Here is a 142,421-nt window from a genome sequence, read left to right as displayed (position 1 = left end):
TGATGTTGAGCACCTTTTGATACACCTGTTGAGCACCTTTTCATATACCTGTTGGGTGTTTGTATGTCTTCTTTGGAAAAATGTCTATTCAGGTACTTCTTTGTCCATTTTTTATTTGGGTTATTTGGTTTTTTTTTTTTTTTTTTTTTTTTTTTTGCTGTTGAGTTGTATGAGTTCCTTATATATTTTGGATATTAATGCCTTACTGAAAACATGGTTTGCAAATACTTTCTCCCATTCTGTAGGCTGCCTTTTCATTTTGTAGATTGTTTTCTTTGCTGTGCATTATCACCTTCCTCTTAGCTATCTGTGTTCAAATCTTGGTACTACTGACTGTCTTATGCCTCACTGTTAGTCTTCAAAGTGGAAACCTCTTGATTCCTTCTTCATTGCATTTGTCAAATTCATTTTTCACTTGCCATTTACATTGTCACCATTCATGCTTAAACTACTATAACAGTCTTTCTTCTTTCCTTTTTCTGTAAACTGTAGTAGATACAACAGGCAATACTACCTTCCTAAACCACAGTACTCATATCATTCTCATACTCAAATTTTCAATAAGTCCATACAGCTTCCACAATAAAGGCTAAACTGTACTAGCATTTAAGCTACCACCAGACAGATTTCTCAAGCCCAAATCTAATATTACTCTACTTAAAATATCTCCACAGACCAGGCACAATGGCTCACGCCTGTTATCCCAGCACTTTGGGAGGCTGAGGCAAGTGGATTACTTGAGGTCAGGAGTTCGAGGCCAGCCAGACCAACATGGTGAAACCCCATCTCTACTAAAAATACAAAAAAAAAAAAAAAAAATTAGCTGGGCATGGTGGTATGCGCCTGTAATCCCAGCTACTGAGGAGGCTGAGGCATGAGAATCAAATCGCTTGAACCCTGGAGGTGGAGGTTGCAGTGAGCTGAGATGGCGCCACTGCACTCCAGCCTGGGAGACAGAGTGAGACTCCGTCTCAATAAAAAATAAATAAAATCCCTCCACGAACTGGGGAAAATATTTGCAATATGTGTGACAAAAGGTTAATGTTGATAACATAAAAAGAGCTTTTTAAAAGTCACAAGAAAAAGACAAAATGAAAACAGACATAGGACACAAATAGGTGATTCATACAATACAAATGACTAATACATTTAAAAATATGATCACTTGTAACAAAAAACAAATTTAAAAAATTTTCTAGCATGCACACTGGAGGATTAGAAAAGGTAAATTATTTTAAGAAAATTAAAAAAATGTTTCATTTCTTAGATTGGTAAAGGTTGAAAACAGTCTTGTTAAGGATATGGGGGAAAATGGCCTCTTAGACCCTACTGGTGGGAGTTTATACCAAAGTGCATATACTCTGACCCATTTCTAGGAGTTCCTAAAGAAGTTTCACATAAATTTATAAATATGTGAATATGTTAGTTTGTAGCACCGTTTGTAATAGAGGAAAAAGGAATACCTAAAATATCCATCAATAGATAATTGGCAAAGGCCGGGCACAGTGGCTCATGCCTGTAATCCCAGCACTTTAGGAGGCTGAGGCGGGTGGATCACCTGAGTTCAGGAGTTCAAGATCAGCCTAGCCAACATAGCGAAAGCTTGTCTCTACTAAGAGTACAAAAAATTAGCCGGGCTCCTGGTGGCAGGTGCCTGTAATCCCAGCTACTGCAGAGGCTGGGGCAGAATTGCTTGAACCTGGGAGGCAGAAGTTGCACTGAGCTGAGATCATGCCACTGCACTCCAACCTGAGCGGCAGAGCAAGACTCCGTCTCAAAAAAAATAAAAATAGATAACTTGGCAACATAAATTATTAATATGTCCATATAGTCCTATGCAACAATGAAAAGGAATGAGCTAGAACTGTATGTTCTTACATGGGAACATAGCCAAGATACATTAAAAAGAAAAAAGCAAACTACAGAAAGCCAAGTATGAGCCCGTTTATTTATTTTTATTTTTATTTTTTTTTAAGAGGAATGGTTCGTAGCTAGTACCGTATGTGTAGAGAAAAACCTGAAAGGATACTCAAACTCTTAATCAAGTTATCTTTCAGTGATAAAATTAGAGGAAAATTCTCTTATTTGTTTGTTCGGAGATAGAGTCTTGCTTTGTTGCCCATGCTGGAGTGCAGTGGCACGATCTTGGCTCACTGCAACCTCTGCCTTTTGGGTTCAAGCAATTCTCCTGCCTCAGCCTCCTGAGTAGCTGGGACTACAGGCTTGCGCCACCACACCCAGCTAATTTTTGTTTTTTTAGTAGAGATGGGGTTTCACCATGTTGGCCAGGATGGTCTTGACCTCTTGACCTCATGATGGCTCATGCCTGTAATCCCAGCATTTTGGGAGGCTGAGACAGGAGGATAGTTTGGGCCCAGGAGTTTGAGACCCGCCTGGGCAACATAGCATCCTCTGCCTTGGTCCCCCTAAGTGCCTATCTCTACAAAAAATTAGGAAAAAAAAAATTAGCCATGTGTGTTGGTGTGGGCCTGTGATCCTAGCTACTAAGGACACTGAGGTGGGAGGATTGCTTCAGCTTGGGAAGTCCAGGCTGCAGTGAGCTGTGGTCATGCCACTGCATTCCATCCTGAGCAACAGACTAAGACCCTGTCTCAAAAGCAAAATAAAACAAACAAACAAACAAACAAGTGGAAGTGGGAGGCAGAAAAGGTCAGAGTGATGAGATATGGGAAAGGTTTCATCAGCTATAGCTGGCTTTTGAAGAAGAAGAAAGGGAACCATGAGCCAAGGAATGTGGGCAGCCTCTAGAAGCCAGAAAAAGCAAGAAAAATGATTCTTCCCTAAAATAGCTGCTAGAGAGGAATGCAGTCCTGCCAACACCAATTTTACCCGAGAGAGACCCATTTTGGACTTCTGACCTCTAGAGCTGTAAGATAATTAATTTGTGTTGTTTTAAGCCACTTAAAAAAGAAGTAATGTTTATGTTTTTCAATAAGAAAAAAAAGATTAAAAATGCTCTTTCAATAGTTCTCTACTACAGGGTGAAATCCAGGCCAGATGTGGTGGCTCACACTTGTAATCCCAGTACTTTGGGAGGCCAAGGTTAGAGGATCACCTAAAGCCAGGAGTTCGAGGCTGCACTGAGCTATGACCACATTACTACACCCTAGCCTGGGTAACAGAGCAAGTCCCTGACTCTTAAAAAAAAAAAAAAATGGAGCCTAAACACTTCAGCATGGCATACAGACTCTCGTTAATTTGACCCAAACTCCAATCTCATTTTCTCACCTCTACCTTTGCTATGATCTGTATGTTTTGTGCCCTTCCAAAATTCATTTTTGTTTTTTTTGAGGCAGGGTCTTGCTCTGTTGCCCATGCTGGAGTGTAGTGGTGCAATCATAGCACACTGCGGCCTCAAACTCCTAGGCTCAAGCCATCCTCTGTCTTGGCCTCCCAAAGTGCTGGGATTACAGGCGTGAGCCACCACACCTGGCCCTGTTTTTGTATTTTTTGTAGAGATAGGGTCTCACTTTGTTGCCCAGGCTGGTCTCAAACTCCCAGCTTCAGGCAATCCTCCCACCTCGGCCACCCAGGGTGCTGGGATTAGAAATATGAGTCATTATGCCCAGCCTAAAAATTCATATGTTGAAATCTATTTCCCAGCCAAGCAAGGTGGCTCACGCATGTAATCCCCACACTTTGGGAGGCCGAGGCGGGTGGATCACTTGAGGTCAAGCATTCGAGACCAGCCTAGCCAACATAGTGAAACCCTGTCTCTCCTAAAAATACAAAAATTAGCCAGGCATGGTGGTGCGTGCCTGTAATCCCAGCTACTCAGGAGGCTGAGGCAGGAGAATCACTTGAACCTGGGAGATGGAGGTTGCAGTGAGCGGAGACTGCACCACTACACTCCAGCCTGGGCAATAAGAGTGAAACTCCGTCTCAAAAAAAAAAAAGAAAAAACTATTTCCCAATGTGTTGGTAGTAGGAGATGGGGCCTTTGGGAGGTGACTAGGTCATGAAGGTGGCAGTCTCCTGACTGGGATTACTGCCCTTATGAAAGAGGGCATGGGGAACTTGTTTTGCCCCTTCTGCCATGTGAGGAAGCAGCAAGAAGGTGCCACTTATGAAGAGGAGGGCCCTCACCAAACACCAAATTTGCTGACACCTTGATCTTGGACATCCAACCTCCAGAATTGTGAGCAATACATTTCCGTTGTTTATAGATTACCCAAATCTAAGGCATTTTGTTATACTAGCCTAAACAAAGAGAACGCTACAGTCCTCCTGCCAGCTCCAGCTATAATGAATATCCACTATTCTCCAAATTTCCTGTAATCTTCCATTTGGCAAGCTCTTACCCAGCTTGAACACCCTCTCCTTTACAAGACTTTCCTTGACCTCATCCTCGCCCTCCATCACTGCAAGAAATAAAGACTTGGCGATCTCTGCACTGAGACACAATTCTTTTTACATGTCCACCTGCTTTCTGGACTGCCCTTCCTATACAGGAATGTTCTTTTCCCCAGCCCTGCATCCTACATACCTAACGAAGTACCTGGCACATGGTAGGTACACCACTATTGCTTAAACTAATGACCTAAACAATCTGCCAATAATCTAAGCTTATTTCCCACTGCTCTAAACATAAACCCTGGGTTCTACTGGCTACTTCCCAAACCTGCGTAAGAATTCTAAACTTCTTTTGCCCCAACCTGAAATTCTATCTCACCTCTTGATTTTTATCCATCTTAAATGCTACTTCAAAAACTCTTTCTTGACCTCCTTCTTCTTTGGACTTCAGTGGCATAGGCCTTTATATCCCCTACAACTCCTCCTGTAATCATGGACACATAAAAGGTGTGTAATAAAAAATACTGTTTAGGCTAGGTGCAGTGGCTCATGTCTGTAGTCCCAACATTTTGGGATGCTGAAGTGAGAGGATTGTTTGATGCTAGGGGTTTGAGACCAGCATGGGCAATATAGCAAGCCCCTGTCTCTACCAAAAAAAAAAAAAAAAGTTTTGTTTAAATATGAATACAATTATGTGAAAAAATATTTGCATAAAAGTTGATTAAAGGCAAATTTATTGAAATGTAAATAGAGGTTTTCTTTGGGTTGCTGGACTCCTAGGAGGTTTGGATTTTCTTTTTTTTTTTTTGAGACGGAGCTTCACTCTTGTTGCCCTGGCTGGTGTGCAATGGCGCGCAATCTGGCTCATTGCAACCTCCGCCTCCCAGGTTCAAGCAATTCTCCTGCCTCAGCCTCCAGAGTAGCTGGGATTACAGGCCTGTGCCACCATGCCCGGCTAATTTTGTATTTTTAGTAGAGATGGGGTTTCTCCATGTTGGTTGGGATGGTCTCGAACTCCCGACCTCAGGTAATCCACCCACCTCGGCCTCCCAAAGTGCTGGCATTACAGGCATGAGTCACTGTGCACGGCCCATTTTCTTTAAAGAGTAGGTTTTTTATCTTTCATTATAAAAGTATTGGAAAATTTGTATACCCTTTAATACATTACTGTTTCCACCATACTGAAAACTTTTTAAACGGAAAAACTTCAAGGAGGCAGTGTAGTATAGTAAAGGGCCCAGTTTCTGGAGCAACACCACTTAAGGTTAAAAAAAAAATCACAGTTTGCCACTTGCTGGCTGTTTAATCTTTGAGCAAAGTCTAAATTGTTTGTTCCTCACTTTCCTCACATATTTATTTCATAGGGTCATTGTGAAAATAAAAATAATCCATGTGAAGTACTTAGGTGAGTACTTGGTTTATACCAAACACTCCGATTAACATTAGCTACTGGCCGCAACAGTTGAAGCTGGAATGGCTGTCAAAATCTCTGCACTTGCAAACAAAAAGCTGATATTCAAAAGTAAATGACAGTCACCGAGGTGACATATCTTAGTAAGTGGAACGTGTCAATTAAACAGCTTGGGATATGTCTGCACTGCATGCTATTCTAACTGCACCTAATTTGGCCCCAAATTTAATTATATGCATGTCTCTATTTCACACATGAACATGTTCTCAAAAGATATCTAACACAAACCAAGAGTTTCAAACCCGAAAGGGCTCACTCAGTTCTGTTTCTCTAAATGTCTGGGCTTATTTTCTAAAATAGGTTTTTCAGGCCAAATGTTTCCCAGAAACCTAAATGACAGAATGGAGACAGAGAATGAGAAGACTTGCAGTTATGCCTTGGCTGTATTACAAATTCAACCAGCTGCCTTTCAGTCAAATTTCAAGACATTTGTTCCCTGAAACACAGAATGGGAAGAATTGCTTACTTTCTTATTTCAAGGATAGTGTAAGAGGCATATACAACTCACAGATCTGAGGGAAGAATTCTATACAAAATAAATCATAAAATATCTCTTTCCTCTATCTACTTTCTTTATTCCCACTAACATATAGTTCTTAATCAGATGAACTTTAACTTGATTGCAAATTAAATTAGACTACAAAAAAAAGGAATCAAAACACTACCCATTATGATGTGATGGTTAATTTTATGTGTCAACTTGACTGGACCACAGGGCGCCCAAATACTTGGCCAGACATTATTTTGGGTGTTTTGGATGAGATTAACATTTAAATTGGCAGACTGAGTAAAGGAGATTGCTCTTCCCAATGTAGGTGGGCCTCATCCAATCAGTTGAAGGCCTCAGTAGAACAAAATACTACCTTCCCCCAAGTAAAAGAGAATTCTCCTTCCTGACAGGCTTTGAACTGGAACATTGACTCTTCCAGCCCACTAGACATCAGCTTTGCAGATTCTTTTTTTTTTTGAGACAGTGTCTCACTGTCACCCAGGCTGGAGTGCAGTGGCATGATTTTGACTCACTGCAACCTCTGCCTCCCACGTTCAAGTGATTCTCCTGCCTCAGCCTGCCGAGTAGCTGGGACTACAGGTGCCCACCACCATGCCTGGCTAATTTTTGTATTTTCTAGTAGAGATGGGGTTTTATCATGTTGGCCAGGCTTATCTTGAACTCCCAACCTCAAAGGATCCACTCTCCTCAGCTTCCCAAAGTGTTGGGACTACAGGCGTGAGCCACTGCACCCAGCCAAGCTCTGCAGATTTTGGATCTGCCAGCCTCCATAATTGTGTAAGCCAATTCCTTATAATAAACACACATATTTATATATCTATATCTCCCTACATGTTTATTTCTATATATCTTTCACTTATAATATTTACCGATCTCTCTTATTGGTTCTGTTTCCCTGGAGAACTCTAATATAGAACAATAAATACCATTATACCAAAACTGCAGCTAAAACTTCAGAGAATTCAGGTCATGCTGGAAAACTAAAGGCAGGCAGGGTTTTTCTAACAACAAAGGTCATATATTCTGACTATATCCTGAAGTCTCTGGTATTTATGGCAGAATAAAAAAAAATATGTAGAAATATGGTGAAACCCTGTCTCTACAAAAAATACAAAAATCAGCTGGGCATGGGGGCATGAGCCTGTAGTCCCAGCTACTCATGAGGCCGAGGTGGGAAGGTTGGAGGATTGCTTGAGTCTAGGAGGTTGAGGCTGTAGCAAGCTGAGATCACACCACTACACTCCAGCTTGCGTGAGAGTGAGACCCTATCTAAAAAAAAAAAAAAAAAAAAAAAAAGACATAATGCAAGGCTGGGGTGTGCGGTGGCTCATGCCTCCTATAATCCCAGCACTGTGGGAGGTAGAGGCAGGCAGATCACCTGAGCTCAGGAGTTCAAGACTAGCCTGGGCAACATGGTGAAACCCTGTCTTTATAAAAATACAAAAATTGGCCAGGTGTGGTGGCATGCGTGTATAGTCCCAGCTACTCGAGGCTGAGGTGGGAGGATGGCTTGCATCCAGGAGGTCAAGGCTGCAGTAAGCTGAGATTGTGCCACTGCAGTCCAGCTTCAGTGATAGTGAGACCATGTCTCAAAACAAACAAACAAAACCCAACTCTCTCTCTCTATATATATATCATATATATAATTATATGTAGAATTCTTTCCAGAATACCTCATTTTCTAGTGACTTCCTGCCTATTCTAACCTGCAGCTTTGGGGGTTATTTGGCTTTAACAGATGAGTCACTTACACAGCTGAGGAAATCTTCCTATACACAGTGAACCAAGAAGGGTGGAGGAGAGGGCTGGGTGCAGTGGCTCGTGCCTGTAATCCCAGCACTTCGGGAGGCTGAGGCAGGTGGATCACGAGGTCAAAGATTGAGACCATCCTGGCCCACATGGTGAAACCACGTCTGTACTAAAAATACAAAAATTAGCTGGGCGTGGTGGCGGGTGCCTGTAGTCCCAGCTACTTGGCAGGCGGAGGCAGGAGAATCGCTTGAACGTGGGAGGCGGAGGTTGCAGTGAGCTGAGATCGTGCCTCTGTACTCCAGCCTGGTGACAGAGCGAGACTCCGTCTCAAACAAACAAACAAACAAACAAACAGAAGGGTGGAGGGGAAAAGTGCATTGAGTTTTGTTTCCTTGGGCAATCTGGTTACTGGATTTTACAGAATTCCATGGAAATTTTTACATCCTCTAACCATGGCCTTAGCCACTGCCTACAAAAGTATCAGACAAGAAAGGCCTCACGTTAGATGAGACAGTATCCTGAGGACTGAAGAGAGACCACCTACAGAAAAAGCTAAATCTGGAGATAACAGGAAACAGTGAGGGACCCTAGCTGGAGAAAGTGAATTAGGGAAACATCTTGGGGTAATTCTGGCTCAATAGTAGTGATAAAGCAGCAAACCATTCTTTACGGCTAAAGGGCCTTCCCTGACCTACAATCTCCTCTGCCCCACTTATTTGGTCACTCAGCTAAGTGACCAACTTTCTTCTGTTCAAAGAAGAAAGCCAGGGAAGACACTACCCCACAGCTGTGTTCTCAGCCCTCCCTTAGGGTTTCTGAGAACACTCTGGGGGAACTACGTTTTCTTTTTGGCCAAAAGCCACCTGAGTGGTTGAAGAGGCATCTTGTCTCAAACATAGGACCTCCTCTAGGGAGGGGCTACGATATCTACGTTCCAAACAATTTTGGACGCTACCTCTTTTGAATGCACCAAAGAGGTAGCATCCGAATGATAAGACCTAATTATTTTTAGTAGCATCACATTTCCATTCATGTAAATATTTTATTTTTCCTAATCATAATTGCTTTTCTTTTATGGATAGGGGCACAAAGAGGAATTAGGTATATTTCAGTTCCTTCTTTAATTAGTTTCAGGCCTATAATGTTCACCAGTTGGGAGAGAATATCCAGAAGGGCTGGCTGGCTGGCCAGCCTCTCGCAATGCTTGAAAAGGCAGGTAAATCCTGAGTCAGCAAATGGGAAAAGAAAGCACATTCAGTTTTTCAAAAAGGTCACATTTCCAAGTAGTATTTGGCATGTTACATCAAGTACTGAATTGGTACTAGGCAGATGGATCTAAGCAATTGGTATTAGTAAGTTAACAGGTAAACAGAATATTTACCTTCATTTTAAAAGAAGGTATTTAACCGCATTTCTCACTTGTAAGTGGGAGGTAAACATTGGACACACACATAAAGATGGGAACAACAGACACTGGGGACTCCCAAAAGTGGGGAGAGAGGGAGTAAGGGTTGAAAAACTGCCTACTGGGTGCTATGTTCACTACTTGGGAGACAGGCTAAACAGAAACCCAAGCTTTAGCATCACACAATATATCCATGTAACAAACTTGCACACGTACCCCTTGAATCGAAAATTTAGAAAAGGGTATTTAAAAAATAAAGTCTCCATTTCTGCAATCCTCTTGAGCTATCAGTATAAAACAGCACTTTGACAAACTCACATTAAAGGCCAATAACTACCATGAATACAAGACTTAGTTCTCATTTATTTGTGATTTTGCAGGTGTTCAAACCAATGAATGAAAATCAATTATCTCTTCATATCAATGAAATTCGCTATTCCACTATTATCTTCAGAATCATAGTGATCAAAACCCTACCTGAAAATGGTAATACAAAAGAGAACTATTAATACAAGGTTTCAGAAGACTGTGCAAGTTAAAATAATTGGCATTAAAAAACACACACAACAAACCACCGAAGGTTTGGCCCCTTTTCTCTCTCTGATATGTGGCCTCTGATCTCTTAGGGCAGTGGTTTTCAACGTCTATGTAGCAGAATCACCTGAAAAGCTAACAGAGCGTATAGACACCCAGGATTTGTATTTGTATTTAAATGTAAATACAAGAGGTCTGGGTCTCTGTATCTTTACAAAGTTCTCCAGCAATGGTTTCCAAACCAGGCTGATCACAATCACCAGGGAAGCTTTGAAAACAACAACACATTCCTAGGCTACATCCCTAGAAATTCTGATTCAGTAGGTTTGAGGTCAGAACCCAAAAATCTTTTTTTCTTTTCTTTTGAGAAGGAGTTTCACTCTTGTTGCCCAGGCTGGAGTGCAATGGTGCCATCTCAGCTCACTGCAACCTCTAACTCCTGGGTTCAAGCGATTCTCCTGCCTCAGCCTCCCAAGTAGCTGGGATTACAGGTGCCCGCCATCACGCCCAGCTAATTTTTTGTATTTTTAGTAGAGACGGGGTTTCAGTATTTTGGTCAGGTTGATCTTGAACTCCTGACCTCAGGCAATCCACCTGCCTCAGCCTCCCAAAGTGCTGGGATTACAGGTGCGAGCCACTGCGCCCGGCTCAGGACCCAAAAATCTTAAAACATTTTAAAAAAAATTTTAACAAACTTCCCAGGTATTCCTGACCAGCCAGATTTGGGAACCACTGACTTAGGACACTTATTTAAGGTCTATCAAAGAACTTCAGGCCTCTGAGTTTCGTAAGAATATCTATAACTTTGGGTAGGTTATAAATCACTATCCTAGAGATAATTTAACAAATTAAATGGTCTAGTGGTGATTTGATACTAAAAAGCCCTGCCCAATATAGTACTTAAATTACCTAATGATTTTTTGTCTATCTACTTTCCTCCCCCAGGCTAGGGCCTGCACGTAATATGTTTCCTATGACTAAGTGCCTACATGCTCACAAAGTTGCCCCAGTGGAGGTTGTTAACTTCTCTCTTTTCTTCTTCCATTCAGATTCCCAAAGCTGTGAGGAGCAGACCTATTTCGAAGCATCACAGCCAACTGATGTCACTTGCAGTATTATGCATTAAGACATCAACCCAGAAACCTGCAAATAGGAGACACTAGGCAATCCTTTCATGAGGATTAAGCTCTTTGTGGAAGAAAATGCTTTCATTGCATGAGATAGGTAGTTTAAAAATGACTATTCTTTTTTCTTTTTTTTTGAGACGGAGTCTTGCTCTGTCACCCAGGCTGAAGTGCAGTGGCATGATCTCGGTTCACTGCAACCTCTGCCTCCCAGTCTCAAGCGATTCTCCCACCTCAGTCTCCAGAGTAGCTGGGATTACAGACACGTGCCATCACACCTGGCTAATTTTTGTACTTTTAGTAGAGATGGGGTTTTGCCATGCTGGCCAGATTGGTCTCGAATTCCTGGCCTCATGTGATCTGCCCGCCTTGGCCTCCCCAAGTGCTGGGATTACAGGCATGAGCCACCATGCCCGGCCAAAAAACTTGACTATTCTTGATGCCAAGACAAGAGAAACTTAATTATGACTTTAGAAGTTTCAAAAATATAGTGACTTCTGGGTCACTTCTAGTAGCCAAAAATCCACAGATGCCCAGACTCCCTCCTTCTGCATTCCAGAATCAGATGTTTACATTCCAAGACAGAAAGAATCTGAAACAATGGCATACAAGAAATTTGGGAAATGACATTTGATCTAATTTTCCTCTCAATTGGAAGTCATGATATCAGTGAATATCAAATGGAAAAATAAGCTCAGAAGTAGGTGAGAATTATGGTCTCTCAAACGCAGGTGCCGATTTCTAATCCTTCTCACAAAATTCCGGATCACAAGTCGAGGGCTGATGAGATGATCTTACACCGAATGCACTAACTGGCACTAACGTGAGCCAGCAACATGTCAAAGGCTAATCCAGGAGATGCAGAAATGCACATGGGTTCCAGGTGTCTTTTCCAAGTGACAATGGGCCTCCTTACTGGACAGTAGTCAGGAGACAATTCAAATGTACTTAATAAAATTGTCAGGTGGGCAACCAAAGGGAAGAGACTTAAAAGACCTCACAGAACTAGGATGGAAAATAAGCCAAACACTATTAGCAGCAGGACCAGCTGGAGGACTTGGTTTGTAGATTGATGTAGTCCCCTTGGGTGGACAAAGACATGATATCTTCTGTGGAATTTCTCATCATCTTTTCAATGAGGATTCTAAAAGACAAAAAATAAGCCTGAGAAGCTTATTTTGGAGGAAAAGCAGAAATGGCAGATGTAGTCTGACTTATCATCAGAGAGTATTTGGTAAAGCCAGAAGGTTTAAATGCCCCTTTGTCCCCAGTTATCTCAGGAAAGACAGTATCCCTGACCTTTAGGGGCTGGCATTCCAATGGCTCAGTCTGTCATTGTTGGCTCAGAAATAAGAAAAGAGGGTCCACAGGGCCACAGTGGAAGATGGATACATCTGCATGCCTATCAGCATGAGCTACTTACCTCATAGCCTCATTAATATTTTTGTTCTCCTTGACTGATGTTTCTGTCCAACCTGTGAAACCGTTCTCTTTACTGAACCGGTCAATCTGGTCCCGGCTCACTGCCCAAGGGGACAGATCACACTGGCAAAGAGAAAAAATAAAAGGCAGTATCATAAACTTCCTGCAACTAAGAAAGAATATGGCTCAGATACTGTGGATTTTAAACATTTTTCCACCAATGGATAAGAACACCGGCATCGGAAATCTACAATCAACATTCTTCCCAAAGAAAGTCTCACCCTCGGCTGGGCGCGGTGGCTCATGCCTGTAATCCCAGCACTTTGGGAGGCTGAGGCGGGTGGATCATGAGGTCAGGAGAGTGAGACCATCCTGGCTAACACAATGAAACCCAGTCTCTACTAAAAATACAAAAAAATTAGCCGGGCGTGGTGGCGGGCACCTGTAGTCCCAGCTACTCGGGAGGCTGAGGCAGGAGAATGGCGTGAACCTGGGAGGCAGAGCTGGCAGTGAGCCGAGATTGCGCCACTGCACTCCAGCCTGGGCAAGAGAGCGAGACTCCATCTCAAAAAAAAAAAAAAAAAAAAAAAAACTCTCACCCTCAACATCCTTTGAAAGGAGGTAGAGATGATTCTGCCAACTTAAGAAGGGGAAATGGATGCCCAGAATCAGAGAGCATTTTACTTCCTTTCTAACCACAGATAGAGGCTAGGGACCATTTTCTGAGATTGGCCACATACCTTGTTGGCCAAGAGCAGGCAGGGCACCGGCTCTCCATTGGGTAGTGTGAGCTTGCTGTCTAGGTCCTGTTTCCACCTCTGGCTGTTGCTGAAGGTAGTGGCATTGGTAACGTCAAACATAATAACACAGGCAGAGGCATCCCGATAATACAGTCGTGTCATAGAGGTGAAGCGCTCCTGCCCTGGGGAGAAAGGGGAGAGTTCTCAAGAAGGTGACCCAAGAGCCAGCCTCTGCATCCTCTCTAACACCTCAGCCTCTCCCCATTCCTTGTAGAACAGGGCAGTAAGCATATGTGGCAGCAGGAGCCACTCACTTTCCCCCTCTGACTCTTGGTTTTCTATCCCATAAAGGGATAATGAAGTCCAATTATTTCCAAGGCAGATTCCGCACCCAGATTGCTCCAGTCCAAATCCCTGCTCTGCTGCATACTATTTGACTTCGGGCAAATCAAGCTCTCAGTGCTTCAGATTTCTCATTTGTAAAGTGAAGATAAAAGCAGTAGCTTTTTTTTTTTTTTTTTTTTTTTTTTTTTGAAACAGTTTCCTGCACTCCTGTTGCCCAGGCTGGAGTGCAATCTAGGCTCACTGCAACCTCCACCTCCCAGGTTCAAGCAATTCTCCAAAAGCAGTAGCTTTTATGATAGGGTTGGTGTGAGGATTAATGAGTCAGTGAATTTAAAATACTTAGAAGAATGCTTGGCACATAGTAAGGATTCACTATTTTTACTGTATCTATTTTCTGGGGATGTTGTTTTTCACCAAGGTCAGCCTTAAACCTAGAAAAAGCACCCTCCCCTGCTGTGGGAGTGTCCACCTATAGTCTGGACAATCCACCACCTTGCCAGCCTCTCCATCCACATAGAGACTGCTCCAGATCTATTCAGGGCAAAATATCTACAAAAAACTCTGCAGCTATTCAGCTCGCATGTCCTCAGAGCAGCTCAATCATTCCAGCTTCAGAAAAACAAGTTCTGGCTTTGCTGCCCCATTTTTTTCTCAGAGCTTTCTAGTTAAATCAAAATTTCTTCCCTTGTTCCTATCTAGCCCTCCCACTTTACCTGCAATATCCCACAGCTGAAGCCGCACTAGCTCGTAGTCAGACCACTGGAGAACCTTCAGAGCAAAATCCACTGAAAATATATGTACATTATACTTTAGTAAAATTTCACTGTAAAAAAATTAATAGGAATAAACTCAAATCAAATAGGCAGTGAAACCCTATGGACACACAACTCCAATCCCATATGTTTATCTTTAAGCCCTCAATTCACTGAGATGAGTCCACACGCGTGTATTTAGTGTGAGAGAGATGATTCATACTCACTCTCCAAAGGGGTTTCCAGCTTTTACTCTACTGTCAAGCTCATTTATTTGCTATTTGTCTCCAAGACTGAGGGTGGGAGTAACTACAAAACTCTCATTCTCAGGTTAAACAGTTTCTGGGAGATTTAGGGGGTTTTCTCAGGGAAGGGGTGATGGGGGAGAAGGGGGAAATGAGACAAGTGTGGTTGCTTTTGTATCTTCCACATTCAATTTCACTGTTGGTTCCTAATCAAATTGTATTATGAAAAGAACACACCCTGGGGAACTCTACATCCACCATAAGGTTGCAGGTATTATCTTGGGCAAGAATGGAATAAATGGAAAAGGTCCCAGAGGAGTCCCAAGAAGAAGACACTGCATGGATGTTGCTGAAGAGTCCTGCTGGAATCTACCACCAAGTCTGCAGGTGCTGAGACTCCTTAAGGCTGAGTAAGTATTCCATGGGGAAAAGCTTTTGGCTAAGGAGAGAAACAGAGTAGTTTCTGAGGTTTGGAAATATTATCTTTCACATCTGTGACAGGAATCAAAGCTAAGGGAAACTTAGACTAAACACTGAAAAAAAATTAGCCAATTATATTCTTTGCTAAAGGAAAACTACAGCAATTGTTAAAAATTAACTATTAAGAGCAGGCCACTTTTAACCCAAATCCGTGAAATAGGGACCCTTATATTATTTAGGAGTGGGAGGGCAGAGCAGTCAGGATAGAGTGTCTGAAACTTTGAACCTTTAATTTTGCCAGACTTAAATTTTTTGTTCCTTTGTTTTTGAGACAGGGTTTCACTCTGTTGCCCAGGCTACAGTGCAGTGAGTGGTGCGAACAGGGCTCACTGAAGCCTCGACCTCCCGAGTTCAAGCAATCCTCTTGTCTCAGTTTCCCGAGTAGCTGGGACCATGGCTACTTTTTTCTTTAATTTTTGTAGGGGTGGGGGTCTTGCCATGTTTCCCATGGCTGGTCTCGAACTCCTGGGCTCAAGAAATCCTCCCGCCTCAGCCTCCTAAAGTGCTGGGATTGCAAGTATGAACCACCGCACTGGGCCCTACTGGGGGTTCTTAAGGAGAATGTTTTAATTGCAATGTAAATGTTTGTTAATTTCTTTTTAAACTTCCATATGAACAGGAGCACACATTTTCAATTTTTCCATTGGTACAAGTTCCCCCCCCCCCTTAAAACAAGTTCTTTTAACAGAGAGAAATAAAATTTTAAGTTACTCTCCTCCATCACCAGCTCTTCCTAGCTAAATACCTTCTAATTAACAATAAGGCATTTCTGCCTCTGAAAAAATAGTTGAGTCCAAAGGCCACACCCGGGATAGAAATGAATGAACTCGGTGTTCCCTTCCTCCCTACCTTCTCCAGTTTGAGGAAAAAAGTGGTGGGAAGATAGGTCATCGAAATGGTGTATTTCACATTCTTGGAAGAATTCCTTGGTTACCTTTATTTAAGCAATCAACGGACAAAAACAGCTCATCAGCCCTCATGGGCATCTGACTACGTAGCCAAGGGGCTCGTTCGGGGATTTTGTGTCTTCCATCCCACCCACAGCCCCACAACAAAGCTAGAGTCCTTCAGACCAGTTCCGCTTCCTTCATTCTCCCCCTGAAGCCAGGTTAAACACCTTGCGGTTCCTTCCTCAACAGAGGGGCAGGACTACTGCCCCAGCCGGCACCTAACCGGGAGGCCCCACAGAGGATCTCAGCTGCTTCTGCTGATTGGAGATATTTGCCGGACAGCTGAAAGGCTGGAGACTTGAGTTCACAGTATGCCTGCAATAAACAGCAATTGCTCATCCTCATCCTCCCTTCCCTATTTCTCATCTTCACTCCTTTGCTCTTACCTTTCTCCTGGCAGTGGGCTCAGTTTGGGAAAATCTAACTGGGGAAACTCAAGAGAGGCGTGTAAACCAAACACCCGGCAATTACACCATCTAGGTTCCCAGACAGTACTTCCTGACCCGAAGAAGGACCCAACAACCGACAGCAAATCCCCACCCCACTTGGGTCCCCAGCTCGAGTCTCGAGTCCGCGGTCGGGGCCTCCTCCTCCCCCTCCCCCCAGAGACGTCTCACCTCCCACCGTGGACTTGTAGTGTTTGCTGAAGCTGTCCTGGGAATATCGCTGCACCAGCGACGTCTTGCCCACTGCGGCGTCCCCCACCACCAGCACTTTGAACAGGTGGTCGCGGCTGCCCATGGCTAGCGGGTTGTGCGTTTTAGGGAGGCGGGAAGTGGGTGGGGGGGGGGGGTCGCTTGTTTTAACCCCTTTGGCTCCGGACCCTCTTCAAACTGAAGTGAGGCATTCCCACCCACCGCCTGTCTGAGCTGCTCTGACGAGAAAGCAAAAAAGGAAACTTTGCACTCAACCTATACGCGCTTCCTCCCCGGGCGGCCGCAACCTGGGTGGGGCGCGAGCTCCGAGCCCCCGGCTGTTCGCACCTTCCCCACCCCCTCCTGGCCTGACTGCCGAGAAACGGGACCAGGCGCCGCGAAACCTCACCCACCGGGACTTCCCCGGAGCGGCTCCAAGTCAGTGACCGAATCCCAGTCAGCTCATTACACCACTGGGGCCAGATGATGAGGACCCTCCCCTTGCAGCACAAACCAAATTGTGAGGAAGGAGCAGCCGGCACCTCGATTCCCTAGACGCCGTCCCGCGCCTCTCTCCCCTTCCTCTGCAAGCGTCACGTGCAGGGTTGCCTGGAGCACTACATTTCCCAGCTTTCCTCGCGGTAAAGAGAACCAGCCGAGTGCGGAGGCTCAGCCGCGAAGCCTCCTGGGAAATGTAGTGTATTCATTATTTTGTTTTAAGCAAACATACACCAAGTTTTCAAGGCTTCAAACTCCTTCGACAGTTCGGAATCTTATTTTGAAACAATTCTAGGTCAGTAAAGATCCCTTAAGAGGAGATTTGTGCAACGTGATCTCACTGGCCTGAATCCATCCCCAGGTAGTTTTCTCCTATCTTTAAAGGTTTAACGGAGTTAAGATTAAAACTTATTTCATTAGTAAAAGCCCAAGCCTCATCCATCATGCTCCAAGTGAAGTCCATTTCCTATTCCTTCAAATAGATAGACAAGCCCAGGACTTTGTGAAACGACTCATATTTTCTGTATGAACTTGCCCAATACCAGGCAAGTTCAGGAAAACTTGACCCAAGAGACCATTCTTTGGAAAAAACCTATGCCAAAAGTTACAGCATTTAATATCCAGCAATAACAATAAAGATAGACAGAAAACAAGAGACAGTTCTCCATTCATACTTCTACAGTGCCTATTCTAACCATACTACTCATGTATCACTTGAGCTAGAAGCTAATTGAAATACACTGGGAATCCTTCTCGATTTGTTGTGGCTGTTGTTAATAGATAATCATAAAACTAGTGTTTGGCAAATAATTTTAATTTCTCAGCCTGTAACTTTACTGACCTAACTGTCATTTAGGTAGAAGTTGGCAGGACATGAGCTCAATGGCAAGCAAAGAGAGCTCCATTTTCTATACTTTTTCTAGGAATAGAGGAAGAGAACCAGCAGGGCCATGGGAAAACAGCCCAGGACCAGACACTATGAAATCTAGGTCTCTTGGTAGAGAGGCTATCACTTATGTTTTGTGGCAAAAGAACATCAGCATGGTTCGCAATATATCTTGCCCAGAACGTTTGTTACCCAGGTGCAGGAGGTTAGGCCAAGCTACTCATCTTTAAGGATCCACTTTTCTCTGTTCCTATTCGTTTTGACATAGTTGACCACTCCTTGACATTTGTTTCCCTTATGCCTTCTATGATGCTGTTCTTTCTTTGTCATCCCCCTACTTCTCCGATGATTATCTTTTTCTTTCAGGTTTCTCTCCAACCCATTTCCCTCTAAGTATTTTCTAAGGCTCAATTCTTGGTCTCTGATTCAATCAGTGAATTGTCCTTGGTGTCAAAGATCTATCTTCACTTTATTTGTTCTTTATCTCTGATCAGTGATATTCTGCCAAGACCAGCTCAGCTGGGGAGACCCGAACCCAGTGGTGCTAGAGGAATTAAAGACACACACACAGAAATATAGAGGTGTGAAGTGGGAAATCAGGGGTCTCACAGCCTTCAGAGCTGAGAGCCCTGAACAGAGATTTACCCACGTATTTATTAACAGCAAGCCAGTTATTAGCATTGTTTTCATAGATATTTGATTAACTAAAAGTATCCCTTATGGGAAACGAAGGAATGGGTAAAATTAAAGGAATAGGTTGGGCTAGTTAACTGCAGCAGGCGCATGTCCTTAAGGCACAGATCCCTCATGCTATTGTTTGTGGCTTAAGAATGCCTTTAAGTGGTTTTCTGCCCTGGGCCGGCCAGGTATTCCTTGCCGTCATTCCCGAAAACCTACAACCTTCCAGCGTGGACGTTAGGGCCATTATGAACATGTTACAGTGCTGCAGAGATTTTGTTTATGGCCAGTTTTGGGGCCAGTTTATGGCCAGATTTTGGAGGGCCTGCTCTCAACATGTCCCTCTTCTCTGATTTGCAAATTGATAAACGCAAAGGCAGCTTTGTCACGGTGAGCTACTTCTCGCAGGAGTCAGGATCCACATCTGCAGACTGTACAAAGACAAACAACACAGATTAAAAGCACAATCATCACTGAAATCACAGAGCTTCCAAGTGTTTTTATCCATTTTCAGCTCCTTTAAGCACTCCAGTTCCTGGCATTAAGGTCAGGTGTGCCTGGAATGCTTTAAATATTTGTTCTTTTAATTTTAAATCCTTATGTTGAGTTCCTAGAGCGGGCCATATCATTTGAGGTTGAGGTGCCACTATACCGCCATGGTTCCAGATAATAGGAACTCTTGCCGTACTTCTTATTATATCTACTATCTGACCATTTTGTTCAGACCAGCTGAACATAGTGTGGCTGTGGCACACAGACTGAGAGGTGCAATTCAAGCTAAATATCCCCTTAGGGGACCAATTAATAATGATTCCATAGGAATCGTTGTGCAGCATCTCTGCCTGTTCTGCAATGCAGTCTTCCTAAACAAGTATGTTCATTTTTTCTAACTGGGTCCAATCCTGTTTACAAATAGATTTTTGAGGGCGGTATACCTCAATTATAGGAGCAGATTTATTATGGTAAATACTGAGATCAGAAAGCATGTGTAACTGTCATAAAGTGATTGCATCCAGGCATTATTGCCAGCCAAGATTGATAAATATACCCAATAAGTATAATTGTTCTCTGTGTCAGCCCTTATTGAAGGAATACTCACGGCACTGGTGATAACTGCTATCATAGCTACCATTAACACTTTATTTGTTCTTTATCTCTGATCAGTGATATTCAGCTGCCCAAAAGGTGCCTCCACTTGGATGTCCTGCCACATCCTTCCTCTTACTACATTGCCACAAAAATAGCTCCTTTTCTCAGCTTCCCTATTTCTGTCACTGGTCTCTTCATTTCTCGCCTCCATGTAGACTTCAGATTCTGAGCATTATTATTTCCTTTACACATATCCCTTTATACCTATTTATTTATTTGTTTATTTATTTATTGAGATGGAGTCTCACTCTGTTGCCCAGGCTGGAGTGCATTGACATGATCTTGGCTCAGTGCAACCTCTGCTTCCTGGGCTCAAGTAACTCTCATGCCTCAGCCTCCTGCGTAGCTGGGACTACAGGCGCGTGCCACCAAGCCTGGCTAATTTTTGTATTTTTTGTAGAGACAGGGTTTTACCATGTTGGCCAGGCTGGTCTTGAACTCCTAACCTCAAGTGATCTACCCACCTCAGCCTCCCAAAGTGCTGGGATTACAGGCATGGGCCGCCACACCTGGTCTATACCCTTTTAAAAAAAGTCAGTTACCATGTCTGATTGTTTCTTCAGTAAATGGTTTCTCCCACTCATCCTCTCTGCTTCATATTCAGTAATACTTTCCTTTCTTTTTTTTCTCCAACTTTTATTTTAGGTTCAAGGGGTACATGTGCAGGTTTGTTACACGAGTAAACTGCATGTTGCGCAAGTTTGGCATACAGATAATTTTGTCACCCAGGTAATCAACAAGTAACACTTTCCTAGTTCAGGCTTTCACCATCTCACACCTGGATTACTGCAGTAACCTGTTTATTGGTCTCCCTGAATTTATTTTCTTTTTAACTCCCCTTCTACAACTGGACAGAATGGTTTTCCTAAAACGCCTTTGTTTGTTCTTCCTTATCTACCAACTGTCTTTCAAAAAAAAAGGCCAACCTCCCTGAAGCTGGTGTCCAAAGCTTTCTATGCACCTGACCCAGACTACCTAACCAATTTTATCTCACCGGACTTCAAATGGGGGTTTCCTCCTTCCAACAAGGTGAGGTTTCTTCTGCTCTTTTAAAGCCCAATGTCATTTTTTATTTTCTATTTTTGTCCAGGATGCATCACCTTTCAGAATACTCTTCAGGTTTCTTTCTACACATCTAAATCTTACTTAAATATTATTAAGAAAATCAAAAGGAAGAGAAACCATATTATTCACTAAGTGGGAGTGGATTGTCTTAAAGGTCACTGTAAGTTCTAACATTTTAGTGTGCATAAGAATCACCTACCTGGGGTACTTGTTAAATACCGACACTTTGATTCTGTAGGGCTAGGGGAGGACCCAGGTTAATCTGCATTTTTAACAAGTACCCATGTGATTACTACGCCAGGCTCCACTTTGAGAAATGGTACTTTGAGAAATGGTGCTTCAAGGCCTGACTTAAATATCTACTTATTTATAAGCATTTCCCTTATTATTGCAGCCTTTATTGGTCACCTGTAGCATATATTTTTTTTAATTTAATTTTTTTTTAATTTTTTTTTTTTGAGACGGAGTCTCGCTCTGTCACCCAGGCTGGAGTGCAGTGGTGCGATCTCGACTCACTGCAAGCTTCGCCTCCCAGGTTCACGCCATTCTCCTGCCTCAGCCTCTCAAGTGGCTGGGACTACAGGCGCCCGCCACCACGCCCGGCTAATTTTTTTTTTTTTTTTTTTGAGACAGAGTCTCGCTCTGTTACCCAGACTGGACTGCAGTGGCGCAATCTCTGCTCACTGCCAGCTCCGCCTCCCGGGTTCACGCCATTCTTCTGCCTCAGCCTCCCAAGTAGCTGGGACTACAGGTGTCGGCCACCACACCCGGCTAATTTTTTGTATTTTTAGTAGAGACAGGGTTTCACCGTGTTAGCCAGGATGGTCTCGATCTCCTGACCTCGTGATCCACCCGCCTCAGCCTCCCATAGTGCTGGGATTACAGGCATGAGCCACCACGCCCAGCCTATTTTTTTTTTTTTTTGAGAGGGAGTCTCGCTCTCGTCACCCAGGCTGGAGTGCAATGGTGCTATCTTGGTTCACTGCAACCTCTGCCTCCCGGGTTCAAGTGATTCTCCTGCCTCAACCTCCCAAGTAGTTGAGATTACAGGCACGTGCCACTATGCCTGGCTAAGTTCTGTATTTTTAGTAGAGACAGGGTTTCACCGTGTTGGCCAGGCTGTCTCGAACTCCTGATCTTGTCATCCGCCTGCCTTGGCCTCCCAAAGTGCTGGGATTATAGGTATGAGCCACTGTACCCGGCCTGTAGCATTTATATTCTATTTGCACTTTGGTCACTTAACTATGCGACCAATTTATAACTATTTAACTTACACAAGCAACCAGTGTGTCTCCAAGAAAACAGAAAAAAGTAAATTTTTCCTTCAAAATTTTGACTTTGCTCCTGATCATCTGTGAAAGGAACTACTCTTAGCCTCCAAAATCGGAAAGGTTGGGAGTTAAGATTTAAGAGGGAAGATTAGCAAATTTCTGGTACTCCCTGAAAGTCACAGTTCTCAAAGTAGTAATCATTTCTTTGATGGGGATTAGAAGTGTTTTTCTTTCTCTGTTTTCTTTTCTTTTCTTTCTCTCTTTCTTTTTTTGAGACACAGTCTTGCTCTGCTGCCCAGGCTGGAGTGCAGTGGCACGATCTCGGCTCACTGCAACCTCCACCTCCTGGGTTTAAGCGACTCTCCTGCCTCAGCCTCCCGAGTAGCTTGGATTACAGGCGGCTGCCACCACACCCAGCTAATTTTTTTGTACTTTTAGTAGAGATGGGGTTTCATCATGTTGGCCAGGCTGGTCTTGAACTCCTGACCTCAAGTGATCCCCCTGCCTCAGCCTCCCAAAGTGCTGGGATTACAGGAATGAGCCACTGCGCCTGGCTGAAAGGTGTATTTCTTCAACTCTAAATTGCAGTTCTGATCTCGGTTTTTAAGAGAGATGGTTATAAATAAGAGAAAGAGAACACACATTCAAGGTGCCAAACAATTGATTTGCACATATAGTGGCCCTTGAACCACTCAGCGGTTAGGAGCGCCTACCTACCCTCCAGTCGAAAATTCATGTGTCACTTTTGCCTCCCCGAGAATTAACTACTAATAGCCTACTGTTGATTGGGAGTCTTACCAATAACGTAAACAGCCAATTAACACATATTTTGTATGTTATATGTATCATATACTATATTCTTACAATAAAGTAAGTTAGAGAAAATAAAATTTATTAAGAAAATCATGAGGAAGAGAAAATATATTTACTATTCATTAAGTGGAAGTGGTTCATCATAAAGGTCTTCATCCTTGGCATTTTCATGTGAATAGACCAAGGAGGAGGGGAAGAAAGGGGAGGGTTTGGTCTTGCTATCTCAGGGGTGGCAGAAGAGGAAGAAAAGCCGTGTGTAAGCAGATCTGTGCAGTTCCAACCCGTGTTGTTCAAGGGTCAACTGGTATATGTGTGGAACATAGTTTGGAAGCTGGGGAAAGGGGTCAGCCTTGCTCTGTAACTATCACACTTCCCGTGTGTGTCTGCCTTTCTCTTTTCTACTTTTCACTTTCCACTTTTTATTTTGAAAAATTTCAAACCCATAGAAAAGTTAACAGTACAATGCATACTAATATGTCCTTCGTCGGGATTTACCAATTACTAACATTTTGCCATATCTGCTTTGTCTCTTTGTGTGTGTGTTGAACTGTTTGAAAGTAAGTAGCAGACACTTCAAGCTTAACTACTTCAACGTGCAGCTCCTAGTAATAAAATTATCCTACAAAGCCAAAATACCATTATCTTTTTTTTTTTTTTAAAGACAGAGTCTCATTCTGACATCCAGGCTGGAGAGCAGTGGCACCATCTTGGCTCACTGCAACTTCTGCCTTCTGAGTTTAAGTAATTCTTCTGCCTCAGTCTCCCAAGCAGCTGGGACTACAGGTTCACGCTACCACACCGAGCTATTTTTAATAGAGATGGGGTTTGCCATGTTGGCCAGGCTGGTCTCTAATTCCTGGCCTCAAGTGATTTGCTTGCCTCGGCCTCCCAAAGTGCTGGGATTACAGGAGTGAGCCATCTTGCCCTGCCCAAAATGCCATTGTCACATCTATGAAAATTAACCTTAATCCAATAATATCATCTAACAAACAGTTTACATTTACATCTCTCTATAGCTCCCCAATATTTTTTTCTCATTTTCTCCTCACCTCTCATCCAGAATACAATGAAGTTTCACACATGGAATTTGGTTATTCTATTTCTTTAGTCTCTTTCAATCTTAGGAGCGTGCTGTGTCCAATACAGGAGCCAGTAGCCATGTGTGGTTATTTACATTTAAATTATATAAAATCAGCTGGGCTTGGTGGCTCCTGCCTGCAATCTCAGCTACTCAGGAGGCTGAGGCAGGAGGATGACTTGCGGTCAGGAGTTCGAGACCAGCCTGGGCAACATAGCGAGATCCCACCTCTAAACAAATTTTTTAAAGTAATTAATTAAAATAAATAAATGTAAAGACCAGCTCATCTGTTGCCTAGCCACACTTCAAGTGCTTAGCAGCCGTATTTGGCTAGCAGTTACTATATTGAACAGCACAGACATAAACTAGTTTCATCATCACAGAAAGGTCTGTTGGACAGTACTGTCTATAACAATCCCTTGCCTTTTTTTTTTTTTGACTTTCTTTTTAGAGTCCATGCCAGTTGTCTTACAGAAAATCTCATATCCTGGATTGTCTGTTTGTTTCCTCAAGATTTCATTTAAGAAACCCATTGGGCAAGAGCCCCACACAGAGGATGTGGTGTGCATCTTAGTATGTTGCTGATGTCAGATAGCTATTGGTGATGCCTACACTATGAATTCAATGAACACTTGTTGAAGAAATGATCTGGTGCCAGGCAATCTCCTAAGGACTTGAGAGCTTGACTTCAAATAGGAGAGAGACAGCTTATATAATCTCCAGAGCCTCCAACATTGTCCTAGGAGCAGAGTGGAAAAATGCTTTGTAACATGAAGGGAAGACTGAAGTGACATAGCAAATGGCCCAGCAGCAGCACAGAGGAGAGGGACAGACCCAGAGAAGGGTGAGGTCAAGAGGCTACAGCTGTTCCTCAGCCCCAACCCCCAGACTCACTTCGATGATCATAACTTTTTGGCTATTGCTTTGGGGAGGGGCAGGCAGCTTGGTGAAATGCCTGTGACCCAGCTAAGCATTCAGCCGGAAGACTTAGCAGCAAGGTGCCCAAGGAAACCCTCGGGACAGAGAGCCTGGCAAGTTCAAAGGGCAGCCTGCCAATCATTCCTCTGCTGGCCCGTGCCAAGGGTCTAGGCCAGATTTGGGCCTGGGAGTATCTAGGGAAAACATCAAGCTATAGTTTTCACTGCCTTGTTTGTCACATTTGCCTCCTTCTGTGGCTACCCTCCTTCCACCCCAAATAAAGGCCAGGGAAAGAAGTCAGGAAAAAAGTGAAAACTAAAGAGAAAATTTTGCTTTAAAGAACTGGTTGTGTGGTTCCCAACTGTCAATATGGCACAGGAAAGTCTCATCTGTGAAACAAAATAAAGTTCCCTTCCAACACGGACATGACTGTTCTAATTTCCTACGTTATTTCAACTCTCTAGGAGGTCAGAAAAGCAGAAATTATTGCACCCATAGGCCATCCTTAGTTATCCACTGATAACCTGCCCCTCCTTGCCAAGAACTTGGAAGTAGCATCGTCCTCCCACCCCTCTCAGAGATAAACTGTGAAATCCACATGTAATGAGAGGTGTCCAGGCAGGAGGTGACATTGACTCAAGGTATAAACACACCTAAAGAAGGAATGCACTGATCCAAAGAAAGGTCTCAGAGGCAAAGAAAGGAGACTCTGCAAGAATTCTGGCTTCACTTCTTTGGGCTCTGTCTGGCAGAGGGACCAGAGTCTTACGAGAATATCTGGCCCTCTGTCAGGTATCCCTATTGTGCAGACTCATGCAGCCAAATATAACAAGGCCTGGCGCCTGCTGGATTTTTGAGTTTTAAAACTAACTTCTCTATTAGGATTCCTGACTTTCCAGGTACTTTCTGATCATCTGCCTTCCCATATGGTTTGCTTCCAGGAGTGAATGTGCTGGTCAGGCTGACGTGTCCGTCCAGCCCACTGACCAGCTGGTGTCTGGTCTTATGCACATGCCTCTGGGGGTGTGTGGGTCTCTCAGCCTCCTTGAGTGGGATGACGTCTGAATGGGACTAGGTTTCTGAGCCTCTGAGGATGCAGCTGGACTCAGGGTCATAGTTGGCTTAGGTTAGCCGTGTCATAGCCTTCGCCCAGTGGAAACCTAGCTGTGAAACGGGCTGGTCCTCCTCACTGCTCAGCGTTGTCCAGCTTCAGCTGCACCCATGTCACAGATGGATAAAACCCAGCATTGGCTGGGCATGGTGGCTCACGCCTGTAATCCCAACACTTTGGGAGGCCGAGGCGGGCGGATCACCTGAGGTCAGCAGTTCGAGACCAGCCTGACCAACATGGAGAAACCCCGTCTCTACTAAAAATACAAAAAAAATTAGCCAGGAGTGGTGGCGAATGCCTGTAATCCCAGCTACTCAGGAGGCTGAGGCAGGAGAATCACTTGAACTCGGGAGGTGGAGGTTGCGGTAAGCCGAGATCACACCATTGCACTCTAGCCTGGGCGACAGAGCAAGACTCCGTCTCAAAAAAAAAAAACAAAAAACAAAAACAAAAACAAAAAAACCCCACAAAAAAATCCAGCATCGCTCCAGGGCTATCCACTTCTTCATTCACCAACTCCTTCATATTATTACCACCACTAATTCAACCCACATTTTATCATCATCATCATAAAAGCTTCTATTTATCGAATCTTCTGTGTGCCTAACAACCCCACAGAGAGGGCATTATTGTTCCATTTTGGGGACCAAAAGAGGCTAATTAAGGCCACAAGCTGAGAGAGCTGGGATCCAAATCTATTACTATGTCTGTCTACCTCTAATTACAACTATTTTAAAAAATTAAGCTGGGTGTGGGGATGAGGGAGGAGTCCCAGAAGAGTACAGCATCCTCAGCATGTTTTCTGAATTTCCTCGTTCCAAAGGTGGAAAACAGGACCCCTACTTACTGAAGTAGAAAAGAAAAAAAAAAAAAAAGAATCTGCCCTGATTGGTGAAGGCAGCCTGGCAATTGTGTCTGGTCGGAGAAGCAGGAGAAATTCTAGGTAAGCCCTGGGTCATCCCAGAGGATTCTGGCATCCAGCTGTGACCCTGATACAGAAAAAAGATAACCTAGATGTTAAGCTAAGCGAGAGATATAGAATGTAGAAGCATGAGAAGAAGCATGAGTGGGCACATGATGGACTATTCTGGCTCCACAGGATGGGAGTTATGAGGGCGAGAGATCAGTGGCCTTGTTCTTGGCTTGGAAGTGGGTCCCCTAAGAGCACTTCCAGCCATGGTGACATCTTCCCCCGCTACCTTCTTGAGCCTGTGTTGAAGGGTGGTTTGGTGTGTGGCCTGCCAATCAGGAGCTTGTAGTTAATATTCCGTCTTTGTCACCTGAGGCAGGTCTTAAAGTTAACCTCTTAAAGCTTTAGTCTCTCTTTCCATGGACTTCGAATTCCTAAAAACCACATACTTTATTTCTGAGTAATTTGTGAAGTAGTTAACAATTTAGGTAATATGATTGAAAGTTATGCTCATGACAGTCTGTGGCCAAGTAAAAGACAGATAAACATGTGGGTGTCCCAAGAAGGCCGCAATTTGGGGCTCTTCTAATGCAATGTTCTCTATACTAAATTGTTCAACATTTTTTTCATTTAACGTTTGAATATAATACAAAATATTTATGTTCAAAACAAGGACTGTATATCACATAAATATGACTGAATAGGACATAACTTTTTTTTTTTTTTTGAGATGGAGTCTCGCTCTGTTGCCCAGGCTGGAGTGCAGTGGCACGATCTTGGCTCACTGCAAGCTCCACCTCCCGAGTTCACGCCATTCTCCTGCCTCAGCCTCCTGAGTAGCTGGGACTACAGGCGCCCACCACCACATCTGGCTAGTTTTTTTTATTTCTTATTTTTAGTAGAGATGGGGTTTCAGTGTGTTAACCAGGATGGTCTCGATCTCCTGACCTCGTGATCCGCCTGCCTCGGCCTCCCAAAGTGCTGGGATTACAGGCGTGAGCCACCGCGCCTGGCCAGGACATAACATTTAAACTTATTTGGACGTGTTTTTCATTTAACTTAAAAAAATCACCAATGACTAGATAATATTAATCATTCATACTTAACTAAACATAAATATGGCCATAAAGTCTTTGAAATTATGTTTAAACATTCTTTTTTGGTTGGCCAAGCTGTCTTCACTTTTCTGCAATTTCTTTTTTTTTCTTGAGTTATTGAGATTTTTGTTTTTTTGAAAAGAGAGAGTCTCACCAAATTGCCCAGGCTAGACTGGAACTCCTGAGCTCAACTGATCCTCCTGCCTCAGCCTCCTGGGTAGCTGGGACTATAAGCTCGTACCACCATGCCGGGCTGTAGAGTTTTTTTTTGTTTGTTTGTTTTTAATCATTCAAGTCAGACATTTTCATGGGTGCCATATTAAAAGATTTCATATTTAGATAACGTAATAAAAATACAGTACAGTAAACAGCATTATACTATGCATTATTCGGTTTCTGAAGTTTAGCTAAAGGAGACAACTAAGTTCAGCAGACTGTCAGCTGACTGACCTCTGAATTGGTAGTGCTGCCTGTAATTATGTTACAAAAATACCATCAGAGATAGGCTGGCGCCTTGGAGGCATGACTTTAAATGTCCATTGGGAGATACTATTTCAGTAAACAATTAACATTTTGCAGTCATGTATAGTGTCTCATAAGCAAAACTGAGATAACAGGCACCCATTTTTCTGATCATTTTAGCAATGTTTTATATTCCTTACAAAGGGGCACCATGGCCAGCCATTTCATCTGGCTCCAGGCATAGACGGCAGGTACTGGGCTAAGAAACCTGGGTGTGAATATATGACCCTGGGCAAGACATTTAACTTTTCTCTGAGCCTCAGTTTTTCTCTTGTAAAATGGCAATAATGTCTATCTCATAGCGTTATTAGAGATAATATTGATGTTACAAATGAGTCTGTCACTTAAAAGTATATGTATAGTATACTATGTAGTGAAACACTATATAAATAATAATTAACAAGCAATTATGCTTTCCATTAACCTTTAATAGCCTTATTAACATTGCATTGAAGAGTTAGTACTGGAGCACAGGCTGTGATAAAAGGCAGATTTTTGAGACTAGCAAATGTTCTGCACCCAGTATCTGCTCAATACTTTTGTGACATATCCCACAGGGGCATGTCCTGGGTGGGCAGTGGTTCCCCACACAGGCTTTGTAGTCAGAGATACCTCAGTGGGGCTGTGCTCTGACTCTGCTTTTCTGTATCTGCCATCTCAGAAAAACTGCTTTGTCACAAATACGTGCATCTCATAAGGTTGTGTTATCAACATCTGCGCTCCCAACTCCAGTCACGCAGAGCTATTTGCGGTTCCCAAAAGCATCAGGCTTACTTCCTTGCTCAGCTACTTGTTCCCTCTGCAGGACAGCTGTTTCTCCTATTTTCTGCTACGCTAACTCCTATTCTTCTCAGCTTCCTCCAGGATGTCCCTGACTCCCAAGCCTTGATCAGGTGCCCTTTTCATTGGCCCACTCCCTTATCCACCCTGAATTTATCCCATGGCCAGTGTACTGACATGACCCAGTCACTGGCCTTCGTCTCTCCCCCACTGTAGTATTGATTAGGATTTTTGGGTTTAGTATATACTGGGCACAGAGCTTAGTGCTTTGTTTATTATCTCACTGAGGTCTCATAATGATCCTATGAAATTAAGTATTAATACTGATGAGGAAACTGAAGCTCAGAGAGGGTGAATGATTTGCCCAGGCTATACAAATACAGGCAGAAGAGCTGGGATTTGAACCAAGGCCCATCTGACTCCAAATCCTTTGCAGTCAGTGTATTATAAGTTTCTGAGGGCTTACAAGGTGAACGGTGAAGGCACACAGGAAATACTCAACAAATAAGAGCCGTCATTATTTTGACCCAGATTGTAAGCCTCTGTAGGGAGGGAATCTTAACCCATAAATGCTTGGACCCATAGCACAATCCCCCAACAGAGGCTGAGTTAACACATGGAGACCAGAGTACAACCTCCTCAAGAGCAAGGACCCTGCATCTAGCTTCTTGAGTGTGTCCCCATGCACCAGTTTCTCAATAAATGCCTGTTGTGTTTTCTTTTTTTTTTTTTTTTTTTTTTTGAGGCAGAGTTTTGCTCTTGTCACCCAGGATGGAGTGCGATGGCATGATCTCAGCTCACTGCAACCTCCGCCTCCTGGGTTCAAGCGATTCTCCTGCCTCAGCCTCCCAAGTAGCTGGGATTACAGGCACCCGCCACCACGCCCAGCTAATTTTTGTAGAGACGGGGTTTCACCATGTTGGCCAGGATGGTCTCCAACTCCTGACCTCAGGTGATCCACCCCTCTCAGCCTCCCAAAGTGCTGGGATTACAGGCATGAGCCACTGTGTCTGGCAATGCTGTATTTTCTATCACACAATCTCTGCATTTTAGAGATGTTTCTTTTTTTTTCTTTTTTTGAGTTGGAGTCTCGTTCTGTTGCCAGGCTGGAGTGCAGTGGCTCACTGCAACCTCCACCTCCCGGGCTCAAGTGGTTTTCCTGCCTCAGCCTCCTGAGTAGCTGGAACTACAGGCACCCGCCACCACACCTGGCTAATTTTTGTATTTTTAGTAGAGACGGGGTTTCATCATGTTGGCCAGGATTGTCTCGATCTCTTGAGCTTGTGATCCGCCCACCTCGGCCTCCCAAAGTGCTGGGATTACAGGCGTGAGTCTCCACAGCCGGCCGAGATGTTTCATTTCTTGTCACACTTTGGCCCCTTTCTACTCCTAATTGACGAGAGGGTAAGGCCTACAGAGGGGCCCAAGGCAACAGTTGAAGCTGCTTTTTGATGAGACATACAGGAAACACCAACCATCTAAATAAACGTCCTCTTTATTTTACCAAATATAATTTATCAGTTAAGTTGACATTTGTCAATTCAGTTATAGTAACTATAAATAATTCTCTTAAGACACAGTTCTGTAACTTTTTAAGGATACGAGAGTAAACCAATATTGCTCCTTGCAGCCAGGCCAAAAGTACATGCAGTTGGTACAATCGGGGAAAAGAAATGAATCTTCCATGAAAGTCACCTTCATTTTCTTTCCCTCTCACCCTACAGTCCTCCTCTGCTCACACACTCAGGGCCTGGGGCATGCCTATCTGTCTGCTTTTTAGGCAAAGGAGGTCACTCCAGAGTCTTCTGGAACTGCCTGGCCAAATTCCAGAGATGAGGAAGGGGCGAGTGACTGGGGTAGGGGTGGCTGGAGACCACAGGGACACAGCCTTAGGGGCAGAGGAGTTGGTTTTGATGCCTGTACAAGAAGAATCTGTGTGTAAGTGTTTTTTGACGTGGAAGAAAAGATGAAAAAAGTCCAGAGGGAGGAGGAAAAACAAGCCCAGGCTGGTGTTAATGAATTCTGTTGGACACAACTCCAACTAGAAAACCTCTAAAATTCCTTCCAATTCTACGGTTCTATGATTCCAGAAGGAGGCCTGGAGGTCTGGGTAGAAATGGAGGGACAGAAAATATGGTCTCTGGAGGTCTAGGGCAGGTTCCTGGGATAAGGTGTGGTGTTGGTAGAAACAGGATCATTGCCTAAGCCTTCCCTTGGAGGTGGGCCCTTGAGGCTACAGATGGAAGGGTTTCTGTGGAAGCTTCCGAGAGAGAAGTTACAAAAAGCCTACATCCAAATCCCCAGATCTGTACACGTGTGACTGCGGATGGAGACTCCAGTTTTCTCCTAATTTTGTGCTAGGCAGAGAAAAGTAGAAGCAACCAGATGATGTCCACCCTGCTAGTTCTAAATCCTCTTTTGGGTGCTTGGTGAGGAGAGGTGGCGGGAAGGGAATGTGAGGAAGGGTCGTTTAGGGAAATAAATACTGGTTGAGCAATGGGGCTGGTGGCTCTAGCTGTGGTCAGCACTGCACAGAGTAGGGGTCTGGAAAGGAGAAAGAGGCAGAAGAATCTGGCTTGAAGTAGATGCAAATACTTACAACGAGGAAACTTTCTCTGCCAGATTGAAAGGGGCACATGGCCTTTGTAACCTGGAGAATGAGGTGAGGTTAGAGCTGTGTTTCCCTTACCACTGGCTTATCAGTGCCTGGCACAGTACCTAACACATAGTAGGCACTCAATAAATATTGCTCAAAGAGTGTTTCAGACCATGCTTGTCTGCAGGAGAGCTCATCTCGCGGAGGCTGCATATTTGCTGAATGAGCGAATAAACGATTGGTGAATGTTTGTGGGTAGAAGCCAAGAAGGAGGAAAACTGACCTCTATGGCATGACAGAATGAGTAATTTTAGGAAGTGACAGGGTCCAAGGTGACCAAGTAATTATGTCCTTAGGAGAAATGGCAACAATGAGACACCCATGGTTGTCCTCAACCTCCAAACCATTCTCCACATACCCATGACCTGTCCCTAATCTCAAAACCCAACCCGGCAAGCTCTGGGGAAGGTAGTGCTTAGAGACAATTTGAGATGAAGGTCGAAGAGAGACAAAAGAATCAGTCCTCTGGGCCCAGGGAGAATGTGGATTTTGGGGAACCTATAGGTGGACATGGGTCAACAGGGAGAAGAGTGCACTGTTCCATTTTTTCCTGGATATGACAATCAACTGGAAATGATCAGAGGGAGGGGTTGATGTTGATCAGGCCATTGAACAAGAGGCATGTGCACAAATTGAAAAATCAGTCCACCTTACTTTTCTGCGAGTGGGAACGCTTAGGTCCAGAGGGCAAGAGGACAGAGCTGGGATCACAGGGGCCTGGAGCAGCTGTCTCCTGTCCAGAGCTTTGAAGTTGGTCCACTTCTACAAAGGTATGTCTGTGTTTGGGAGTGTTACTTATTCTTCTGTCCCTCTGTTCAACCAAAACCAAAAATAAAACAAAACAGATAAAAAGAAAACAAAACCAAAAATCCAGAGCCCGCTTACAAAGGGTTTCTCATTAGGGCCAAGACAGGTTGCTAAAGCCAAACCCCGTGTCCCCAGATTCCAGACAAAACTCCCCTGCCCCAGTCCACATCACCTGGAGGCACCTACCATGAAACTGCACTTGGTGATTGCCTCAAAAACCTACTTGTACTGCTTATCTCAGGCCATCTGTGTTTCCCGAATTCTTGCTATACAAACTTGGCTCAATGTATAAAAATTCCCATTGAAAATAATGAGAATTTGGTATCAAAGTGAAGTCCTAGAAAGAGGTGGGAGTGTGGGGTGGAGTAGGGACAGGGGAACAAAAGAAAAATTTCAAATAGAAAGTGCAGAGGGATGGGGAAAAGGTTGAGTGACCAAGCTAGTCCCCGACATCCGTGTCTCGGTCCCCTATGAGCCAGAGGACATGGAAACTGAGTGCTAGGAGCCCAGTGCCAAGCAGGTCCCCCAGAGCAGTCAAGTATGGGATGGAGAAGTTGTCCGGGTCCAGGCCCCGGCCCCACATCCAGTGCACCATCCAGTCTGCGATGTACAGGAGAATCAGCACCTGGGGAGACAAAAGGGCCCAGCCTATAGCCATCCTCTCTCTCCAGGGGGAGCCAGAGGCCACACGATCAGACCCATTCAGTGCATCACAAGGCTTGGCTGGCCACAATCCTTACTTTTTAATCTTCCTCTTTCCACCCCAGCAACCTCTCTGTGTTCCTCTACCCCACAATTAACCACCTTGAGCAGACAACAGGCACAATAAGAGCTCTTTAGAAAGGAAGATACTGCTACGACCCAGGGTCACCCCTATCAGCATTATATTCTGCCTCCAAGTTTACCAAACAAGGAGCTTCCTGACCTAAATCCTACTTGTTGCAGGAACTCAGCCCTCTTGCCTCTAACTCTGGGTCACCTCATTCTGGGGTCACTCCAATTCCCGCCACGTTGGCTTTTCTAGGAGCCTGGCAGGGGGCTGGCTGTTGGAGTCAGCTTTTCCTAAAGGGATGTCTTCTCTAGGCAGAGTGGTATAAGGATAGTGTTTGAAGCTGCTGCTGGCGGTTGTCTTAAGTAACAGATGATCATCCAAAGCTGGCTTCCTCCTGACCCTTTTCATTCTGTTGTTGTGGCTTTTCTTTTTTTTTTTTTTTTTTTTTTTGAGACAGAGTCTCGCTCTGTCACCCAGGCTGGAGTGCAGTGGCGCGATCTCGGCTCACTGCAAGCTCCGCCTCCCGGGTTCACGCCATTCTCCTGCCTCAGCCTCTCCGAGTAGCTGGGACTACAGGCGCCCGCCACCACGCCCGGCTAATTTTTTGTATTTTTAGTAGAGACGGGGTTTCACCGTGTTAGCCAGGATGGTCTTGATCTCCTGACCTCGTGATCCGCCCGCCTCGGCCTCCCAAAGTGCTGGGATTACAAGCGTGAGCCACCGCGCCCGGCCTGTTGTGGCTTTTCATTCCATTTCCTTTCCATTGTTTGGGCTCAAAGAATGCAAGTTTATTTTAATATTAGTCCTAATAAAGTTGAATTGTGAATAAGTCACCTCAATATTAATATAAAGCAGACAATGCTTACCAATTCAAAATACATTTGACATGATCTGCAGCTTTGATTTTATCTGTACTCTTGCTTACCTTCTATTAATACAGATAATTAAGAATGACTCAGATCAGAATCTCGCTAGTGGGCCCAGGACCAGCAGCATCAACAACAGCTGGGTGCTTGTTAGAAATGCAGAATCTCTGGACCTCCTGAGTCAGAGTCCGCATTTAACGAGATTTATATGCGCTTTTAAGTTGGCGATGCCCTTGATCTAGAATACTACGGTGGGGCAGGCCTGAATCTCCTAGAATCTGCACAGTGCCTGACATTTGGGCTCCCTAAATGACTGCATCTGCGTGAGAATGAAACAGATTCTGACGGTCAAGCTCCAATACAGTCAATCATCTGGGAGGTTTTACCCTTGACTATACTTTGTAAATACTGTGGTATGAAAATTCTGCCCTAAGGGATCCAGATGCGGGAACCACAGCCCTTAAGGGATCCAGAAGCCAGAACTGATACCTATTTTTAGGCAATCTTGGTTGCCTCCTGTCCTCTCCTGTCCTCTCTCTCTCTCTTTTTTTTCTTAAATTTTAGGCTCTGCCTGAGAGAATCCTGCCCTCTCTCCAAGGAAGCCAGAGGTGACTCTTCACATTCTCCCTTGCCCTGCACATAGCTGTCTTGTGCTACCACGGCCTTGGATCACCTACCCTCCATAACTTCACACCCTTTCCAGCAGCTGCAGAAGGGTCCCAAATAAAGAGCATGGCCAGGAGGCCTTTGGGACGTGCCCTAGGAAGGGAATGGTAGCAGCTGTCCTCACATTCCAGCTTCTTGAGCAGGCCCCAGGACACACGACTGGGAGGAGGTGGCAAAGGGATCAATAAGAGCCTTTACAGGGGATCAAGTGTCATGCTCTGGCCCTCCACAGATCTAGAGAGGAGAGCAGAGGCAAGAGTGTCTCCAGGGTATTCATCATGGGTGATGGCACCGAGGCTCATCCTTTCCAATCCAGGCCAAGGGATGAGCTGAAAACCTCCACCACAGACCCTTGGCATACGCACCCCCACCTTCCCACCACGTGCTGCGCTGGAACCCACTAGCAATGGAATGCGGTGGCTTGGCTAACTGCTGCAGGGCAACAGCATATGGCTGATTCTCAGCCCCGTCCCTGCCAAGATGTCCGAACACAACCTTTCTAAAGCTGGGGGTGAGGGGGCTGGAGGGATAGGTGTTAATCAATACAGGACTGGCGAAATAAAATTATGGTCTGTGTATCATAGAATACGATGGAGCTGTGAGAAAATCAGGGTGTTGTTCTCTTTATGTATTGATATGGAATGATCTCACAGATAAACTTAAGTGAAAAATGCAGGGTGCAGACAGTGTGTACAGTATACCACATGTGTGTAAAAAAGAGGAAGGAAATAAGAAAAATATATGTTTACTTTTATAAATACAAAATAGGTTTGAAGGACACACAAGAAAGGGATAATACTGATGGTCTGTGAAGGTGAGAAACAGATGGCTGTGAAGAAGAGGACAGAAAAGAAGACTTTTCACTGAGGTTTCACTATGAACCTGAAAACATTTTTGAACTATGTGACTGTTCAAAAATCAAACCTATAAAAATTTAAAATGTAATAATAAGGGTGGACCTAGCTGTAAAGGGCTAGCATAAGGGAGCCTTGTGGTGATGAAACAGTTTTCTGTATTTTGGTTATAGTGGTAGTCACACAAATCTCCACTTGTGATAAAAACTGCATAGAACACACACACACACACACACACACACACACACAGGAGTGCATGTAAAACTGGTGCAATCTGAATAAGCACTGCGGATTGTATCAATGCTAATTTCCTGATTTTGATACTGTCCTAAAGTTATGCAAAGTGTTATTTTCCCATGGAGGGAAATTGGGTAATGGTATATGGGATTTCTGAACCTTTTTTTGAGAACTTCTTACAACTCTGATGATTTCAAAATAAAAAGCTTTTACAATGTAGTAATACAAGGGAGAAAGTGTCATGGTATTATGGAATGGCAAGGCTACACAGGATCCGACAGATTATCTAGTGCAGTGGTTTTGACAGTTTTTCAAGCTATGGGACCCTTTATGCAAATGAATTTCTTGAGAAAGCTCAGCATGCAAAACAGAGCCATGTGGAGCTCTGTGGCCAGTGGGGGTGGCATGCAAACCCCGCACGCTCAGCATCCTACGACCACCTGCATGAAAACTACCACCCCTGGTCCATTCCTCTCAATTTACAAATGTATTGCTGAGGATCAGAGAAGTAAAAGAACAGGGTCAAAGTCACACAGCATGTTGGTGACTCTACTGGAACTACCATCTGTTCTCCTGCACCCTTGTCTGGTGTTTATCAGCTGCCCGACACAGAGAAAGAGGAGGTTGAGTGTCTAAGAAGCCAAGTCTGGCCTCCTCTCCCATCCCTGCAGGGCATCCTGGCTCCTTCCCATGCCCCTGCTCCTGCCACTTTGTACCTGGAGCAGTGCAGCTGTCATATAGAAGATGATGAAGATGAGTGTGAGGGTGGTGTGCCCGCCCTGCATACAGCTGATGGTGTAGAGGAACACCAGGTGTCCTGGGACCACGAGGAGGAAGAGGACCCGGGCTGAGCGAGAATTCACGTCTGAAATTGGGGAAAAGAGGGTGTAAAGAGGAGGGGAGGAGAAGACCTGGCCCTAGAAGGCCTTTCAAAGTCAGGAGGGACGGCACCATACCCCAGGGCAACAGACAGATGAATGTCTCTACTTCTCCATCCTGTGGTCTCCAACCCCTAGGGTGCTCCAGGAAAAGACAGCCCTCCTGCCTGGGCTCTGCCCTTCAGAATAGCTGGCACAGCCCAGCAGAGGAGAACCTGTGGATCTGGGCCCCAGCTGTCTCTTAAGTGAAGCTCACCGACAGTAGGCCTACTCCCCCCAGGGATGGGAGGCTGGGAATCTGCCGTTACCAGGGCTGAAGAAGGTGGTACAAGGACTGGGACAGCGGCGAGGAGCTTGCTCAGAGTTCTCTCCTGGCATTCCATTCATGTGCAGGAAGGTGGAGATGCGGCTGGCCTGCACTGCCACCAGATTGCCCCCAACACCTGCAGAGACACATACGGGCTTAGACACAGATAGAGGTCAGGGGGAGAAGTGGGAACAAAATGATCTTCTCACTCTTTGTCTTTTATCTATAGAGGCACTGTCCTCTGTCTTAATTTAGGATCTATGTGGGCATCATCCATTCACCAGTCCCCAAAAGAAGAGTAAGGCACTAAGAAGGAAGACAAAGACCCCTGCTTCTAGGGCATCTTCCAGCCTCCCCCATCCTCCCCTCTATGGAGATGCAGCAGTTCCATGTTCTCCTGGCAAAGCTGTGACAGTGTTGGAAAGGATACGTGCAGATCTGCAGACTCAGAGAGCCTGACTTCTCCACCAGTAGAGCATGGGCACCTGCCTTCCTACACAGCTGAGGGGATGAAGCCCTGCCTTGCCTCACCCCCCTCCAATGCTCTGAGCAGACCCAGGCACCCTATGGTCATATGCTGATTCTGGTAACCAGTTTCAAGGATCAGGTTTGAGCTTCAAACTCTGGAATCTGGTATCTCCGCCAGGACCTGTGCTGATTTCTCTGTTGCCCTCACATCCCAGCCAGGTCCCTGCTCTTCTCAGCCTTGCTCTGAGCTCTGGGGGACTGGTCTCCATGGGCTGCATCACCCAGTCTCCCTTGCTGGCTGCTTCCACTGTGTTTGTTCAGTGGGAGGCAACAGCAGGCGACCAGAGGGCAGGTGGAGAGAGAGATCAGGTATTTCTTTCCCAATCCCTCCCTGCTTTTCAGCATTGGCTTCCCCATGTTGAGGGCAAAGACAGAGCTTTCACTGGACTCCTATAATGCTATTCCCTCGTTACTATGGTTTGAATATAGTTTGTCCCCATCAAAACTCATGTTGTGGCTTGGTCCCCAAATGTGGTGGTGGGAGGTGGTGCCTTTAAGAGTGAATAGGTTATTAAGATGGATTAATGTCTTTCTTGGGAAAGGTATAGTTCCCATGAGAGTGGGTTGTCATAAAGCGAGGTTTGCCTCTCGTTTTGCCCATTTTGCACATGCCCAGTTTTCCTTCGGTTTCTCCATTTGGATGTTTGGATGCAGCATGAGGCCCTCACTAGAAGCAGCTGCCCAATCTTGAACTTCCCAGCTTCCAGAACTGTGAGCTAAATAAACCTCTTTTCTTTATAAATTAGCCAGTTTCAAGTATTCTGTTCTAGCAACAGATAATGGACTAAGATACTCCCCTTGACCCTTTAGGAGTAGAGGCTTCCCATTGCTGCTAATCTCTGGGTGCCTCAACATCCCTTATCTGTCCTTTTACTCTGCTTCCACCTCTGTAAGCAGTCCCTTCATTAAGGTCTTGAACCATCTGAGCTAGATTTTCTTGTCTGCTGGAACCTGACTGATACAGAAACCAACCCCTTAAGTCCTCTTCTAATGTCCCTTTCCTTCCCCCAGCCCTGCCCTCCGACCTCACCATTAATCACAGGCGTGAAGACAGCCATCCCCGCAAAGTTGGGGTCTGAGACAGTCTTGTCCAAGATGAGGCCTCCCACACTATAGAGACATAAAGACAAAACAACGCAAAGACCACTGGAGGGTTCTGCCTTAGTCTCTGGGTTGAGAGGTCCAGGCCCACCTATCCTTGGAGATGAAGGGAAGCACTATGGCTCTCAGGAGTTCCTCATCGTCCAGTCCTTGCCTCCCTTGACAGGATTAGGTGCTGCTCATAATATTCTGACTGGGCACAGTGACTCCAGAACAAGCTGGTGGTACTGGGTCAGGCAACCACCCCCTGTACCTGTCCTCTAAGTTGGCTGGAGGAGCAGCCTGCAGGACTATCTGCCTCTGAGGACCTCTGTTGTTCTGCCCACTCAGCATTTACTTCCCTTTCTGGTGATAGCACTGGGCTCCTCCTCAGGGAACCACCTGTCTCAAGCTCAGTGGCTATGGCTCAGGTGACAATGCCTCAATGATAGCTAGGCTCCAGGTCCATCCAATCAGAGGATTGCAGCCCCAAGGCCACGCTGACTGGTTTGGAGATAATCATGTCACCAGATGAGAAGCAGTGGAACTACTCTGGGACTTTGTGGAACTGCTGGGGTAAAGATTCTTTCTTCTCACTGGAATTGGTAGGAGTAAGAAAAGCATAAATCTGGGCTGTAGGCCATGACAGAGAAGAGCAGAGCTGAGAGTCACAGAGTACTGGGGCCCTGATCTTAGGTATGTCCCTGAATTCGGCTGTGCCTTTTTGGTTCTCCAGGTCAATACATTCTGCCTTGGAATGGAACCCAGTTCAGATGGTTTCTGTCATTTTCTTTCTTTTTTTTTTTTTTAATTTAGCAGAGTTTATTTGAGCAAAGAAACATTCACAAATTGGGCAGCACCCTGAACTAATAAAGACTCACGGAGCTCCACCCAGCGATGTGGGCAGCCAGTATTTATAGGCAGGAAAAGAGAGTGACGTATTGGTTTCTGTCATTTTCAACAGAAGGACATGTGACTGATACACTAATGAACACATTTCTAGGGTCTGACCCCCACCCCCTCTCTCCAGGGCTTAAAAAGAAGCCTGTGGCAGGGTGGGAGTGGGGTAGGAGTGGATACTCAGGGCCCCAGCCTACCTGCTGATGGCCATGGCAATGATAACAGGCTCCCAGCCCGAGTACAACACCTCCCTTGTGGCTGGACTTCGTCGGGCCAGCACCACCCAGACAGGCAGCAAGGCCACAAAGACAGCACACACCAGTGGGTAGATGTATCGCCAGTGATCTGAGAGGGCAGAGGGCAGAAGGAGATAAGCACTGTGTTTCCCTACCCCAAGTTTCTCCCTGGCTCAGCCTGAAAATGTCCCAACAGATCAATAGCAAGACTACACTAAATGCCAGTAAACACACTACCCCACTTGATCTTCACTGGCAGCTCAGGAGGTAGGTGGGACCAGCCTTTTCCATTTTATGGATGAGGAAACCAAGGTAGAGAGCTAGCCAGGCACTGAACCAATTAGGGACAGAGACCAGAGGACAGAGACTCTAGGTCTCTTGATTGGATCCCAGAAATCACCATCTCCCACCCGCTTCTTCATTTTGCAAGCAGAGCCCAGCCTCTGGTTCCTTTCCCTTACCCTTTCCACCTCATCCCTCCAAGAGATGTAAGAATCTGCAGGACCGCACAGGAATATACTTCTGATACTTTTCCCCTGCCCCTGATGCCTGCTTGAATTTGAGATCAGTACTTAGCTTCACATCTCTAAGATCAGGAATTATTACAACCTGTGTTCAAACCAAATAGTTTAAGAACACAGAAGAAACTCTTGCAGATTCGCAAACTACTACCATCTCTCCTAACCCCACCCAGGACTCCACCCGAGCCACACTCTTGGTGGCTCACTCAGTTCCAGGTAGAGTCCCCAGCTGATGCCTGAGAGCAGTGCCAAGGTGATGAGGTCGCCCAGGCTGGCAGCAATGGGTGTGGCCACGTTGTCTGGGTTGATGCCAATCTTGCGAGAGCCAATGATGACTCCAATCATGATCACACCTGGTGAGGAAATGGGAGGAGCGGCAGGCAGGGTGAGAAGAGATAAAGGAGTCTCAACAAACAAAAAGAAAGAGTGGAAGTGCCAGGTGCAGTGTTCTCTGGGGCGGCACTCCTTACTCCTCTATGCCCTCCCTTCCTTACCCAGTACCAGGGAAGCAATGAAGGCTGTGGCCACGCTGCTAGCACAGAGCAGGAAGGCGTGCGGAATACTGAAGTGGCCATCAGGGATCCAGCCAAAGACGACGGCTGCGATGGACGCCAGGAAGCCCACCACCGTGGCCTGCACCTGGGGACAGGAGTGGTAACTTGGAAAGCCCTGAGAGCAGTGGGCTTCCTAAGCTGAGGTCATAAGCATCTGGGCAGACCTCTTCCTGGCTGGCAGTAGCCCCAGGAGGCAGGCTGGACTGCATGGTCCAGTCCTCCCAGGCTGGAAGGATGTCTTTATTTATTTAGGTTCACACCAGACACTAGTACTGGGCAGTGCACTCTGCAGGAGCCCGGAACATGTTACTGGCTGAATGAGTGTGCCTCTGGGGATGGGAGTGAGGTTCAACAGAGCCGGAGCCTTCCACCCAGAGTCAAGGCCTGGGCCTCAAGGGGGAAGGCTCCCAGTCTGAACCTGTGTGGTCTCATGGGGAAATGGGACAGCAGTGGCACAGGACATCTCAGCACTCCTGAGTCTGCTCATATTGCCAGGATCTGCTGGGACTCAAAGGCACCTGCACCACCAAGAACTGAGAACCAGAATGGGTGATGCTGGGCCCTCCTCATCTTGGGCGTTTTCCTGGGTAACCTAGTTACCTCCTAGAGCTACTCTGGGGGAAGCCAGCTCAGTGGGATACTGGAGATTCACTCAGGAGCCTGCTGGGGCTGACCTGAGCCTTTCAGAGATTCCTGACTAAGGGGAAGCTTAGCCCACCCTCTCTGGTCCCTGCCTTCTTACCTGGATGAGGGCCATGTTCCCAGTGATCATCCGCCAGAGCTCCTTGGGTGTGTCCATGTGTCCAATGTTGGCCTGGGAAAGGGAGGGCAAGGGGCTGGAGCTCCAGGCTGGAAAAGGCCTGAAGCTCCATCCATTAGGCTCCTGCCTAGATCATGAGGCAGTACATGTGGCCTAAGACTCTGAGAGCAGGACCTGACAGTCCTGGAAAGCTGAAGCAGGATCAGGGAAACTGAGGCGAGAGGGAAGGAGCTAAAGCTGAGCTCCTGCAGCTGGGTGGTGGGTGGGAAGGGGGTCCGCTAGGCAGTCGCCTCTCTTCCTCTTAGGACACCAGCTGAGCAGAGGCAACTTCTATCCTTTGCCCTGCTTATCTGGGCAGCCCGTTCCTGCATGGGTCAGAACAACCCAGTCCCTGACTCTGAAGCCAGCCTCCTATCCCAGGGAAGGAAAGGTCAGCTGCTGGTGCAGGACTGAGGCTCCAAGAGTATTTGGGAAGGAGTGGGTGGCATGGGCCAGAAGTCGGGTATGGCAAGTCAGGGTGGGTTAAGTTGGATGCCACTTCTCTCTGTCACCTTCTCTAGACTCTTGGCCTCCTGAGTTTTATCATCTCCCACCTCCAACCCAGGGCCCTGTATCTGTTCAGGCCCGGAATCGTCATGGCTCACAACTGTGGGAAGTAGGAATGACAAGCAACTCCTCTCTGTCTGTTCCCTTAAAGAAGAACAAGCTGCCATGGGTAAAGGGAATGGGATGGCCGGGGGGCTGGGGGTGCTGGGAGGGCCTGGCTCTGCTCCCGCCCAGCTGCAAAGCAGGGCTGGAGATCAGAGGAGGCCCCCATCTGTGCGGGTGGAGGAACCAGCATGATGCCTGCCTGTCAAAGCTGCACAAACAGTCACGAGGTGGTTGAGAGGTAGGGGGTGGGGCAGGAGTCCAGGGGTGGCTGGGACATCCAGAAACCAAGCCTGGGAACCACTTTGGGCAGGGAGCCCCTGCCCAGGAGCAGGACACCCAGCCTGGGATCTCCCTACACCTGCCCAGCCAGGCCCTCCCTTCCCACCCCAGCCCCACACTCCAGGCCTGGGCAGTGCAGAAGGGCCCGTAGCCCTTTCCCAGTCTCTGGCTCTGTGCCGCCCAGAGTCCTCTCTGTGCCCCGCTCCTCCCAGCCAGGACACTCACTGCAGTGGAGAGCCTTGATGCCAGGGTCATTTCCAGGTTCCCTTTGAGCCCCAGCAGCGCAGGCACTAGGATGAAGACCTCTGTCACCTTCTGGAAGACTTCCCAATGCTACGAGGTGAAAACAGAACCCAGGAATTTCAGTGCCCCAAAGGGCGGGCATTGAGGTTCAACAGGTAGTGAGATCAGGGGCTCGAGGAGGAAATAGAATCAGCAGGGAGTGAGCACGCCAGCCACCTTTCCTCCAATAATCCTGGAACCAAATCAAGCCCATGATTCTTCAAAAAACACAACCCCCCTTCCTGCCACCCAGAACCAGGGAGATGGAGAGGGTCTCTGCCAATTGGGAGACTCTCAGTCTGGCCCTACCTTCTGTTTTCCTGAAGGTAGGTGGGGAAGGGTAATGGGGACCCACACAGCTGAGCTGCCCTGGGCAGCCTGACACCCCAGAAATCCTTTGCAATCCCCCCTCAAATTGCAATCCCTGGCCCCTTTGCCTTCAGTCCAGTTTCTCTGTTGTCTCAGCTGTGAAGAGTTGGGCTCCATGGGGCTGGGGCCGAGGCTGGGGAGATTAGAGAGTTTGTTTGGTTTCTATCTCCAAGGGCTTTGGGCCTCAGCCACAGCAACTCTCCTTCTGAACAGGCACTGAATTAAGGCTGTGGCCCCCAAACCTCTGCATGCTGGTCTGCAAGAGGCTTTTTATTTCTCTGTGCACTGCCTTACCCCACACACCTTCCTCAGTCTGTCAGCTAGGAGAAGCAAGTATACTCCTGTAGGAAGAACCCTGGACCAGGAGTCAGAAGACCTGAGTTCTAGTCCCAAGACAATCAATCCTGGCTCTCCTACCAATGGCTTTGGTTAACATCTATTAAGGACTCATTATGTGCTAGGCTAAGTGCTCTCCATGTATTTTCTCTTTTAATCATCTTAACAACCCAATAAGGTAGGGGCTATTTTTATTCTCATTTTGTGAATGAGGAAACTGGGGTTCAGACAGTATTCTACTAGTTAGTGCTAGGAGGATTGCAGGAACCAGGACTGGCTATTTGAAAGCTACTTTACTTGCAATTGAAACTGAGGACTTGCAAAAAAGGTTAGGATTGTGTCTCCCTCCCTAGCCCTAACAGGGTAGGTGGTTTCTTTTATTTGTTTTAAGAATGGAAAGCCTCCAGGTTTGGAGAGGGAGGAGGAGGCAGGAGGCCAGGGGGATATATATGGGTTGGTCTGGGTATCACGGCTGGAGGTCAAGCACTATGTTGGGCATGGGCACTGCACCAAGAGCCTTGGGTCTCCTACAGGAGACAGCAGAGATGGGCCTCCTGCTTATCTCCCCAATACGCCTCCTCACATAGACCAGCTGGACACCTTAGACAAGTTACAAGGGCCTCAAGCTCTTGAAAAATGTTCAATTCAGGGACCAGATCAGATGGTCTTTCAAGGCAATTCCAACACCCACACTCTGTCGTTAAAGATGAGCAGTGGCCAGGCACAGTGGCTCACACCTATAATTCCAGCACTTTGGGAGGCCGAGGCGGGCAGATCACCTGAGGCCAGGAGTTTGAGACCAGCCTGACCAACATGGAGAAACACTGTCTCTACTAAAAATACAAAAATTAGCTGGCCGTGGTGGCACATGCCTGTAATCCCAAGCTACTTGGGAGGCTGAGGCAGGAGTATCACTTGAACCCAAGAGGTGGAGGTTGCGGTGAGCCAAGATTGCACCACTGCACTCCAGCCTGGGCAATAAGAGTGAAACTCCGTCTCAAAAATAAAATAAAATAAAATAAAATAAAATTAAATTAAAATAAAATAGATAAAATAAAGTTGAGCAATACTGTAGATTAGTAAGAGATCACCTCACATCCATTAGGATGGTTACTATTTAAAAACCCAGAAAATAATCAGTGTTAGCAAGGATGTAGAGTTTGGGCTGGGCGTAGTGGCTCATGCTTGTAATCCCAGCACTTTGGGAGGCCAAGGCAAGTGGATCACTTGAGGTCAGGAGTTGGAGACCAGCCTGGCAAACATGGTGAAACCCTGTTTCTACTAAAAATACAAAAATTAGCCGGGAATGGTGGCGCACACCTGTAATCCTAGCTACTGGGGAGGCTGAGGCAGAAGAATTGCTTGAACCTGGGAGGCGGAGGTTGCAGTGAGCCGAGACAGTGCCACTGCACTCCAGCCTGGGTGACAGAGCAAGACTCCATCTCAAGAAAAAAAAAAAAGGCATGTGGAGATTGGAACCCTTGTGCACTCTTGGTGGGACTATAAAATGGTGCAGCTGCTATGAAAAACAGTATGGTCATTCCTCAAAAAATTAAAAATAAAACTACCACATGATCCAGCAATCCTACTTCTGGATATTTATCCAAAAGAATAGAAAGCAAGGTCTCGAAGATATATTAGTTTGCCCATGTTCATAGTAGCACTATATGCAATAACCAAGAGGTGGAAGCAACCCGAATGTCCATCAAGGAATGAATGGATAAACAAAATATGCAAAGTGTGGTACATACATACATACCATGGAATATTTCTCAGCCTTAAAAAGGAAGGAAATTCTGTCATATGCCATAACATGGATGAACCTTGAGGACATTACTCTAGTCATAAAAAACACTGTATGACTAGTGGATACTGAGGTATCCAAAGTAGTCAAATTCTTTTTTTTTTTTTTTTTTGAGACACGGTCTCACTCTGTGGCCCAGGCTGCAGTGCAGTGGCACAATCACGGCTTCTGGCTCCAGCCATCCTCCCATCTCAGTCTCTCGGGTAGTTGGGACTACAGGCATGCACCACCACACCTGGCTAATTTTTGTATTTTTTGTAGAGACAGGGGTTTCACTATATTGCCCAGGCTGGTCTCGAACTCCTGGGCTCAAAGGATACTTTCGCCTCGACCTCCCAAAGTGTTGGGACTACAGGTATAAGGCACCGTGCCCAGCCTAAGTAGTCAAATTCATAGAGGCAGAAAGAAGAATGGTGGAAACAAGGGGCTGGGGGAGCAGGGAAAAGAGTGAGTGTTTAATAGGTACAGAGCTTCAGCTGAGGAAGATGAGGAGTTCTGGAGATCTGTTGTACAATGAGGTGAATATACTTAGTACTATTGAACAGCACACTTAAAAAAGGGTTAAGATGGTAAATTTTATGTTTTGTATTTTTTACCACAATAACCGAAAAGATAAGCAAGGCTATCGGGGCGGGTGGGGCTAGGGCTTGAGACCAGGAGAGGCTGGGTGCTGGGTGGCCCTATAAGGCAAGAACCTCTCTTTTCTTGTTGGAGCTCTCTCTGTGTGAATGGGGTGGGAGGCCTCACAGGACCCTGGGGAAGGGCTCATTTCACTGGGGTTGGAGCATACGCTTGCCTGAGCTCCTGGTCTGGCCAAGACCTGGGACTCTCCTTAGGGAAGCCCCACTAGGGACTAACAATGGGGAAGAGACAGCCCCCCATCTCAACAACAGTTACTGGGCTTCCAGGCAGCCAAAGGATGAGCCAGCCCCCTCCAAACACTGAAGGGAGGTGAATCCCTTCCCACTCTAAGACCCCCCAGAGAGAAGGCAGCCCCAGTGAGCCCCATCTGCCCTGGAGCAACTTGGGGACTATTACTCTTGGACACGGCTGGTACATACCATTGAGGCTCCAGCTCCCTGCAGTCCGGCCTTGCTCTGCTTCGCCTCCTGCTTCTTCCCAAACCAGCTCGAGAGAGGGGAAAAATCCCCCTCTTCTCCCCTCCCTTGTGGGCTTTCAAAGCTCCTCTCAGAGCACAGCCTCAGAACTCATCTTCACCCCAAAACACCAGCTCCACCCTGCTTCCAAGCGCCAGCTCCATGAAAATCTCACTTCTGCAGGTAGGTGTATGTAATGTATATGTACTCGTAGAAAGAAAAAGCCCAGAAGAAGACTCCACATGTATGCAAGCAATGTTTTCTGAGCTGTTTGTAATGAATATTGCTTGCTTTTATTATTATTTAAGAAAAAATGTATAAAGCTCAGCGAAGTTCCTCTGGTTGCTACCATAAACACCCCCAAATCTCTCCACCTCCCAGCACAATGCACCCCCTCCTTATAGCTACAGGAGGACCTACAAAGTACGGAGTTTTAGGAGCAGTGGGATGAGAGACAGGCAAGGAGAGGGAGCGGTCACAGTAACAGCCCCTATGCAAAAGTCTTCCCGATCTTACAGAATATAGCCTGGAACCTCACACGACCTGACCCCAGGCCAGCAAAGCCCCGAGTTGGCACTTGGGTCAGAGAAGCCAATTCCTACACACATACTTTCTTCACCCACAAACCCTCTCAAAGCTGCAGCTCAGGCAGAAAGCCTCTGACACATGGGCACGCACAAGACTCTGGGAAGAGATGCTGGAGGCTGGAGATGTGGAACTAGCCCAGGAATCAGGGTGGCCCTGAGGTTAGGAGTAGGCAGGATATGGCAGGGGCAGACAGTGAGTAGCTCTTCTTCCTCCTTTGGCCAAATTCAGCCCCATCCTGTTCATCCAGGCTGGGAGTATCTGCCCCTAAAGTCACACCCGTCCGCCAAGCAGCCACCCACACCTTCCTGCTCTGATGGGGATGAAAAAGGGCACGTTCCAGGAAGTGCTGCCCTGCTTGGAGGTAAGGGGAGCATCTAGATTTTAACTGCTTCTCAGAAATGCAGCCCCTCATCTCTTTCCTTCTCTAACCTTGGGGTGAGGGGTCATGGATCCCTGGTATTCTGCAGGTGAGGGAAGAGACTGCCTCCCCCATAGCCAAAACGAATCCTGAGGCACAGCAATCACCTTAAGTCTCAATCCTCAGTGGTCCTGCCAGTACCTCTTCCTTGGCCTTCCAATGCGCCTCTTCCATCCCTCACCTACTTCAATCCAAGCTCATACACTGACCCCAACCTGCCTTCAAGGGTTCTGGCCTGAGCCACCTCAGGAGGGTAGCAGCAGGGAAGAAAGTCAGAGCCAGGAATCAAGACATTAAGACTTAAATTCCCAGATACAAGCTTTAGGCTCCAGGCTGTGGGAGAATCTGGGCTCCTGTGGGAGAAGCTGGGCTGGACCTGATCTTTAGGGTAAGGACTAGGTCAGATGAGATTACAGTAACCCCAGGCTTCACCTGTCTGAGGCTTTTCCAAGAGGTATCCTCTAGGTGTCCAGGAAAGGGCTTTAGGGCAACACCTGGATATACGGTGCGGTACAAAGCAGGAGCAAAGCAAATGGGTCCCTGACAGCAGGGAGGGGACAGAGATGGGAAAAGCGGAAGGGGTGGTCAAGTGAAGCAGATAAGAGTGTCCCGCCCAGGGATGCTGCGGCCATAGGAGCAGGCCAGGCACAGGAGGAATACTTCCTTCCCACTCTACTTCCCCAAGGCCACGCTTGCCATGCACAGCAGGGCCTACTTTGTTTGAGATCCTTAGCAGGTGAGTAGTAAGTTAAAACAAGGACCTGTCTTAACCTAGCTGGGAATTAAAGTGCAGATGGGCACACTACTTCCTGTCACCCCATCCCTCACAAAGGCTGGCAGATAAAGGGAGTGAGACATCCGGAGCAGCCTAGAACCAAACTGGGCAGATGGGCACAAGGCTCCTGCAGTGAGGAGGCTCCCATATCCCAACCCCCTTCAGAAGCCAACACCAGGCCCCAGCCTGCTTCCCTTCCAGATGCTGCAGGAACTTTCAGCCATGGTTGGGAAGTTAGAGCAGACGGAGGTCCATTTATCCTTTTCCTACTTTGGGCCAGCACCAGCCCCTTATTTCACTGCAGATGCTGCTGTGCACATTTACGGGAGGGCAGATTAGAGGAGGCAGAAATGAGCCTTCTAGGAAGAAAGTGGGTTTTCTTTTTCTTTTAAATTAAAATTAAAATTTAATTTTTTTTTTTTTTTTTTGCATCGCATTGGGGAAAAGAAAACAAGTTTTCTACAGCAGCAAGGAAAGATGGGGGCCCTGGACCAAGGAGACATCTGAACCAGCGCCAACACGGACTCCTGCTCAGTTGCTCCAAGATGCTGGGACACTCCATAGCCAGCTTCTCCAGATGGCCCCAGGGTCTTGGGGCACTTTCAGACTCTCTTACTGAAGTCCATCTTAGCTTATGAAGGGGTAATATAGGTGTGAATCCTTAGAAACCGTCCTGCTCTTCCTGAATCTGAGATTGTCAGTCCCCCTTTCACTCCCGTGGATGTGGAATAACAATCTCCCTGTGGTCCCACGTCTCGTTCCCTCTGCACTCACCCCCTCCTGCCATCTCACTGTTGCCATCTGCAGGGCCTGCTCCAGCCCAGCTGTAGCAGGAAGGCTGGGGGAGGAGGACATGGACAAACCTGCCATTGTCATCCACACCAAGTGGACCCTAGCTCTGGGGTGAGCCGAGGTGCCACACCGAGAGCAGCTCCAAAGGTTCCCTACCTAGGCCTCTCAGTGTCTCCAGCTCACGGGCCTGGAGTGGGGGTGGGGCAACACATCAGAAGATTTGGAATCTAAGTGTGTGGGATGGGTAGGGGTGTGGTGTGTATTCGGGGGTCCCTCCCTACCCCATCTAAGAACTTTTATTCTTGCTCACTTCAGAAGATAACTCTAATTAGTCCAGATTCTAGTCCACCCAGTTCTTCAAGGAAAGACAAAGAAATAGTCTCCTCCTAGAGTCTTTTTTTTTTTGAGACAGGGTTTGGCTCTGTTGCTGAGGCTGGAGCGCAGTGGTACAATCATAGCTCATTGCGACTTCAAACTCCTGGGCTCAAGTGATCATTCCTATCTCAGCCTCTCAAAGTGCTGGAATTACAAGAGAATGCCACCATGCCTAATTTTTTTTTTTTTTGGTAGAGACAAGGTCTCACTTTGTTGCCCAGGCTGGTCTTGAACTCCTGGCTTCAAGCGATCCTCCTGTCTCAGCCTCCAAAAGTGCTGGGATTATAGGCATAAGCCACCATGCCCAGCCAGAGTTTTTTTTTTTTTTTTTTGAGTTGGAGTCTTGCTCTGTCACCCAGGCTGGAGAGCAGTGGCATGATCTTGGCTCACTGCAGCCTCCACTTCTTGGGCTCAAATGATTCTCTTGCCTCAGCTTCCAAGTAGCTGGGACTACAGGTGCCTGCCACCATGCCCAGCTAATTTTTTTGTATTTTTAGTAGAGACAGGGTTTTGCCACGTTGGCCAGACTGGTCTCAAACTCCTGACCTCAGGTGATCTGCACATCTCGGCCTCCCAAAGTGCTAGGATTACAGGCATGAGCCACTGAGCTCAGCTCCCTCTCCGAGTTTTTAACCAACTGGTGAACCATGGCCATGGTGAAGGCCGCAAGAGTTAGTGGTGTGGGTTCTAGGGTCAGATGACCAGGGACAAGTTACCTAATCCCTCTAAGCTATAGGTTCCCTACCCACAAAATGGAGATGATTATGGATCCTACCTCATGGGCCTACCGAAGAGCCCCCCAAATGCTTCCCCACTACCATTATTATTATCCAGAAAAGAAGACAACCCTCTTCAGTTCACCTCTGGACCCTGGCTCTGCACCCCTTTGTAGGTATCAAACCAGAATGCAACAACTTCAAGAATGAGAACTGAGGCCACAGGAAAGGAATAGAAGAGGTGGAGAAAAATGTTACCCTGGTCTCTTTCTCCTCCTCCTACTGTCCCAGTCACGGCCCTGGGGGAGAAGCAGCCACTAGGGGGAGGAACCCAAAGCTCCAGCCTGGCTTCCCAACCTCCATGTAGGAACAATCTTTAAGATAACAGGTTTGGGGAAAGGGGAGGCAGTGCAAGGCACTTTGGCATGACTTAAACCCCATTCTCATGAGGAACCAAAGGTGCAGGGTTCCCCTGAATGGCTCAAGTCGAAGTACTCCATGTGCACACACTATCAAGAACCAACCACCTTCAGTCTCCCGGGACACAGGCATGGTGAGACCTACCAGCAGGACTCTATATCACTATGGTCTGTAGGGTTGGCTTGGCACAGGGAAGGTGATTCTAAGCTTTGTGTCCTTCTGGGAGATATCATAGTCAGGGAACACTGGGAGTCCCAAAAAGCAAAGGCCAGATCTCCTCCTGCCTTGGTATTAATATTTCTCTGAGTACCTAGGACAGAGGCCAGCACTCAGCAGGAATTTGATACACATTGTTGAATTACTTAGATAAACCCAGCACCTTCAAAAAGTTTGGTGTGCCACACTGTGCCTAAAAAACTTTTATCTAAAAACAAAACTTTATCTCTTGGACCTGGAGGTTCTTCATAAGTCCTGACTCACAATAAATTAACATAGCACATCTCTGGCTGTTAGCTTCCATGTCCCACTGACTCTCATCCTTCATTCTACCCAATGTCCTCAAAAAGAACCCTCTTTGCCCAGGGCAGGTTCAGAATGACAGGTGAGGAGCAAAGAGGAGAGACAGTTCTGCCCAGGCCTAGTTACATTTTATCCCCATTTACAGCAGATAATTAGCACTTTTGGGTCTTGTTACACCAAATCTCCAAATCATGCATCAGACAGCAAGTACCCATCCCCACCCCCCAAGGGGATTATGCCAAGGTTACAGGAAGATAAGCAATGCCTTCAAGAGCCTTCCTACTTAATTTGAGACCCTCTTGGCAGCTGAACAAATTCCTGCCCAGTAGGGGGATGAAGGAGAGGCTTGAAACTGAGCTTTTTACTATGGGTATCCTTGAAACCCCAAATGCAGGGGAGAAAAGGCATAAACAGGAGACCCTTGTAAATGTCTCCTACTGAGCTGGGCTCGGCAGGAATGCTTGGGAGAGATGGCAAGCAATGACCCTCTTCCATCTCTCCTCTCCCAAGCCTCAGCTCGGGAGCCAATTCTGTTTCTATTTAGCAATACTGCCCTGACCACCTCCCCGGGACTACTCGGCTTCCTTGAGGCTTCTGTAGAAAGGAACTAGACCAAGAAGAAACCAAGGACATGATCCAAAGGGAAACAGTATTCTAGGAAGCAGCAGCACTTCTGACAGGGAGGTAGAGAGGAAGTTCCAAGTTTCCCAGCAGGCAAAGGTGGCCCTGGGCTCACCGTCAAGAGCTGCCCTACTCAGGTCCTACCTGCACGATGTCCAACACCATGCCAGCAGCCACGGTCCCAAAGCCTGCCAGGAGGAATGGAAACAGTACTTGCAGCCCGATGGAAAAGGAGGTCTCCTTGAGCGGGGAAGGTGGCGCAGGGCCACGGTCTGTGCTGACGTCGTCACTTTCGTTGCTCTGGCTCCCGTTCTCCAGCAGGGCGTCCTCCTCCCGAACCCCCTTGGCGTTGGCCCGAGACTCAATCACCACCTCTACCCCAGCCCCATCAGGCCCCAGGAACTCTGAGGTCCCAGCCAAGGGCTCTCTCCCTGGGCCATCTGAAGAGCAGGGAGAGGCAGAAGGGCCAGTCCCGTTCAGTTGGTGGACGTCCTTCGGCTCTGGCTTAGAGGACATGACAGGCAGGGAGGAGGGGAAGGGAGAACTTTCCTCTCTTCTTTTTGCTTTCTCTCTCCTTCTCTAACTTGGGAAAGAACTTAGTCTTGGGGTGAACCCAGGCTTGGGCGCCGCGGGACCTCTTCCCACGGCTCTCCACTCCTACCAGGCACTGCAAAAACTGATCCACCAACAGGCAGCCCCATCAAGCACTGAAGCCGCAAGCTGGGGAGAAACAAGAAATTCCTCACCAGATAGCCACTAGGGGTGCAGATGCCTGACTCCAACCCACCAGCTCTGTGCTTGAAGAAAATGTATCTGTCCTCTTATCTTCTTTGGTTCTCAGCGGCAGCCTCCTCAGAGCAGGGAGCATCCAGAGTAGAAGAGCTCAACCAAAGTCTGGGGTGCCCTCTGAAGTGGCCCCTCTTCCGTAAAAAGCAGCTTGAGTTCAAGTCTTTCAGAACACAGTGCCAGCCTGGGGCTGCGGCTCTTTCCCACTCCTTTGGCTGGGCTCTGTCAGCTTCCCACAGCTCCTCAGGCTCTGCTGGTCCCAGAGCAGCGTCTGCTGTCTTTCCCTTCTCTTCCAGAAACTTCCTCTCTTCCTGGGAAGAGCTAATACCTCTTCAAACCCCTGGTCCTTAAAGTCACGAGAATCAGTGTGGAACACCTTAGGTGGGAAGGAGAAAGAAAAGAAAAAGAACATTATGCTATAGCAAAGGACAGCTCGTACTGGAAGAATTTCCCCCCAAGGCAGTTAGGAGTTCACCATATAGTTATAGAGTTTGCTATTTGCCTCCCTTTTTCCGCAAAAATTAGTCAGTCCTGCACTGCTCCATCTGGAGGCTCAGCAGGAGCTATCCCCGCCATCCTCCCCACCAGCAACCCTCCTGGGGGATCACCACCGTGGTCACCAGCAACGAGATATGACCAGCCTGGGATTGGGAAGATGCTGTGCAGGAGCCCTCTGCACTGTTTCCTCAGCAACTGGGGGTGGGTAGTATGTCCTCAGCAAGACCCCTTCTTGAATGACCATTAAGAACTCTGCATTATTTAAGTGGGGTTCAGTTATAAATTCAGTCACAAACTCCCTGCCACACAGCCACTCCTGTATAAAGTGACTGCTTATCATCACAAGACAGCAACAGAAAGACAGCCACATAGGGCAAAGAAACAGGGAGAAACTGATTGCTGAGTGAAGTCCCCCAGACCCCAGATCGTTCTAGCTTCTGAGAAAACAAAACAAAGCTAGGAGGACTCCCTGGGCAGTGGGGCAAGCCTGCCAGACCAAGGCCAAGAGCCAGAGGCCTACCCACTCCTGCCCTTGAGAGTCAACAGTGTTACAAAGAGCTCAGACAGCTGACTCGGATCCAGGCCTCTGTCTCTCCCCCTCTCCCCCTCTCCCCTTGCTCTTGGCCCTGTGAGCTTGTCAGGTAGGACAAGGGAGTTATCTCAGTTAGACTGGACAGAGCATAAAACGATTGCTTATTACCCACGCATTTCAGTTAATTAGGCTCCTCCTGTTCCCCAGGGTTACTGAGAGTTGGATATATTGGAATTCTTAGAAACAAAAACAAAAAAACAAAAGTAGCAATAAAACAAAACCCAAAACAAAAACCAAAGCACCGTAAGCCAATATGCACTTGCTCCAAATGCATCTCTTTAGCTGTAATGGCTCCACTTCTCTTTGCCTAAAGGAATCCCCAGGCTTCCTAATTCCTCATGGACTCCCATCCTATTCCATTTCACCAGAAGAGCTCTTATTCGTAAAAAATAAATTTAAAGAGAGTTCCACCAGGTAAGAGGAACAGGTCTTTAAGTATTCCAAACACACACAATTAGTCAAGTTCAGTTTAGGAAAGGCGGTATCAAACCCCAGGAACTGGCCCAGGAGAACTGTTTCCTCTATCAATTCAGTCACCCACCAGGGCTCCCTTTTCCAGTCTCCTTAAACACAGTACTGTGGTTCTTTCAAACTCCCTCACCAGAGATCCAGGAGGAAACCTCTGAGTCCAGTGTCCCTATGCCAGAAAAGTTTCTGAGTCCGCTAAAAGCTGACACCCCCGCCTCCCTCCTGTGTTCCTGGCAGGCCACTGAACCTGAGAGGGGGCTCGCAGGAGGGGAAGCCAGTCCTCCCTCACCACTCCCCCTGTAAAGAGACTTCGGACAGGCCTAAGGCCCTGGGACGAAAGAAGCAAAAGTGAACCAGGACGCCCTATCCCCTCCTCCCAGGCGGGGACAAAAAAGACCATTTTAGTATCCCCAACCCCGAGGAGGGAGAGAAAGTAACTGGGTGGCCTCCTCAGTCTCTCCACCACTCAGATTCAGCAAATGCGCTGCGCGCCAGGACTCCCGCCCTCCACCACCCCCTCCCCGCCCCAGGACCCCACAGGACTGACCTGCCCCTCGCTTGAGAGGAAAGGGGGCGCCTGGCGAGTGGCAGCGTGGCCCGTGGTCTCGGGGGATGCAAGGCACCCCCTCTTCTCATCACTCCTCCTCGACAGTCCTCCTTGGCCCCCGGCGTGCCCCCCCACACCCCCAGCCAAGGCGAGCGTCCAGCCGCGACACCCGGCTCGCTACATTTCGCTTCTGCGTTACAGCGAGGCCGCCGCTCCGCTTCCACGCGGGGGAGGTGGCCGGGGATGGCAGGATATATCGCTTCGGGCCCGGCGGAGGAGCACCCGGACGGGGGACCGGGGGGCCGAGCTCACTCGCCCCCAATCGCTTCTTGCCCGCGGACTTGGGCCCAACTGGTTGGCTGCCGGTGGCAAACGTGATCTGGGGCAGACTGGGTGGCACCCCCCCTCCATCAAAAATAGATTCTCGGATGGACAACAGCAGCAGCCAATCAGGGACTGGGGAAGGGGCGGGATCAACCTCGGCCCGGCCCCTTTCCTTCGCTTCGTGCCCAGGAGGCGGGGCGCCGGGAAACGCAGTACGAGGAGTGACGGGAACCGGGAGCCGGCTCTACGCGCCTGGAGCGCACGGGTCCCAGCGCCCATCGGCCCGGGGTCCGAGGGGCCCGCTGCCCGGGCTCACTGCGTGGTGCTACCGCCCCCGGGCCCGCTGCGCCGCGCCGGAGCCCCAGCAGCCTTTGAAAGATGTGTGCGACAGTGCGCGTCCTCTCCTGCCTCTGGATGTTTCCTTGGAGCCTCTGGCCTTCGGGAAGACCGGTAAACGTCCCTGTGGAGCCAGCCAGCCAGCCACCTCTGACCCCCGGGCTCAAGCAGCCAGCCGCGTGCTCCCTCCTCCCGCTTGGTACTCGGACAGAACAGTCCCTACCTTGCTCTTGGTGTCAGCTCCTCTCCCGCCGGTTCGTCACTTTGGCCCCCCTCCAGGTTCCGCGTTCCTTGAGCAAATGGTTCACCCCTGATGAATCCGGCCTTAAAAAAGTCCCAGCCTTGAAAGGGGTGGAGACTGGGGGGCGGGAGCGAAAGGAGGTCAGACTCATGGCTGGGGTCGCACACGCATCACCTGAGGTCGGAGAGGAGGGGAGCCTCACTTCCTCTGACCCACTGAGCCTGGTGGCAGCGTGCGGAGAGATGTCACCATCTCGGGCTAAATGAAATCCAACTTTCCCTGACGCACCTTGTGGGATCAAAGAGGGGTGTTCCCATGCTCACCTTTCGCCTCTTCCTCCCTGGGGTATCTCCACCTCTCCAACACAAGCTCAATGCCAGTTCTCTTTGGGATGTTTTTGTGAAGGGAGTGTGACCTCTCTCATAAAGGAACCCCCACCCCCAAGTTTTCCCCTCTTGTCAGTGGAACCTGTGACCAACGGTTCCTTCCTGTCCTTTTCCTCCCTGAAAGTGGCCTGAGGGCATTCGAATATGGCTCTAGACCCCTGAATAGGGTTTGGAGCAGAGATGTGCCTGGGGAGAGGAGAACGCAGTGCTGTGTATGAAGCTTTGGGCACGTGCACACAAGAGCACACACAGCAACCTGAGCAGGTCATTGCTTTTGATAAGGATGAGAAATACACATACCAAACCCTGTTCCCCTCACCCACCCCAAACCAGTACCCCTAGGATGATTCCAGATCAGCTCTGGAGCATTTGCATCAAGGGCCTGCAGACTCACAGAACCTACTAGAGCAAAATATCAGTGTCTCAGACCCCAGTTTTGGCCTCAAATACTGGGTTTCTCTGCCAGGAGAAGTAGCTACTAGTCTAGGAAATGCTGGGACTTGTCCAGAAAGATGAGTTTGTGAATACGGGGTGTGGGGTTGGATGGGGAATTAAGGCTGATTTATCTGGAGGAACTTTGGTTGGGCTGGAGGCAGCTTCTGCCTTGTTGTATTCAACAGTTCCCTCCCCTCCACTACCCCATTTAATCTGGCCACAGCTCAGCTACCTGTGTATAAAATCTTGATCTCTATCCTATTTCCTTTCTACCTTCCATGTTTTTACTTACTTGAAAACAGTTCCCCTCTCCTGTGTGTATATTTTTTTAATTGAAATATACCAGGCATTTAGGAAGGGAACACAAAACCTAAGTGTACAGGTCAACAAATGATGACACAGTGAACATCCCCATATGACCACTATCCAGATCTAGAACGAGATCATTATTGGCATCCCAGATACCCTCCTTCTATCTGCTCCTGGTGACTATGCCACACTCCTTCTCAAAAGTAACGTTTATCTAACACTACAGGTTAGTTTTGCTTACTTCTGAACTTCATATACATGGAACCATTCAGTAGGTATTATTTTGTGTCTGGCTTCTCTCACTCAATACTATGTTTGTGAAACTCATTCAAAACATTGTGGTAGCAGTAGCTTATTTGTTTTCATTGCCGTACGGTGTGCCATTAAATAAATATACCACAATTTATCTGTTATTCTGTTGATGGACATTTTGGTTGTTCCTACTTTGGGGTTATTATGAATAAGGCTGCGATAACGTTTTTGTTCATGTCCTTTGGTACACTTATGTTCATATTTATACTAGATATATACCTAGGAATAGAATTACTGGGTTATAAAAGGATATGCATATTTTTAGCTTTAGCAAATACGACTAAATAATTTTTTCAAAGTGCTCATATTAATTTATACTCCTGCCAGCAGCGTCTTAGTGTTCTAGTTGCTCTGTATTCTCATTAACACTTGATATTGTCAATCTAGAAAAATTAAAAAATTTAGCCATTCTGGTGGGGGTATAGTGGTATTGTAGTTTAAATTTGCTTTGTCCTGATAACCAATGAAGTTGACCACCTTTCCATGCATTTATTTGACCCTTGAATATCTGTTCAAGTATTATGTCCATTTTCTATTATTCTATTCCTTCTGTCTTACTACTTTTTTTTTTTTTTTTTTGAGATGGCATCTCGCACTGTTGCCCAGGCTGGAACCTCTTGGGTTCAAGCAAGTCTCCTGCCTCAGTTTCCCGAGTAGCTGGGACTACAGGCACATGCCACCATGACCGGCTAATTTTTGTATTTTTGATAGAGACAGGGTTTCACCATGTTGGCCAGGCTGGTCTCTAACTCCTGACCTCAAGTGATCCACCCACCTTGGCCTCCCAAAGTGCTGGGATTACAGGTATGAACCACTGAGCCCGGCCCTGTCTTACCACTTTGTAGGAGTTCTTTATGAATATCAGATATGAGTCCTTTGTTGGTTATAGGTATTGCAAATATTTCTATGAGTAAATAAGTACAAAAGCCCTTGGTTTTGGTGTCTTCTGAAGTGTCAGGGCCACTGGAACAAGAATATAATCTCTATATCTATTTTGATCACTAGTGTAAACCCAGCTCCTGGCACATAGTAGGTACTTAATAAATATGTTGAATGAATGATGGATGAGGTGGATAAGACTGATGTAGGTACTTTGCTCTATATTGTGCTGATCCCTAGAGTCAAAACACCAAGAAGACCTGGGGGAAGCAGATTTCCTCTGGCTTAGCCAGCTGTGACCTTAGGAAGACGAAGACATCCTGGCCCTTCTCTACTGAAAGAGCAGAAATAGCTACAGTCTGTGAAATGACGAGCACAGATGTAGGGAGCGGAGGTCACAGATGAAAAGACAGGAACTACCAGCAAGTAGCAGGCCAGCCAGATACTTCAGAAGGAGAGACTCAGTTGGGGGTATCAAAAAGATAGTGAGGGTCTCTGAGCATCACTGTGGACCTTTGTATGACAAGAACCTCCAAAGGTCATGTGGACTGTCTCTTGCCTCAAGACATGCCCAATCTTAGAGCTTGTTAGCCAAGAGAGCTCTTTCACACCTAGAAACACATTTCTTTCTCCAAAGGAGGTCCCCTGAAACTTTAGTTGGAGGGTCTTATTCTTATCCCCCATTGGGCAACTCTTTTTTTAAAATCAGCTCTAACTTCCTCATGGCCTGTAATGTCCATCCTGAATACGGAAGACCACCGAATCAGCCTCTTCTCCATGCACTGTTTTCATAGGCCTGTTGCATTCTACAGCGTTTTTCTCTTCCTGTGTTTCTCTCCAGCATCCTTGACCAGATCTGGTCAAGAGTCTCTCACTGATTCCGGTTACTCTGGGAGATAGAAATTTCCCCTTGCAGCACGCTAACAAATTCACAGCATCCCCTCCTCATGTCCTTCAGAACATAATGTGGCATTTAACTAGAAGCTAGTAGTAGCACCCCAAATTTTTATATAAACTGGGCTTGGGGACGCCATCTAGTTGGAGAGAGGCTGGGTGACTTGTCATGAAACATCATTTGTATAGCAAGCACAGTGTTTTCACTTAGAATATGAGCATATGTTGGGTGTGGGGTGGGAAAGAGTGTTGTGGCAAAAGGAATTGTTGATCACTCCACAGGCAGGGGCCTGTGGAGGAGCCTGTGTGGGGCAGCATTCTTCAGTCTTGCTTGGCAGTTGTCGTAATATGTGGTTAATTTAGCCTCTATCCTGAGGTTCTCTTAGCCCCATGGCCTTCCTTCTGGGCCAAGTGCTGTCTACCAATGGCTTCTCCATAGGCTACCTGAATACTCATCTTGAGACATCATGAAATTCCAGAGCCCCATAGATCCTGGACCCCCTAACCAGCATGGCTAATCATAAGACTAGCCTGACATGGCTGGAAACTTTTCTGTCTTTTGTTCTGTGGGGGAGGGTGCCCCCTCCCATTTTTCCCCTTGCTGTGATCCCTCCCCTGCTCCCTCCCTCCCAGAGGTCAACTTCTTTCCTGCTGCCCAGAGCTGAGGTGACATCCCCTTCCGGCTTCATTCAGTTTTAGGAGGATGTAGTGATGGGGGTGGGATAGGGAAGTGTGGCCATCTGTGCTCAGCACTGTCATCATTCCCTTTGCTTCTCTGTAACTGAGCTCCCTTTCCCCAAAGCCCCCTGGATACCCACTCTGGGATTCCCTTAGGCAGGATGGTTCCAGGTATTTGGAGCTGCAGCTCTGAATTTACTGAGTATAGCTGGGAAGCCTTGACAGGAAACAAAATGGTCTGGTGAACTATAACTGGGGATAGAAAAGTAATCTTTGAGAGGCAGTGCTGCAGAGTGGAATATGCCACAGCTTTGTAATCACGTGGATTTGAATCCATGAGTGGCTCAGCCATTCATTAGGTACGTGACCTTGGGCCATGTCTTTCAAATGGAGACATAATTACCTTTCTGCAACATATGTACCATGGTGAGCAGTTCTATGCAAACCTACCCCCAAAGTCTGAGAAAGCTCAGAGGCCAAAGAGGCTGACAAATCTTGTTTCTTGAAAGAAGCATTTAATAGGGACTTGTGAACAGAAGCCCTGTCTATATCTCGGACAGCAGTAAGACCAGGGCTTGTATACCTTATAAGGTAGGAATACCTATACCTTACAGGGAAGGAATGTGTAGGACAATTGTAGGGAAAGGCGAGAATGCTATGTGAAGCTCCCTAAGGGCAGGATTTATGGTCAGTTGTTTTAACCTAAGAGCAGGATTTATGATAAGTACATGGTCTTACCAAGGAATAGTAGATAAAATAGAAATCTTAGAGGCATTTCCAGAACTGGGGTTAATCAGAAGTCAACATGGTGGATTAGCATCCAAGATGGGGTTGCATTAGCCTTCACAGATGATGAGAGGATTAGGATAATATAGCATTTGGAACATTCCCTGCACACAGTAGGACCGTTAAGATTTCACCAAAGAGAAACAGCCAATAAACAGGGATTAGGCATTTGGAACGGGCGGCTTAGGCTCTCTCTGGGCCTCACGTGAAATTTTAGACTTCCCAGAGTGTGAGGGCATGCCTACCTGGAAAGGGTTAATGATGGGCAGTCTCTTACATAGATGCAGGTGGGAGCTAATAGGGGCAGCATTCCCACAGTGGGTCACAAGCCAAAGACGAGCAAACTTTATCTTGCAAGAGCCAGGATGCAAAAAGACTGTATCTTGCAAACCAGATGACCTAGTTTCAAACTGCCCTCTGTGTTTACTGCCTACTGCTCTATGATTATCCTCTAGACCAGGGTTTCCTAAACTGGCCTGGTCGTAGGAATCACCTGTTGGGAACTTCTTTTAAAATATAGATTTCCAGGCCTCTTTCCTGGAAATTCTGTTTCCAAACGTCTGGTGCTGGGCCAGGAAACCTACCCTTTTAAATAAGTGCCCCAGGTGACTCCCATGATCCTACTGGGTTGGGAAACATTGCCCCAGTCTGGTGGTTCTCAGTCCTGGCTGCATGTTAGAATCTTCTGGGGAGCTTTAACAAAAATATACCTTTGTCACAGGAGGAAACACTGTGACAAAGGTTTATTTTGTCACAGGAAGGCAAGGCTCAGGAAGTCTTCAAAGACATGGAGGTGCTTTGATTGAATCTGACTGTGTGGGTTTATGTGCAAACTCATTTAATCGTAATAATTACCCTAGGAGGTAGGCTGTTGCAATATATCAGGTGGAAAATGAGGTCAGTGGGTTGGAGAATGGTAAATAGATTAAAAAGTTATTTAGGTTAGTTGTTAGAGAATTGCAAATCAAAATCACAATGGGATACCACTTCATATCCAGTAGGTTGGCCATAAAAAAAAAAAAAGAGAAAATGACAGAAAATGACAAGTATTGGTGGGAGTGTGGAGAAATTGGAACCTTTTCCATTTACTGGTGAGAATATAATGTGGTGCAGCTGCTATAGGAAACAGTTTGATGTTTCTTCAGAAGGTTAAACAGAATTACCATATCACTGAGCAATTTCATTCCTAAGTATATGCCTAAAAGAATTGGAAATGGGAAATAATTATTCCAGTTAGAGAGAACAGAGTGAAATAGCAGGCAGGTAAGGGAGAATTTGGCATTTTCAAGGAACGGCATGTTCTTCAACATGTGGTTGGATGCATGTAGGGACGTGTGAAACGAAAGATGAAATGGTAGGCTTTGGTGATATGTTACACAGCTGAAGGCTTCTTTGACATGAACTTATTGTTTTATGCTTGATCACAAGGTCCTTGAACACAGAGATTTTATATTTTAAAATTTATATTAATTTTGAAATGCCTTATATTTTAAAATTTCTGTGATGTTTGCTGACACCTTATAATTTACACATCTGGGCCTTCTTTCTCTGTCGGACCGTTACATGTGGAGTCTCATTCACTTGCATAGTGTCCATTTATGATGCTCTGTTCATGATGCCCAAATATCTTTGTCTTAGACTTCTCTTCTGAGCTCTGAACTTGGATGTCTCAGCACTTCCAACTTGTGATATCCAAAATGCGCTAGTTATCTCCCAGATGTATATTTCTTTTTCTGTCTTCTCCATCCCAGAAAAGAGGATTCCCCCTCCCATTTGTTTGTCAGCCATCTGGGAGTCATTCTTGACTCCTTCCTCTACTTCCCCGCTTCCTCGCCCACCACCCATCAATCACCATTTGCCATCCATCGACTCTACCTCCTAAATAACTTTTTTTTGGATTTATTTATTTTTTGAGGTAAAATTCACATAACATAAATTTAACCATTTTAAAATGTACAATTCATTGGTATTTATTATATTGACAGTGTTGAACAACCATCACCTCTGTCTAGTTTTAAGACATTTTCATCGCCCCAAAAAGAAATCCTGTATCCATTAGCAGTCAGTACCCACTCTCCCCTTCCCTCCCCTCCCCTCCCTGGTTAGTCAACCACTAGTCAGTTTTTGTCTCTATAGATTTCCCTGTTTTGGATATGTCATATACATGGAAACATGCAATATGTAACTTTCTGTGAAAGGATTCTTTTACTTAACATAATTTTGTTGTTGTTGTTTTATTTTTTGCCCTCAAATATTCTTCTATCCAAATGTTTTCAAGGTTCAGCCACATTGTAGCATAGATCAATACTTCATTCCTTTTTATGGATAAATAATATTCCATTGTAAGGATACAACACATTTTGTTTATCCATTCATCCATGGATGGACATTTGGGTTGTTTTCACCTTTTTTGATTGTGAATAGTCCTCTGTGAACATTCATATATAAGCTTCATTTGAATATCTTTTGTTTTAATTTCTTTTGACCATATACCATTGCTGGGTGATATGGCAATTCTGTTTAACTTTTTTTTTTTTTTTTTGAGATGGAGTTTCACTCTTGTTGCCCAAGCTGGGGTGCAATGGCGCGATCTCAGCTCACTGCAACCTCTACCTCCTGGTTTCAAGTAATTCTCCTGCCTCAGCCTCCTGGGAGTAGCTGGGATTACAGGCATGTACCACCATGCCTGGCTAATTTTTTGTGTTTTTAGTAGAGACAGGGTTTTACCATGTTAGCAAGGCTGGCCTCCAACTCCTGACCTCAGGCGATCTGCCTGCCTTGGCCTCCCAAAGTGCTGGGATTACAGGTGTGAGCCACTGTGTCTGGCCTTTTTTTGTTTTTTTTAAACCTAGGTTGGACTTGAACTCTTGAGCTCAAGCCATCCTCCTGCCTCAGCCTCTCAAGTAGCCAGGATGACAGGTACACACCACTGTGCCCAGCCTATGTTTAACTTTTTGAAGAAACACTAAACTGCTTTTGATAGCTGCTGCACCATTTTACATTCCCACCAGCAAGGTACAAGGGTTCCAGTTTCTCTGCATCCTCACCAACATTTATTATTTTGCATTTTTGGATTATGGCCAACCTAGTGGATGTGAAGTGGTATCCCACTGTGATTTTGATTTGCATTTCCCAAATGACTAACCTAAGTAACCTTCTAATTTGCCTACTTCATAGGGTAATAATTAGGATTAAATGATTTTATATATATATATATATATATACACACATATAACTTAGAACAGTGCCTGGCATATAATAAATAATGTATAAGTATTAAAAAGAAAGTAGGAAAAGGAACAGAAGAACAGTAGGAAAGAAGGACCTCTTAGCTATACTTTATTTCCTATTGTCCTAAGTCAAAGCTCACAATTCCAATCCTAATTTACAAGGCCCCAACTGGACTTCTTTCTTTTCTTTTCTTTAGCCAGAGTTTCACTCTTGTTGCCCAGGCTGGAGTGCAATGGCTCAATCTCGGCTCATCGCAACCACCGCCTCCCAGGTAAAAGCGATTCTCTTGCCTCAGCCTCCTGAGTAGCTGGGATTACAGGCATGCGCCATCACGCCCGGCTAATTTTGTATGTTTAGTAGAGATGGGGTTTCTCCATGTTGGTCAGGCTGGTCTTCAACTCCCGACCTCAGGTGATCCTCTGCCTTGGCCTCCCAAAGTGCTGGGATTACAGGCATGAGCCACCGTGCCTGGCCAACTCCTTTCATTTCATGAAGGTTTCAGGCTCTCATTTGCCTTATAGTCTTTGCCTACTGTATTCCCTGTCTGGCACAATTCTCTCCCTTGTCCCCCAACTCTTTGCCTAGCTAACTCACTGTTTTTTTTTTGTTGTTTGTTTGTTTTGTTTTTAAATTTAAGAGTTTTTTTGAGGTATAATATGCAATAAACAACACAGATTTAAGGTGTACAATTTGATGTTTTGACATATGTATACATCAGTAAAACATCACTACAATCAAGATAAAGAGTATATCCATGACCCCCTGTGTTTCTTCCTGCTTTTTTAATCTTTCTGTCTCAACCCTTGCGTTGGGCCACCTGCCGTCTGTCACTACAGATGTTTTTCATTTCTAGAATTTCATATGAATGGAATCATGTAGTATATATCTTTTTGTCTAATTTCTCTCATTCAGCATACTTATTCTGAGATTTATCCATGTTATGTGTATCAACAGGTTGTTCCTTTCTGCTGTTGAGTAGTGTTCCATCATATGGATGCACCTGTTTGTTTATTCATTCACCTGTTGATGGACATTTCAGTTGTTTCCAGTTTGGGGCTATTACAAATAAGGCTGCTATATGCAATGTGTGCAAGCCTTTTTAGGGGTATATATTTTCATTTCTTTTTGTTTTTCAAGTTTCATTTTAGACTCGGGTACCTGTGCAGGTTTGTTACCTGGGTATACTGTGTGATGCTGACGTTTGAGGTATGAATGATCTTGTTACCTAGGTACTGAGCATAGTACTCAACAGTTAGTTTTTCAACCTTCTTCCCCTTTTCTTGCTCCCCTCCAACAGTCCCCAGTGTCTATTGTTGCCACCTTTATGTCCATGAGTACCCAAACTTATAAGTGAGCACATGTGCTATTTGGTTTTCTGTTCCTGTGTTAACTTGCTTAGGACAATGGCCTCTGGCTGCATCCATGTTGCTACAAAGGACACGATTTTGTTTTTTTTTGTGGATGCATAATATTACATGGTGTATATGTACATTTTCTTTATCCAAACCACCATTGATGGGCACCTAGGTTGATTCCATGTCTTTGCTATTGTGAATAGTGCTGTGATGAACATGTGAGTGCACGTGTCTTTTTGGCAGAATGATTTGTTTTCTTTTGGATGTATATCCAGTAGTGGGATTGCTGGGTCAAATGGTAGTTCTGTTTTAAGTTCTTTGAGAAATCTCCAAACTGCTTTCCACAGTGGCTGAACTAATTTACATTCCCACCAAGAATGTGTAAGTGTTCCCTTCTGTGCAGCCGCGTCAACATCTGTTGTTTTTTGACTTTTTAATAACTGCCATTCTGATTGGTGTGCGATGGTATCACACTGTGGTTTTGATTTGCATTTCTCTGATGATTAGTGATGTGGAGCATTTTTTTCATAAGTTTGTTGGCTGCTTGTATGTCTTCTTTTGAGGAGTGTCTGTTCATGTCTTTTGCACATTTTTTAATGGGGTTATTTGTTTTTTGCTTATTCAATTGTTTCAGTTCCTTATAGATTCTGAATATTAGACCTTTGTTGGATGCAAAGTTTGCAAATATTTTTTCCCATTCTGTGCTTTGTCTAGCTAACTCTTACTCAATCTTGAAGTCTCAGCTTCAATCATGACTTCCTCATCAGAGGCTTTCCTGATTTTCCAGACCAGGCACCATGTGGTATATAAAATAACACCTTATCTCTCAGACCCAGGCAAGAAAACCCCCTGCCCCAAACTTAATGCTTTAGAAGGCATCATATAATATAACCACAAAGGAAATAAATCCATTAAAAACACAGAGATGCCTCTTTCCCTTGGGATTCTGTGCTCAGCACTGGCACAGAACAACCAGTAACACTGAACACACATTACTGAGTCTAATACAGTTCAGGCTCCAGGGGTCACTTCTTTATATATCTTGTTCTGTCTTATTTAAGTTGATAGATAAACATTGTGTGCATTTATTGTGTACATGATGTTTTGAAATATGTATACATTAAAAATATGGAGTGCTTCACATATTTTTGTGTTATTCTTGTGTGATCGTGTTGTTTTAATTGGAAATTTGTATTGTTCCAATTTTAGTATTTGTGCTACCTAAGCAAACACACTCTATGTCTTTAAAAAAAAAAAAGGTAACTGTGTCTGGATGCCCTGAAGGTTTGTGGGTTGTATCAGTGTAAACTTTGGAGGCCACCATGGTTTTGGAGTGTAAGCAGGAATTGAGCTGTCAAAGTGCTTAGCTAAGAGAAAAGAAAATTAACTTGTCAAATCCTTCCTCTTAGGTAGCATGGCTGTAGTGGATTCCTTTTTTCTGAGACAGAGTCTCGCTCTGTTGCCCAGACTGGGGTGCAGTGGTGTGATCTCAGCACACTGCACACTGCTTGAACCTCTGCCTCCCCGGTTCAAGCAATTCTCGTGCCTCAGCCTCCTGAGTAGCTGGGATTACACGTGCATGCCACCACACCCAGCTAATTTTTGTATTTTTAGTAGAGACGGGGTTTCACCATGTTGGTCAGGCTGGTCTCAAACTCCTGACCTCAAGTGATTCACCTTCCTCAACCTCCCAAAGTGCTGGGATTACAAGCGTGAGCCACTGCGCCCTGTCTGTAGTGGATTTTTTTTTTTTTTTGAGACAGAGTCTTGCTTTGTCGCCCAGGCTGGAGTGCAGTGGTCATCTCGGCTCACTGCAACCTCTACCTCCTGGGTTCAAGTGATTCTCCTGCCTCAGCCTCCCAAGTAGCTGGAATTACAGGCACCTGCCACCAAGCCCAGCTAATTTTTGTATTTTTAGTAGAGACAGGGTCTCGCCATGTTGGCGAGGCTGGTCTCAAACTCTGACCACAGGTGATCCACCTGCCTCAGCCTCCCAAAGTGCTGGGATTATAGGCGTGAGCCACCGCGCTCGGCTGTGTAGTGAATTCTTGCATGACATATTATCTACCAGTAGTGCTGAGTGTCCATTTTCTTGCTCTGTTTTATGTTCCAGTTTCTGGTTCTGGAGGTACCCATGAATTAGTGTAGTGTTTGCAACATTGCACGTGGGCGCTAAGGAACATTTTATAGTAATAAATAATTTATATTATCCTTAAATTTTATATTTGTACCTCTAGATACAACATGTTAAACATGATACTGGTTCTTTTTATTGACATTAGATGGACACTGAATGCTAGAATTGCAAGTAGGTTTGTTTTTATAAAAATATTTCATTAGGCCAGGTGCAGTGGCTAACACCTGTAATCCCAGCACTTTGGGAGGCCCAAAGTGGGAGGATCACTTGAGCCCAGGAGTTTGAGACCAGTCTTAGCAACACAATGAGACCCTATCTCTACAAAAAAATAGAAAAAAAAAAAAAATAGCCAGGTGTGGTAACGTGCACCTGTGGTCCTAGCTATTCAGGAGGCTGAAGTCGGAGGATCTCTTAAGCCTGGGAAGTTGAGTCTGCAGTGAGTCATGATCTTGCCACTGCACCTCATCCTGGTTGACAGAGCAAGACCCTCTCTCAAGAAACAACAACAACAACAACAAAAACCAACCATCTTTGATTAGATTTGAATTTTCAAAAAAAAAATTTAATGAAATGTTCAGCTCTCAAGTAGGAACTTTGTCTCCTATTATCTCCCTTGGATAAAAGGAATACTGGGTTTAGGATGGCCATGTTTTTAGCAACCCAGATTCACAATCAAGGGATTCCAGCCAAACTTTATTTTCCCATTCTCTTTGCTTATGAATATTTTGTCTTCCTTCTTGCCTTGGGTAGTGAGGTGTAAAAAGCTTGAGCTAAGTCCTTGATAGGGATGTAGGATGTACCTGTGATTATCTGTTGGAGCTCTTTCATTGGGGGATTTGGGAAGTGGTCTAGATGGATGGGGATGGGGTGGCGGAAAGTCACCGATTTGTTGCCTCATCCCATCCAGAGTCTTTTCTTTTGTTTTTTGAGATGATGGTCTCACTGTATGACTCAGGCTAGTCTCGAACTCCTGCCCTCAAGCGATCCTCCTGCCTCCATCTCCCAAAGTGCTGGGATTACAGGCGAGAGCTACTGCGCCAAGCCCCAGCCAGTCTTGAGGCTGCTGTTGTTCCAGCCAGGCTGGGGACTTTGAACTGCTCTCTTGAGAAGCCTTCAGGGACCACTGGGCTGTAATTTGTGCATTCTCAGAGCCAGGATTTGTAGCAGTTCCCTCTCATGGGCTTCCTACCCGCTCTGGAGCTTTTTTTCTACAGCTGGAAGAGGGTAGTGAGACTAGAGGAGGAGAGGGTCTGCTCTTCACTCTTCTCCCAGTTGCTCTATGATCATTAGAGACCTGGTTGTTCCCAAACTCAGAGAAAAGGGAAAAAAGCTGAACCCAGAAGCTGGGGGTGGGGCTGGAAGGAAATGCTGGCAGACAGCAGGAGAGGTGTGAATAGGGAGAGTTCAGCCAGAGGAATACAGAGAGCTAGAGCTAAGAACCAAGTCCAACAGTAGAATAGCCTTTGTCCTTGACATCTCTCTGGGTCAGAATGAATGAGCCACACACCACAGGTTCTTGGGGCAGGCAGCACGGTGCAATTGAAGAAGTACTGGACTTGAGGATTTTTGACCTGCATTTCAATTCTGGGGCTGCCCCTTAAGAACGCTGTCAAATGGCTTCTGTGCGTATCAGTTTCAGTACTTTTAGCACAGGCTTTGGATTCAGATAGACTCAGCTCCTGGCACCTGCATGACCTTGGACAAGTTACTTAACCTAAGAGACTCAGTTGCCTCATCTGTAAAATGAACAGTAACACCTTAGAGTTGTTGCGATGAGTAAATAAGATAATTGATGGGAAGTAGATTCTATTGGTTATGTAGGATTGCACAATAACAGTGAGTTTGGAGCCAGGTGACATGGGCTTGAGCCAGCTGCCTGCAGCTAGATGTGTAGCCTCTCTGAGAAGAACCAATTCCTCCCCTGTAAGAAGGAGTAACAATGCCTTCTTCGCAGGGTTCTTGTGGGGCTCTGCTGAGATAAGATGTATGAAAGCACTCTGTACAGCTCTGTAGAAATGTGAAGGATTATTTTTGTTCTTCAGCTCGCCCTCTAACAAAGGCTGAATAAGTACTGAATTGGCCAAAAAAGGGAGGGCAAAGGAAGGAATGTGAATCTTAGGGGGAGCAGCAAAAAAGCTGGAATAATCCCCACACTGTGTTTCCAACACTTTTCTGAAGCCCGAGCTCCAAGGAACAGTACACATCCAGGGAGGGAGGTGAGAAACTGGGGACTCGAGGAGGAAGGGGGTTATGAGGAGAGGGAAAAGGAGCCCACTGCTGTCAAAGCCCAGGAAGACATGGAAGGTCCTTGCCTGGTGAAGAAAAGAAGAGGGTGTCTCTGGAGTCCCAGCTCCCGCTGTGTCTTCCTCCGCGATCCAGACTCTCTTGTGATCCACAAAGCACAGCTTCCAGCTTTGAGCCAAGAAATGCTGCCTTCCAGTGCCCCCCACCTGGCAGCTACTGAGCAGAGTCAAATATGCTCAGGATTGGAGCCCAGAGAAAAAAGACAGGAATTCTGCTGTCCCCAGTGGAGGCTAGTTTGTGCCTCCTCATATCCCACCAGACAGGGCAGAGCCCCTCAAGCCAGCCTCCCCCTCCTCCTCCACTTTCCCTTGATCTGCCTGAACCAGGACATGATGCCAGGGCCACGGCCCTGCTGGTCCTGAGCTCCGAGAGCCCTTCCCTTGGGAGCTCAGCCCATCAGATGTGCCAGGGAAATGTTTCCACAGATTAGTGCCTCCTGTGGTGAGACAGTAGCAGCAGGTGTCAGGAACAGGGCAGGGAGGGAACAAAGCCCAGGGAGCCCTTGGGAGGAGCCCAAGGACAGAGGCTTTCTTTTCCAGTCTCTAGCCTCCAGAACCAGGAGGTTTGGGGTTCCCCCAAAGCCCCTGCCTCAGTTTCACCCCTCAGTGACCAGCTGGTGATGCACAAGTCACTTTATTTGACTGATTATGGTGACAATTATGGTAGTATCACAGTTTGGGTAAGTCCAGGTCCAGAAGTAGAACAAATTGGAGAGTAAGGGGAGAGATGCAGGAGAGAGAGGAGAGAAGAAGAGACAGCTCATGAGTCCAAGAAGAGAGCGGAATAAAAGGGGGAAGAAAGTTCTAGTAAGAAGAAATATATAAGCTCTGGAGAAAGCATCCCAGCAAGAGTGCCCTAAATTAAAGATTCCTATCAGGTAACACCTGGTTGAGATTTCTCAGATCTACATTTGTTAAGTCAAGCCTGGAAGGCGAAGCAGTGAAATAACCAGCATAAGACAGATAAGGGACAAGAGGGCAGCAAATGCCAGTGGATCAAGGGATGCAGATGTCGGGAGGAAGGGAGAAGCCAGATTTCTGCTGACTTTACCTTACCCCGGCCTTGTTCTTGGGTGAGTTTAAGAGTGAGTAAGACAGATGGGCAATGTTTTACAATGCGGTTTTGATCAAAAGTTTCATCAACACTAGCTTTCCCCCTTGGGTTAGTCCTGTCCCGGGGTCGGGCATGCCTAACCCAGCAGGCCCCTTGACCTCACAGTTTGTGCAGGTGAGAAACTGGCTCCTGGTCTGTGTCAGCATTCTGAATCAACTCAAAGATGAATTTCACTTGGGTCTCATAGGCTTGGACTGAGATTTTCTCATTGACTCCATGGATGCTGAGGAAAGTAAGGTGCATTTAGGGAAGGAGGGGAGGGCCAAGTGCCACAGCACAAGTGTTATTAGAGAGCACTTTCCTTACTTCCCTCACCAACCCGGAAACTACTGGCCCTCCACGGCTAGGAAAGAGAGGGGCAAGGGAGGGGCCATCTGAGATTTCAGATGCACGTTGGTTGTTTCTCAGGGATCCATCCATGCTCATGACAAAGAACAGTGCGGAATAAACTCCTGGGGAGTCCAAAATAATCTCCTGCTCTGAAATCCATTCAATAATTTGTCCTCCAAGAGAATTATCTTTTTTCTTGAGACAGGTCCTCACTCTGTAGCCCAGGCTAGAGTGCAGTGGTACAATCACAGCTCACTGCAGCCTCAACCTCCTGGGTTCCAGTGATCCTCCCACCTCAGCTCCTAGTAGCTGGGACCACAGGTGTGTGGCTAATTTTTTTATTTTTAAAAATTTTTTTGAAGAGATGGAATCTCGCTATGTTGCCCAGGCTGGTCTCAAACTTCTGGGCTCAAGTGATCCTCCTGCCTCAGCCTCACAAAGTATTGGGATTATAGGTGTGAGTCACCACACTTGGCCAAGAACTATCTTTCCAATTCTCTTTCTCTTAGGACAGAATGCCTAGCTAGACTATCTCTAAGCCAGTCCCCTACTCTGCCACTTACTAGGGCTAAGAGATGGTAGGGAAGGCAACTGCCCAGGGTACCTACCCAGTTTTCTGTGGCATCTAGGAACTTTACTATCAGACCTCACATCCACCAACCTGCCTCCCCACAGTGAAACAAAACAGAGCAAAACAAAACAAACAACAACCAAACTACATATGTAATCTCAAAGATGAAAGGAAACAGAGTACCTACCCATCTCCCATTTAAAAAACAAAAACATGAAGACTGTTCTTAAGCTCCTATTCAAATATTTTCACTCTGTCTACAGAGGACTTAGGATGGGGAAATCAGGTCTGGACATGATAAGTAGCAGACAGGTAAATGGAAATCATCCTCCCATACCCCAGGATTGAAAACGTGCTTAAGAACCCACAAAAATAGTAATTCACACAGAGCAGTTAAAATTGGTGCTCACGGCTGGGCGCGGTGGCTCACGCTTGTAATCCCAGCACTTTGGGAGGCCAAAGCGGGCAGATCACGAGGTCAGGAGATCGAGACCACGATGAAACCCTGTCTCTACTAAAAATACAAAAAAATTAGCCGGGCGTGGTGGCGGGTGCCTGTAGTCCCAGCTACTTGGAGAGGCTGAGGCAGGAGAATGGCGTGAACCCGGGAGGCGGAGCTTGCAGTGAGCCGAGATCGCGCCACTGCACTCCAGCCTGGGTGACAGAGCGAGACTCCATCTCAAAAAAAAAAAAAAAAAAAAATTGGTGCTCACATCTTGGATTTCCATAGTGCTTTCTTCTGAGAAGTCAAAACACGCATCCATCTTTGACCTCATATGTGTCTGCATTTCAGAAAATGCTGAGGAGTCTCCCCATTTTGTAAGTGGAGAAAATGGGGTCCAGAGGATAAGCCCTCTCCCAAAGAGAGGAAGAGCTGGGATTAGCACCCAAGGGTACCGATTCCACCAGGTTCTCCCCAATCACCCAATTATCTCCATCTTTGTAAAAGAGGGGCCAATTTCCATAAATTCTAGGGGGTGACAATGCGACTCTGGCAATAAGGACAGTAGATGGGTTAGGTTCTACAATGTCTCCATTTCATTTTGCCAAATCCTGGCTTTCCCCCGATTCTGTGGACTGTCAGGAGCATGGGGTGGGAAAGCAACACGTCAAGTGTATTTCTTTTCTCCCACCTCGTGCTCAAACCTGTTCCACTCACCGTTTGAAGTCTTCAGGCTGTATGTAGATGGGGTAGAACCTGTAGATGCCAGTGGTGAGGTTTGTAAAGAATCGGCTGTCTGTGTTGCCAACAGAAGTAACTAGAGAGGGAAGATCAACAGGAAAGGGGCTTTACATGAGCAACCAAACCAACAAAGTGGCTGGGGTGTGGCCTGGCTGGAAAATCAGGACTACTGGATCACTACAGAGCAATGCCTGGGCTCTCCTGAAAGCCTATAGCTATCCTTACAAAAAGCACCATTTCAGCCAGGAACATGGAATCTCCTTCCAAGGGCATTGGTGAGACATCCCTTGGATGGACCATTCAAGGGATGTCTCACCAATGCCCTTGGAAGTGTCCTCTCCCCGTGATGACGAGGGAGGCCAATATCTTCATTTCATACCCGAGGCCATGGCCATTTGCTATTCCCCATGACACCCAGGGTGGCCAGTATCGTCATTTCATACCCAAGGCCATGGTCATTTGCTATTTAAGAAACCAGAATCTAGATAGCACTTCTTTATCACCTGACCTTTATTCTGTATCACTCTAGGTCAGAAATAAATACCCTCTGGGAGAACCTTACTACTATAAAATATAACCCTCTTGAATTGGAACAAAATTTCCTGTTATTCTCATCCTCTGAAGGATGACTCTGTCTTCCTGAGTCAAACCTTAGGTCTGGAAAGTGCCAGGATACTCTTTTTCCAGTTTCCCACTCTCCTGAAGGTGGTAGCAGGTCACCTAGCAGAGGCTGGGACTTGTGCCCATAGGTGTGTTCTTTGGGAACAGACACCCTGGAGGATCAATTCAAGTGTGTGCGGTGATTTGAGATGGTAATTTGTGCTTTGTTCCATCTTCCACTCCTGGTTTCAAATGGACATCCAGGCCCTTCATAGTTCCTTGCTTTGTGGTTGATTTCTGCCTATCTTTTTTCTGCAAAAGCCTGGCTCCATTGGTGGATTACAGTAAGTGCTCCAGAAGAAAAAGAATAGAGTAGGTAGCTTTTGAGGGCCAAGAGAAGAGAATCTGGGACTGTGAGGGCTGGGTTCCTGGATGTTTGGAGAAATCTCTGATTAAACCAAGAGAAGAGAAAACTAGACACAGGCCTTAATATTACAGCATTAATAATTGAGCAATATCATCATTATTGAGCAACGTCTCTCTTTTTTTTTTTTTTTTGACAGAGCCTTGCTCTGTCACCCAGGCTGGACTGTAGTGGGGTTGTCTCGGCTCACTGCAACCTCTGCCTCCTGGATTCAAGCGATTCTCCTGTCTCATCCTCTCATCCTCCATACTACAGGTATGAGTTACCACGCCCAGCTAATTTTTGTATTTTTAGTAGAGACGAGGTTTCACCATATTGGTCAGGCTGGTCTTAAACTCCTGACCTTGTGATCCACCCGCTTCTGCCTCCCAAAGTGCTGGGATTACAGGTGTGAGCCACCGCACCCGGCCAAGCAATGTCTTAATATTAGAGCAATAACCATTGACCAGAGATTCTCAAACTATGGTTAGTCATCACCTTGTGTCAGAATCTCCTGGGGGTATTTGTGAAAAAGGCAAATTCTAGAGTCCCTTCCAGATTTGGTTAACCCAAATCTTTGCAGTGGGTCCAGGTAATCTGCATTTTAATAGTTCCCTGGGGAGACCTCTTCCACTCTTAGATTGGAGAACCACTGTCTGCAAAGCATAGATTTGGATGGTGTGCTAGAAGGCTGCAGAAGGGGTACAGAGGGGTGCTGCTGGGACTGGTCTGGGCTGGGAAGCATAAATTAGGTTAAGGCAAATGGTATAGGCTGGGAGGCTTTTCTGAGCTGAGGATTCTGAGCTCTCCTGCTGAGCTGTTATCCTAGAATGGATCAGAACCAGACTCTGGGAAGATCTTGGCCCCTTCTGTGGCTCCTAGAGAGGAGGGAGTAGTCTAAGCCAATTCTCCCCTCTATGCCAGAGTGGCTGGCCTAGGTTAAGCAAGGACCCAGGCTCGACTGACCTAATTTATTGTTTCTGTTCCTTTCCTGTTTGCGTTCTCACTTCCACTCTGAAGGGAAAATACAGCTCTAGTCTCATCAGGAGGGGAAGCAGCCAGCTGTTTACAGGCTGAACATCTGGGGTGGGGGTGGGGAAGTAGACATTGGATAGGAAACAGTTCCAGCCCCCTCCTCCCTCCAGCCACAGCTGATGAAGTCATTACCTGGGACAGTAATATTGACTTCCGGGAAGACGGACTGTACGGTCTGGCGGAGCAGCTGGTAGCCCAAGGCCTTGTCATCATAAGGGCTGATGGGGAGGGGGTCAAAGGCACTCAACACATGGAACTGGACTCTGTTATCAGCCACAATGTTCTTCGTGAGTTCTACGACCTCCAGGGTAGAAACAAAGGGGGTTCGATTTCTTATTGATTTCTATACACGTACAATATGAGCTTAAATATCCTGATTTCTTTCCAGCAAGGCAGAGCCTGGGAGTTTACAGACAGGACTTTTTTTTTTTTTAAGCACTGGGACTTCAATTTCAGCTGACTGGCTATAGGTGATGTAAGAGCTGGGTCTTCCTGGAAAGCAATCTATAGCATGATAGATTTAGGTTAAATGTTTTGGGAGACTTGTCTTGCAGTCATGAATCAGATCTTGAATTGGAACAAATTTACATGAGCAATCAAACCAACGAAGTGGCAAGGGGATGGCCTGGCTGGAAAATTGACTACTGGGTCACTACAGAGCAATGCCTGGGCTCTCTTGAAAGCCTATAGCTATCCTTACAAAAAGCACCATTTCAGCCAGGAACATGGAATCTCCTTCCAAGGGCATTGGTGAGACATCCCTTGGATGGAAAGTTGGATGGGAATTGGAAAATCAGGAAGTTATGTATTTTGGGTGGTGAGCCACAGGCTGGATGAAAGTGTTGAAGACACAGCAGAATGTCAATCATCTCGAGGCTGGGAAATAGATGTGATGACCTGGCTTCAGCCTCGGAGAACCTCAGACAGGTAATAAAAGGGTCACACACTTTTCTTTCCCCTCTCTGGGCATTCCTGCTTCCTGTTTGTAATCAGCTGCACTGGAGCCAGAAAGATGAGCTCAACACAGACAAAAAGTCAGAAGTTGTGATACTTGTATTCAAGTTTTCTCTCTTTGCTTCCTTTCCTTGGGAAAGAACCTGAGGAAACTCCTAGAAAATTCAGTCTGAAATGACTAGAGTGAATCCAGAAAAATTCCTGGCTGCAGTCAGGAAGTAGACCAGACCCTGAGGATTAGGTCACATAGAGCCACGTGGGAATGGACCAGGAGACTGGCTTAGAGGGACCCTTGCTCTCCAAAGCTCCAGCACTAGTCCCAACCCATTTGTTCAGTAGTTGCTTTAAAACTGCCTCTGCTCTAGAAAGGGGGGTTGTCCCATAGCTGCAGATCACCTGAATGGGGGACGTTATCTTAAAAGTACCTCTTTTTTTTTTTTTTGAGACAGAATCTCACTCTGTTGGCCAGGCTGGAGTGCAGTGGTGCGATCTCGGCTCACTGCAACCTCTGCCTCCCAGGTTCAAGCGATTCTCCTGCCTCAGCTTCCCAAGTAGCTGGGACTACAGGCATGCACCACCATGTGTGGCTAATTTTTGTATTTTTAGTAGAGACGGGGTTTTGCCATGTTGGCTAGGCTAGTCTTGAAACTCTTGACCTCAGGTGATCCGTCTGCCTTGGCCTCCCAAAGTGCTAGGATTACAGGCATGAGCCACCATGCCCGGCCCCAAGAGTACCTCTTTTATGCCAGAAGAATGTTAGGAATTGAGTCTGGAGAGGAAGTGAAGGTTCCCACTTCTGGCTTAGAAACCACCATTTGAATCAAAACAAATATCCCACTATTGGATGGGCAAAAGGGTCATCAAAGTGTATTCTCACTTCTCAGAGCATATTTTTTTTTTTTTTTTTTTTTTTTTTTTTTTTTTTTTTGAGACGGAGTCTTGCTCTGTCACCCAGGCTGGAGTGCAGTGGCACAATCTCGGCTCACTGCAAACTCCGCCTCCCGGGTTCATGCCATTCTCCTGCCTCAGCCTCTCCGAGTAGCTGGGACTACAGGCGCCCGCCACCACGCCCGGCTAATTTTTTGTATTTTTAGTAGAGACGGGGTTTCACCGTGGTCTCGATCTCCTGACCTCGTGATCCGCCCGCCTCGGCCTCCCAAAGTGCTGGGATTACAAGCGTGAGCCACCGCGCCCGGCTCTCAGAGCATATTTTCATCTAGCACTTATAATACAAATATTCTAATACAAGAATTAATGCGCAGTCTTGACATATTCTCAGCCCATTGGCAAGTTTCTGAAGTCAGCCTCCATGAGGTGGGTTGGGACTGTGCCCACTGCCCCAAATTCCTTAGAGGTCCCTCCAGAAATCGAAGAAGGCATGCAGAATGGATCCCTTCAGTAAGAGGCTGCAGGAGCTCAGGTTTCCCACTAGCTGCTGGGCCAGGCAGGGACTGTGTCTGACTCAAGGGCAGGGACTGTGTCTATCTCATTTCTGCATTTCCAGTAGCAAGCACATAAAAGTCATGCAATAAATCTTGGATACATAAAATTTAAAAGATGTGAACCAATAAAAATAAGAATAGGCGTTGATTCATTAAATAACTTGCCATGGGTTGTACTGTCAGTATTGTCAGGTCGGGTATCTGTCGGACTTTACAGGAATAATGCTTTACTGCTTCCTAAGTACATACAGTTAGAGGTGGTGTGGAGTAGAACCTGAGAGGAGGTGTTCATCTGAGATGGACTCCTTAGTGGTATGCATGTTTAGCCCGAGTTTCAAGGAAGGATATGAAACTGAGAGAGACGAGGCAACAGATCGTCTGAGCATGGAGAAGGGCAGGCACAAAAATTGAGATGTGACAACCAACTTTGTGCCTCAGTCACTCACAGTTGTGTGACCTTGGACAAGCTTCTTAACCTCTCTGTGCCTCAGCCTGCCTATCTGTTAACATGTAGATGATAGTAGCACCTACCTCATAAGTGGTGGTGACCGTTACTGGAGTTATTATGTGTAATGTGCTGAGGTCAGGAGATCGAGACCATCCTGGCTAACACGGTGAAACCCCGTCTCTACTAAAAATACAAAACATTAGCTGGGTGTGGTGGCAGGTGCCTGGAGTCCCGGCTACTCGGGAGGCTGAGGCAGGAGAATGGCATGAACCCAGGAGGTGGAGCTTGCAGTGAGCCAAGATCGTGTCACTGCACTCCAGCCTGGGCGACAGAGCAAGACTCTGTCTCAAAAAAAAAAAAAAAAAAAAAAAAACATGTAATGTGCTTAGGGCAGTGCCTGGCACATGGTAAGCACTCAAAAAATGCTAGCTGTTATTTGCTTATTTAGAATAGAGGGACCACCTTGGGCAAGAATCGGAGGTACAAGAATGGAACTAGGAGGAGAGACTTGTCAATGGTGAGAGACCTCAAAGGTGACTTTAGAGCACACAAATTTCTCATTTCTCTGATCTCCTGTAGTTCTTTTTTTCTGAGACGGAGTCTCGCTCTGTCACCCAGGCTGGAATGCAATGGTGTTATCTTGGCTCACTGCAACCTCCGCCTCCTGGGTTCAAGTGATTCTCCTGCCTCAGCCTCCTGAGTAGCTGGGATTACAGGCGCCCACCACCATGCCCGGCTAATTTTTGTATTTTTAGTGGAGACGGGGTTTCACCATGTTGGTCAGGCTGGTCTTGAACTCCTGACCTTGTGATCTGCCCAGCTTGGCCTCCCAAAGTGCTGGGATTACAGGCATGAGCTACTGCACTGGGCCCAGATCTCCTGTAGTTCTTGCAGTGCATTCCCACAACCTTATGTTGTTCTCTGTTTTATGTGTAGAGATATTTTCCTGTAAGTGAACAGTACAGCTGTTGAAGGCAAGGACAATGGATACTTAAAAACAGGTAAGTTTAGAGTTAGCAAATCCAGCTTCTGTCCTGCTGTAATGCTTATTAGGAAAATCACGACAGGTTGTCATCCTATCTGCTGGAATATTTCCAGTGGCAGAAAGCTCGTCACTGCATGCTATATACCACTCCATTTTTGAGCAGTTCAGTTTTAAATGTCTTCCTTATAACTCAGATATGGTGTCCCGTAATATCTAATCCCTCTCCTTCTTTTCTGAGACAGTGTCTTGCTCTGTCACACAGGCTGGAGTGCAGTGGTGTGATCATAGCTCGCTGTAACTTCCAACTTCTGGGATCAAGAGATCCTCCTGCCTCAGCCTCCTGTGAGTAGCTGGGAGTATAGGAGTGTGCCTGCTTAATATTTATTTTTATTTGTAGAGATAGGGTCTCGCTGTGTTGTCCAGGCTGGTCTTGAACTCCTAGCCTCAAGCAATCCTCTGGCCTCAGCCTCCCAAAGCACTGGGATTATAGGTATGAGCCACTGTGCCTGGCCCTGCCTCTCCTTTTTTTGACAATGAATATACTCCACAGGATGTAATATAGTACTAGATGCATCATAAACACTTAGCAGAATCTTACCTGTCAAAATTAGAGGGCATCTGTACTGCTCCCCACTTTGTGCTCTTGCTGCCTGGATGCTATTGCCAGGTCTTTGCTCCTCCTCAGAGAGGGCTTCACTGACCATTGCATTTCAAGGAGCTCACTGCTCTACTTCTGCCCCACAATTACTCTGTGACACAGCATCCTATTACTTTCTTTGTGGTATTTACCACTTAAAAAAAATCTCCTTGCTTACTGCTGTCTCTTCACTAGAACGTAAGCACCATTAGAATGGGAATCTTATCTATCTTGTTCACCATTCTCCCAAATGCTTAGAAGAATGTCTAGTCCACAGTAGCTACCAATAGACACTTTAATGAATAAATGAAGGAAGAAAGGAAAGAATCTTCTCTACAACACTCTTATTGAGCCCTTTTAGTGATGAGGAGCACAATCACTGTCCAAGATAGCACATTCCAAAACTCTCCCTCAAGTGGAGACTCCCTCAAACATCTCCCACTGGCCTTCTCTCTACTCCTTCAGGCCCATTCAGGACACACCTTCCTTTCCACATGGCAGCCTCTTGGATTTCTGAAGGTTCTATTCCTCACAGATAGGTGCTGGAGACCTATCTACATCTGAAGTTGAATATGGAGCAAGAGAACTCTGGGGGCGGCCTGTGTTCCTGCTGGATCCAGCCCGAGCCTCTGTGCACAGGGAGTGCAGCAGGGAGTGTTCCTGACGCATGGAACTGGGGCTGGAGGGAGAGGAGTAACCAGGACAAATGCACCCACAAGCTTTCTGAATATGGAGGCTTTCCATTCCTCACTGTGGCACGTGGGCAGGATGGACCTAGGGATTCCAGGGGTTTCATCAGAGAGACCGGAAGGAAGGTCACTGTGGCAAGGGAATAGAGAGGAGGGAAGAGTGCCAGGACCTGGGGAGATGAAAGCCCCAGCTGGGTGGAAAACAGCCCTTGGAAAGGGCATGGAGTTGGAATGAGGCTGGAAAAAAACTAGTGGAAAGAAGCTCAATGAGGGGAATTCAGTGATTTCCTGGCCCCATGAGACCCCAGAGAGAGGACAAAGGTTGGCACCTGATGAAAGGCAGGAGAACCCAGGGCTCACATTGGTCCTAACTACCCCCCACCCCCCCAACCCCCTCAATGCTGGGTGGCTCTGGGCAGGATGTCAACCTGCTCCCCGCTCTACAATGAGAAGTGTGCCTCTCTCCTTGCATGAGGACAATTAAAGTCCTCTCTGGGGAAGAACTTAGGAGAAAGGACCATAGAAGTCCAAGTGCCACTGACCCTCGATGATCTGTGCCACAGAACTGCCCCTAATCCTGGCATATTCTGGAATGTATTACTCATCTGATAGTCACTGGGTTGGCTTTTTGGATCTTTTTTTTTTTTTAAAGCATCGGGTTTACCTTTTGAATTCCTTTTAGCTCAGCCTGATGTTTAAATAAGCTGGCATTTACTGTGGATGTCAGACATTCTGTGTAACTTCTACTCACCCTTCAGCTTTCAGCTTAAACATTACTGCCTTAGGAAGCCCTGCCTGATTCCCAGATGGGGTCTGGTTCCTTGTTATATTCTCTAACAAGCACCAGGTTCCTCTTCATTATAGCACTCATCGTGGTTTGCAGTTATACATTCATTTTTAAATTGATGTTTGTAGCAGACTATTGCAAGGCTCTGGCCTCAACTCTTTTCTCCCCTAGCTCTCTGCACCTTCTTCCCATGGGCTTTTATTGAATCTAGAGGTTCCCATGATGTTAATGACACTCCAGCCTATATCTCTAGTTCATCTCTCTCTCCAGACCTGAGGTATTTATAATTGCCTATTTCATATGTTATAAGCTTCTCAAACTTCCAAATTATGATATTCTTGAACTTGTTTTAATTTCTGAATTCCCAATCTTAGTCAAAGGCATTAACTACTTGGTCAACTACCCAGGTTAAAAACCTTGGAGCCATCCTGCTTTTCTCTCGCTCCATACCTGTATACATACCACATCCTATTGAACCCACCTCTCTCCCATCTCTGGTGGTTGCTCTCTTCTCCACCCCATGACCACGGCCTCAGTCCAGACCTTCACATGCACTACCTAAGATGCTGAAATAGTTCTGTCTTCCTTCTCCTCCAGCACTCCCTCTGCAATGCTGCTATCGTGACCTCTCTAAAAGCAAATCTGAGTATTTGGTTGAAGACCTCTAAAAGTTCTCTCCTGTCACAGATTTCACAGATTAGGGCCCAAACTCCTCAGCATAGCATACAAGGCCTAGATCCTTAAACTACAACTCTATTTCCTATCAGTTTTCATCTCCTATTACTTGTCCCCAATTTATTCTGTTTGTTAAGCCACAATGAATGTCTTACTTCTAGCCAAGTTCTGTTTGTCCTTTAAGGCCCGGTTCAAAATTTTAGTAGTCAGAAAAGACTTTTTTGACCCTAAGAAGTAGCATGAATTTCTTTCTTTGCAGTGGTCCTATGGCAATTTGTTCACCTCTAATTTTTATAATCATAGTTTAGGGTTGTGGCTAAAAGCACAAACTCTGGAACTAGACTGCTAGATGTATAATCTTGGGTATGCTGTTTGATTGCTCTGGTACTCTGTACCTCAATTTTCCCAGTTAAATGCAGATTTAGGGTGGGTGGTTATGAGGATTAAAATGTATGTGGGTATACCTTAGAAAGGTGCCAAATATGGCTGGACGTGGTGGCTCATGCCTATAATCCTAACACTTTGGAAGGCTGAGGCGGGTGGCTCACAAGGTCAGGAGATCAAGACCACTCTGGCTAACACAGTGAAACCCCGTCCCTACTAAAAATACAAAATACAAAAAATTACAAAAATACAAAATACGAAAGATACAAAAAATACTAAAAATACAAAATACTAAAAATACAAAAAATTAGCCAGGCATAGTGGCATGTGCCTGTAGTCCCAGTTACTTGGGAGTCTGAGGCAGGAGAATCACTTGAACCCGGGAGGCGGAGGTTGCAGTAAGCCAAGATTGCACCACTGCACTCTAGCCTGGGCGACAGAGTGAGACTCTGACTCAAAAAAAAAAAAAAAAGGAAGAAAGGTGCCAAATACATAGCAAGCCTACTACATATATATAATGTTATATATAATGTTTGTTACTACAGGTATTGCTATCATTTATTCATACTCATCTTCCACTCCAGACCCCATATTTACCCAAACCCAGGATCTCCAATCCTAGTGAAGTATCCGGTGCATAGGTTGTCTTTGAAAAATGTTGGTTGAATAAATGGGACACTGGACCAGCCCTAGGACTGTAGTTAAACCCGGGCCCTGAGGGCCACATCTCCCTGATGCTGCATGAGTTGTCTGGAACATATGGTACATACCTCTTGGACTGTCTGTTCAGGGTGAATCCGGAAGTTGACTGTGGCCTGGGCCACTGGGGGGATGACATTCATCTAGAGAGAGAAGCACAAAACCCTGGCTTGAGTCAACCTCAAATCTTCTACATCTGCCTGCCCAGGAAATGCTAATTTCCTCAGCTCAGGCAGAGCTGGCTGATTTGACTTAAGGACCCAAGGCTTAGCTTTTCTAGTCTGCCTCTTGTCTTCTCTGAGGTAAGTGACATGTTATATTCAGAGCTGAAGCGGTGTCTCTGCTTTAAGCCAGACCTTTGTGCTTCTTGGTGCTGCAGGGGGTCACAGAGATGTTCAGAGCAAGGCTGCTTTCTCTGATCGCCCAGATATCTCTGTTTTGGCCCCATGCTGTGCCATTAGAAGCCTTCTGTGTGCACTTTCTTTCCCAGCACACCTAGGACGTTTCTGCAGCTGTTTTAACATTAGTGCTTACTCACGATGGGGCAGCCAGAGCCTCTGTTGATCCCCATCATGGCATAGCACGGGGCTCACATCAAGTTTGGTCCTTGAGGGGGATGAGAAGAACACATACTCCTCACATATTCTTGGTCAGGCAGGAACAAAAGAGTGACAGAAAAGTAACCTTCAGATTAAGAAAAGGACCCTAGTGCTGGCCAGTGCTCTGCCTATTCTCACCTATTCCCAGCCAGTGACTGAGCCAAGACAGAGGGATCTGGCTTGTTCTCTAGGGCTGTTAGTATGTTTCTGAGACCCTAAGACCTAATATACCCTTTGGGAGCTGGTTCCCACTTATCCTTGAGGCTGCTGAGCAATTGTTCTAACCAATCAGATAAGCCAGTCAGGCAGTAATTGCCTCCCCATTCCTGACCCTCTAGCAGGGATTGGTGGTTTCCCAGGTCCAGTTGTAAAATCTGACTTTTTTGCCTGACCAGGAGGAATCCAGGACTAATTGGAGAAAAGAGTTAGGCTATGGAGGGTTGTTCCTTGGAGACCGGGAGACTCCCCAAGTTCATATCTTTCTTTGAACTCGTATGGTGCAAAAAAGCACTCAGTGGTCAGGGACAGAACTGGGCTGTTGCAAATTAGCTGTTGCAACCTCTTTGTGCCTCTGTTTTCTCAAATGGCTATTGGGGCAATACTCATAGGGCTCTTAGAAGGCTCAGATGGAGTAACAATGTATCCTGGGGAGATGAAAACACCATTCAAATGTCAGGACACAGTGCTATTACTCTGATGAACACTACAGCTGAGACACTGGACACTCCAGTAAGTTATGCTAGGAATTAATTCAGAGGCATCATTCACTTATATACCCGATTACTAGAGTGCTTCAAGGTCACATTGTACTGTAGGTGAATGGTGCCCCCTGAAGTTGTGCTGGTGGTACTGGCAGTTACAAGAATGGTCTAACTCCCTTCAAGATTTCAGAAAGGCCTATATATTTGCGTGGCTAGGCTTGGATCCAGCTGACACACAGAGAAGGAAGGAAGAGCCAGTAGATAGATTCAAGGAAGGGAGGAGCGGAAGGCGGTAGGGAAAAGCTATATGGGGAGGAACCAGGGATGTTACCTTGACCCCTGCTTTGAATATGGTGAGTGCCGTGGTGGTCCTGACTACTGCATTGGTTAAGGGATTTCTCTCCATAAACGTAAAACAAAAGGACCAAGGTCAGATGTTAGAAAGAACCAATGGGGTGAAGGAAAGGGCAGACACATTACCCACTTTCCTGAACCTTGGGGATCTTTAAGACTGAGAGAGACATCTTAGAGATGTCTTAAATACACACACTTAGAGATGCAGTATCTGGTGGCTGAGGGATGATTAGTCAGGCCCAGTTAAGCCAAGGAGATGGACCTGGGGGGTGGGTAGGTTTGAGGTGAGGGATGTGAAAAAAGGAAAGATAATACTTTACCTGCTTATAAGTGTTTCAAATAGCTGTGGGTTGCTCAGGATTGTATTGACGGGGAAAGAAAACTGGGAAAGAACAAGGTCAGCAGGATTTCAGAGGGGTCAGCACCACAGGGTCACCTCTAGTTTAGCCTGGGTCTCTGAGACCTGAGTCTCTCTCTACTTTAGAGCTGCCCCAGGAGCCCTTGGCAGTCAGGAGTGCTGCTAAATTCAGTTAGCTCAATCCCTGCTAGAGGGTCAGGAATGGGGAGGCAATTACTGTCTGGCTGGGCTTATCTGGTTGGTTAGAACAATTGCTCAGCAGCCTCAAGGATAAGTGGGAACCAGCTCCCAAAGGGTATATTAGGTCTTAGGGTCTCAGAAACACACTAACAGCCCTAGAGAACAAGCCAGATCCCTCTGTCTTGGCTCAGTCACTGGCTGGGAATAGGTGAGAATAGGCAGAGCACTGGCCAGCACTAGGGTCCTTTTCTTACTTTAAAGATTACTTTTCTGTCACTCTTTTGTTCCTAGCTGACCAGGAGTATGTGATACTTCTTCCCATACCTCATTTGCCACTTGCCGCAATACCGTCACCACTGTCCCGCTTCCAAATATGATAGGCATTGGTGTCTGCTCCAATCTGGAAGAGAAACAGAGTCCTCAAGACTTAGCGAACCCCTGCCAAAGATCAGTGGCTTGAAGAGGAGAAGAAGGGAGATAGGAAGTTTCAACACTCCTGGCCAAGAGGTGTCCCATTCACCTCCCTCCCACCTCCACCAACTCAACATTCTGAAGATCTCAAAACACCCGCAGGAGCTTTCCCTGTCTACCAAGTCTGCATTAGGGTCCTTCTTTCCTCCCTGTACTGCTCTCTAGAATCCTGTGTGTTGGCTCTCATAGCCCATCCCATACTACAGCAGAATTGACAGTCTCCTGACAATTTGAATGAATATAGCACTCCTTCCCACTTTGCTAAGAAAACCCAGCCAGAGGTAAGCTCTGCTGTTACAGATTTTGCTGTCCTCGTTCATAGCCAGCGACTCTTATTTATTTTTGTCCTCCTGCCAGGACAGGTGGAGAATTTCGACAGCTCTACGAGTCATTGCCAATTTGTGATTCTAAATGTCTGGACTCTGGACTACTCTAGCCGCCTGACCTAGCTTCTGCCTGCAGGTCCTTGCTTTCCATATGGATATACTGATAGATCCTCTTCTGACTCCAGCCTTTGCAGGATACTGGTGGCTCTGTCTCTCCTGTGGCTCCCCCAACCCCCACCTTGGAAGGAATTCTCACTCCATTTGAGATGACCCCAGACTGGTATCTGTGAGCCATGCTGAGATAACTCTTTGTTTACATCTGTTGTATTAATCACCTGGATCTTTAGTCTGTCCTGGGCTTCCCCTTCTGTTCTTCCTCTAGTGTCAATTTCTTATAGCATAGTTTCCCAGCCCAACTTTAGGGCAGGAAGCTTAGCCTCCTCAAATTTAAAGTGGGAAAGTGCCAGGTCTTCCATCTCAAGTCTGGCATGGGAGCAGGGCCAGGAGTTGCTTACCGGCTGATAGCAGCAGCGAGGATGCCAATGCTTGTCTCCTTTGGAGGAGCTGAAGAGTGGCCTGAAGTCATGTTTACTTGCAGCATGAGGTTCATGGAACCCTTCTCTGAGACTGCAATCCTGTAGAAGAGGATCAGAAACCACTCTGCTGACTTCTTGCCTCTCTGAATTCTCCCATAGGCCCATAGGTCCATCTGTGCAATAGTCTAGTGGGCAAGGAGATAGCTTCATGCTGCTTTAAAAATTTTATACTGGGCCGGGCGCGGTGGCTCACACTTGTAATCCCAGCACTTTGGGAGGCCGAGGCGGGCGGATCACAAGGTCAGGAGATCGAGACCACGGTGAAACCCCGTCTCTACTAAAAATACAAAAAATTAGCTGGGCGTGGTGGCGGGCGCCTGTAGTCCCAGCTACTCAGAGAGGCTGAGGCAGGAGAATGGTGTGAACCCGGGAGGTGGAGCTTGCAGTGAGCCGAGATTGAGCCACTGCACTCCAGCCTGGGCGACAGAGCGAGACTCCGTCTCAAAAAAAAAAAAAAAAAAAAAAAAAATTTATACTGGAGGAAGAATGGAAGGGAAAGCCTAGGAGAGGTTAAAGATCGGGGCGATTAATTCGAGAGGTGTAAACAAAGAGTTGCCTCAGCATGGCTCACAGATACCAGGCTGGGGTCATCTCAAATGGCGTGAGAATTCCCTCCAAGGTGTGGGATGCTTTACTCACAAGGCGATGGGCTTCTTGAAGTTAGGAATGAAATCATCCAAGATGAAGCCCCCCTTGTCCACAATGAAGGCTAGCTGGACGCCCCTTGACTGTAGCAGGGCTGAAATCTTCTGAGCCCCTGTCCCTGACGACTGCAGACATAGAACACAGAGCTATAGTCCGTCTCAGCCAGAGACAGACCTCCAGACATAGCTAATGGGGACCCATTCAGCCTAGCTAGGGGCTCCAGAACCTTTCTACCTAGTCTCCTTCCTGGGAGCCAGGGCCCTAAAGAATCCTGCCTTACAGAATTCTAGAATGTCAGAGCTGGAAGGGCCCACCCTCCCTTATTTCACAAATGAAGAAACTGGAGCCAAAAGAGTGAAGTGACTTGCCCAGGGTCTAAGTAAGTAGCGTCATTGGAAATAAAACGCAGTCATCACTCTCCCTTTTCAGTTCTTTTTCCATCACACATATGTTTCTCAGGGTATAGGTGATGGACCCCCTGCCTGCCTCAGATATTATGAAGGAGTTTGTTAAAAATTCAGATCTAGGGCACAGGGCCCAGGAATCTGAATTTTGGTCAAGGTCCTTAGATAGTCCTGGCATACAGACACAAGGAGAAGTTGGCAAACTACCGTATCATGGAGATCTTGCTGCTGTGGGCAAACTGGACTAGGGTTAAGCACCCACTCCCCTACCCTGAACAGAGGACAGAGATAGGTATAGGGTAAGGAGGCTCTACCTCCTCATCATGGCCCAGAGAAATGAAGAAAGATCTTTGGGGGATGTACTTCCTGATCAGCAGGAGCTCCAAGGCCTGCAGTAATGCCTGGGGTTCAGAAGCACAATGGAAGAGGAAAAAGACGTTATTTAGGTGGGAGTACCAGAGTATCAGAGACATTCAGTTGCCTGTTATCAGGGCTGATGGGATGAGGATGTGATAGATTCTCTTGAAAGAGAACAGATTCAAATGGTACAGGGAAGCTGATGTGGAGAAACAGAACGTTTACCACCTGGAGAAGAGCATAAACATATCAGTGTCAGGACTGAAAGGGTCCCTGGGGACCATTCAATCCCATTTACAGCTGAGAAATCAAGGCCCAGAGAAGGGAAGTGACAAACTGATGGCTGGAACCCAGGTCTCCTGGAGCCAAGGTTCTTTTTACCATTATCTCCCACCTCCCAGGGTCAGCCAAGCACCCCCATCCTGAACTGATCTTTAGGGCCCCAAGGCAGAGGGAACATTGCGTCTCAGACCATCACAGAGTTCTTGTCGTCCAGTGTGCCCCGACCATAGATGACGCCATCACGCTCCAACGCAGAGAATGGGGGCACCTCCCAGCCTTCTTCAGGGGCAGGCACCACATCAAAGTGAGCCATCAGCAGGTAGGGCTGCAAGCTGGGGTCCGAGCCTTGGATAGTGAACAGGTGGCTATATTCTTCCACGACTTCATGCTGGATAAAGCTGGTGCTGACCACTGTAGGAAAGACTAGAAGCAAAAAGGGCAGGGACAGAACCAGGGTTAACAGTTTCGTTAGGTTTTCCTACCATGTTGTGCTTCCTGTTCCTTTATTTATTTATTTTTTTAAACATGCATCCTTCTTTAGGAAGCCTTCTAGGACAAAGCTAGTCTGATTCCTGATCTACCTGGACAATCTTTGAAATTCGCCTTCCCCATATTTCAATGTGCTATTACTATGGAATAACATACAAATCAAGACCCACCATTAAGGCCAGGCGCGGGGGCTCACGCCTGTAATCCCAGCACTTTGGGAGGCCGAGGCAGGTGGATCACCTGAGGTCAGGAGTTCGAAATCGGCCTGGCCAACATGGCGAAACCCTGTCTCTACTAAAAATACAAAAATCAGTCAGGCGTGGTGGCTCATGCCTGTAATCCCAGCTACTCAGGGGGCTGAGACAGGAGAATCGCCTGAACCTGGGAGGTGGAGTTTGCAGTGAGCCGAGGTTGCGCCATTGCACTCCCGCGTGGGTGACAAGAGCAAAACTCCATCTCAAAAAAAAAAAGACTCGGCTGGGTGTGGTGGCTCATGCCTGTAACCCAGCACTTTGGGAGGCCGAGGTGGGCAGATCACTTGAGGTCAGGAGTTCGAAACCAGCCTGGCCCACATGGTGAAACTCCGTCTCTACTAAAAATACAAAAAACAGCCGGGCGTGGTGACATGTGCTTGTAATCCCAGCAACTTGGGAGGCTGAGGCAGGAGAACTGCTTGAACTCAGGAGGTGGAGGTTGCAGTGAGCCGAGATCACATCACTGCACTCCAGCCTGGCTGACACAGCAAGACTCCAACTCAAAAAAAAAAAAGACTCACTATTGAGATGGTCAGTATCTCAAGCTCAGGCTTGGTCAGACCTATAACATACTATCACAAGTACGTGTTAAAGGGCTATGCAGATGAGGGATGCATTAAATTTTGACCATAGGAGGCCTCATTAACCAAATTATATTAAATTATTATATTAAATTAGTAGGCCTCATTAACCAAATTATATTTAAATATTACATTAAAAAGTTCAGAGACATTTTTCTTTTTAAAAAGCCACACATCTAGTGTATGTGTTATGTGAACATAAAGATTATTCTGTTTAGAACAAGATCGTACTTCTGCGTGCAGGTGTAGATGTTCCTAGGGTCAATTATTCAAGCGACCTTAGCTACATAGGAGAAATAAATTTTATCTCTCTCTGGGCTTTTTGGAAGAATTCACATATACTTCTGTGGATACCTGAAAACCGAAGAAGAATATGGTTTTATCTTGTCACCTAGCTTATCTAGTTTACTGTCACTATACATTTCTTTTCCTATGTTTGTCTCCTATTTAGTAAAGACTTCCAGCCTTTTCAGCCTGGCCTCAGCTTGGCTACTGGGCATTAATCCCTGAGCCACCCATTTTCGTTTTTTCCTTCCTTCCTGTCTTTTTTTTTTTTTCTTTTTCAGAGACAAGGTCCTGCTCTCTCACTTATGCTCGAGCACAGTGGCACAGTCATAGCTCACTGTAGCCTTGAACTCCTGGACTCCAGCAATCCTCTCCCCTCAGCCTCCTGTAACTAGGACTACAGGTGCTTGCCACCATGCATGGCTAATCCCAGAGCCATTTGTCCCAGGGTGTTAGAGAGGGGGCTGCTTGCTGCTCCTAGGCCAGCTTCTCCCACCTCTGACAACTTTGGAGGGGTTGTTTTTAATTAGATTTAGGAAGGTAATCTCATTACTCTCCATGAGATTTTCATAAGGTGAGAGAGGAGCTCCAAGAATCCTTTTTTCGTCTGACCCATCCTTCCTCAGCTCTGTACTCAATGGGTGGTGGGGATGAGGGAAAAGCACTGATGTTATAGCTCAAAGTTGTTGACTGCCTAGAGGCCTAGAAATGTGTTAGTAATGAATCTGGGGTAGGCCTGAGTACATGGAGTGTATGTGTTCCGGTGTGTGGGGGTGTGTAAGGAGGTAGGGGTGGGAGGAGCATGGAACATAGTTCTGGGCAGTTGCACAAGTAGAAGGAAACTCTAGTTCTACCTTTTGATGATTTAACATTTATTGAATGACACATATGTAGGGCAAAGATTGAGAGAGTTTATACTCTAAAGCAATGGCTGGATGAACTCTCAATCTTTGCCCTGCATATAGTGGCTTAGTTTTTCCAAGAGCAAATCTACAGTCTCTTTGCTGCCCATGGGAATTAGATTGTCTTCTGATCAGTCGCGAAATAAACTTCTTCATCACTTTGTAAAAGAACTGTGTCTCCACTGCTATTTGTACCACCCACCCCTTGCCCCTGATTTGCAGCTGACCTTTATGAATGTATTTTCCAAACTCAGCCAGGGCTGTAGTATTGGACTTCTCAGAGCTAAAAGTCACTGTTGGAATCTGGATGGCACCTGTCAGAGTCAAATAGAGATGAAAGATTGAAAATGAATTAATCATTGTTTTTTTCTACAGTCCTCTGTGCACAAAAAGTTCTTTTGCATTCATTATCGTATTGCAGAGGGCAAAACACCAATGTGAGGTAGGCGCTATTGTTTCCTCTAATTCGAAGATGAGGGAAAACGCTTGGAGAGGTTAGGTGAGCTGTCTGAGCAACAGGCAGACTAGAGATTTAAACCTATGTCTTCTGGGTTTGTTTAGGCTGATGTGGTTCTTAAAGGCAAATACAGTCTAAGATTGGGGGGAAGTGGATTTTTGGACCCTGGTCTTGAAGGGAAGCTACTATAAATTGCTTCCTAAGGCCTCACTACCTCTGAAATCACCACTTGCTTTGATGAATCCAAGCTTCATCGTTCTCAAGGCACCCACTGTCCTGGGTCCCTACATCAATGAGGCTTGTGTGTTTTTGTGTGTAAAGGCTTATTCCTCATGCAGAGTCTCACTAGTCTGTCAATCAAGACCCAGCTTTTTGGGCAAATAATGCCTGGGAAGGGGTGGATTTAGAAGACCCCCAAAAAACTCCTCAGTCCTAAAATAATCTCATCCTCCTTACTCAGTTGTCTCAGTTCCTGAACCATCACTGGGCTCATCCCATTGAGTCTTTAAGGCTTTACAGTTTTAAAGAGTTCCATGATCAAAGACAAAACCACTGGGAGGGAAAGCATGAATCATGAGAATATTGAATTAGACTGCTCTCCAAGAACACAGTGAGAACAAATTCATCTGAGGCAGGAAGGGTCTCTGAAAGACAAACTTCATCAGTTTTGCTAAGTTTCAACCCTACAATAGCATAGCCCACCAGATAGATGGGGAAGCCGAGGTTCAGAAAGATTCAAGAGCCTGCTCAAGGGCAGACCCAAGGATCTGATCTCAGGTGTTCTGTCCCCTGCTCAGAGTTCTAAGCTGTGTTGCTCTGAGGTCCCTATTCTAGCTTATGTAGCTTTTGTTCTCTTCTGTGCAGACTGTGAGTGGCTGTCTAATGCCTTTTGGAGGATTATTTATGCTTTGGGAAAGCCCTGCTCTGCCTCCCAGGCCTGTCACTCTAGCATATGAAAAATCTATATCCAACCATTGGGGTTAGCTTTTGGTCCCTGCATCTGCTTCTATATGTTTATGCAGGCGGTCTCTCTTAATCCATTACTTAATGAAAGGGAAAAGACTGGAGCTAAGCTGAATGGTAAAGAAGGATTTCATCCCATAGGATCTAGCACTCAACAGAAACTTTTCTGTTTCCTGGAAAATGCAGATTCAGAAGGGGAATGAGTTTTTGGTCTGGATTAGAGATCTAGGGGAGACATGTTCTTCAATTAGGATTGAGAATTAAGAACATCCCACACCCCAGGAACACTCCACTCCCTTTCTTTAGAGCCATCTGATCCCAGCGAGTCTGACAGGCACTAGATGCTGTCACCCACTGCCCGCTCTTTGCTGTGGGGCCCTGGGGAAGATCATTTAGCTGACCTCAATTTCTCTCCTTTGTAGATAAGACTAATATCATTTATCTTATTTTACGACACCGCAGTAATTTATCAGGCATGCAAACTTTCAAAGGTTAAAATTGATGTACAAATGAAAGCTGGTGTAATACTCGAGGCAAGCAGGGGAAAGAATGGACGGTGGTCACGCTAAGAAGCGTGAAGTTGGAGCATCCAGGTTAGGCAGGGCACACCAGAGTTCCAGGAGCAGGTATGGGGGAAGTGTGGCGTCCCCAGACCGGGGCAAGATGTGCTGGGAAGGGTGTTGGGGCCGGGCTAGGGTGCGTGTCGGGGCTCCAGCTGCAGTAGCTGATGCTTTGCGGCGGAAGCGGGAAGTCACGGGTTGACCTGGGGAGGGAGGGACCCACATCTGAGCATAGATGGGTGAAGGGGACCCGGGTTCACCTTTCAGCGCCTCTTTCATCGCGACGCGTTCCTCTTTGCTGAACTGAGAAGGGATTCTCGACGCCCTCTGATGCTCCTTGCTCTTCAGGCCCATCGATCTGGAGACGGTGGGGAAAACTAGGAGCAGCGTAGCCGCCAGGGCCAGCAGGCAAACGCACCGCTGAGCCATGCTTCTCTCGAGCTCCTGCTGTCAGACTACCGGGGTAGTTCTGACCTAAACGCCCAGACTAGCGTTTCTTGGCCCTGGCTCTGCTCTTATTCCTGCAAACAGCCTTAGCCACACCCCATCTCCAGATCTGACCAATCATCGCTTAGCTAGGACAGCGGAACAACCAATTGACAGAATGACCCCGCCCTGGACCCTTAAGGCCTTTCGGGGGTTGTGGTTTTTCGTGCTAAGGCCAGCAGATCCAGTAGAGCAGAGGTGAGATTGGGCTCCAGGCTAGAGTCATGTCTGGTCCGCACTTGATCTCTCACCCATAAATCCTTTCCTGTATGACAACAAATCAAATAAAGGAGGAAAAGCAAAATAAAATGCACGAAGCTTATAAGACCATACTCTACTGCTCGTTTTTTCTGAAGCTTAGGACCTGACTACAATTCCCTAGATCCTGGCGGGGAGCTCTCTAGGTTCCCAGCTTGATTTCATCTGAAATTGGAACAAATTGCTCTGTTTATAGATACTGCTTTGAAATACCAGCTCAGAGGGCTGGCTCCTGTTTAGAAATTTTATTGAAAGTGCTTTTAATATTAATGTTAACACTACATTTTTGCAACTCTAGACAAGTACAGTAAGACTGAAGGATTTTTAGAAAGATTACTATAAAATATTTAAGAGAATTTTGATGTATAAACAATTTTGATGTATTCCACCAGTGAAATTTTATAGTTATTCAGAGTAGAGGATCATTCTGGAAAAAAGAAAACCTGTCTTATGTCACAGAAATATAAAATTAGATTTCTTGAAGCCAGAAGAAACCGTTCCTTCCAGATTTCTTGATGCAATTTTACTGGCACCACTCTCAAATTTTAGAATTCTCAAGAAAAATTCAGTAAGTGCTATACAACCAGTAAGGCCATATTGCTACCTGTGACCAAAGCTACAGATTCACACTTCTGGTGTTTGCATTTCATTTAAGATTTGCTTAAAAAAAAAAATCTTCAGCCCTGTAGTTACTTTTCTTTTCTTTTCTTTTTTTTCTTTCTTGTTGCCCAGGCTGGAGTGCAATGGGGTGATCTCGGCTCACCGCAACCTCCGCCTCCCAGTTTCAAGCAATTCTCTGGCCTCAGCCTCCTGAGTAGCTGGGATTACAGGCATGCACCACCACGCCTGGCTAATTTTGTATTTTTAGTAGAGATGTGGTTTCTCCATGTTGGTCAGGCTGGTCTCGAACTCCCGACCAGGTGATCTGCCCACCTCGGCCTCCCAAAGTGCTGGGATTACAGGCGTGAACCACCGTGTTCTGCCTAGTTACTTTTTAATAGCAACTTTAAAACAGTATCATGAAATACTTCACATATTATAAAGATATAAAGAATAACATAATGAAAATTTCTGGATTCACCACCTAGTTTAAGATTTAGAATGTTAAAAATAGAGTTGAAATTTAAACATGAACATTGACATAATTTTTAGTAAAAAGTAGCTTAATCTCTACCAAACTTTAAATTTTTTTTTAAAAGAGACTTTTTATTTTATGTATTTATTTTTTAAAAATTATTATTATTTTTGTAGAGACAGGGTTTCATTATTTTGCCCAGGCTGCTCTTGAACTCCTGGACTCAAGCAACCCTCCCATTTAAGCCTCCCAAAGTGCTAGTATTACAGGAATGAGCCACCACACCCAGCACAATTTTTATGATTGTAAAATTCATGTATATTTATGCCCTTGTGAAATATTTGGAACACTAAGAAAAGTATAAATAAAAAATCACATGCGATCCCAATATCCAGAGACATTTGCTCATAATATTTTGATGTTATCCAATCTTTTTTCTCTGCACACAAATACCCACAAATGAAGTATGTCCCTGTTTTAAAATGAAACAGATGCATATACTGCATCCAAATTTCTATGTTCTGCTTTTTTTCCTTTAGCATTATGTCATAAACACTTCCTGGTCCTTAAATATTCTTTAAATTATATTATCACATAATATTTGATAATTAAGAGTATGTACAACGTGTATGTAAAGTAAATAATAACATGAACACCTGTGATTTGGAGTTTAGACCTAACTGGCCAAACTGCATTTTTTCTCCTGTCACTGCTCTAATTCTTGCAATCTGTCTAATTCCCACACTATTCCCAGATCTAGCCAATCATGCTAAATTATCAATAGTATTGAAGGTGCATGTGTTCTATTGCCTTTATTTTCCAACTCCCTGCCCAAGGTAATTGTATGACCGTGTTGTGTGTGTTAAATAGTTCTACCACATATGTATTTCATATATATATATATATATATATATATATATATATATATATATATGTATAGTGTGTGTGTATATCTTATAAAAATGACATCATGTTGTGTGTAGTCTTCTGCAATTTGCTCTTTTTACCCAACACTGTTTGTGGGATTTATGCATGCTGTTATATCTTGCTGCAGTCTATCGACATTATTGTACAGGTCTCCTGGTAAAAGAGATTCTCTGGAATATATATCTAGGAGTGAAAATGCTGTGTTGTACTGTATGTTCTATTTCACAAGAGAAGGCTGAATTATTTTCCAAAGTGATTGGAACAATTTATACTAATCAGCAAGGTAGTGCATAGTATGTAAGTTCCTGTTGCTTCACTGTCTCACTAGCTCTTGGCATTGGCATTTCCACTATCTTCATTTTGCCCATTTAGTGGCTGGAAAATATCTCCTTGTGGTATTATTTTGTACTCCTAGTTTGTTAAGGAGTTTAAGCTTTATTTATTTATGATAGGGTCTTGCTCTGTCACCCAGGCTGGAGTTCAGTGGCACAAGTATAGGTCACTGCAGCCTCCAACTCCTGAGCTCAAAGAATCCTCTTGCCTCAGCCTTCTGAGTAGCTAAGACTGCAAGTGCACACCAACACCTTCAGCTAATTTTTAGAAGTTTTTTTACAGAGACAGTATCTCTCTATGTTGCCCAGACTGGTCTTGAACTCCTGGCCTCAAGTGATCCTCCTGCCCTGGTCTCCCAAAGTGCTGAGATGACAGGCTGAACCACCATACCTGGCCTAAACATCTTTAAATATGCTTATTTGCCATTCATCTTTCTCTAGTAAAATGACTGTTCATATCTATTGCCCATTTTTGTTTAGAGCTGTCTTCTTATTGAATTTTAAGGATTTCTGTACATTGTGGAGTCTAAAATTTTGTCAGTTTTATTTAAATTACAAATATTTCTCTTCATTTGTGTCTTGTGTTTTTACTTTTTTAATGGCCTTTTGATGGGTTGAAGTCTTAATAATATAGTTGAATTTATTATATTCTTTTATAATTAGTGATGTCTTCTTGCTTAAAAAATCTTAACAAATCTAGTCCAAGGTCACATATATAATATATATATATATATATAAAATATATATATATATATAATATATGTATGAATTTTTAGTAAAAAGTAGCTTAATCTCTACCAAACTTTAAAATTTTTTAAAAAGATACTTTTTATTTTATGTGTTTATTATTTTTAAATTTATTATTATTTTTGTAGAGATAAGGTCTCACTATTTTGCCCAGGCTGCTCTTGAACTCCTGGACTCAAGCTTTTTCCCTTGTCTTCGAATTAGGGGAAACAATAGTGCCTACCTCACGTTAGTGTTTTGCCTTCTGCAATACAATAATGAATGCAAAAGAACTTTTTGTGCACATAGGACTGTAGAAAAAAACAATGATTAATTCATTTTCAATCTTTCATCTCTGACTATTTGACTCTGACAGGTGCCATCCAGATTCCAACAGTGACTTTTAGCTCTGAGAAGTCCAATACTACAGCCCTGGCTGAGTTTGGAAAATACATTCATAAAGGTCAGCTGCAAATCAGGGGCAAGGGGTGGGTGGTGGAAATAGCAGTGGAGACACAGTTCTTTTACAAAGTGATGAAGAAGTTTATTTTGCGACTGATCAGAGGACAATCTAATTCTCATGGGCAGCGAAGAGACTGTAGATTTGCTCTTGGAAAAACTAAGCCACCATATGCAGGGCAAAGATTGAGAGTTCATCCAGCCATTGCTTTAGAGTATAAACTCCCTCAATCTTTGCCCTACATGTGTGTCATTCAATAAATGTTAAATCATCAAAAAGTAGAACTAGAGTTTCCTTCTACTTGTGCAACTGCCCAGAACTATGTTCCATGCTCCTCCCACCCCTACCTCCTTACACACCCTCACACACCGGAACACATACACTCCATGTACTCAGGCCTACCCCAGATTCATTACTAACACATTTCTAGGCCTTTAGGCAGTCAACAACTTTGAGCTATAACATCAGTCCTTTTCCCTCATTCCCACCACCCATTGAGTACAGAGCTGAGGAAGGATGGGTCAGAGGAAAAAAGGATTCTTGGAGCTCCTCTCTCACCTTATGAAAATCTCATGGAGAGTAATGAGATTACCTTCCTAAATCTAATTAAAAACAACCCCTCCAAAGTTGTCAGAGGTGGGAGAAGCTGGCCTAGGAGCAGCAAGCAGCCCCCTCTCTAACACCCTGGGACAAATGGCTCTGGGATTAGCCATGCATGGTGGCGAGCACCTGTAGTCCTAGTTACAGGAGGCTGAGGGGGGAGGATTGCTGGAGTCCAGGAGTTCAAGGCTACAGTGAGCTATGACTGTGCCACTGTGCTCGAGCATAAGTGAGAGAGCAGGACCTTGTCTCTGAAAAAAAAAAAAAAGAAAGGAAAGAAGGAAAAAACGAAAATGAGTGGCTCAGGGATTAATGCCCAGTAGCCAAGCTGAGGCCAGGCTGAAAAGGCTGGAAGTCTTTACTAAATAGGAGATAAACATAGGAAAAGAAATGTATAGTGACAATAAGCTAGATAAGCTAGGTGACAAGATAAAACCATATTCTTCTTCAGTTTTCAGGTATCCACAGAAGTATATGTGAATTCTTCCAAAAAGCCCAGAGAAAGATAAAATTTATTTCTCCTATATAGCTAAGGTCGTTTGAATAATTGGCCCTAGGAACATCTATACCTGCATGCAGAAGTACGATCTTGTTCTAAACAGAATAATCTTTATGTTCACATAACACATACACTAGATGTGTGGCTTTTTAAAAAGAAAAATGTCTCTGAACTTTTTAATGTAATATTTAAATATAATTTGGTTAATGAGGCCTACTAATTTAATATAATAATTTAATATAATTTGGTTAATGAGGCCTCCTATGGTCAAAATTTAATGCATCCCTCATCTGCATAGCCCTTTAACACGTACTTGTGATAGCATGTTATAGGTCTGACCAAGTCTGAGCTTGAGATATTGACCATCTTAATAATGAGTCTTTTTTTTTTTGAGATGGAGTTTTGCTCTTTTCACCCACCCTGGAGTGCAATGAACTTAAACTATACCCTTGAACAAATGGACTTAACTGTTATTTACAGACTATTCTACCTAACAATTCAGAATATACATTTTTTTCATCAGCACATGGAACATTCTCCAAGATAGGCCATTTAATCAGCCACAAAACAAATCTCAATAAATTTAAGAAAATAAAAATTATATCAAGTACTCTCTCAGACTACAGTGGAATAAAATTGGAAATTAACTCTAAAAGGAACCCTCAAAACCATACAAATATGTGGAAATTAAATAACCTGCTCCTGAATGATCTTTGGATCGACAATGAAATAAAAATGGAAATTAAAATATTCTTTGAACTGAATGATAATAGTGACAGAACATGTTAAAACCTCTGGGATACAGCAAAAATGGTGCTAAGAGGAAAGTTCATAGCATTAAATGCCTGCATCAAAAAGTCTGAAAGAACACAAATAGACAACCTAAGATCACACCTCGAGGAACTAGAGAAACAAGAGCAAACCAAACACAAACCCAGCAGAAGAAAAGAAATAACAAAGTCAGAGCAGAACTAAATGAAATTGAAACAAACAGAAAACAATACAAAAGATAAATGAAACAAAAAGATGGTTCTTTGAAAAGATAAATAAAATTGATAGACCGTTAGTGAGATTAACCAAGAACAGAGAGAAGATCTAAATAAGCTCAATTAGAAATGAAACAGAAGATATTACAACTGATATCATAGAAATACAAAAGATCATTCAAGGCTACTATGAACACCTTTATGCACACAAACTAGAAAATCTAGAGGAGATGGATAAATTCCTGGGAATATACAACCCTACTAGATTAAATCAGGAAGAAATAGAAACTCCGAACAAACCAATAACAAGTAGTGAGATTGAAATGGTAATTAAAAAATTGCCAACAAAACAAAGTCCAGGATCAGACGGATTCACAGCTGAATTCTATCAGGCATTCAAAGAAGAATTGGTACCAATTTTACTGAAACTATTCCATAAGATAGAGAAAGAGGGAATCCTCCCTAAATCATTCTATGAAGCCAGTATCATCCTAATACCAAAACAAGAAAAGGACATAATAAAACAAGGAAACTACAGACCAATATCCCTGATGAACATAGATGTGAAAATCCTCAACAAAATACTAGCTAACTGAATCCAACAGCATATCAAAAAGATAATATACCATGATCAAGTGGGTTTCATGCCAGGAATGCAGGGATAGTTTAACATACACAAGTCAATAAATGTAATACATCACATAAGCAGAATTAAGAACAGAAATTATATGATCATCTCAATGGATGCAGAAAAAGCATTTGATGCAGCATCACTTTATGATGAAAGCCACCAGCAAAGTCAGCATAGAAGGGACATAACTCAAAGTAATAAAAGCCATCTATGACAAACCCACAGCTGACATTATAGTGAGTGGGGAAAAGTTGAAAGCATTCCCTGTGAGAACTAGAACAAGAAAAGATGTTTACTTTCACCACTGCTATTCAATATTGTGCTGGAAGTCCTAGCCAGAGCAATCAGACAAGAGAAAGAAATAAAGGACATCCAAATTGCAAAAGAGAAAGTCAAACTGTCACTATTCACTGATATAATGACATGATATGATGACATAATTGTATACCTAGAAAACCCTAAAGACCCATCCAGAAAGCTCCTAGATGTGATAAATGAATTCAGTAAAGTTTCAGGATACAAAAACAATGTACACAAATCAGGAGTACTGCTATACAACACCAACAACCAAACTAATAATCAAATCAAGAACTCAACCCCTTTTACAACAGCTGCAACAAAATTAAATACTTAGGAATATACCTAATAAAGGAGGTGGAAGATCTCTACAAGGAAAACTATAAAAAACTGCTGAAAGAAATCATAGATGATACAAAGAAGTGGAAATATATCCTATGCTCACAAATGGGTAGAAACAATATTGTGAAAATGAGCATACTACCAAAAGCAATCTACAAATTCAATGCAATTCCCATCAAAATACCATCATCATTCTTCACAGAACAAAAACAAATATTAAAAATTCATATGGAACCAAAAATGAGCCTGCATAGCTAAAGCAAGACTAAACATAAAGAAGAAATCTGGAGGCGTCACATTACCTGACTTCAAACTATACTACAATGTTGGTGGAAGAGCTGAGGCAGGACTAGCTTGTCTGTCATAATGTAAAAGAGTCTTGGAAGATGTCTGGGATCCAGGGTCTAAAACCCCTCATGGCCTTTGGAGCACCAAGCTCTATGCCAAATGGTGGAAGGCTGCCCTGACATGCCAAAATCTAAGCCCAGGGCATAAAACCCCTTGTGGCTTGTATGGAATCCAGGGCTCAGGGCATAAACCCCCTCATAGCCTCTGGAATATGCACAGACTTGTTGGTTCCTTGCTTCTTACTCGTAAACATGTCCTCCATTATCTCAAGCAGCAGAGCATATTCTATATGCATCAAAGAAAATGCTAAACCATCAAAGGTATGCTTAATGCACCACTATCTTTCTACCCCCACGTCCTCATGCCCTCACCTGTTTACCCCCCCATCTGCACGTCCTCACCACCTGCTTCTTTGTTTGGTCACCAATAAATAGCGTGAGCTCCCAGAGGTTGGGGCCTTCACAGCCTCCAATCTAGTGTTGGCCCCCTGGACCCACTTTATGCACTTTTAACTTGTCTTTTCTCATTCCTTTCACCCCACCGGACTTTGTAGCCCTGACGGCCTGGTGTTGGGCCTGATCACCCCAAAATTTCTGGTGCCTAACATGGAGCTATGAAGACCATGGTAAAGGAACACTAGAGTGTGTGAAAGCAGAGGACACATCATCAAAGGACACCTGAGGATGGCTGAAAGAAGCTTTGTGGGTAAGCTGGGCACTCTGAAGAACCCAGGTAACAATGGGACAAAATGAAAGTAAACATTCTACTTATTTAAACTTTCTGAGGCATTTATTATAGAGAGTAGGAGTGAAAGTTAGTACTCAGAATTTATTAACACTTTTTAGTACAGTGGAGCAGTTTTGCCCATGGTTCCTAGAACAAGGGACAATGGAGTTAGATGAATGGGAAAGAATTGGCAGATATCTAAAAAAGGTGCATAAAGAAGGAGCCAAAATTCCAGTTTCTTTTTGGTCAGTGTGGGCATTGATAAAGGCAGGTCTTGAGCCATTTCAAACAAATGATGAGGCAGATTCAGATAAGGAAGAGGCAAACGAGTGTAAAAAATTAGCTTCAGATTCTGAATGTGAGGAACAGCAACCAGAAGAAATTAAAGAAAGGGAAACTAAAACAGATATATTTTAGTAGCCCGTTGTTTCCACTTGCTGAGTTAAGTGAATGGCCACCACCTTCCTCCCCCCATAATGGTCGAGAAGATGAATTAGCTGCAAAACTTACCACCCTGGTAGCTGCAACATTAAAACCTGGAGGAATTGGTGATGCTATACAAAATTCTATTCAGAAGGTTAGAGCTGAAGGAGACTTAGAAGCATGGCAATTTCCCATTACTATAATCCAGCAAGGAGGACAGAATATAGCTAATTGGGCCACCTTTCAAGTTGTTAAAGGAATTCAAGCAAGCCATTAGTCAATATGGGCCAAATTCTCCTTTTGTACAAACTTTACTAAAAAATGTGGCTCTTGATAATAGATTAATATCATATGACTGGGATACTTTAACAAAGTCTGTTCTCACTCCATCTCAGTACCTGCAGTTTAAAACCTGGTGGGCTGATGAAGCTCAAACTAAGGCAAGAGAAAACACACAAACACAGCCGCCTGTGCCTGTTTCCTTTGAATGGTTAATGGAGTTGGGCCCTAATTGGGGATGATTAGACAATTAAGCAGTAATGGAGGATGTTGCCATTGTTCAGTTTCGCACTGTGTGTTTATGTGCATGGGAAAAAATAAACGTTACAGAAGAAATATATCCTTCTTTCTGTTCTGTCCGACAAGGACCTAAAGAACCATATACTGACTTTATTGCTCAGCTCCAAGAGGCTGTGGATAAAGCTGTAACTGATAAAACAGCTCAAGACGTGGTAATACAACTTCTTGCATATGATAATGCTAATGCAGAGTGTCAAGCTGCCATTAGACCTATGCAAGGGAAGCCTCGTTTGGCTGAATATATTAAGGCTTGTGATGGCATTGGGGGTAATTTACATAAGGCTACTCTTTTAGCTCAAGCTATGGCTGGATTAAAAGTGGGAAAAAATATGCCCCGTTTCTCAGGCTCTTGTTTTAGTTGTGGGCAATTTGGACACCCAAAAAAGGAATGTAGAAAAGGAAATCAAAAGGCAAAAACTATTACCATCAATCAACAGAAAAGTTCCAGTGTATGCCCCTGGTGTAAGAAAGGGAATCACTGGGCAAATCAGTGTCGTTCTAAATTTAGCAAAGATGGGCAACCTCTTTCGGGAAATGGGAAGAGGGGCCCACCTCAGGCCCCTCAACGAACAGAGGCATATCCAGCACAGCCAGTGCCCTTACGAAAGTACAACAGTTGTATCCCACCACAGCAGGCAGTGCTGCATAGATCTTTGTAGCACAGTTCCCATTTCCTTACTTCCTGGGGAGCCACCAAAGAAGGTCCTCATGGGAGTTAGGGACCCTTTACCCTCAGGAACACTTGGCCTATTGCTTGTAAGGCCTGGTTTAAATTTAAGAAGTGTCACTGTACATACAGGAATAATTGATTCTGATTATACCTGAGAGATTCAGTTAGTTATTAGTTCCTCAATTCCATAGTCTGCTTCCCCAGGAGAAAGAACTGCTCAGTTGTTACTGTTACCTTATACAAAGCTAGGAAGTAATACAGTAAAAGGAACAAGAGGCTTTGGTAGTACTAACCCAGCAGGAAAAGCTGTATATTGGGTTAATCAAATGTCTGACAAAACACCTATTTGTACAGTAACCATTCAATGAAAAGATTTTGAGGGGCTAGTACATACTGGAGGTGATGTTTCTAGTATTGGTTTAAATCAATGGCCCTGGCATTGACCAAAACAAAAGACACCCATTGGTATTGTTGGAGTAGGGGCTGCCTCAGAAATTTTTCAAAGTTCTTTAAGTTTGCCATGCCAGGGGCCAGATGGCCAAGAAGGGACAATTCAACCTATTATTACACCTATTCCTGTCAATCTATGGGGTAGAGACTTATTACAACAATGGGGTGCTGAAATATCTATTCCTATGGATCAGTATAGTAATAACAGTAAACAAATGATGAGAAAAATGGGATATCTCCCAGGGACGGGACTGGGAAAAAATGAAAATGGCTAACCAGAACCTTTAGAACTAAAAGGGCAAACAGATAGAACTGGATTAGGGTATCATTTTTAGGGGTTGCCATTGCTGAGCTCCCATTCTTCTTGTTTGGTTAGCTGCCAAACTGGTTTAGGTGGAGCAATGGCCACTGAAACAGGAAAAACTGGAGGCTTTAAAAGAATTGATACAGGAAAAATTGCAAAAGGGACACAGAGCCTGCTTTCTCCCCTTGGAATTCTCCTGTGTTTGTTATTAAGAAAAAATCAGGGAAATGGAGAATGTTAACAGATTTGAGTGCTGTTAATGCTGTAATTCAACCCATGGGTGCACTGCAACCAGGGCTGCCTTCTCCAACAATGATCCTAAAATACTGGCCTCTCATAGTGATAGATTTAAAAGATTGCTTCTTTACCATTCCTTTAGCTGTCCAAGATTATGAAAAATTTGCTTTTACTGTTCCTGCTATAAATAACAAAGAACCAACAGACAGATACCATTGGAAAGTACTGCCACAAGGCATGTTAAATAGCCCAACTATTTGTCAAACTTAGGTTGGAAAAGCTATTAAGCCAGTTAGAGAACAATTTAAAAAATGTTATATCATACACTACATGGATAATATTTTATGTGCAGCTGAAATTAGAGAGGAGTTAATACTATGCTACAAACAGAAAAGGCTCTGACTGCAGCAGGGTTAATCATAGTCCCTGATAAAATCCAAACTTCTACTTCCTTTCAATATTTAGGAATGAAAGTAGAATAAAGTACTATTAAGCCTCAAAAAGTTCAAATTAGAAGAGATAATTTAAAAACTCTAAATGATTTTCAAAAATTATTAGAAGACATTAATTGAATTCATCCCACTTTAGGCATTTCTACTTATGCTATGTCTCACCTCTTTTCTACCTTACGAGGTGATTCTGATCTTAACAGCAAATGCTCCTGTCCAAAGAGGCATTAGAGGAACTTCAATTAATTGAAGAAAAAATTCAATAGGCACAAGTGACTCGAATTAACCCTATGCAGCCATTACAGTTTTTAGTTTTTCATACTAAACATTCACCAACAGGTGTTTTTGTTCAACAGGATGATTTGGTTGAGTGGCTTTTTCTACCTCACAATACAACTAAAACACTTACTCTGTACTTAAATCAAATTGCTGTACTAGTAGGACAAGCAAGGCTGCACACAATAAAGTTAATGGGACATAATCCAAATCAAATTATAGTTCCATTAGACAGACAACAAATTCAGCAGGCTTATATTAATTCCCAGGAATGGCAAATTAATGTGGCAGGTTTTACTGGTGTTCTTGATAATCATGATCCTAAATCCAAAATATTCCAATTTCTTAAATTAACATCATGGATATTGCCTTCCATTACTCAAAAAACCCCTATTGAAGGGGTCATTACTGTTTTTACTGATGGATCTAGTAATGGAAAGGCCTCATTTTTGGGACCTCAACAACAAGTTTTTCAAACTGACTTTGCTTCTGCTCAAAGGGCTGAACTTATGGCTGTGATAACCATGTTAAAAACTTTTAAACAGCCAGTAAACATTGTTTCTGATTCAGCCTATGTAGTGCAAGCCACACAAAATATTGAATGTGCCTTAATTCAAAATGTGACTAATGACCAAATTAATGTTTTATTTCATTCTTTACAGCAAGCAGTACAACAAAGACATTCCCCTTTCTATAGCACTCATATGAGAGCACATACTAACCTCCCTGGCCCTTTAACTAAACTTAATCAAAGGGTGGATAATTATATGGGGAAGAGGATTTGCTCGTGTCTCTCCAGGTAACAATCAGGCACCTGTGTGGGTGCCCACCAAACATCTGAAGATCTATCATGAGCCACACCAGGAAGAGAGGACTCTGGGAAGAGCCAGAGCTCCTGATATGAGTGATGGCACAAATGAACATCTCAGAGACAAAGGAAAAGACCAATGGAGGTATACACTAATGATAGTTTTTGGATTGCCTGGTTCTACTGATGATAGAGGCCCATCTCACCCCCAAGAGGAAGGAACAATTATGAATGTCTCATTGGGATTTGAGCATTTACCTATTTGCTTGGGAAAATCCAATGGGTGTTCACCTCCCAGTCATCAGACTTGGCTGGCAATAGTGCCTGAACATAACATCTCCGTAGCACAATTACATATGCTTTCTGGTCTTAGTATTTATCACAATTATTATGCTTCTGTAACTGAAGTTTACTGCCCTCAAAAACCTATCTGTAAAGTGGATTGGACATGGGCAGAAAAAATGAAGGCATTTGCTTGGGAAGATTGTATCACATGGAAAGCAGAGGTGTTGCATAATGATTCATATGGAGTCATTATTGATTGGTCCCCTAAAGGGGCATTTATGAGGCTCACCCCTCAATCTGTAAGTAATGTTCACCCTGCATCTAAACAAAATAATCAGATGGTGGACACTATAAGAAGTACAGCAAGAGATCCTATTATTTGGGCATATGGTGGTATGGTGGTACCTCAGCCCCAAATGATATGGCCTGCTGTAGGAGCAAAACATAAAGAATTATGGAAAATATTAATGGCACTAAAAAAAGATAAAGATTTGGAAAGGGAAATATACTAAGCTGACCCAATATATAATCCTAATTACATGTTAGAATTGGCTCACAATGATTCAGTCTGGATATAGAGTTGTGTCCATCCACCTTTCCTGTTTGTAGTGGGTGACTTAAAACTTGATCTCCTTAATCATCATATGACTTGTCAATAATGTAGATTTTTTCTTGTGTGAATTCTTCCTTGTATAACACTCATCATTCTATTTTGATAATCATGATCCTAAATCCAAAATATTCCAATTTCTTAAATTAATATCATGGATATTGCCTTCCATTACTCAAAAAACCCCTATTGAAGGGGCCATTACTGTTTTTACTGTTTTTACCTGTGAAGGTTTCCCATCCCTGGGAAGCCTCTCCTTCTGTACATATTATTACTGAAATTCTTCAAAAGATTTTGAGGCACTCTCCGTGTTTCATTGCTACTTTAATTTTCATTATTATGGGATTGATTGCTGTCACAGCTACTGCTGCAGTAGCTGGAGTTGCTTTGCATTCCACAGTACAAACAGCAGACTATGTAAATAATTGGCAGAAAAATTCTACTCTGCTGTGGAATTACCAAAATAATATAGACCAGAAACTAGCTGATCAAATTAATGATCTCCAACAAACTGTAATGTGGCTAGGAGATTGTGTAGTTAGTTTAGAATATAGAATTCAGTTACAATGTGATTGGAATATCTCTGATTTTTGCATTACTCCTCATCTGTATAATGAAACAGAGCATGAGTGGAAAAAAGTTAAAAGACATTTACAAGGTCATACTAGAAATTTATCTTTGGATATTGCAAAACTAAAGGAACAAATATTTCAAGCTTATCAGGTACATCTGACACGAATGCCAGGAACAGAAGTGCTTGAAGGAGCTACAGACGAATTAAATATGCATGTGTTCTGTTCCAATGGAACAGAATACAGAACCCAGAAAAAAAGCCAAATATTTACAGCCAACTGATCTCTAACAAAGCAAACAAAAACATCAAGTGGGGAAAGGACACCCTATTCTACAAATGGTGCAGGGATAATTGGCAAGCCACATGTAGAAAAATGAAGCTGGATCCTCATCTTTCACTTTATACAAAAATCAACTCAAAATGGGTCAAAGTCTTAACTCTAAGACCTGAAACCATAACAATTCTAGAAAATAACATTGGAAAAACTCTTCCAGACATTGGTTTAGGCAAAAAGTTCATGACCAAGAACCCAAAAGCAAATGCAATAAAAATGAAGATAAATAGATGGGACCTGATTAAACTAAAAAGCTTCCACATAGCAAAAGAGTTAATCAGCAGAGCCAACAGACAACCCACAGAGTGGGAGAAAATATTTGCAAACTATGCATCTGACAATGGGCTAATATCCAGAATCTACAAGGAACTCAAACAAATTCGCAAGAAAAAACACTTGTTTTGTGTTTATTCTGTAAGTCAGCAAGAAAAAAATAACATAATTTCATTAAAAAGTTGGTAAAGGACATGAACAGACAATTCATAAGAAGTATACAAATGGCCAACAAACATATGAAAAAATGCTCAACATCCCTAATTATTAGGGAAATGCAAATCTAAACCACAAGGAGATACCATTTTACTTTTGCAAGATTGGCCACAATTTAAAAAAACAAACAGATGTTGGCATGGATGTGGTGAAAAGGGAACACTTTTATATGACTGGTAGGAATGTAAACTAGTACAACCACTATGGAAATCAGTATGGAGATTCGTTAAAGAACGAAAAGTAGATCTACCATTTGATCCAGCAATCCCACTCCTGGGTGTCTATCCAGACGAAAATAAGTCATTATATGAAAAAGACATTTGGACACGCATGTTTATAGTGGCAAAATTCGCAATTGCAAAAATATGGAACCATTCTAAATGCCCATCAAGCAATGCGTGGATAAAGAAAATGTGATTATATATATATATATATATATATATATATATATATATATATACACAATGGAATACTACTTAGGCATAAAAAGAACAAAATAATGGCATTAGCAGCAACCTGGATGGAGTTGGAGACCATTATTCTTTTTTTTTTTTTTTTTTGAGACAGAGTCTCCCTCTGTCACCCAGGCTGGAGTGCAGTAGTGCAATCTCAGCTCACTGCAACCTCTGCCTCCCAGGTTCAAGCGATTCTCCTGCCTCATTCTCCCAAGTGGCTGGGACTACAGGCACACACCACCACACCTGGCTAACTTTTGTATTTTCAGCAGAGATTTTCACAACGTTGCCCAGGCTGGCCTTGAACTTCTGACCTCAAGTGATCTGCCTGCCTTGGCCTCCCAAAGTGCTGGGATTATAGGTGTGAGCCACCGTGCCTGGCCACATAGTGAAGTTTTGATACATATAATGTATAGTGATCAGATCAAGGATATTAGCATATCCATAATCTCAAACATTTGTCATTTCTTTGCAATGGGAACATTCAATATCCTTCTTTTAGCTACTTGAAACTATATACTGCATTATTGTTAACTATAGTCTTCCTACAGGGCTATAGAACAGTGGTCTCCAACCTTGTTGTCACCAGGGACCAGTTTGGTGGAAGACAAAAATGTGTGGGGGAGGGGGAATGGTTTAGGGATGAAACTGTTTCCCCTTAGATCATCAGTTAGATTCTTAGAAGCAGCATGCAACCTAGATCACTTGCATGCACAGTTCACTATAGGGTTTGCGGTTCTATGAGAATCTCATGACCCCACTGATCTGACAGGGGGCTGCCTGCTCACCAGCCACTCACCTCCTGCTGTGTGGTCTGGTTCCTAACAGGCCACGTACCAGTACCAGTCTGTGGCCCAGCGGATGGGGATCCTTAGTATTGAATATTAGTACTTTTTCCTCTTATCTAGCCATAATTTTGCTTTTCAAAATTTTTTATTTTATTTTATTTTTTATTGATATAAGATATTTTACATATTTTTGGTGCACTTTTTTTTTTTTTATTTTGCAGTTGCAAGATTTAATAGAGTGAAAACAGAGCTCCCATACAAAGGGAGGGGACCCAAAGGGGGTTACCCACTCCTGGCTCGAATGCCTGGGGTTTATATCCCAATCATTGTCCCTCCCACTGTGCTCTCAGATGATAGATGATTTGACTATTTCTTTACCTCCTGCTTTTAGTCTAATTTGTATTTTAGTGAGCCCTCTTTACTACCTGATTGGTCGGGTGTGAGCTGAGTTACAAGCCCCATGTTTAAAGGTGGGTATGATCACCTTCTCCAGCTAGGCTTAGGAATTCTTAGTTGGCCTAGGAAGTCCAGCTAGTCTTGTCTCTCAGTCCGCCTCTCAACAGGAAAACCCAAGTGCAGTTGGGGAGGTTGACTGATGACTGCTCTAACTGCTTCCTGCTGAATTCGGGTGTAGTAGGGGTTGTGCAGTTGAGAGTTCCTCAGGAGGGGTGCCTTTGATGTCGTCAACATTGGAGCATGGGCTAGTAGGCTGGTCCAGGGGTCCACGGTAGATCTTAGTCATGGACTGCACCTGGGGCTCCATTTGAAGAACTATTTGTAGTTTTACAATTCTGGAGGAGACAAACTTAACAAGGAGGTTAAAGATACAGGGATTGAAATGTATGGCCTGAAGTGCAGGAGCATATGGGTGTGGGTGGTGAAAGTGGGGTTTCCTTTAGAAAAACTCCTGTACAATGGGGCATCAATATTTCTGGGAAGCTGCCCTCTCCATAGAAGCTCTTGGTAAGGGGAACTACTGGTAGTACAGTGGCATAGAGGAGGTGCAGAGTGTGAAAGGGGGTAAGAGAACAGTAAAAAGAAAAATATGACAAGGGAGGGCCTTGGGGATCTATGATTCTAGTTACTTTCCTCACGGTTGTTGCTTGAAGAGCAGGTGCAGATCCTCTAGAGGTTCACAGGAATAGCTAGTGTTGTCTTCTGGATTTTTGGGTTCCTTTGGCAGTATCCAGGGTTTGACTCAAGTGTGATGTATCCAAGACTCCACTCCAGCCACTTTAACTGTGGTTGGGGTAGATAAAATGACTGGGTAGGGTCCATCCCAGGATGTGTCTAGGGATGGGGAATTAGAGGGAAGGGACTTGACTAATACCATGTCACTGGGGTGGACTAATTCCTTTCTCTCCTCTCAGGGACAGGTTCCCTATAATGTTTTAAGAACTTGTTGATGTTTGGCTAAGGAGGTGATGTCTGCAACTAAGTAGGCCATCTCTCGGTCAAGCACAAGGTCATTGGTTAGGAAAGGCTGTCCATACAGCATCTCATATGGGCTAAGTCCTGCTTTCTGGGGAAAGTTTCAGATTCTTAGTAAGGCTATAGGCAACAGAGCAGGCCATGCAAGGTGGATTTCTTGGATTAGTGTTTTTAGATGTCACTTGAGTGTTTCACTCATTTTCTCGACTTTTCCTGAGGATTGTGGCTTCCAGTCATAGTGTAAGTGATATTGTATGCCTAACGCCTGGGATATTCCCTGGGTTACTGTAGCCTTGAAAGTAGGGCTATTGTCACTCTGTGAGCCTTGGGGAAGTCTGAATCTTGGAATTGTTTCATGAACTAGTGTCTTTATTACCTCTTGGGCCTTTTCTGTTCTACAAGGAAAAACCTGCACCCAACCAGTGAAAGTATCTACCCAGACTAGTAGATACTGAAATCCCTGAGATTTGGGCATGTGGGTAAAATCTAGTTGCCAGTCTTCTCTTGGGTAATGGCCTGTTCTTTGTTCTCCTGAAGGAGCTTGGCGATAAGGCAGGGGATTATTTCTTTGGCACACTTCACAGGCCCTGACTATCTGCTTGATAGTTTTGAAAAGGCCTGGTCCAGTAAATAATGATTTGGCCATCTGATGGGTGCTATCAATGCCTAAGTGAAAGGTCTGGTGAAGCATTTTAAGTAATTTCCATTGGTTAGCTGCAGGCAAAAGTATTTTTCCTTTTTCGGTGGCTAGCTATCCTGAGGGGAGGAAACTATGTTTTCATGAAGTTCCCCATTCTATTTCTTCTGCTGAGTACTGGGGCTTGGTTTCCTGAAGGGGATTACCCCATACCAGGGGTCCTTCTATAAGCATTTCTAATGGAGGGTCCCGCCTTGCAGCTCTTTTGGCTTCAATAGCTGCTTGGCGCTTCCCTTCTCTTTCCCTTTCCTTTCCTTTCTGATGACCCTGGCAGTGTAAGACTGCCACTCTTTAGGTTTCTGTACAGCCAATAATAATCTCCTAATGGCTTCCTTATGTTTGATAAGCATTCCATCAGAAGTTAGGAATTCCCTTTCTCTCCATATTGCTGCATGGGCATGGAGGACTAGGTAAGCATTCTTAGACTCTGTATATATATTTACCCTTTTTCCTTCTCCTAATTCTAGTGTATAATGGCCACTGCTTTTGCTAGGATGTCTCTCCCTAACAAAGGAGTGGGGCTTTCAGGCAAAATTAGAAAGGCAAAAAAAAGTAAAGTTCCCCAGTCACGACTTAGTATCTGGGAGAAGTATTTAGTGACTGCCTGTTCTAGGACCCCTCAGATAGTGACAGATCTGGAGGACAGTTGTCTGGGACAGGAGAGTAAGACTGAGAAGGCTGCACCAGTGTCCAAGAGACAGTTAACCCCCTGGCCCTCAATGGTCAAGCATACCCAGGGCTCTGTGAGGGTGACAGCATAGGCTGGCACTTGCCCTGGGCACCCTCAGTCATGCTGCTGGATCATCTTGTTAGTGGCTTCTGACTCAGAGGACCTTGGTACCCTGGGGCAGTGGGTCTTCCAGTGATTCCCTTGACATAAGGGGCATGGATGAAGGGGCGGCTTATTTCTATTCAGACAATCTTTTTTAAAGTGTCCTTGTAGACCACACTGGAAGCAAGCCCTATTAGGCATTCAATTTGCCCAGGCTTTCCCTTTTTCAGAGCCTCCAAAGTCTGCTTGCCTGAGGGCCCTGACTAAAGTGGTGACCTTTTTTTTTTAATCCCATTTGTCCCATTCCACCTGCTCCTCCTGATCTCTATTATAAAAAACCAAGTTTGCCAAGTTCAATAGGGTTTTTAAGTTTTGCTCCAGGCCTAAGGTGTACTTTTGAGGCTTTTTCTAATGTCTGCAACTGACTGAGTGATAAACTTATCCTTTAAGATTAGTTGGCCTTCAATAGAGTCAGGTGACAGAGGGTATGATTCCTCAATGCCTCCCTTAGTCTCTCCAGAAAGGCGGTAGGATTTTCTTCCTTTCCCAGTGTTATAGTGGACATCATTGAATAATTTATAGGCTTCTTCCTAGTTTTCTTTAGTCCTTCTAGCACGCAAGTTAGCAAATGTCTGCAGCACCAATCTCCATGTTCTGATTCTGCGTCCCAATGAGGGTCTACACTAGGAACTGCCTGCTGGCCTGTAGGGAATTGTTCTCTTTCTTCTGTTGTCATCCTATTATCGACCTGACTGAGATACCAGAGATTGTCAAACTCTGGGGCTGCAGTTGTGTTGGCAATTCTCTCATTTGGGGTTAGTGTCTGATCCAGCAGTAACATTATATATATCTCCATGTCAGCTCAAAGGATTGTCTTAACCCTTGTAAAACATCAATATAGCCATCAGGGTTATCTGAGAATTTACCTAGGTCTATTTTAATTTGCTTCAAGTCTGAGAGGGAAAAAGGTACGTACACTCTGACTGGGCCGGATTCTCCAGAATACATCTTAGGGGCATTTTTGCCTTGTGGGGAATGTTTCCCACCTGAAAAAAGAACACAGAGATGCTAGCACCCCTAGTCATTTTCCAATGAGCATTAGTCCTAGAGCATCCTCTAAGGGCCTAATGCTTATTCCTTTCCAGGGTGCATAACCACCCATGGACCTCTGCTTATCAGATTAGTTATGCTCACTGATGTAGCAGTCCTACACCTGTTTTCCTGCCTTTCTTGACCACAAAGAAAGAGGTCTGGGCTGCTGGATTCTAGTGGCCCTTTACCAGTGTGCCCAACATTGCCTTTATGCTCAGGGGTGAGTTCTAGAGCTGGGCTGGAATATTTCCTAACAACCCAGCTGCCCCATCAAGAGGCATTCCCATAAACAACAGTTCTTATGCAAATTGGTTTCAGAGCGGGTGTAGGTAACCTTTTGAGTCAGGATTGAGATAGAGTTTTTTGATTCTGTAAGTACTTTAAGGCTTGGCTGAGTTCAAACAGCTCGCATGTTTGAGCAGACCAATTATTAGGCAATTTTCCTAACTCTGCTTCTACAAGAGTTTCCGTATCAATTACCGAATACCCATTGTGTGTATGCGTTTTTTTTTTTTTTTTTTCTTCAATCACCCGGGAGGAACCATCTATTGTCCTGTCCTGAAGGGAGTTCCTCCTAGGTCTGGTTGGACCTTTGTATGGTAATTAAGATTTAAATCGCCTGTTAGGTAATCTGCTGGGTTAAGGAAATTTTCAGTGGTTAATGTTAAGTCATCTTTTTCTAACAGAATAGCCCCATACTTTAAGATTTTTGAGTTAGTAAGCTACCTTTCTGCTTTTTTTACTTAGGATAGTTCTGAACTGGTGAGGTGTGCTCACAGCGAGGCTTCCTCTAAAAGTATTTTTCTCCATTCTTCTGTTAGCAAAGCAGTAGCGGCTACCGATTGAATGCATTTGGGCCATCCACGGGTTACTGGGTTAAAGGATTTTTGATAGGAAGGCTACAGGTTGTCAGTGGTCTCAGTGTTTTCGGGCTACGGCCTTGTTTACACTGACAAGTTGGTATTGGAGTGTTATAGGGTCCTGGAGAAGACCTTCAATGATCAATTTTAGGTTTTAAATTTACCCTGGCTTTTAAAGGAATAGGGTACACTGTTTTTTCTTTAATGACTTGTATATCTCTCTCTTTCTCTCTCTCTTTGACTTTCTGTCTCTCTCTTTCTCTCTCTGACTCCCTCTTTGTCTTTGTCTCTCTGTCTCTCTGTCCTCTCTTTGACTCCCTCTTTGTCTCTCTGTCTCTTCCTCTCTCTCTTTCTCTTTTATAGATGGATTTTGGGAACACAGTAGAAGAACTTTCACTCATTGCCCCCATTTGCCACTATAGGAATATGTGCCTCCCTTTTATTTACTCCATTTGCTTTCATCCTGGTCTGTTGTCATAGACCCAGTTCCAGTTGTTAATGTACTGGGTCATCAGTGCTAAGGCCCTGGACAAGGGGCCAAGGCTTGGAGATTGTATTGCAGGGTGGGTAAGCTGGGTAGAAATGTGGGAGGAGAGCATCTTACACAATGGGAAAGCAATCCTTCTAGCTGTCAGGCCTCTGAGCTCAAGCTAAGCCATCATATCCCCTGTGACTTGCATGTATACATCCAGATGGCTTAAAGCAACTGAAGATCCACAAAAGAAGTGAAAATAGCTTTAACTGATGACATTCCACCGTTGTGATTTTTTCCTGCCCTAACTGAAAAGATATATTCTCCCCCGCCCTTAAGAAGGTACTTTGTAATATTCTTCCCCGCCCTTAAGAAGGTACTTTGTAATATTCTCCCCCCACCCTTAAGAAGATACTTTGTACACCTATCCCAAACCTATAAGAACTAATGATAATCCTAACACCCTTTACTGACTCCTTTTTTGGACTCAGCCCACCTGCACTCAAGTGAAATAAACAGCCTTGTTGCTCACACAAAGCCTGTTTGGTGGTCTCTTCACACAGACGCATGAGACATTTCATGCTGAAGACCCGGTGAGCAGGAGACCAGTCCCCTGTCCTCACCCTTACTCCATGAAGAGATCCACCTATGACCTTAGGTCCTCAGACTGACCAACCCAAGGAACATCTCACAAATTTTAAATCGAGTAAGTGGCCTCTTTTTACTGTCTTCTCCAACCTCTCTCACTATCCCTCAACCTCTTTCTCCTTTCAATCTTGGTGCCACCCTTCAAACTCTCCCTTCTCTTAATTTCAATTCCTTTCATTTTCTAGTAGAGATAAATGAGACACTTTTTATCCGTGGACCCAAAACTCCGGCGCCAGTCATGGACTTGGGAAGGCAGACTTCCTTGTTGTTTAATCATTGCGGGGACGCCTGCCTGATTATTCACCCACATTCCATTGGTGTCTGATCTCCACAGGGATACCTGTCTTGGTCATTCACCCACATTCCCTTAGTGGCAAGTCAATTGCAGGGATGCCTGCTTTGGTTGCTCACCCACATTGCGGCCCAGGGCTGCTCACCCCACCCTTCTCTCCGTGTCTACATCCCTTTTCCACTTTCCTGGGGGGCAAGCACCTCCCACCCCTTTTCCACTTTCCTGGGGGGCAAGCACCTCCCACCTCTTTTCCACTTTCCTGGGGGGCAAACACCCCTTACCCCTTCTCTCCATGTCCCCACCCCTTCTCCACTTTCCTGGGGGCCAAACATCCCCCACCCCTTCTCTCCTTGTCTCTACCCTTCTCTTTAAACTTGCCTCCTTCACTATGGGCAACCTTCCACCCTCCATTCCTCCCTCTTCTCCCTTAGTCTGTGTTCTCAAAAACTTAAAACCTCTTCAACTCACACCTGATCTAAAACCTAAACGCCTTATTTTCTTCTGCAACACTGCTTGGCCCCAGTACAAACTTGACAATGGTTCTAAATGGCCAGAAAATGGCACTTTTGATTTCACCATCCTACGAGACCTAGATAATTTTTGTTGAAAAATGGGCAAATGATCTGAGGTGACTGATGTCCAGGCCTTCTAATACACATTGGTCCCTCCCTAGTCTCTGCCCCCAGTGTGACTCATCCAAATCTTTCTTCTTTCTGTCCTGTCTGTTCCTTCAATCTCTACCCCAAGGTCTGAGTCCTTTGAATCCTTCTTTTCTATGGACTCATCTGACCTCTCCCCTTCTCCCCAGGCTGCACCTCCCAGGCCAAGCCAGGTCCCAATTCTTCTTCAGCCTCTGCTCCCCCTACCCTATAATCCTTCTATCACCCCCTCCTCCTCACACCTGATCTGGCTTACAGTTTCGTTCCGTGACTAGCCCTCCCCCAGCTGCCCAACAATTTCCTCTTAGGTGGCCGGAGCTGAAGGCATAGTCAGGGTACATGTGCCTTTTTCTCTATCAGACTTTTCCCAAATCAGCCGGTGTTTAGGCTCTTTCTCATCAGACCCCACTAAATATATATAAGAATTCTGATATCTAACTCTGTCCTACAATTTAACCTGGAGTGACTTAAATGTCATCCTAACTTCTACTCTCTAACTTCTACTCTCTCTCCAGATGAATGGGAAAGAGTTTTTTCTCTAGCCCAATCTCACAGTGACAATCACTGGCTCTACAAGCCAGAACTCCAGGAAGGCATTAGAGCGGTTCCCTGAGAGGATCCCCAATGGAACTATCAGGCAGATTCCCCAGGTATAGCTAGGCGAGATTACATTATTTCCTGCCTAGTTGAAGGGCTTAAAAAGGCAGCATACAAAGCTGTTAATTATGACAAGCTTAAAGAAACTACCTAAGGTAGAGATGAAAACCCAGCCCAGTTCATGGCCTGCTTAGCAGCAACCCTTAGACGTTTTACCACCCTAGACCCACAGGGGCCAGAAGGTTGCCATATTCTTAATATGCATTTTATTACTCAATTTGCTCCCGACATTAGAAAAAGCTTCAAAAATTAGATTCTGGCCTGCAAACCCCACAACAGGACTTAATTAACCTCACCTTCAAAGTGTACAATAATAGAGTACAGGCAGCCAAGTAGCAACATATTTCTGAGTTGCAATTCCTTTCCTCCACTGTGAGAGAAACCCCAGCCACATCTCCAGCACACAACTCCTAATGCCTTAACTGCAGCTGCCAGGGGTTCCTCAAGAATCTCCTCCCCCAGGAGCTTGCTACAAGTGCAAGAAATCTGGCCACTGGGCAAAGGAATGCTCACAGCCTGGGATTTCTGCTAAGCCATGTCCCATCTGTGCAAGACCCCACTGGAAATCAGACTGTCCAACTTGCCTGGCAGCCACTCCTAAGCCCCTGGAACACTGTCCCAAGGCTCTCTGACTGACTCCTTCCCAGATCTTCTCAGCTTAGCAGCTGAAGACTGACACTGCCTGATCGCCTCAGAAGCCTCCTGGACCATCATGGACGCTTTGGGTAACTCTTACAGTGGAGGGTAAGTTCGTCCCCTTCTTAATCAATACAGAGGCTACCAACTCCGCATTACCTTCATTTCAAGGGCCTGTTTCTCTTGCCTCCATAACTGTTGTGGGTATTGACGGCCAGGCTTCTAAATCTCTTAAAACTCCCCAATTCTGGTGCCAACTTGGGTAACATTCTTTAATGCACTCCTTTTTAGTTATCCCCACCTGCCCAGCTCCCTTATTAGGTGGAGACATTTTAACTAAATTATCTGCTGCCCTGACTATTCCTGGGCTATAACCACACCTCATTGCTGCCTTTTGCCCCAGTTCAAAGCCTCCTTCACATCCTCTCCTTGTATCTCCCCACCTTAATCAACAAGTATAGGATACCTCTACTCCCTCCTTGGAGATGGATGATGCACCCCTTACCATCCCATTAAAACCTAATCACCCTTACCCCACTCAATGCCAATATCCCATCCCACAGCATGCTTTAAAAGGATTAAAGCACTTGCCTGTTACAGCATGGCCTTTTAAAGTCAATAAATTCTCCTTACAATTCCCTCATTTTACTTGTCCAAAAACCAGACAAGCCTTATAGGTTAGTTCAGGATCTGCACCTTATCAACCAAATTGTCTTTCCTATCCACTCCGTGGTGCCAAACCCATATATTCTCCTATCCTCAATACCTCCCTCCACAACCCCCCCATAACCCATTATTCTGTTCTGGATCTCAAACATGCTTTCTTTATTATTCCGTTGCACCTTTCATCCCAGCCTCTCTTTGCTTTCACTTGGACTGACCCCGATACCCATCAGCCTCAGCAACTTACCTGGGCTGTACTGCTGCAAGGCTTCATGGACAGCCCCCATCACTTCAGTCAAACCCAAATTTCTTCCTCATCTGTTACCTATCTCAGCATAATTCTTCTTGGAAACACATGTGCTCTCCCTGCTGATTGTGTCCAGCGAATCCCCCAAACCCCAACCCCTTCTACAACACAACAACTCTTTTCCTTCCTAGGCATGGTTAGGTACTTCCGCCTTTGGATATGTAGTTTTACCATCCTGACTAAGCCATTATGTGAACGCACAATAGCAAACCTAGCTGACCCCATAGATCTTAAATCGTTTCGCTGTTCATCTTTCTGTTCCTTAAAAACAGCCCTAGAAGCTGCCCCCATGCTGGCTGTCCCTAACTCATCCCAACCCTTTTCATTACACACAGCCAAAGTACAGGGCTGTGCAGTCAAAATTCTTACACAAGAGCTGGGACCACACCCTGTAGCCTTTCTGTTCAAACAACTTGACTTTACTGTTTTAGCTGGCCCCCACTCCCATGACTGTATCTCTCTGATCCACCTGACATTCACTCCATTTCCCTGTATTTCCTTCTTTCGTGTTCCTCACCCTGATCACACTTGGTTTATTGATGGCAGTTCCACCAGGCCTAATCTCCACTCACCGGAAAAGGCAGGCTATGCTATAGTATCTTCCACATCTATCATTGAGACTACTGCTCTACACCCCTCCACTACCTCTCAGCAAGCCAAACTCTGCCTTAACTCAAGCCCTCACTCTTGCAAAGGAATTATGCATCAATATTTATAGTGACTCTATGCCTTCCATATCCTGCACCACCATGCTGTTATATGGGCTGAAAGAGGTTTCCTCACTATGCAAGGGTCCTCCATCATTAATGCCTCTTTAATAAAAACTCTTCTCAAGGCCGCTTTACTTTCAAAGGAAGCTGGAGTCATACACTGCAAGGGCCACCAAAAGGCATCAGATCTTATTGCTCAGGGCAACACTTTTGCTGATAAGGTAGCTAAAGGAGCAGCCAGCATTCCAACTTCTGTCCCTCATGGCCAGTTTTTCTCCTTCTAATTGGTCACTCCTATTTACTCTCCTACTGATGTTTCCACCTATCAATCTCTTCCCACACGAGGCAAATGGTTCTTGGACCAGGGAAAATATCTCCTTCCAGCCTGACAGGCCCATTATACTCTGTCATCATTTCATAACCTCTTCCTTGTAGGTTACAAGCTGTTAGCTCACCTGTCAAAACCTCTCATTTCCTTTCCATCATGAATATCTATCCCCAGTGCTCCACTCTTGACTCCCTCTTGGAATGGATAGATGATCTTTGCTGACAGGACACACTCCAACACTTTCACCCTGATGAAGTCCTATTCTTTACTTTTATACTCACTCTTATTCTCATTCCCATTCTTATGCCACCCTCTACTTCTCCCCAGCTATCTCCACCACACTATCAATCTCACTCACTGTCTCCTAGTCATTTCTAATCCTTCTTTAACAAACAATTGTTGGCTTTGCATTTCTCTTTCCTCCAAAATCACTGAGGCCTCAATTTACTCACTGCTGAAAAAGGAGGACTCTGTATATTTTTAAATGAAGAACATTGTTTTTACCTAAATCAATCTGGCCTGGTATATGACAACATAACAAAACTCAAGGATAGAGCCCAAAAACTCACCCACCAAGCAAATAATTATGCTGAACACCCTTGGGCACTCTCTAATTGGATGTCCTGGGTCCTCCCAATTCTTAGTCCTTTAATACCTGTTTTTCTTCTTCTCTTATTCAGACCTTGTGTCTTTCGTTTGGTTTCTCAATTCATACAAAACCGCATCCAGGCCATCACCAATAATTCTGTACAACAAATGCTTCTTCTAACAACCCCACAATATCACCCCTTACCCCAAAATCTTTCTTTAGTTTAATTTCTCCTACTCTAGGTTCCCACACCGCCCCTAATCCCGCTTGAAGCAGCCCTGAGAAACATAACCCATTATCTCTTGATACCACCCCCCAAAATTTTCACTGCCCCAACACTTCACCACTATTTTGTTTTGTTTTTCTTATTAATATATGAAGACAGGAATGTCAGGCCTCTGAGCCCATGCTAAGCCATCATATCCCCTGTGACCTGCATGTATATATCCAGATGTCCTGAAGCAACTGAAGATCCACAAAAGAAGTGAAAATAGCCTTAACTGATGACATTCTACCATTGTGATTTGTTCCTGCCCTACCCTAACTAAAAAGATATATTCCCCACCCTTAAGAAGGTACTTTGTAATATTCTTCCCCACCCTTAAGAAGGTAATGTGTACACCTATCCCAAACCTATAAGAACTAATGATAATCCCACCACCCTTTACTGACTCCTTTTTTGGACTCAGTCCACCTGCACCCAGGTGAAATAAACAGCCTTGTTGCTCACACAAAGCCTGTTTGGTGGTCTCTTCACATGGACATGTGAGACACTAGCCATTTACAAACTTGGGGCTCTGGCAAGGGAGGTGGGGAATGGTTCCCACATAACTGCCCATGTTGAAGCTGTATGCCTAAATTGGGGGGGACACCAGGGGTAAGACTCCCTGGGTTCATAGTCTACGTGCCTAAGGATGTAGTGTAGAGCTTCCTTAGATCGCTTTGGAGATATAACTTGCTCTAATACTTGGAGAGGAAACGAAAGTCTGAAGCATTAGTACCTAGGAGGCAGGGATCGGAGGAAGTAGATTCAGAGGTAAGGAGAATTTTGGGGCTACACTTTCAAGAAAGTCATGGTCAGGACCCAGGAGGTATGGGTCAGAAGGAGAGGTAGGGGTGCACACATGGGCAACTGTTGAGTAGAGACTTCTGGCTGTGCCATGATCTCGACCGGCCAATGCCAGGAGTTCAGGATGACAGCTTTCTTCCTCTAGTCAGCCCTTGGCTTCCCCCAGGAAATTGTGAAAGTGGAAGCTGGTTCCAGGCAGACCAATGCTCCCAACCCAGGAGGGTTGGGGGTTGTTAGAAAGCCTTTTCCCAGGAAGCCTCACACTTGAGTCTTAAGTCCGGCAGCCATGCTAATCATTTTTAACCAGCCAACAGGTGCCCAGTATTTTCCTCCAGTTCTAAGGAAGGATAGGACAGAATAGCAAGTGAAAGTGGTACAATATTACTCACTGCTTTGGAGAATCCCTGTACAGTTGCCACCAAATGTTACGGGTGGGTCTTTGTTCTGCACATGTATTTTTTACATGCATAGAATGTGTAACGATCAAGTCAGGGTATTTGGGGTACCCATCACCTTGAGTATTTATCATTTCTATGTATTGGTAACATTTCAAATCCTCTCTTTTAGCTACTTTGAAATGTACAATGCATTGTTGCCAACTATAGGCACCCTACTGTGCAAGAGAATACTGGGGCTTATTTGTTCTATCTAACTATATGGTCGTACCAGTTAACAAATCTCTCTTTATCCTCCCTCCCACCCACACATTGTTCTTAGCCTTTGTTATCTATCATTCTTTTCTCTATCTCCAGGAGATCATTTTTTTTTAACTCCCATATATGAACGAGAACATGAGGTACCTGTCTTTCTGTGTCTAAGTTATTTCATTTAATTTAATGACCTCCAGTTCCATCCATGTTGCTGCAAATGACATAATTTCATTCTTTCTTATGGCCAAATCACATTTGACTTGTATATGTGTGTATGTGTGTGTGTGTGTGTGTGTGTGTATATATATATATATATGCGTATATATATGTGTATATCACATTTTCTATATCCATTCATCTATTGATGACACAGGTTAATTCTATATCTTTACTATTTTGAATAGCACGGCCATAAACATGCAAGTGCAGGCATTCCTTTGATATGCAGACTTTTCCTTTGGACAAATATCCAGTAGTGGGATTGCCAGATCATATGGTGATTCTACTTTTATTTTTGTGAGAAATCCTGATACTGTTTTCCATAGTGGTTGTACTAATTTACATTCCCACTAACAGTGTATAAGATTTCCCTTTTCTCCACATCCTCACCAGTGTCTGTTATTTTCTGTAATTTTATTAGTAGCCATTCTCATGGGGGTAAGATGATATTTCATTGTGGCTTTGATTTGCATTTCCCTGATGCTTAGTGATCCTGAGCATTTTTTCATATACCTGCTGGCCGTTTGTATGTCTTTTTATTTTTTAATGTAATTTTTTTTTTGAGACAGAGTCTCTTTCTGTAACCCAGGCTGGAGTGCAGTGGCAGGATCATAGCTCATTGGGCTCAAGTGATCCTCCTGTCTCAGCCTCCTGAGTAGCTGGGACTACAGGTGCACACCACCATGCCTGGCTAATTTTTTAAATTTTTGTGGGGACAGGGTCTCACTATATTTCTCAGACTGGTCTCGAACTCCTGACCTCAAGTAATCCTCCCACCTTGGCATCCTGAAATGCTGGGAATACAGATGTGAGCCACCATGCCCAGCCTGTATGTCTTCTTTTGAGAAATATGTATTCATGTTGTTTGCCCACTTTTAAATGAGATTATTTGTTTTTTTATTATTGCTGAGTTGTTTGATATTCCTGTATATTCTGGCTACTAGTCCATTGTCAGATGAATAGTTTGCAAATATTTTCTCCCATTCAGTAAGTTGTCTCTTCACTCTGTTGATTGTTTTCTTTGATGTGCAGAAGCTTTTTAGCTCAATATAGTCCCATCTGTCTATTTTTGTTATAGTTTCTGTGCTTTTGAGGTCTTAGCCATAAAATCTTTGCCTAGATTCATGTCTTAAAATATTTTCTCTATGTTTTTTTCCTAGCAGTTTTATAGTTTCGGGTCTTATGTTTACAGTTTTAATCCATCTTCAGTTGATTTTTGTGTATTGGGAGAGAAAGGGGTCCAGTTTCATTCTTCTGCATACAGATATCCAATTTTCCCAGCATCATTTATTGAAGAGGGTATCTGTCCCCCAGTGTATGTTCTTGAAGCTTTTATTGAAAATTAGTTGGCTGTGAATGTGTGGATTTATTTCTGGACTGTCTATTCTGTTCCATTGGTCTATGTGTCTGTTTTTATACTAGTGCCTCAATCTCCCAAGTAGCTGGGATTACAAACGCCTGCCATTACGCCTGGAACATTTTTTTTTTTTTTTTGTATTTTTAGTAGAGATGGGGTTTTGCCATGTTGGCCATGCTTGTCTTGAACTCCTGACCTCAAGTGATCTGCCCACCTCGGCCTCCCAATGTGCTGGGATTACAGGTGTGAGCCACCACACCCAGCCCTTTTTACTCTTTTTGACTTAAAGTTTGTTTTATCTGATATAAGTATAGCTACTCCTGCTTGCTTTTGGTTTCCATTTGCATGGAATATCTTTTTCCATTGAGTGTAGATGTGTCTTTCTTGTAAGCACCATTTGGTTGGATTATGTTTCTTTATCCATTCAACCAGTCTATATTTTTTAAGTGGAGAATTTAATTCATTCACATTCAAGATTATTATTGATATGTGAGGTTTTATTACTGTCATATTGTTAATCATTTTCTGGTTGTTTTGTATATTCTTTGTTCTTTTCTTCCCTCTTATTGATAGTAATTGTGGTTTGGTGGTTTACTGTAGTGATACCACTTAAGTCCTTTCTCTTCCTCATTTATGTGTTTGGTTTACCAGTGAGTTTTATACTTTTATGTGTTTTTATTATGGTAAATGTCCTTCACTTCCAAGTTCAGGACTCCCTTGGGCATTTCTTGTAGGGCTGGTCTTCTGGTGTGCTCCCTCAGAATTTACTTGTCTGGGAAAGACTTTTTCTCTTTCATTTATGAATTTTGCTGGCTGCAGTATTCTTGGGTGGCAGGTTTTTTCTCCCATTCTCTCCTGGCCTACAAAGTTTTGATGTGGGTTTCTTTATAGGAGACTAGATGCTTTTCTCTTGCTGCTTTTAGTATTCTATACTTTGCTTTGACTTTAGACAGTTTGATTATAATATGCCATGGAGAATATCTTTTTCCATTATATTTGTTAGGGAATCTTTGGGGCTCCTCTATCTGGATATCTAGATCTCTTGCTAGATTTGGAAAGCTTTCAACTAATATTTTGTTAAATAGGTTTTCTAACCCTTTGTTTTCTCTTCACTCTCAGGGACAGTGGTAATTTGAATATTTGTTCACTTTATGTTGTCCCAAATGTTACAAAGGCTCTGCTCATTCTTTCTAATTTTTTCTTTATTTTAATCTGCCTGGATTAGTTCAAAAGACTTGTCTTCAAGTTCTGAGATTCTTTCTTCTGCTTGATCTAGACTATTGATTCAAATGTATTTTGTATTTAATTCAATGAATTATTCAGTTCCAGAATAAAAAAAAAAACTATCTCTTTGGTAAAGTTCTCATTCATATCCTGAATTGTTTTTCTTATTTCTGTGTATTGTTTTTCAGAATTATCTCATATCTCTCTGAGCTCCTTTAAGCTCTGTATTTTGAATTCTTTATCTGGGATTTCATAATTTTTTTTATTGGGATCTGCTGTTGGAGATTTATTGTGTTCCTTTGGAAGTGTCAGATTTCTTTACTTTTTCTTTTTTTATGTAAAAACAAACAGTCCAAGAAAACATTTAGATTCCTTTACTTTTTCATGTTTCCTGTGTCTTTACACTGACATCTGTGCACCTAGTGTAACAGTTGCTTATTTCAATTTTTTGCATTTGCTTTCATAGAGGAGTACTTATTCCAGATGTATATGTGTTTTGGGAGGGTAGGGCACTTTGGCTTTGATTTTAGATGAGTGCACTAGTATAATCATTCTATGGTTTTTTCAGTTGTAAATACCATCAGTGGTATCTGTGATTTCCTCAGTGACTTAGGGTGCAGTTATTAGTGGAGGCTGTGGTGAAGTTTTTGCTAGGGACTAGGATGCCAGGTGGGCTAGCCTTTGGGCCCTAGTTTTGGCAGCAGGGAGCTGAGCATGCTGTCATTGGTTCCCAGGACAGCTTATGCTAGCATTAGTGTTAGTGGGTCCTGGGAGGCTGATTATTGGGCCTCCAGGTGGCTTGCTCTGATGCCAGTAGAGACAGTGGTGGGCTGGGCATGTTGACAGGTTTTTGGGCCCCTGGGCAGAGAGGGTAATGTTGGTGGTGGCAGTAGCAGTAGAGGAACCACTCACTGAAGCCCAAGTAGTCTGTGCTGGTGTTGGTGATGGCTGTGACAAGTTAAGTGGGTCAGTTCCATAGCCCACTAGTGGCATGTGCAGGTAGGTACTATCTTTGGTAATATTGACAGATTGGGTAGGCCTGACTTCAGATCCTGGGAGGAGTGTTCAACTGCCAATGATCGTAGACTGGGCTGGGAGACCCCTGAATGGCATGCTCGAGTACTGGGGGGACTGGATTGGGCTAGTAGACTTGTCCTCAAGTCCCTGAGTATTGCATTCAGGGGCCAGCTGTGATAGAGGGGTGGGGTAGTCTCCAGGCCACCAGCAGAATCCTCAGGTGGGGGCAGCGGTGGCTGTGAACATTTCTCTAGTTCTTAGAGGAATGTGGAGCCCTGAGGGTCTCTCATCCTTTCATTAGTGTGTGGGAGCTTATCTCAGCTCCTAGCTGATCCTGGCTGAGCAGGCTGTCTTGCTTCCCTCTCTTTCTTTGCTTTTGGTGCTTCCTGTCACTTCTCTTTTGAATTACATTGTTCTCTCATAGATAATTTAGTTGAAATATGAATATCTACTTGTTATTTTGGCTCATCTCCAGAGAAGAGGTGTGTTCTAGCTGCATCTAGTCAGCTAAATTGGAACCTTGCTTGCTGTAATTTTGTATCATTTAACAAATCTCTCTATCCCTTCCTTCCCCCTACCCTTCCTAACCTCTAGTATCCCGTGTTCTACTTTTTATTTCTATGAGATCAACTTTTTTTTTTAGCTTCCATATATGAATGAGAACATGCAGGGTTTAACTTTCTGTTTCTGGCTTATTTCACTTAATGTAATGTTTGCCAGTTTCATCCATGTTGCTGCAAGTGACAGGATTTCATTCTTTTATATAACTGAATAGTAAACCATTGTGTATACATGCTACATTTTCTTCATCCAATTATATCTTGTTGGACACCCAGGTTGATTTTATATCTTGGCTATTGTGAATAGTGCTGTAATAAACATCAGGGTGCAGATGCCTCTCTGATATAATTATATCCTTTCTATTGGATAAATTCCCATTAGTGAGATTGCTGGATCATATGGGAATTCTATTTGTAGTTTTATTGTTGTTTTTTTTTTGAGGAACCTCCATAGTGTCCTTCGTAGTGGCTGTACTAGTTTATATTTCCACCAGCAGTGTATGGGAATTCCCTTTTCTCCACATCCTTGTCAGCATTTGTTATTTTTTGTCTTTTTGATAATAGCCATCCTAACTGGGGTGAGATGATAACTCACTGTGGTTTTGATTTGCATTTCCTGGATGATTAGTGATGTTTAGCATTTTAAAAATATACCTGTTGGCCATTTACATGTCTTCTCTTGAGAACTGTCTGTTCAGGTCACTTGCCTATTTTTTAATCAGATATTTTTTTGACTGTTAAGATGTTTGAGCTCCTTGTATATTCAGATATAAATTCTCTGTTGGATAAGTAGTTTGAAAATATTTTCACCCATTCTGTAAGTTGTTTTTTCCCTCTGTTGATTGTTTCTGTTGTGCAAAAGCTTTTTGCTTTGGTAATCCCATTTGTTTATTTTTGCTTTTGTTGCCTGTGCTTATAAGGTTTTATCCATCAAATCTTTTTCCAGACCAATGTCCTGAAGTGTTTCCCCTACATTTTCTTCTAGTAGTTTAATTGTTGTATGTCTTACATTTAGGTCTTAGATCCATTTTCAGTTGATTTTTTGTATAGGGTGAGAGGTGGGAGCCTAGCTTCATTCTGCATATTGGTATCCAGTTTTCCTATCATCACTTTTATTTTTCTGAGACAGAATCTCACTCTGTTGCCCAGGCTGGAGTGCAGTGGTGCAGTCACAGCACACTGCAGCCTTGACTTCCCAGGCTCAAGCAAGGGAAGAGGTGAGAGGTCACCTCAGCCCCCCCAAAGTGCTGGGATTATAGATGTGAGCCACTGGACACAGCCCTGAGCATCATTTATTGAAGAGGCTGTCCCATTGAGTGTTCTTGACATCTTTGTCAAAAATCAGTTGGCTGTAAATATGTGGATTAATTTCTGGGTTCTCTACTCTGTTCTATTGGTCTATGTGTCAGCTTTTATGCAATACCATGAGTTTTGGTTACTATAGCTCTGTAGTATATGTTGAGGTCTGGTATTGTGATATCTCCAGCATTGTTCTTTTTGGTCAGGGTTGCTTTGGCTGTTTGGAGTCTTTTGTGGTTCCACAAAAATTTTAGGAATTTTTTTCTATTTCTCTGAAAAATGTCATTGGTATTTTCATAGGGATTGGATTGAATCTGCAGATTGCATTGGGTAGTATTGTTATTTTAATTATATAAATTATTCCATTCCATGAGGATGGGATGTCTTTCCATTTGTTTGTATCATCTTCAGTTTCTTTATTTTAAATCAGTGTTTTGTAGTTTTCTTGAGGAGGTATTTCACCTTCTTGGTTAAATTTATTCCTAGGTATTTTATATATTTTTTGCATTGTAAATGGAATTGCCCTCTTGATTTCTTTTTCAGCTACTTTGCTGTTTGTGTATAGAGCTGCTACAGATTTTTGTATATTAATTTTGTATCCTGCAATTTTATTGAATTCTTTTATCAGTTCTAAGAAAAAAAACCCTTTAGGTTTTTCTATATATAAGATTATGTCATTTGCAAACAGGAATAATTTGATTTCCTCCTTTCCAATTTCAATACTTTTTATTTCTTTTTCTTGCCTGACTGCTCTGACTAGCACTTCCAGCACTATGTTGACTACAAATGGTGAAGGTAGGTATCTTTGCCCTGTTATACTTCTTAGAGGAAAATCTTTAAGTTTTTCTCTGTTCAGTAAGATATTAGTTGTGGATTTATCATATATGGCCTTTATTAGGTTGAGATACTTTCCTTTTATACCTAATTTATTAAGGGCTTTTATAATAAAGAGATGTTGAATTTTATAAAAAGCTTTTTCTGCATCTATTGAGATTATCATAGTATTTTGTACTCCATTGTATTGATGTGATGGGTGACATTTATTGATATGCATATTTTGAATCATCTTTGCATTCCTGGTATAAATCCCACTTGATCATGGGGTATTATATTTTTGATGTGCTGTTAGATTTGGTTTTGTAGTATTCGCTGAGGATTTTTGCATTTATGTTCACTAGAGGTATTGCCCTGTTGTGTCCTCGTCTGGTGTTGGTATATGGTTATGCTGGCCTCATAGAGTGAGTTAGGAAGAATTCCTTCTGATCTAATATTTTTGGAATAGTTTGAGAATAATTGGTATTAATTCTTTAAAGGTTTAGTAGAATTAAGCAATGGAGCAATTGGTCCTGGACTTTTCTCTGTTGGAAGGATTTTTATTACTATTTGATTTTGTTGCTTGTTACTGATCTGTTTGTGTTTTCTGTTTCTTCTTGGTTCAATCTTGGTAAGTTGTATGTTTCCAGGAATTTATCCATTTCCTTCAGATTTTCCAGTTTGTCAGCATATGATTGTTCACGATATTCTGTAATGATCTTTTGTATTTCTATGGTATACATTGTAATGTCTTCTTTTTTGTTTCTGATTTCATTTATTTGGGTTCTCTCTCTTTTCTCTTAGTCTATTATATGGTTTGTTAGTTTTGTTTATCTTTTCAAAAAATCAGCTTTTTGTTTCATTGATCAGTTGTATTGTTATGTTTTTCTAGTCTCAGTTTCATTTATTTTTGCCCTTATTATTTATTTCTTTCTATTAATTTTGGGTATGATTTGTTCCTGCTTTTTTAGCTTTTTGAGGTGCATTGTTAGGTTTTTTTTTTTTTTTTTTTGAGATGGAGTCTTGCTCTATCACCCAGGCTGGAGTGCAGTGGCCCGATCTCGGCTCACTGCAAGCTCCGCTTCCCGGGTTCACGCCATTCTCCTGCCTCAGCCTCTCCGAGTAGCTGGGACTACAGGCACCCGCCACCACGCCCGGCTAATTTTTTTTGTATTTTTAGTAGAGACGGGGTTTCACTGTGGTCTCGATCTCCTGACCTCGTGATCCACCCGCCTCGGCCTCCCAAAGTGCTGGGATTACAAGCGTGAGCCACCGCGCCCGGCAAGTTGTTTGAGACCTTTTAGTTTTTTGATGTAGGCATTTATTGCTATATACCTGCTTCTTAATACTGCTTTTGCTGTATCCTACAGGTTTTGGTATGTGTATTTGTATTTTCATTTTTTCCAGGAATTTAAAAAGTTTACTCTTAATTTATTTCTTCACCCATTGGTCATTCAGGAGCATGTTGTTTAGTTTCCATTCGTTTGTATAGTTTCCAAAGTTCCTGTTGGTGTTGATAACTAGTTTTATTCTACTGTGGTCTGAGAAGATACTTAATATAATTTTGATTTTTTAAAATTTGTTGAGACTGTTTTGTGGCCTAATATATGGTCCATCCTGGAGAATGTTCCATGTTCTGATGAAAATAATGTGTATTCTGTAGCCATTGGGTGAAAGGTTCTGTAAATATCTCTTAGGTCCACTAGGTCTATGGTGCAGTTTAAATCTGATGTTTCTTTGTTGATTTTCTGTCTAGATGATCTGTCCAGGGAAAAGAGTGGGGTGTTGCAGTCCCCAACTGTTATTATATTGGGACCTGTCTCTTCCTTTAGATCTAATAATATTTGCTTTATTTGTATTTGAGTGCTCCGGTGTTGGGTGCTTGTATATTTACAACTGTTATATTGTCTCACTGAATTGACACCTTTGTTGTTATATAATGTCCTTCTTTATCTCTTTACAGATTTTAACTTGAAGTCTGTTTTGTCTGATATAAGTATAGCTACTCCTGCTCAAATATGGTTTCCATTTGTATGGAATATCTTTTTCCATCCCTCCTCTTTCAGTCTATGTGTGTCTTTATAGGTAAGGTGAGGTTCTTGTAAGCAGAATATGACTGGGTCTTGTGTTTTTATCCATTCAGCCAGTCCATATTTTTTTTTTTTTGTGTGAGCAACAAGGCTGTTTATTTCACCTGGGTTCAAGTGGGCTAAGTTCGAAAAGAGAGTCAGCAAAGGTGGTGGGATTATCATTAGCTCTTATAGGTTTGGGGATTGGCAGTGGAGTTAGGAGCAATGTTTTGCAGGCAGGGGGTGGATCTCACAAAGTATATTCTCAAGGGTGGGGAGAATTACAAAGAAACTTCTTAAGGGTGGGGGAGATTACAAAGAATTTTCTTAAGGGTGGGGGAAATTACAAAGTACATTGATCAGTTAGGGTGGGGCAGAAACAAATCACCATGATGGAATGTCATCAGTTAAGGCTATTTTCACTTATTTTGTGGATCTTCAGTTGCTTTAGGCCATCTGGATGTATACGCACAAGTCACAGGGGATATGATGGCTTTGCTTGGGCTCAGAGGCTTGACATTCCTGTCTTCTTATATTAATGAGAAAAGCAAAACAAAATAGTGAAGCGTTGGGTGGCGAAAAATTTTGGGCGTGGCATGGAGAGATAATGGGCGATGTTTCTCAGGGATGCTTCAAGCGGGATTAGGGGCAATGTGGGAACCTAGAGTGGGAGAGATTAAGCTGAAGGAAGATTTAATGGTAAGGGGTGATATTGTGGAGTTGTTAGAAGGAGCATTTGTTGTATAGAATTATTGGTGATGGCCTGGATGTTGTTTTGTATAAATTGAGAAACTAAATGAAAGACACAAGGTCTGAATAAAAGAAGGAGAAAAATAGGTATTAAAGGACTAAGAATTGGGACTACCCAGGACGTCCAATTAGAGTGTTCAAGGGGATTCAGTGTTATTGTTTGCTTGATTGTTGAGTTTTTGGGCTCTATCCTTGAGTTTTTTTATACTAGGCCAGATCGATTTAGGTAAAAACAACACTCATCATTTAAAAATATACAGAGTCCCCTCCCCCTTTTTTTTAGCAGTGAGTAAGTCAGGGCTTTGGTGATTTCAGAGGAAAGAGAAATGCAAAGCCAGCAATTGTTTGTTAAAAAGGATTAGAAATGGCTAGGATAGAGTGAGTTTGATAGTGTGGTGGAGATAGCTGGGGAGAGGTAGAGGGTGGCATAAGAATAGGAACCAGAATAAGAGTGAGCATAAAAGTAAAGAATAGGACTTCATCAGGGTGAAAGTACTGGAGTGTACTTTGTCAATGAAGATCTTCTATCCACTTAAAGAGAGACTTAAGGGTGGCAGTTTGAGGTAAAACCAGGCACCACTGAATACTAAGAGCCTGAGAGACTGCTTGGGTGATTGGACTAGAAAGGCTGGTCCATTATTGGACTGTATAGAGGTGGGAAGGCCAAACTGAAGAATTATGTCTGACAGAAGGGAATAAATGACCATGATGGCCTTCTCAGACCCTGTGGGAAAGGTCTGTACCCATCCAGTGAAAGTGTCTACCCAGACCAAGAGGTATTTTAGTTTCCTGACTTGAGGCATGTGAGTAAAGTCAATTTGCCAGTCCTGGTTGGGGGCAAATCCCCGAGATTGATGTGTAGGGAAAGGAGGGGGCCTGAACAATCCCTGAGGAGTAGTAGAATAGCAGATGGAACACTGAGAAGTGATTTCCTTGAGGATAGATTTCCATGATGGAAAGGAAATGAGAGGTTCTAAGAGGCAGGCTAGTGGCTTGTAACCTACATGGAAAAGGCTATGAAATGATGACAGAATAGAATGGGCCTGTGAGGCTGGAAGGAGATATTTTCCTTGGTCCAAGAACCATTTGCCTTGTGTGGGAAGAGATTGATAGGTAGAAGTTTCAGTGGGGATGTAGGTGGGAGTGACCAGATGAGAAGGAGAAAAACTGCCGTGAGGGATAGAAGTTGGAACGCTAGCTGCTTTTTTAGCTACCTTATCAGCATAAGTGTTGCCCTAAGCGATGGGATCTGATGCCTTTGATAGTGCTTGCAGTGCATGACTCCAGCTTCCTTTGGAATAAAGTGGCCTTGAGGAGAGTTTTTATTAAAGAGGCATTAATGATGGAGGACCCTTGCATAGTGAGGAAGCCTCTTTCAGCCCATAAAACAGCATGGTGGTGCAGGATATGGAAGGCATATTTAGAGTCACTATAAATATTGATGCATAATTCCTTTGCAAGAGTGAGGGCTCAAGTTAAGGCAAAGAGTTTGGCTTGCTGAGAAGTAGTGGAGGGGTGTAGAGCGGTAGTCTCAATGATAGATGTGGAAGATACTATAGCACTCGCCTGCCTTTGCTGGTGAGAGGCCTGGTGGAACTGCCATCAATAAGCCAAGTGTGATCAGGGTGAGGAATAGGAAAGAAGGAAATATGGGGAAATGGAGTGAATGTCAGGTGGATCAGAGAGATACAGTCATGGGGGTCAGGTGTGGTATCAGGAATAATGTGGGAGGCTGGATTGAAGTCCAGGCCAGGAACAATGGTAACTGTGGGAGACTCAACAAAGAGAGAGTACAGCTGAAGGAGCCAGGGAGCAGAAAGTATACGTGTCAGGTGTGAGGAAGAAAATAGATTTTGGAAGTTATGAGAACTGTAGAGGGTGAGTTGAGCATAGTTTGTGATTTTGAGGGCCTCTAAAAGCATTAGGGCACCAGCGGCCACCACATGGAGACATGATGACCAGCCTAAAATAGTAAAGTCAGGTTGTTTGGACAAAAAGCCTACGGGGTGTGGTCCCGGCTCTTGTGTAAGAATTTTGACCACACAGCCCTGTACTTTGGCTGTGTGTAATGAAAAGGGTTGGGATGAGTTAGGGAGAGCTAGTGTGGGGGCAGCTTCTAGGGCTGTTTTTAAGGAATGGAAAGAGGAGTGGCAAAAGGATTTAGGACCTATGGGGTCAGCTAGGTTTGCTTTTGTGAGTTTATATATAATGGTTTAGTCAGGATGGTAAAACTAGATATCCAAAGGCGGGAGTACCTAACCATGCCTAGGAAGGAAAGAAGTTGTTGTTTTGTAGAAGGGGTTGGGGTTTAGGAGATTAGCTGGACATGATCAGCAGGGTGAGCACGTTGTTTTCTGAAGAATTATGCTGAGATAGGTAACAGATGAGGAATAAATTTGGGTTTGACTGAAGTGATGGGGCTGTCCGCGAAGCCTTGCAGCAGTACAGCCCAAGTAAGTTGCTGAGGCTGATGGGTGTCAGGGTCAGTCCAAGTGAAAGCAAAGAGAGGCTGGAATGAAGGGTGCAAAGGAATAGTAAAGAAAGCATATTTGAGATCCAGAACAGAATAATGGGTTATGGAGGAGTTGTGGAGGGAGGCATTGAGGATAGGAGAGTATATGGGTTTGGCACCATAGAGTGGATAGGCAAGACAATTTGGTTGATAAGGCACAGCTCCTGAACTAACCTGTAAGGCTTGTCCGGTTTTTGGACGGGTAAAATGAGGGAATTGTAAGGGGAGTTGATAGGCTTTAAAAGGCCATGCTGTAACAGGTGAGTGATAACAGGCTTTAATCCTTTAAGTGTGCTGTGGGATGGGATATTGGCATGATAAGGGTGATTATGTTTAATGGGATAGTAATGGGTGTGTGATCAGTTGCCAGGGAGGGAGTAGAGGTATCCCATACCTGTGGATTAAGGTGGGGAGATAACAAGGGGAGGATGTGAAGGAGGCTTTGAACTGGGGAAAAGGGCAGTAATGAGGTGTGGCTGTAGCCTAGGAATAGTCAGCGTAGCAGATAATTTAGTTAAAATGTCTTGCCCTAATAAAGGAGCTGGGCAGGTGGGGATAACTAAAAAGGAGTGCATTAAAGAATATTGTCAAATTTGGCACCAGAGTTGGGGAGTTTTAAGAGGTTTAGAAGCCTGGCCATCAATACCCACAACGGTTATGGAGGCAAGGGAAACAGGCCCTTGAAAAGAAGGTAATGCGGAGTTGGTAGCCTCTGTATTGATTAGGAAGGGGATGGACTTACCCTCCACTGTAAGTTACCCAAAGCTCGGCATCCATGACAGTCCAGGGGGCTTCTGAGGTGATTGGCAGCTTCGGTGTTCAGCCGCCAAGCCAAGAAGACCTGGGAAGAGTCAGTCAGAGCCTTGGGCCAGTTGGACAGTCCAATTTTCAGCGGGGTCCTGCACAGATGGGACACGGCTTAGGAGGAATCCCAGGCTACAGGCATTCCTTGGCCCAGTGGCCAGATTTCCAGCACTTAAAGCAAGATTCTTGGGGAGGAAGTCCTGAAGGCATGCCTGAGTGCTGTGGCTTAGGCATTTTGAAGTTTTTGTGTGCTGGAGATATGGCTGGGGTTTCTCTCACAGCAGAGGCAAGTAATTGCAACTCTTCTCTATTATCATACACCTTGAAGGCACAGTTAATTAAGTCCTGTTGTGGGGTTTGAGGGCCGGAATCTAATTTTTGGAGCTTTTTCTAATGTTGGGAGCGGATTGGGTAATGCATAGAGAATAAGACAGCCTTCTGGCCCCTCTGGGTCTAGGGCAGTAAAGCATCTAAGGGTTGTTGCCAAACGGGCCATGAACTGGGCTGAGTTTTTATATTTGATGTTAAACGCTGATTTGGGAGAGGTCAGATAAAGAAAAAAGGAGCATTAACCTTGACTATGCCTTTAGCTCCAGCCACCTCTTTAAGAGGAAATTGTTGGGAAGGTGGGGGAGGGCTAGCGGCAGAATGAAACTGTAAGCCAGACCGGGTGTGAGGAGGGGAGGTTACAGAAAGATTATAGGGTGGGGGAACAGAGGCTGAGGAAGAATTGGGACCTGGCTTGGCCTGATGAGGAGCAGCCTGGGGAGAAGGGGAGAGGTCAGATGAGTCCATAGAAAAGAAGGATTCAAAGGACTCAGACCTTGGGGTGGAGACTGAAGGAACAGACAGGAGAGAAAGAAGAAAGATTTGGGATGAGTCGCATTGGGTTCAGAGACTAGAGAGGGACCAATGTGTATTAGAAGGCCTGGACGTCAGGCACCTCAGACCATTTGCCCATTTTTTGACAAAAGTTATCTAGATCTTGTAAGATGGAGAAATCAAAAGTGCCATTTTCTGGCCATTTAGAACCACTGTCGAGATTGTATTGGGGCCAAGCAGTGTTGCAGAAGAAAATAAGACATTTAGATTTTAGGTCAGGTGATAGTTGAAGAAGTTTTAAGTTCTTGAGAACACAGGCTAAGGGAGAAGAAGGAGGAATTGAGGGTGGAAGATTGCCCATAGTGAAGGGGGCAAGCTTAAAGAGAAGGGTAGAGACACAGAGAAAGGGTTGGGTAGCAGCCCTGTGCTGCAATGTGGGTGAGCAGCCAAAGCATGCATCCCCTCAATTGACTTGCCACCAAGGGAATGTGGTTGAATGACCAAGGCAGGCATCCCTGCAGAGATCAGACACCAGTGGAATGTGGGTGAATAGTCAGGCAGGCATCCCCGCAATGATTAAACACCAAGGGAAGGCTGCCTTCTTGAGTACATGACCAGCACCAGAGTTTTGGGTCCATGGATAAAATGTGTCTCCTTTGTCTCTACTACAAAATGAAAGGAATTGAAATTAAGAGAAGAGAGAGAGTGAAAGGTGGCACCAAGATTGAAGGGAGAAAGAGGTTGAGGGATAGTGAGAGAGGTTGGAGAAGAGAATAAAAAGAGGCCACTTACCCGATTTAAAATTGGTGAGATGTTACTTGGGCTGGTTGGTCTGAGGACCTGAGGCCACAGGTGGATCTCTTCATGGAGTGAGGGTGAGGACAGGGGACTGGTCTCCCGAAGGAGTCCTGCTGACCTGGGTCTTTGGCACCAAATGTCTCACACATCCATGTGAAGAGACCACAAAACAGGCTTTGTGTGAGCAAAAAGCCTGTTTATTTCACCTGGGTGCAGACAGATTGAGTCCAAAAAGAGAGTCAGTCCAGTCTATATCTTTTAAATGGGAAAATTCAATCTATTTACATGCAGTGTTATTCTTGATAGGTGAGTAATTACACCTAGCATTCTATCGTTTTCTGGTTGTTTTGTATATCCTTTCTTCCTTCCTCTCTTACTGTTTACTTTTGCAGTTGGGTGGTTTTCTGTAGAGATAAGATTTGAGTTTTGTCTCTTTCTCCCTGTGTATTAGCTTTACCAGTGAGTTTTATAGTTTCACATATTTTTATGATAGTGGTTATTATCTTCTCTGTGGGGAATAGGCCCCCCAAAATCTGGCCATCAACTGGCCCCAAAACTGGCCAGAAACAAAATCTCTGCAACACTGTGACATGTTCATGATGGCCATAATGCCCACACTGGAAGGTTATAGGTTTACTAGAATGAGGGCAAGGAACACCTGGCCTGCCCAGGGTGGAAAATCACTTAAAGGCATTCTTAAATCACAAACAATAGCATGAGCGACCTGTGCCTTAAGGCCGTGCTCCTGCTGCAGATAACTAGCCCAACCCATCCCTTTATTTCAGCCCATCCCTTCATTTCCCATAAAGGATACTTTTAGTTAATCTAATATCTATAGAAACAATGCTAATGACTGGCTTGCTGTTAATAAATATGTGGGTAAATCTCTGTTGGAGGATCTCATCTCTGAAGGCTGCAAGACCCCTGATTTCCCACTTCACACCTCTATATTTCTGTGTCTCTTTAATTCCTCTAGTGCCACTGGGTTATGGTCTCCCCGATCGAGCTGGTCTCAGCAAGTGGTGTCCATCGTGGGGGCTTGAATCCAGGTCAGAGGGTCACTGGAGTGACGGTTGGGGAACATGGAACTAGCTGGAGGACACCTGAGTACTCTTAAAGCAATCCCCATGGTGAGTAAGAAGGGGAGCTCGGAAGCATCAGGGTAACAATGGGACAAGTGTGGGGTCTGGTTCGTTCTGCCTTGGAACTTTTTCACACTGATGATGAGGAGGAAGGAGAGTATAATGAAGTAAAAGAAGAGGTTATAGAGCAGGTTTATTTGCCAGCTAAAGCTAAAGTGACAAAGGAGGGAGAGGTTCATCCCTACCCTTCTGCAACCCCTCATTATTATTTTGAAGAAAAAGAGTGGCCTGACCCTCCAGATCTTTCTTTTCCAGAGGACAGTGGGTGAAAATTAGTTGCCCCAGTGACTGTTCAAGCAGTGCCTCGAGCCACAGCTCTTAGTTCTATTCAGTCAGGAATTCAGCAAGCTAGATGAGAGGGTGATTTAGAGGCTTGGCAGCTCCCTGTTAGAATACATTGCCCAGATCAACAGGGAAATATTATAGCTACATTTGAGCCTTTTTGTTTTAAATTACTCAAAGAATTTAAACAAGCTATTAATCAGTATGGACCAAGTTCTCCTTTTGTAATGGGACTGCTAAAGAATGTTGCTGTTTCCAGTGGGATGATTCCTACTGACTGGGATGCTCTTACTCAAGCTTGTCTAACTCCTGCTCAGTTCTTACAATTTAAAGCTTGGTGGGCAGATGAAGCTTCCATTCAGGCTGCTCACAATGCCCAGGCCCAACCTCAAATTAATATAACTGCAGACCAACTTTTGGGGGTTGGCAGATGGGCTGGTTTAGATGCACAAGTGGCCATGCAGGATGATGCCATAGGACAGCTTAGAGGAGTGTGCCTCAGCGCTTGGGAAAAAAATCACTTCAAGTGGAGAACAATACCCTTCCTTTAGTGCTATAAAACAGGGACCAAAAGAACCATATGTGGATTTTATAGCTCGGTTACAGGAGTCTCTTAAAAAGGTTATTGCAGATTTGGCTGCTCAGGATATAGTGTTGCAATTATTAGCTTTTGACAATACTAATCCTGATTGCCAGGCTGCTCTGTTACCTATCAGAGGGAAAGCACATTTAGTTGATTATATCAAGGCCTGTGGGAGTATCAGAGGTAATCTGCATCAGGCTACCTGCTAGCATGGGCAATGGCAGGACCGAGAGTGGATAAAGAAAATACTCCATTTCCTGAGGATGTGGAGAAATAGGAACACTTTTACACTGTTGGTGGGACTGTAAACTAGTTCAACCATTGTGGAAGTCAGTGTGGCGATTCCTCAGGGATCTCGAACTAGAAATACCATTTGACCCAGCCATCCCATTACTGGGTATATACCCAAAGGACTATAAATCATGCTGCTATAAAGACACATGCACACGTATGTTTATTGCGGCACTATTCACAATAGCAAAGAGTTGGAACCAACCCAAATGTCCAACAACGATAGACTGGATTAAGAAAATGTGGCACATATACACCATGGAATACTATGGAGCCATAAAAAATGATGAGTTCGTGTCCTTTGTAGGGACATGGATGAAACTGGAAAAAATCATTCTCAGTAAACTATCGCAAGGACAAAAAACCAAACACCGCATGTTCTCACTCATAGGTGGGAATTGAACAATGAGAACTCATGGACACAGGAAGGGGAACATCACGCTCCGGGGACTGTTGTGGGGTGGGGGGAGGGGGGAGGGACAGCATTAGGAGATACACCTAATGCTAAATGACGAATTAACGGGTGCAGGAAATCAACATGGCACATGGATACATATGTAACAAACCTGCACATTGTGCACATGTACCCTAAAACCGTAAAGTATAATAAAAAAAAAAAAAAAAAAAAAAAAAAAAAGAAAATACTCCATTTCCTGGAGCTTATTTTAACTGTGGGAAGCATGGTCATACTAAAAAAAAATGTAGAAAAAATCAGTGAGTCAGGCCACCAGATAGGGGAAAAAAGAAAACTGCTGAGCCTGAAATATGTCCAAAATGTAAAAAAGGAAAACATCGGGCTAATCAGCATCACTCTAAGTTTGATAAAGATGGGAACCTGATTTCAGGAAACAGCATGAGGGGCCCATCCCAGGCCCCATTCCAAACCGGGGCATTTCCAGCTCAGGTCATTCCCTCACCCCTGTATGATTTCTGTCCCCTGCCACAGCCAGTAATGCCACAGTAGATTTATGCTGCACAAAAGCTGTGAGTCTTCTGCCTGGGGAACCCCCATGAAAGGTCCCAACAGGAGTCTGTGGTCCCTTGCCAGCAGGGACAATAGGATTAGTTCTAGGCAGGTCTAGTTTAAATTTAAAAGGGATACAAATACATACAGGAGTCATTGATTCAGATTATAATGGGGAAATTCAAATTGTTATATCTACTTCTGTTCCCTGGAAAGCAGAGCCAGGAGATTGCGTAGCACAGCTCCTGATTGTGCTGTATGTGGGAATGGGAAAAAGTGAGATTAAATGAACAGGAGGATTTGGAATCACAAATAAACAAGGCAAAGGAGCTTACTGGGTAAATCAAATTACTGATAGATGTCCTACCTGTGAAATAACTATTCAAGGAAAGAAATTTAAAGGTTTGGTAGATACAGGAGTGGACATTTCAATCATTTCTCTACAGCACTGGCTGTCTCTGTGGCCAATTCAACCCACTCAATTTAACATAGTTGGAGTTGGTAAAGCCCCTGAAGTATATCAAAAGTAGCTATATTTTGCATTGTGAAGGGCCCGATTGACAATCTGGTACTATTCAACCAATTATAACTTCTGTACCCATAAATTTATGGGGAAGAGATTTATTACAACAATGGGGAGCACAAGTTCTAATTCCAGAACAATTATATAGCCCTCAAAGTCAACATATGATGCATATAATGGGGTATGTTCCTAGTATTGGACTAGGAAAAAGTTTGAAAGAACTGCTTCAAGTGGAAAGACAAAGTTCCTGCCAAGGCTTAGGATATCATTTTTGATGGCGGCCATTGTTAAGCCTCCAGAACCTATACCTTTAAAATGGTTAACAGATAAGCCAATTTGGATAGAACAATGGCCATTAAGTAAAGAGAAACTGGAGGCTTTAGAGAAATTAGTTCAATTAGAAAATGGGCACATAGCTCCAACATTTTCTGCTTGGGATTCTCCAGTTTTCATAATTAAGAAAAAATCAGATAAATGGAAAATGTTAACTGACTTAAGAGCCATCAATTCAGTTATACAACCTATGGGAGCATTACAGCCAGGATTGCCTTCTCCTGCTATAATTCCAAAAAATTGGCCTTTAATAGTCATAGATTTGAAAGACTGTTTCTTTACTATCCCTTTATCTGAGCAAGACTGTGAATGGTTTGCATTTACAATACTTGCAGTAAACAACCTGCAGCCTGCTAAGCATTTTCATTGTTTTACAGATGGGTCTAGTAATGGTAAAGCTTCTTATTCTGGCTCAAAAAGTAAAGTTTTCCAGACATCCTATACTTCAGCTCAAAAAGTGGAGCTTGTAGCTGTAATTGAGGTATTGACTGCTTTTAATATGCCTATCAATGTGATTTCTGATTCTTCATATGTGGTTCATTCCACACAGTTAATTGAAAATGCTTAGTTACGATTTCATACAGATGAACAACTGATGACAAAAACAAAAAAGGGGGAGAAACAGGGATTACGGGACCGCCCATACACAATTGAATCTAGCATTATTAACTTTAATTTTTTGAGCCTGCCTAAAGGCCAGATGTTATCAGCAGCTGAACAGCATTTACAGAAACCGGCTGCAAAGATAGAAGCAGAACAACTGGTTTGGTGGAGAGATCTGATAACTGTAAGTTGGGAAATAGGTAAAATAGCTTGAGGTGGAGGTTATGCTTGTGTTTCTCCAGGCCAAAATCAACAGCCGATTTGGATACCATCAAGACACCTGAAACCTTATCATGAGCCAGACGCCGAGGAAGAGATTCCAGGAGGATCCTGAGGACCCCCTGGTTGCAGCCATGTTGAGGCTGACGCTGAGGAGGACCTCAACTGTCAGGAGCAACACCTGTCAAACACAGCCACCCACCTGGGGACAAATCAAGAAGCTGTCACAGATGGCAGAAGAAAACCTGAGGAAAGCGGGACAACCAGTCACAATGAGTAAATTAATGGAATGGTATCTATCATAGTGATGATCACCATTGCCATGAGTATTCCTTCAACAAGGGCTGACACAGAGAACAATTATACTTATTGGGCATATTTATCAATCTTGGCTGGCAATAATGCCTAGATGATTTCACTCTATGACACAGTTACACATGCTTTCTGATCTCAGAATTTACCATAATAAATCTGCTCTTATAATTGAGGCATACCACCCTCAAAAACCTATTTGTAAACAAAATAGAACCTGGCCAGAAATAATGAACATACTTGTTTATTAAGATTGCATTGCAGAACAGGCAGAGATGCTATGCAACGATTCCTATGGAATCATTGATTGGTCCCCTAAGGGGATGTTTAGCTTAAATTGCAGCTCTCAGTCTGTGTGCCATGGCCACACTAGTTTAGATGGTAGAAATGATAAGAAGTATGGCAAAAGTTCCTATTATCTGGAACCATGGCAGTATAGTGTCACCTCAACCTCAAATGATATGGCTTGTTGTAGCAGCTAAACATAAGGATTTGTGGAAACTATTAATAGCTCTTAATAAGATCAAAATTTGGGAAAGAATAAAAAAGCATCTAGAAATACACTCTACAAACTTGTCTTTGGATATTGCAAAATTAAAAGAACAAATATTTAAAGCATCCCAGTTACACCTGACCTTAATGACAGGCACTGGAGTGCTTGAAGGAGCTGCAGACAGATAAGCAGCTAGTAACCCATTAAAATGGATAAAAACACTTAGAAGCTCTGTGATTTCAGTGATGATTGTGCTTTTAATCTGTGTTATTTGTCTTTGTATAGTCTGCAGTTGTGGATCCTGACTCCTGCAAGAAGCTCACCATGTCAAAGCTGCCTTTGCTTTTATTGATTTGCAAATCAAATAAGGACATGTTGGGAACAGGCACCCCTAAAATCTGGCCATAAACTGGTCCCAAAACTGGCCATAAACAAAATCTCTGCAGCACTGTGATATGTTCATGATGGCCTTAACGCCCACACTGGAAAGTTGTGGGTTTACCAGAATGAGGGCAAGGAACACCTGGCCTGCCCAGGGTGGAAAATCACTTAAAGGCATTCTTAAACCACAAAAAATAGCATGAGCGATCTGTGCCTTAAGGCCGTGCTCCTGCTGCAGATAACTAGCCCAACCCATCCCTTTATTTCAGCCCATCCCTTCATTTCCCATAAGGGATACTTTTAGTTAATCTAATATCTATAGAGACAATGCTAATGACTGGCTTGCTGTTAATAAATACATGGGTAAATCTCTGTTGGAGGCTCTCAGCTCTGAAGGCTGTGAGACACCTGATTTCCCACTTCACACCTCTGTATTTCTGTGTGTGTGTCTTTAATTCCTTTAGCGCCACTGGATTAAGGTCTCCCTGACTGAGCTGGTCTTTGCACTTCTTAGTTCTGGATATAGGCCTCCATGGAGGTTTTTTTTTTTTTTTTTTGGTAAAGTCTTGCTCTTTCATCCAGGCTGGTGTGCTGTAGTGTATTCATGGTTTGCTGCAGTCTTGATCTCCCAGGCTCAAGCAATCCTCCCATCTCAGCCTCCTGAATAGCTAGGACCACAGGCCTGTGCCACCATGTCTGGCTACTTTAATTTTTTTTCCCTTAGAGACAGAGTCTCACTACGTTGTCCAGGCTGGTCTCACATTCCTGCACTTGTCAT

The 142,421-nt window shown here is 44.4% G+C and overlaps 3 protein-coding genes and 3 long non-coding RNA genes across 26 annotated transcripts; 3 read left to right on the top strand and 3 right to left on the bottom strand.

The window, feature by feature from the left end:
- Window positions 1-9,796: 9,796 nt before the first annotated feature.
- RAB29 (RAB29, member RAS oncogene family) lies at window positions 9,797-17,306 on the bottom strand. 12 transcript variants are annotated; one of them, XM_055234750.2, is made up of 6 exons: window positions 17,223-17,306; window positions 16,663-16,788; window positions 14,332-14,403; window positions 13,274-13,455; window positions 12,535-12,656; window positions 9,797-12,255 (listed from the first exon to the last, which is right to left on the bottom strand). In XM_055234750.2, the coding sequence occupies exons 2-6, from the start codon at window positions 16,784-16,786 to the stop codon at window positions 12,144-12,146; spliced, it is 612 nt and encodes a 203-aa protein (XP_055090725.1). In that variant the 5' UTR covers window positions 16,787-16,788; window positions 17,223-17,306; the 3' UTR covers window positions 9,797-12,143. The 12 variants fall into 12 exon arrangements, with proteins under 12 accessions (XP_055090725.1, XP_055090721.1, XP_063469730.1 ...); XM_055234746.2 differs by having other exon boundaries at window positions 16,663-16,914; window positions 17,094-17,299; XM_063613660.1 differs by having other exon boundaries at window positions 16,663-16,914; window positions 17,195-17,299.
- On the top strand, window positions 14,913-16,878 carry LOC134731957 (uncharacterized). Its single transcript, XR_010114706.1, has 2 exons — window positions 14,913-15,025; window positions 16,235-16,878. It is a non-coding gene; the product is annotated as an uncharacterized lncRNA (long non-coding RNA).
- Window positions 17,307-30,935: 13,629 nt separating the features above from the next.
- Window positions 30,936-56,009, bottom strand: SLC41A1 (solute carrier family 41 member 1). Of its 2 annotated transcripts, none has more exons than XM_055234742.2 (11): window positions 55,895-56,009; window positions 52,265-53,282; window positions 43,234-43,341; window positions 42,061-42,132; window positions 41,259-41,403; window positions 40,971-41,117; window positions 40,205-40,352; window positions 39,058-39,137; window positions 37,501-37,635; window positions 37,031-37,179; window positions 30,936-33,544 (listed from the first exon to the last, which is right to left on the bottom strand). In XM_055234742.2, the coding sequence occupies exons 2-11, from the start codon at window positions 52,634-52,636 to the stop codon at window positions 33,359-33,361; spliced, it is 1,542 nt and encodes a 513-aa protein (XP_055090717.1). In that variant the 5' UTR covers window positions 52,637-53,282; window positions 55,895-56,009; the 3' UTR covers window positions 30,936-33,358. The 2 variants fall into 2 exon arrangements, with proteins under 2 accessions (XP_055090717.1, XP_055090716.1); XM_055234741.2 differs by lacking the exon at window positions 55,895-56,009 and adding an exon at window positions 55,012-55,443.
- Window positions 55,544-79,024, top strand: LOC134731956 (uncharacterized). Of its 3 annotated transcripts, XR_010114705.1 has the most exons (5): window positions 55,544-55,785; window positions 64,019-64,093; window positions 73,979-74,094; window positions 78,634-78,698; window positions 78,945-79,024. It is a non-coding gene; the product is annotated as an uncharacterized lncRNA (long non-coding RNA). The 3 variants fall into 3 exon arrangements; XR_010114703.1 differs by lacking the exon at window positions 78,945-79,024 and having other exon boundaries at window positions 78,634-78,933; XR_010114704.1 differs by lacking the exons at window positions 64,019-64,093; window positions 78,945-79,024 and having other exon boundaries at window positions 78,634-78,933.
- Window positions 70,236-92,879, bottom strand: PM20D1 (peptidase M20 domain containing 1). 5 transcript variants are annotated; one of them, XM_055234743.1, is made up of 13 exons: window positions 92,578-92,814; window positions 90,565-90,651; window positions 88,017-88,249; window positions 87,502-87,588; window positions 86,778-86,908; window positions 86,058-86,177; window positions 85,070-85,145; window positions 84,528-84,589; window positions 84,185-84,263; window positions 82,625-82,696; window positions 74,986-75,154; window positions 72,792-72,891; window positions 70,236-70,954 (listed from the first exon to the last, which is right to left on the bottom strand). In XM_055234743.1, the coding sequence occupies exons 1-13, from the start codon at window positions 92,744-92,746 to the stop codon at window positions 70,831-70,833; spliced, it is 1,509 nt and encodes a 502-aa protein (XP_055090718.1). In that variant the 5' UTR covers window positions 92,747-92,814; the 3' UTR covers window positions 70,236-70,830. The 5 variants fall into 5 exon arrangements, with proteins under 5 accessions (XP_055090718.1, XP_063469724.1, XP_063469723.1 ...); XM_063613654.1 differs by lacking the exons at window positions 84,185-84,263; window positions 84,528-84,589 and having other exon boundaries at window positions 92,578-92,879; XM_063613653.1 differs by lacking the exons at window positions 84,185-84,263; window positions 84,528-84,589; window positions 87,502-87,588 and adding an exon at window positions 87,644-87,772.
- Window positions 92,880-101,006: 8,127 nt separating this feature from the next.
- On the top strand, window positions 101,007-142,077 carry LOC129458674 (uncharacterized). 3 transcript variants are annotated; one of them, XR_010114702.1, is made up of 5 exons: window positions 101,007-105,351; window positions 127,710-127,744; window positions 136,494-136,647; window positions 140,481-140,749; window positions 141,548-142,077. It is a non-coding gene; the product is annotated as an uncharacterized lncRNA (long non-coding RNA). The 3 variants fall into 3 exon arrangements; XR_008649699.2 differs by having other exon boundaries at window positions 140,481-142,077; XR_008649698.2 differs by lacking the exon at window positions 127,710-127,744 and having other exon boundaries at window positions 140,481-142,077.
- The last annotated feature ends 344 nt before the right edge of the window (window positions 142,078-142,421 follow it).

The sequence above is a fragment of the Symphalangus syndactylus genome, chromosome 19, assembly GCF_028878055.3.
Source record: "Symphalangus syndactylus isolate Jambi chromosome 19, NHGRI_mSymSyn1-v2.1_pri, whole genome shotgun sequence".
Lineage (NCBI taxonomy): Eukaryota > Metazoa > Chordata > Mammalia > Primates > Hylobatidae > Symphalangus > Symphalangus syndactylus.
The sequence above is the reverse complement of the archived record's forward strand: the minus strand, read 5'-3'. Positions and strand labels throughout refer to the sequence as shown.

Bases quoted from the DNA above. Each gene is read 5' to 3' on its own strand.
- RAB29 (XM_055234750.2), bottom strand. From the start codon at position 16,786: ATGGGCAGCCGCGACCACCTGTTCAAAGTGCTGGTGGTGGGGGACGCC. The intron at 13,456-14,331 runs GTAAAGTGGGAG...CTTTCTCCCCAG, and splicing joins TCAGCTGTGGGATATTGCAG to GGCAGGAGCGCTTCACCTCT. The intron at 12,657-13,273 runs GTATGTGGCCAA...TCTCTTTGCCAG, and splicing joins GCCTGCTCTTGGCCAACAAG to TGTGATCTGTCCCCTTGGGC.
- SLC41A1 (XM_055234742.2), bottom strand. From the start codon at position 52,636: ATGTCCTCTAAGCCAGAGCCGAAGGACGTCCACCAACTGAACGGGACT. The intron at 42,133-43,233 runs GTGAGTGTCCTG...TCCCTTTCCCAG, and splicing joins CATCAAGGCTCTCCACTGCA to GCCAACATTGGACACATGGA. The intron at 37,636-39,057 runs GTGAGGTCGGAG...GTGTCTCTGCAG, and splicing joins CTTCACGCCTGTGATTAATG to GTGTTGGGGGCAATCTGGTG.
- PM20D1 (XM_055234743.1), bottom strand. From the start codon at position 92,746: ATGGCTCAGCGGTGCGTTTGCCTGCTGGCCCTGGCGGCTACGCTGCTC. The intron at 90,652-92,577 runs GTGAACCCGGGT...TGACTCTGACAG, and splicing joins GATGAAAGAGGCGCTGAAAG to GTGCCATCCAGATTCCAACA. The intron at 72,892-74,985 runs GTAATGACTTCA...TTCCCTCTCTAG, and splicing joins AGTCAATATTACTGTCCCAG to TTACTTCTGTTGGCAACACA.